Source organism: Lissotriton helveticus, chromosome 11, assembly GCF_964261635.1.
Source record: "Lissotriton helveticus chromosome 11, aLisHel1.1, whole genome shotgun sequence".
NCBI lineage: Eukaryota > Metazoa > Chordata > Amphibia > Caudata > Salamandridae > Lissotriton > Lissotriton helveticus.
The window spans coordinates 681227127-681371305 of record NC_136072.1 but is presented as its reverse complement, the minus strand read 5'-3'; the positions used below and the strand labels follow the sequence as shown (position 1 = coordinate 681371305).

At 45.6% G+C, this 144179-nt stretch overlaps 1 protein-coding gene across 1 annotated transcript; it reads right to left on the bottom strand.

Annotated features, from left to right (window-relative positions):
- Nucleotides 1-27971: 27971 nt before the first annotated feature.
- Nucleotides 27972-116664, bottom strand: BOLA3 (bolA family member 3). The gene is made up of 4 exons (XM_078666545.1): nt 116508-116664; nt 115115-115238; nt 69481-69569; nt 27972-28265 (listed from the first exon to the last, which is right to left on the bottom strand). Exons 1-4 carry the CDS (start codon nt 116601-116603, stop codon nt 28200-28202), a joined length of 375 nt encoding a protein of 124 aa, XP_078522671.1. The 5' UTR covers nt 116604-116664; the 3' UTR covers nt 27972-28199.
- Between the last annotated feature and the right edge of the window lie 27515 nt (nt 116665-144179).

Sequence of the window (144179 nt, the reverse complement as noted above, 5' to 3'; positions counted from 1 at the left end):
GTTTTGTTGTAGCCTGGTGGGTGGTGCTTTGGAGGTCCCCCGCCAGTGCAGTTCGAAGGCCCATGTAGTAAGTCTTAGAACTACAGCGCCCAGGGAGTGCCCAAGCCCGGTCCTGCACAGCATGGACTGTGCAGTCCATTCCGTGAAGGAAAAGCTGCATGCACACGGGGGCACAACATGAGCCCCCATGCATGCACTGCCATTCACAGGGGCCCTGTACGGTCCCCTTACTTTCCTGACCGCCACACTTTTCATGGCAGGCTCACCGCCATCAAAAGTGTTTGGCATTTTAAGGATCAGCTTTCGGAGCACGGTGGTCTACTTGTTAGGGGTTTGAGGTTAGTTCCACCGTCTGCACTTAGAGAAGAACTCATTTCTTTGGCTCATACAGGACATCAGGTAATGTAAAAAACCAAGGAGAGGCTGAGATTATCTTATTGGAAGCCTGGGATGGACTTGCAGATAGAGCGCATTATCAGAGATTGTGTGCAGTGTGCCTTGAGTGAGACGGTAGCCAAGCCGAAGGTTCAAACCATGGTCATACAAGATCGCCCTGATAGTCCTTGGAAAGAAGTTGGACTGGATATTGTTGGTCTTGTTTGTTACTTGGGTTCTGAGTGGTACGTTCTGGTAGACATTCTCCAGATGGCCAGAGATAACGCATGTGAAGACATTTTTGCAAAAAGTCATAGCCTGGGAAGGCATACCTGATGCTATCTTAACTGACAATGACGTTCAGTTTGTTTCCAGAGAAATGGAACAGTTCCTGGTTAAATATGGCATCAAGCACAAGAGGTGTGCTTTATACCATCCACAAACCAACGGAATGGTGGAACGCTTCAATCGTGTTCTTAAAGAGACAATTGAGATGGCTAAATCCACTGGGTTGGACTGGTGTAATGAAATCTTCAAGAAAGTTGAGATTTACAGGTTAAGCCCCCACGCCACAACTAAGAAACCTCCCTTTGAGCTATTCAGGGGTAGTCGTGCCAACACGTTGGTGGCTCGTACATGGGTCAATGATTTGCAAAATACTCGTTATGCAAACTGCAATGGGCATGATTGGAAACTGTCAGAGTCAAGAAAGATTGTAGCTCGCAATGAGCTTTATGACCAAAGCAAGAGTGTAAAGAAAACTGTTGTGAAAGTGGGGGATTGGGTCCTTACTAAAAATCCTTTTAAAAGAAGCTGTTCCGCAGCATTTTAGAAAGCCTTACAGGTTATCAAGCTCTTTAATAATGCAGTCAAGACTGCTGATCACTGCATTTGGAACCTGAACAGAGTGGTAGTAGTCAGAGATGATCTGGTACCTTTTCATCCGTTGTACAGAGGTTCAGGTTCTAGCTCAGCTAACGGCTCTAGTGGTTCAAAGGACTCTCCTGGAGCTTTGGGCACCATTCGTAGGTCCGCAAGAGTGTCTTCTTCTCCGGCATATTTGAGAGATTATGTAAAGTGAATTTCTTGCTTATGTAAGTTGAGTTTCTTCTTTATGTCCCTGTGTTATTTCTCTAGTACGTTTCCTCATATTGTATATTATTTTTGAATCTAGTGTATTTTGTGGAGGAGGGAAATGTGTGGCATTCTAGGCCTCTGCTTGGAATGTTTATATGTAAGAGAGCTCTTGGAGACAGTTGAAGTTGAGCCGCTGCCTGTATGCACTGTTCCTGTGGATGGGATCCTTTTACTACTTTCAAACATCAATCTGCGTACAGCTTGATCTTACAGTGCCCATCCTCCGTTTGATGCACAGGGTTCTGGCTTGATAAGGAGAAAGCGACACCAAAGGGGATGTATGACATTGTTCTGCATTCTGTCCATCAACTGTTGTTTTTGCAATTGGACCCCAATTAGGAAGGGTATGCCCAGACGTGGGTCCCGTGCTCTCCATGCCACTGGAATCAAGCTATCCTGGCTGAAGAGGGGGTGAACCCCCCGAAACCGGTCCTAGGATGCTTGTTTCCAGTCCAAGGAGGACCTGGCTTGGCAGTTCAGGCTGGACTGTTTCCAATGAGGCACAGGGTCAAGACTGAATTGCATATGTCTGGGTTCAAACTGGAACGGCATAGTGAGCAAAAAAACGATGGATTTAGGCCCAGATCTCTGTACTGGGGTGAATGTATGACATTGTTCTGCATTCTGTCCATCAACTGTTGTTTTTGCAATGTCACCCTGAGTGGGAAGGGTACGCCCAGGAGTGGGTCCCGTACTCTCCATGCCACTGGAATCAAGCTATCCTGGCTGAAGAGGGGCGAAACCCCGAAACCGGTCCTAGGATGCTTGTTTCCAGTCCAAGGAGGACCTGGCTTGGCAGTTCGGGCTGGACTGTTTCCAATGAGGCACAGGGTCAAGACTGATTTGCATATGTCTGGGTTCAAACTGGAACGGCATAGTGAGCAAAAAAACGATGGATTTAGGCCCAGATCTCTGTACTGGGGTGAATGTATGACATTGTTCTGCATTCTGTCCATCAACTGTTGTTTTTGCAATGTCACCCTGAGTGGGAAGGGTACGCCCAGGAGTGGGTCCCGTACTCTCCATGCCACTGGAATCAAGCTATCCTGGCTGAAGAGGGGCGAAACCCCGAAACCGGTCCTAGGATGCTTGTTTCCAGTCCAGGGAGGACCTGGCTTGGCAGTTCGGGCTGGACTGTTCCCATGAGGCACAGGGTCAAGACTGATTTGCATATGGCTGGGTTCAAACTGGAACGGCATGGTGAGCAAAAAAACAATGGATTTAGGCTCAGATCTCTGTACTGGGGTGAATGTATGACATCAATAAAGGGTTCAAATGATGGAATGAGTTTATATTGCAAAAAAATAAATAAACCATCAGTAAGACTTCCAAGGCTTGCATTTCTATGGTATGACAATCATATACAACCAAAAGGCTGATTTAACAGTATCTATCATTTCACCTCATATGAAGTGGAGAGTTACTCCATAGTTCCCATGCCTACGGCAGAGAGGTTTGATTTTACGTGAAAAAGCCATGGAATAGAGTGTGTTGGTCATATGTATCTAACACCTCAATTAGAGGTTTCCTATATGGTTTTAAATCAGGTGTTGACCACAATCTTTATCTAAAACAATAGCGGTCGTAGGTCAGCTAACTGACCTACTCGCTTTAATCTGGTATTAAAATATAGTGGGACTATAGGCGTACTTTAAGGTAATCTAAATAGTGACCTCATAAACATGTTATCTTTTGCTATTAGTGCCACCATGTTTTCCTATCCCCAGATTTCAGCCACATAAAGGGCAGTACCTTGGCACAATAGATATCAACGGCAGGCAATAAAGATTTTGGTGTTATTTTATGTTTTTTAGACACAATAGGGGCACCATGTAACAAGGTAATTCTACATTAGTGCAATTGCCAGGACCAAGAGGGGAAGTTATCCAATCTAATTCCTAAATTAGAGACAGGTAATTCATTTGGTATCGGCCGCGTCCACTAACGGAACTGCAGTCACTCCCCAGGACGTGTCCTCAGGCAGGCGTGTGCGTTGAGGCAGGTGGGCGGCGCTCAGCAGAGCCATGCAGCAGGTTGTGGTAGCCGCGGAGCCGGGGACCGAGCGGGTTTCAGCCCTCTGTGGCTCTCCTGGTCTGAGTCCGGGAGCCCGGGAGCCTGGAAAGGGTTTTGCGCAGCAGCTGCTGGTATATCGGTAAGTCGGCAGGAGTGTGCGGGTGAGTTCCGGAGTGAGTGCGGGTGTGGAGAGGCGTGAGGCGTGTCCCCTGTGCTCCGGGGGTAGCGGGAAGCACCCTGTTGGCAAGACCGTGCCTCCTTGTCTGCCCCCCCCCCCACCTCTTTGAACCACACATTGCCGCCCAGTCCTTCAGCATCCCTGTTCACTCTTGGTTCCCCCCGTATTTGCCCTCAGCGGCCCCCCTGCGCGGCCAGTCGCTGCTTTGCGCCTCTGCGCTGCCTCACTTGCCCGTCTAGCCGATCAGCCGCACGGGTGTCACGGCTGTCTTTTCCAGCTCTGGGGCTGCTCCCCCCGCCTCCCACCCCCGGGTCCATTAGCGACAGCCAGCCCTGCTCCTGCCTAGGGCCATTGACTGGGTAGCGGTTGGGTCGTTGAGTCAGCTCCATCCCCACTCGCCACTCGCCCCCACAAGCCATCGTAGCGGTGGTTTATCGACTCCGACTTACAGCCGCCCCCCAGCCTGGCTCTGAGCGGTGCGAGGCATCGGCTGCCGCATGGTAGGGGGTCGGTCAACAAAAGCGGGGGGGGGTGCCACCATAAGACCGTACTGCAGCGACGAAGAGCCGCGAGTGTTGCAGAACCATTGTCCGAAGTGTCATAAACCAGCATCACAGAATCGGTCAACCAGTCGTCCAGTCGGGACTCAGGAGTGACAGAATATTACGATCTACCTGAGCCAGCAGAGCCTCAGCAGAGCCTCGGAGTCGCAAGACAGCGCAGGACATCGCAACCTCTTCCAGACCTTCAACAGCTTCGGCTGTGTTAAACCAGCGCCACCCCAGCTACCCCAGCTGATCCAGCAGCACAAGCCTCAGCCAATCAGTCAACGCTGTGTGTATCAGCGTTACCCCAGGCATTTCAGTCAGCCTGGCTGTTAGCCCAGCAGTATCATAATCAGCCACAGCTAATTGGCCAACGCTAGTCAAACGCTATGAGATCCGGGAAAGTAAGAAAAACGGCGGTGGCAACAAAACAGAGGAAATCGAAACAGCTAGTACCCGGCGGGGAGCCTCACCCGGGTACCCATAAGCTTACCGGGGCTAGCCAGGAAATACTGACTGAAGGCATACTCTCCCCTAACGGCTTTAGTAATTCCAGCCAAAAAAATCCAAAGGCAACAGTACGGGCTCAGACATGACAACCGCCTCAAAAACAGCGAACCTGTTAGATTATTTAAAAAAAACTCCAACAATGATTAATACTTCTTTACAGTCCCAGCCCCAGTCCCAACTCCAATCCCAGCCCCAGGAGGCACTCAAGTGCGGAGCTCTGACCCGGCTCCCGGTCACCAACACACTTCTTCCTCAGCCTTTATCCCCACAACAGTGGCCGACCGAATCCAAAAAGATAGCCAAACCTGTGGGAGTATACATCTTCGGCTCAGTACTCAACGACGCCACACTGGCATGGCAGGACGCAAGTTCCAAACCGTACCCTTTTATCCATCACCCGACCCTCTACAGGACCAGCAACCAGGACAGCGAGTTTCTCCAACAGCAGCGGACGAGCAAGGAACAAGCCCGCCGCAGTCCGCTCCATCAAATTCATGGGATAGCCCGAGTTCCATCACAGGTCAAACCCAGAAATTGGGCACATCGGTTACACCCTCCCGACAAGTCTCTGACACAGCGAAGGCAGTCACAACGACCCCACACTGTCAGTCAACTCTTGCTCAAATTCATGTGCAAAGCTCCCCCTTGAGTAACAACATCTCTCAATTGTTCCACCCGTCTCAAATTGTGAGCACACCCAAGGAGTCACTGACTGTGTTAAGTCCTAAGGACATCGCACTTTCATCACCAGCAATGACATCGCCTCAAAAGTCGCCCAAAAAAGCCGATGCAAACGACCAGCTTTTAGCGGACCTGTCTTTTTTCTTTAAAAACACTCAAAATCCCATCAAAGACACGTTAAACACCAAACCTAATCAAGAAGACCCTACAGCAACCAGTGTTTGGCCACAACTTCTCCAAACATTCCAGCAGACAGTCAACGCACTAAACTACCACTCGGACAAGCTGGATGTGCAGGTTGATCTTTTAAATACTCTAGCGTTGTTCACTGCAGGAATTGACAACAAACTTGATAAACTTAATAATCTAATACTTGGAGCGCAAGCCTCGGCAAAGCTTGTACAGTCGGTTTGTTGCTGTTCCTCAATAATTGATTCACTCTCTTTGCTTCCAGACTTCCTAACTAGCGTTATAAGTAAAGATGCTGAAAGGAGGTAACTCATATACAACCACTTGCTCGCAACTGCAAAATTCGTCCGGGATGACCCAAGCTCCAGCCAGCTTGAGACCCATCGCAAACAACAGCGCCAAACCAATCGGGGGTCCAGCTCCCTGTCAAAATCAGCAGAACAAGCAGCCAAAATCCAGTCAGTTACAACCAGACCCGGCCAAAGCAATAACTGAAAATGCCGGGAGTCCAAGCAGGTGTATCACCCACATGGATCATTCAGCAATGGGGTCTACGGCCAGCCCAGTGATCCTGGCTTCACCTAACCAGGAAGTGTTGCCGGCTCCAGAATTCCACCTTAGCAAGAGAGCGCGAAAACGCCAGCGAAAGCACAGAAACAAAGCAAAGGCAAAAACAATAGCTGTCCACCCGGAATACTATCCCCTCTTTGCAACGGCAGCCAACAAACAGCCTTTGAGAAAGGTAGCTGCATCGTCTCCCTTAGGTAGCCCCAGCGTGATTAATCCAAAAGGGGACACACCTGCAAATGTCATTCAACCAACTGCGGAGAGTTCACAAGAGGTAAACGAGCCAGCAGTGCGATCAGTAGTAGACGAGCTCAGCAATGCCTCAGTTAAGCCAAGTACGAACATCAAGGATCTAAGGGCATCGAGACCAATAGAGACCCAAATAAAACTCAAAGCAGTGCCAGTTCTAACTGCCTCTCGAGGGGTCTCTTCAATAACAGGATTGATCCCAACAAAAACAATCTACAACGAAAAAACAACTTCTTCCATAAATTGCCAGCGCCCAGGGGAAGTCCGTCAATGCCAGACACAAGTGGAGCAGGAATCAGAGGGTGGTCCGTTAAATAGCAAATTGAACGAGATGGCCCCAAGCCCAAAACACATGGAGACTAATAAGGAACCATCATCCCTTCACATCTTACTGGCACCTGAATACACATCGAAGGGTCGTCAGGATATTCTCAACAGAGCAAATATATTAAAACTAGTAGAAGGCATTCCGGGGTTCGCAGGTTTAGTTTCGGACGATATAGAATCTATCGAATTCCTCCCACCAAGAGGTGCCCAACCGTCGGAGGTAACCCTGGTGACCCTCAAGTCGGCCAGCTGGGTAGGTGTGTTCTTGGGCCACAAGGCCACACTGAGGGAATGGGGCATTCAAGTGTACCAATACTCCACCCCAGGCTACCCAATCGCACTACTAAACCAGCCAACAACACCTCAAAAAGCTGGAACTGTAAGACGGAAAGACCACCCGAAACCGTATTCGATACTAAAAAACGCGCCAGGACCGGAAGAAGATCATAAAACCTCGCCAAAAGCGGCCCCTAATAAAGACTTATGCCAATCATGGAGATGGCTCCCAACCATCCTGTCAACAAGAAACAAAGAATGACCTCTTGAATCAGAGTCCGTGGGACATAACGACAAACACCCGAGCAAGCCGATCCTTCTAACAGCTGCATCAACAACTGTATCTAATCCACTACGGATCCCATTTTCCAAGTGTGTTCGTGGAACATTAGCGGCCTCCATCAAAAAATTACTGATCCCGACACTTTAGCTTTCCTGTGTGACCACGCAGTAATAGCTCTGCAGGAAACTTGGGCCACACAAGGATGTCCAGTTACTGGCTTCATAGAGTTATGGAAACCAGCACTTAGGGACAGCCGCTTCGGACATTCCAAAGGTGAGCTGTCAATATACATATCAGACACCATAAAAGGACCAACTTCACGAATACCCCTTGAGGAAGACTGGCTACTTGGGGTAAAATTCAACTCGTGGCGGAAACACCGCCCACTTTTTATGCTAAACGTGTACATGAATCCTAGTACACGTACAAAAAACGACCACCTGGCACGTTTAACGGAAATCATGAACGAGTTAGCCTCGGAACATCCCAACTCAGATTGTATTGTTACGGGTGACTTTAACACCAATTTATTCCAAGGGGATCCATCAGACCTTGATGGGCCTTTCTTATTTCCTCTTTATGAGTTCATGACTCAAACTATTCCGCCTAACCAAGCTCAATGCGGGCTGGGCGAACTCTGTGCAATGAGATTCTACAGAGCAGGATATCTTGTTATTAACGGGAGGTCGGCAGGTGACACTCCACCAAACTGGACCTGGACAAATGGCAGCAAACAATCCTACTTGGATTATTCCATCTGTAACGCTACTCTGCTCCAATGTTTAGCTAATTTCCGCATTTGTCCACGAACTGAAAGTGACCATAGGCCCCAGGTCATATCCTTCAATATAAGTCCAGTCAATCACAAATCTGCCCCCCCAACCTGCCGGGGAATATACATGGAAAACCTAACGCGCCTTAAGTGGAGCGAAGTCATCAGCCCGAACATCCTGCATGTAAGCATGGACATTATAAGTGATGGAATCAAGCAAGAGGCTTCTCCAACCGTAACATGGTCGACGCTCTGTTCCCACCTGACCAACCTTTTCCCTGCAAAACCACAGCCCCAAAGGGCAATCCAGGCTCGTCAGTTTACAATTTCACCCCAGACCAAGTCACTCAAGAAACATAGAAACAACGCCTTGCGGGCACTGGCAAAATCCCCAGGGAACAGTGATCGTTTAATGCTCTATCAAACCGCCCAAAAATCGGTTCAATTGGCTGTAAGAAAAGATAAACGATCACACAATAACCAATTCTGGTGTATGCTGGTGTGGGAGAGTAAGAGCAGAAACTCCAGAAAATTTTGGGCACTAATCAATCGGTCAAATGGTAGTACATCGACATTGGGATCCGCAAATATCCAGGAATCAGACAGGGTTTAATTTCTAACGGACCACTTTAAGTCCCCAGAACATCTAGGGCTCACTGGAAGCAGTACCCCAATTGATACTGATACGGGCCCTCATATTAAGCGGAGTACACCAACCGAGTGCACACACCCCGCCTATGAGGACCTTGAGGTGAGACAAGAAGGGGTTGCCAAAGCAATAACAAAAGCAAGAGCCGATGGCGCGCCAGGCCCTAATGGATTGCCACAGAGCCTGTTTAAATTGGACCTCGCCTTCTGGTCTGGAACGCTAACAAACCTCTTCAGCTACGCTCTGCGAACAGCTACAATCCCGGATTCATGGCTGGGTGCTATTATCCACCCTATTTACAAATCAGGACCACGCGCCTCACCCAACAACTACAGACTCATCGCTCTTTTGGACATGGAGGCCAAGCATTATGCAGGCCTACTTTTGGAGGACCTGAGGCTATGGGTAAAAGATCACAACCTGATGCCGATGAATCAAACAGGGTTTACTGCTAATTCAGGGACTAGGACTAATTTGCTAGCAGTATCAACCATTGTCGACAAAGCCTTTTTAACATCCAGGTCAGTGTTCTGCTGCTTTGTTGACTTCAAAGCAGCATTTGATAGTGTCCCCAGGGCGGCCTTATGGGTAAAACTAAGGAAGTGGGGGATTCCAGAGTCTTTGTTAGAGGCCATTATCCAACTACACTCCCGTACCTGGGTCCGGGTAAAGCTGGGGTCCGGCACACATCTCTCGCGGAAAATTATGACAACTAGGGGCATGAAGCAGGGATGTGTGCTGGCCCCCCTCCTTTTCAACCTGTTCATAGCAGACCTCCTGACGACCTTGGATGACACAAATAGCCAGCCCCCGAAGGTGGGAGGCCTAGCACTAAGCAACCTATTGTATGCCGACAACCTGGTTCTCTTTAGCCTTACGAGGGTTGGGCTACAAAGGCTCCTGGACAAACTGTTCAGCTATACGAACTTGAATCAGCTAGAGGTATACTTAAAGAAAACGCAAGTTGTCCCCTTTGGTAAGAAACGTTACACTGGCGGTGGGTGGTCATTTAATAACGTACGCCTCGTCACTGGCCAATCGTACAAATACCTAGGTGTCCATCTGGATTCTAGACGCAATCTTTCAAAACAGCGTCGAGAGATCACAGTCAAAGCCACGACCCTAGCGGTGTCACTAGGCAAGCTCTCTAAAAAACTCTCAGGTCCAACTCTAATGCCTCTTTTAGAAGTAATGAGAGCTAAAATTGGCCCCACCTTATCGTACGGCATGGAGACATTCAGGAGTAAATTGAACACCGCTTTGAATAGGCACACGACTAAAATTTATAAAAAGGTTCTCCAGTTACCAAAGTCCGCATCTGCTGCACAGATAAGACTAGAGTTGGGGCTACTAAACTATGATGCCTCAGACATCGGGGTATACCTGAACCTCTGCCACAAACTGAGGCAGGCTGACCCTGGCACACTGGAATCCTTAGTCTGGTTAGAAATCTCCCAGAAACATTCAGGTGGAACGTTTGGTCGCCTCTTCAAGGACGCAACTCAGCAAGTGAATTATGGGCCCTCAACCCCGGTCAGACCGCTTTTAAAACGGGGATTAAAAAATGTGTGAGAATGAAATCTCTCATCATGGACAAAGCACACTTTTCGAAACGCAGCCACGCTAGGGCTCTTTTAAACTCATACAGCCGGTTAGTCCGCGCCTCTTACTTGGCCTGCACATACACATGGTATCTTAAACGTAGTTTTACCGCTATCAGAATGGGTGATTGGCGATTCCTGCAAGATCTACCCTCATGGCGACGCACGGCAGAGGACGTAACTTGCAGAGGATGTGGCAAAGCAGCAGAAACTCTGATGCAAGTGGTCTGCCTCTGCCCAGCCTTTAACTCCGAACGTAGGTCCAAACATGGAACAACCAGGGCGTCCGATCCAGTAGGCAAGCGATTATGGTGGCTTTGAACCCCGAAACCACTGTTTTAAATATAAAACTCACAAAATTCATTCAGCTGGCATACCACAACCTTAACCAAATTGGGTCCTGCTATCGCATCCCCCCCCCCCTATACGTTTTAATCTTGATGTTTCCCACAACAGTTTTTTAATTTCTTTACATAGAGATTTAGGACTGTTGGCGGTCTTGCACATGTACAGCATCATGGACAACGGGTACTTTACAAAAGGGTTGATGGGAAAAGTATCTCGTACAATACGTTTTAACCTACTCTTTTTCTCATCATTATCGCCTTGTGTTTTTATTTGTCTTTTAAACCGTTATGGACTAAGGAGGTCCAAGAGCGGATAACCTCTTTTTTTATTACTGCTGGCTAATTAACCGTCACATGTTTTCTTCTTGTTTTTTAACAGTAGCTACACAATGTGAACTTTGTAACTTCTTTTAAAGATATATGTTTATATCTAAATAAAGATTTTTTAACAGTAGCTACACAATGTGAACTTTGTAACTTCTTTTAAAGATATATGTTTATATCTAAATAAAGATATATATATATATTTTTTTATTTAATTCCTAAATAGTCAGTTCTGTCCACCCTATTCAGTGTGGAGCCCTTCAGGTTGAAGTTACCTGTTATCATTTATACAGATTATGCAGCATATCATTTATTTAACCTCAAAACCCTTCTAGTCGCAAAATTCTGAAAATGTATGCAACAGATTTGGTAACCACATAGGCGTCTAAAATTTGAACAGGGTGTCATCGGCAACCAAAATAACTAGTATGGGAATTCCACCCAGTCTCACGGAGTCCCGAGTACAATCTTACTTATGACATTAGTATATTCGCCACTTGGTCTCCATCTCAGCCTAATGTATCCTTACCATAACATTTAGTAATTCATGAGTCTATACCCAGTGACCTTAAAGTAATCTAGTTTTTGTCTCGAGACCATATCAAACGCCGCCCTAAAATCTACAAATACCACATCCAAGTGGTCCTTGGACAGCCATAGATATTTGCAACAGATGAAACTGAAGGAAAATATCTGGTCAAATGTGCAGACTCTGGGATGAAAGCCTGCTTGTAAAGGGGACAGAAGGTTAGTTGCACTTAGTCGTGCAATTTATCGATAATTTGATGACAAAAAAAAAACCTTCTGAAGGTTATCAAGCAAACTAATTGGACTGAAGTTCCCAGGGCTACCCAGTTTCCCTTTTTATACACAGGTCTAATTTCCGCTCCCTGCCATGAAGTAGGGGCACAGTTCCCACCCATAATTCTGTTTACGTATGTTTATATAAGGGTCTGATACAGCTAGCACAGACCGATATAGGTCCAAAAGGTATTTTGCAGGCCTGGGAGCTTTCGCAGGTTGTAGTCAATTTATACCTCTTCATGATGATAAAAAAAAAGGAGTTTATGCAGTAGTTCTCTGGTAAATATTAGCCTCTGGGGTACACCCTGAGCCTTTAACATCCTTCCTTAGACGTGGTTCCTCTGCAACAGGTTTGTGTACAGTATATAAGTCTACAAAGTGTTTCTCTCACAAACATGGCAAGATAAAAAAATACGAGAGGGCTGGAGACCAATGCGCTTCCATGAGCTACTTTATGCCAAAAAGGCTTCCAAATTGTTGGTTTTGGATTCTTTCACAAGGTTAGCTCAATTGGAATCTATCCAATCTGTTTAGTAGTAGCAAGGATTCTAGACTCTGAGCTTTTGTAAGCCACATTGCTTTTCAGCCGTAATTAACTCTACTTTTGCCTTCCTACAATTGGCATTATACCTAGGAGAGGACTTACATAGCAATGGCTTGGACGATTAACTTTTAGATGTCCATAGATTTTTTAAACTCGTTGAACAGACTATGATGTAGCTCAAAAAAGGATCCTTCACTTGAAGAGTTCTTGGGAAGGGGACCAATGAAGAGAGTTAAATGTGTTGTAAATTTGCATCATCATGTCAGGCTTTGAAGAAAATTTAGACCACTTCATACATCTTTTGCTGTTGAAGCGACAGTGCCACCTTAGAAATGTTATAAGTTTTGTTTTCATCAGGAACAGAAGTGGTCTGTAAAGATAAAATAAGTGGATAGTGGTCACTGCCAGATCTTACAAATACACCAAAATCGCACATTGCTTGCCATATTTTTAAGTCCAATAGGCTGGAGTCTATCCTGCTTTTACTCTGCTCTATTATAGAAGTATATTCTCAATGACCATTTGATTTAGATCTGTAGTTACATGCATGCATACCATACTTCAACGTTAACAACTTGAGTTGGATAACAGTATTAGACCATTTTTTTTGTGGCTCCCTTTCCAATCTTTGGATACCTCAGGCTGCATACTCAGGAACAGTAATAAAATCAATAAAAGATATTGGTTCAAATGTTACATTAAAATCACTGACAATAGTTAGCAGAGGATGTAATGATGTATTAGACAACTGCTATTCAAGTTTGGCCAATGTGAGGGAATCTTTGTTTGGGATCATTGAACATTTATAGATATTGTATAAACTCACAATTACACCTTTGGACCACCTTATTGTCAACCCAATCGCATCAGAGCTATCATTTTTTTCAACAAATTCGTAGACAAATTTAGCAAACTTTGTGACCAGATTAAGATCCCCACCAGTGGAGTGGCTTCAATACTGTGATTTGTGTAACCAAGAATACACAGATGTTAAATAGACCAAGTCTTTTTTTTTTTTATTGAAAAGAAACAGACATCCAGAAAAACAAACCAAACCTCACAAGGCAGAAACATAATAATACATTGTCGTGGGTCCGTGCAGGCAGAGCTCAAAGGCAAAATGAACACAAAGCAATCGGATAGGACGGGGACAGGGGCGGACAAGGAAACAAGCGGAGTTATTGACCATAGATGACGAGGGAATGCCAATCAGGGGGACGAAGACACATCAATGGTTACATCCTGTGGGGGAGTACATATATTACCACGATAAGCGTTCCATTGGGACCATATTCTACCCCATTTCCTGGGCTGTCCCCGGGAAAGGTATACAGTCTTCTCCCGGAACATGCACCAGTCCATGTTTTCTTTCCACTTGGATAAGGTAGGTGGTCTATGTGAACCCCAGAGCTGGGCAATGTCCCTCTTCGCGACCATATTTCCGAGGGTCGCCCATATGACCTGTGCTGAGCTGTAGTCATTAGGTTCCCAGACATTCAGCAAAACGCCTGAACTCGGGCAGCAGGGACACACCCGTGACAGATTCCATGACCTCATGTACTCAGGACCAGAACCAACCGAACAATCTCCGGGCATTCCCACAATATGTGGAGAAAGGAACCAGACATCCCACAGCCACGCTTACATAATCCATCCAAGGAAAAACCAATTTGAACCAGACAAGGCCCAGTTACATACACACGGTGAAGTATCTTAAGTTGGACGAACCTCAAACGAGCAGGAATGGCGACTTCCTTGGGCGAGGACAAAGCAGATTGCCAGTCCTCATCGTCCAATTCAAGTCCGTCCGCACACCACGCAGCTCGGAGGCGGACCAGCAAATCAGCTTGGTTTTTGATGAGTTTCTTATAAAATCAATGAGATTGTGCTGTCGGGCACATGACCATCCAAAATGCGGTCCTCCAGAGGGGAAGACTCAGGAATATCAGCACCCGCAGCAAACACAGACAACAGAGCATGACGGATCTGGGCGTACCTAAAGAATTCACTGTCACCAAGCTCATACTCCACTCGCAGCACGTCAAAGGACTTGACAGTACCCTTCAACCCCAGATCGCCCACTTTGCTGATGCCAATCATATCCCATTTATCAAAGCCTTTCGTTTTCCACAGATGGCCCAAGCATTCCGAATCATACAAAAGGGTGGTCCGAGTAAACCCGCCACACCAACCCAAGGCCGCATTCGCATCACGCCACACTCACTGCAATCTTAGTGGGACCGGTCAGTGTTCCACGGAGACCACCAGAGTACAGCTCTCTGCTAAAGGTCCCCCCTGGCAAAATAAATCTATCCATGGAGAACGCCGGGGCAGGGCCCGGTGCGTAGGTCGCATGATTGATCGCACTTAACTGGGAGGCCCAATAATAACGTCTGATGTCCGGGAGGGCTATACCACCGTCATACCACGGAAGCGTGAGTTTAGAAAGAGCAATGCGGGCACGCCCATCCCAGACCAGTTGTCTCTGTAGGCTCTCCACTTCACGAAAATAGCCCGAGGCAATCGGGTTGAAGGAATTCTGAAGTGCGTATAAAAATCGAGGCAGAGACATCATTTTGAAAAGCGCTGCTCTACCGAGGGGCGACAGCGGCAACCTACGCCAGCGAGCCACATCAAGCGTGAACCGCTGAAGGGGGGGCAATAAATTAAGCTCGTAGCGCCTGGAGGGGTCCAAGGAAACATAAATCCCCAAGTACTTGAAACCGGTCACCGTCACGTGAATCGGAAATCTACGCGGCAGTGGAGGGAGGTCTCCGGCCAAAACGTAGATGCAGGATTTAGCCCAATTGATAACAAGACCGGAGTTCTTTCCGAAAGAAGTAAGAACATCGAAAAGTACATTAAGGGATTTTTTAGGGGAAGTGAGATATAAGAGGATGTCGTCCGCGTATAGCGAAACTCGATCCTCAAAATCAGGAGACCATCCGATGCCTCGCATAGACGGTTCCCAGCGGAGCCACTCCACCAAAGGTCCAAGAGCGAGAGCAAAAAGCAAAGGGGACAGTGGACAGCCCTGCCGGGTACCCCGTCCAAGCGTAAAAACGCAAGACACTCTTCGATTAACAACCACCTGGGCCAGGGGACTCTCGTAAAGAAGTTTCACCCAGGCTATGCAGCCCGGCCCAAATCCAAATTTCAAGAGGTTCGCCCAGAGTTAGGGCCACTCGATAGTGTCGAAGGCCATGGTGGCGTCAAGAGAGGCCAAAATGGCCGGTTCAGTAAGCGTCTCAGCTTGCTGGGCGTGCTGTTCCCCCGCCTGTGTACCAGAGCTGCAGGGGGCATCTCTCGCCGCGGAGCGGAGCCTGCTGTTTCCCCGCCTGTCCCGGCTGCCTGGTTGCATCACAGCTGGTCTCCCCCGCCACCGCAGCTCTCGCCCATCAGAGCGTGGTCTCAGCTGGGAGGAGACCACGAGTGAGAGTGACTACAGGCTCCAAGAGCACTCGCGGCCGTAAGCCGCTTTTGGGAAATCGGCGCCAGGAGGCGCATAAAGCTAAGGACATCTCCCGGTGGAGTGGGGGTGTTGTGTTGATACCTGTGCTCACTGGCTGTCTCCCGGGGTCGTTGCTGGGCGTGCTGTTCCCCCGCCTGTGTACCAGAGCTCCAGGGGGCATCTCTCGCCGCGGAGCGGAGCCTGCTGTTTCCCCGCCTGTCCCAGCCGCCTGGTTGCATCACAGCTGGTCTCCCCCGCCACCGCAGCTCTCGCCCATCAGAGCGTGGTCTCAGCTGGGAAGAGACCACGAGTGAGAGTGACTACAGGCTCCAAGAGCACTCGCGGCCGGATGCCGCTTTTGGGAAATCGGCGCCAGGAGGCGCATAAAGCTAAGAACATCTCCCGGTGGAGCGGGGGTGTTGTGTTGATACCTGTGCTCACTGGCTGTCTTCCGGGGTCGTTGCTGGGCGTGCTGTTCCCCCACCTGTGTACCAGAGCTGCAGGGGGCATCTCTCGCCGCGGAGCGGAGCCTGCTGTTTCCCCGCCTGTCCCGGCCGCTTGGTTGCATCACAGCTGGTCTCCCCCGCCACCGCAGCTCTCGCCCATCAGAGCGTGGTCTCAGCTGGGAGGAGACCACGAGTGAGAGTGACTACAGGCTCCAAGAGCACTCGCGGCCGGAAGCCGCTTTTGGGAAATCGGCGCCATGAGGCGCATAAAGCTAAGGACATCTTCCCGCGCCGCGGGACCGCGCGCGGGCTGGCGCCGGGCTAAGCCCGGGCAAAGGGCGGGCCCTCTGTGGCCCTCAGAGGCCTGCAGAGACTGGACTGGGCAACGGACTTTGGCCGTAAAAGTAAAGTAGTAATTTTTTTTTACATTTTGTGGAATATGTGTTACCACATCCAGGATAGAAGATTTTTGCAAGTCTTGTCTTGCAGTCCATTAGCAAGTGTTACCTGGTTGAGTGATTGGGAATCTCTGGGATCACTTTATTTAGGCAGTTAGTTGCAAGTGTGCTCTGTTATTGCTAGGTCTCAAGTTCTTAATTCTCTAGTAACCATGTCAAATATTACGATCATTCCTACAGTACAAGGTGCCAACACTTTGGACAACTACCTTGTAAAAAAGGTCTCCAAAATTAATAGTGACCGGAGAGCCTCATTTGGGAAATCCAGCTCTTCAGGGGTGCCTCCCATTAACACTCCCCCCGACTCAATTTCGTCCATTCCTAATGTTAACACCAGTATGGGAAGCAGGGAGTTGGTTATGGTTGAGGCTCAGGTACACTTATCCCCACTAGCTCGGAATACTAACATAGTGGTAAGTGCTGATGATTCCATGGTAACTGAAAGCCCCAAATCAAGGAGAGCAGTTAGGGCCTGCAGGAAACAACCCTCCAAACGTGGTGGTGGTGGTAGGCCTAGAATGGTAATAGAGAATAAGCAAACACCACGCAAACAAAGAGGCAAGTCTGGGGGACCGGATCAGATAGAACCTGTAGTAAGTTGTAGCTCAAGCATGGCTCAATTTGAGCTACTTTTGGTTGCTTTTGAGGCAAAGCTAGAGGCAAAAATTGTAGACATTGTTACACCTCTGCTACTAAAAATAGACGCACTTGCTACTGAGGTCAACAGGCTGAGTGATATAGTTAAAAACCAGCCTAGCCCAGATGTTACTGGTAGGATTACTAGCAAACCTGTTGATAGGGGGCAGCATCATGAGGCAACCAGTCCTGTTTTAACCCAGCACCAAACACAAAACCCTCCTGTAGCCGGGCCTATTCCAAACCTGATCAGCTCTAATGTCCATCGATCTCCTGGGCATAAAAAATCTGACCCTACTGTTATGGTGCCAAAAGGTAGCCAAAATCCTAGAACTGATCTTCCCCCTGAGGCTGCACCGTTTGAGTGTGTTCTCTCTGGTGTTCCAGAGCGCAAGCAGGGGAAACCAGAAAGCTTTCATGAGCTAAAAAATAAGGTGGCTTATTGGCTTTCTAAAAACAGGCCACTTCCTCCCTCAATTGATGGTCGAATGTTAAATGTTCGTAGGGTGGGGTGGCTTGGCCATATGACTAAGGACATTGAAGGCGATCTGGTTATTGTCAATTTTAGGAGTACCCATGTGGTCCCTTTTCTTAGAGGCTGGGAACCCCAAAGGGGCGATAGTTCCATTGTGACGTGGGAGCTTCCAGACTTCTACCCCAAAACACGCCCTATTATTAACGTGGCACCAAAGCTGATGGCACGGTCTACTACCATCCGTTCTCAGGGCTCCATCAATGGGTCTGGCATTGAGTCTTTGATCACCGCGGGTAGGTTTGCTCCTTTGTCACACCTTGACGAGAATGATTGACTCACTCTAGGGCAGGCTACAAACTCGAGTGGGGTAGAGAAGGGATATGTTATAACAGCTAAAAGTTTGAAGGTTATCTCCCCTGAATTGTACTTAGAAACCGGGCATGGTGCTATTTCAATAGCGCCACATGAGGTCCCTATGCCCACTGCTTCAGTCAGTGAGCCTGCTCGGTCTGGGGTTATAATACCAATCGCGATGGACTTTGACTACACCAAGATTGCAGGTTGGAATATAGCGGGGCTTGAATCCCATGTGTGTAACCCACTCTGGGTTGATTATATAGATCAGGGGGATGTTTGGGCTTTCCAAGAAACTTGGGCACTTTCCCCAGTGTTTCGTGTTGGGTTTTTAAATGTTAGCAAGCAAGCCACAAAGGGACCTAGAGGGCGTCCTGTAGGTGGGGTGACTATTTGGGTGAGACAGGGAGATGGTGTCTGGGCTGAGGAAGTAGCTATAGACAGTCCAGACATATTGATTATTAGGCTTAAATCGAAAAAAGGCCTAAACATTCTTTTAGTTAATGTTTATATCAGGGGCCTGCAGGGGGGTAGGGTTTCCCCTACACTCCTGCTTTTGGACGACTTTCTCTCTAGTGTATCGGAGGATGGGTATAGGATATTGCTGGGGGATTTCAACACGTGTTTTGAGCCCCTGGGATTAGTAGATGGTTCTCTTACAGAGGAGGAAGACCTGTTGTGGGGTATCACACAGCTGGAGTTGCCACCGATAAGGAAATGGACCAGCTCTGCTACATTTATTAAAGGGCTTTGCCTTGATCTGGGGCTGCGAGCCGCAAATGGTAGGGTATGATCGGACATGCAGGGTAGGCATACCTTCAACAATGGTAGACACAGTAGTCGTATCGACTAAATCTTAGTCGATGTGAAACTGTGGGCTGCAGTTGTTGATATGGAGGTCAAGGAACGCCCAGAAAGTGACCATGACTCGCTAATGCTGGTCCTAAGGGACTATAGCTTTCGAGGGTCAGCAAGTGGTATTGCTGAGGCTACCCATGTTGAGGCCATACTTAGCAATGATATGAGAAGGGTACGGTGGCCTAAAATTGCCGTGGATGAAGAAGCTCAAACAGTGATTAGAACCTTAGTGTCCAATTCCTTAGAAGCACTGAACGATTGTGGGTCCCAGGTAGAGATTATAGAAAACATTACAGGCATACATACTGAGCTGTTTCTGGGACTAAAAAAATTGTTTGTTAAGCCCAACAAGTTTCAGGCTAAGAGGAAGCAGCCTAGGATAAATACCTGGTTTGACGACGAGTGTCGGCGAATGCAAGGGGCTCTGTTCTTGGCAATAAAGTCTAAAAATCATGTATGTATTAAGTCATGTAGGGAAGCGTATAAGGCTGCAAAGTATAAGGCAAAAATTAATTGGGACGAGGATCGGTGGGTATCCCTTACTGAAGCTTGCAGTCATCGGAATATGCAGCAGTTCTGGCACCTCCTTAAATGGGGGAAATGTCAGGACAACCACCCAAGTCCTGCATCCATTGGCCAACAGCAGAGGGTTTCTTTTTTTCAAGATCAATTCAGGAATAACAGTGTTGCCCCGGTCGTTCTTCCTTGTCCTGATTATGAGGAACAGTTAATTTTCACCATCCCCGAGGTTACTCATGTCTTACAAAGTATTCCAAGGGGTAAAGCACCGGGTCCCGACTGCATCCCTGCTGACTTATTTTTACATAACCAGGAACTTTGGGCTGAAATGCCAGAAACCGGTCCCCGGAAGCTTGTTTCCTTCCCAGTGTAAGAATTGGCTTTTGTAGTCTGGTCTGCCCTGTTCCCATGATGCACTGGGCCAGGGACAGACTAATTTGCATACAGCCAGGTTCTGAAACTGGGATGGTGCAATGAGCTAAAAAACGGTGTTGGATCTAGCCCTGATCTCTTGACTGGGTGAGAGTATTCTGCTTAATTCAGAGACTCTGTCCATCACCACCCCTTGTTGTAAATATCCTTATATCACTAAGCTGGCCAATGCACTAGCATCCGGAGCAAAGGTCCCAGATTCTTGGTATGGGGCTGAAATTTTACCAATATTTAAAAAGGGCGATCGTTCAGTTCCCTCCAATTATCGACCGATCAGTCTCATAGATGCGGTGCAAAAAATAGTAGCCCGACTTGTGTTAGGACGTATTCAGGAATGGATTAGTGATTTCGATATCCTTACTCCATTACAGGCAGGTTTTCGGCCACATGTGAGTACGCTAGATCAAGTACTCAGGTTTATGCTCTTAGATTGGAAGACAGTTGTCCTTGGTAAAGGTAAGCTGTATGCAGCCTTTGTGGACTTAAGGTCCGCATTTGACCTTGTTTCCAGGGTCAAGTTATGGGATTGTTTGTTGAAACTAGGCTTGCCATCTGTTATAGTTCGTCTCCTAGTGAACCTACATGCCCACACCTTTGCACAAGTTCGGTGGGGAAAGCCGGGGGAGGTCACGGATAGATTTTCAGTAGACAAAGGCGTAAGGCAAGGGTGTGTTTTGGCTCCCACATTGTTTTCCCTATTTATTAATGGGATAATTAACTACTTTACATCTCATCCTACCGATGCTCCCACCCTGGCGGGGAGGAAAATCCCACTGCTCATGTTCGCGGACGACACTCTGTTAATTTCTAAGACGGGGCAGGGACTCCAGCAGGCCCTGTCTCATTTTGAGTTGTTCTGCCGCGAGCATGAGCTAGAGGTGAATGTGTCCAAAACCAAATTCATGGTATTAAGAGGATTGACACCAGTTGCTGCCAGGGTCACACTAGGTGGTACCACCCTCGAGCAGGCTAAGCTATTTACCTACCTGGGAGTCACATTGAGTGAAAATCTCAGTTGGACACCGCAGGTTGAGTTATTGGCTCTCAAACATGCCCAACTAGGAGGAGCCCTCCTCAAGGAGCATAAAAGTTCCCATACTCGCCCCATATCACCTCTTATTAAAATCTATGGCACAAAAGTTCTGCCCTCAGTTTTATATGGGGCTGAGCTTTGGGGCTATTCTAATCTTGATCCGCTTACAGTGGCTCAAAATAAATTTCTCAGGGTAGCCACAGGTCTTTCACAATCGTCACCGCGCATCCCACTTCTATATGCCCTAGGGTGCCAACCAGTGGAGGACCTAGCAAGATATCGCCCCTTAGCGTTTTGGAGGCGTCTGTGGACAACGCCTGAGCTTCTGCTTTATGCTAAAGCTTGCTCTGAAGTTAGGGACCTTTTGGGCTCTGGCAAAATAGGGCGGTTTAAAGAAATAAGATCTACCCTTAGTGCAATGGGGCTCGACAAACTATGGCTTAACCCAGCTTCAGCAGTCTTTCCTTCTAAAAAAGAGCTGAAGGATCGATATTGGGATTGGGTCATAGGTAGAAGGCATTCTCAAATAGCGTCCAGCTCTCTCACATCGGCATTTGTCCTGCTGAAGGATGTTTCGTCCCTAGAAACGTATTGGGACATTATTTCTAAACCACAGGACCGGAAATTATTCCACCAACTGAGAATTGGCACACTACCATTGAGGGCCTTCACAAAAACTTGGGGCACGGGTGGATTAGATCAATGCCCTTTATGCACGGGGTCGGGCGAAAGTGTTAGTCACTTCCTTTTTGTATGCCCCCTTTAAGATGCCCCTAGATCTAAGTGGTTACGCTCGGTCTGTAGAAATCTGGGCACCCTCTCAGCTTCAGAAGCTAGTAGAATCTTAAGATCAGATACGTCCACTGTGATTGTTGTTGGGGTTGCTAAATTTCTTGGTTGGGCGTGGACCCTAAGGTCTCGGTTAATTAATCTGTCATAAGAGTATTGATGTTGTGTACTCTCAGGATGTTTTTTGATCTATGACTCCCAAAAGAAAACACACACACAGATGGGCTGTGTATATGGCTTGCTGTTTTAATTTGTTTTAAACTTTTTAAACTTTTTATTTCTGTAAATGAAGTCAAATATAAGTGATTTAATTCTGTGTTAGATTGTGTTTTTAACTTTTCACTAAATTATTTTCTTAATATATAGCTAACTTTGTATAAATTGTGTTATATTATTGCATGTTAGCATGTCTTTTATGATGAATAATCGAATAAAGACTTCTTGAAATTGTTAAATTGTATACTATGGCCCAATATATCACTATGTTTTTGTCCCTTATTACTTAAAAAAAAACTGAACAAATTTAGTAAGCGTCTCAGCTCTCGCGAGAATCCCGTGGAGTCTGCGCAGATTCAAAGCAGTGTTGCGGTGCGGGATAAAACCGGATTGATCTGGATGGATCAAGTCCCCGATCACAGTTACTAAGCGATTAGCCAATAGTTTAGCCAAAATTTTGGGTTCGGCATGGAGTAAAGAAATGGGTCTGTACGAAGTACAACGATCCCGGGGCTTACCCTCCTTGGGAATGACGATAGTTGCGAGTCGTTGGTCCAAGGGGAGGGAGCCAGACAGACTCAAGGGCCTCAAGGAACATGTACCGTAAATAAGGCGCCAGTTTGTCGGGTCGCAGCTTGTACAATTCAATAGGCAAGCCATTGGGGCCCATCGCCTTACCCGAACGGAGGGAACGAATAGCCACCACAATTTCATCTACAGAAAGCGGAGCATCCATGAGGACTCTGTCAGAGTCAGAGAGGCGAGGCAAAGCAATGTCCCGCAACAGCAATCTGGAGTCTTCCTCATCCCTATCACAAACGGAGGTGTACACTGTCTCGAAGTGGTCCGCAAAACACTGAACGATCCCAGCTGGGTCAGTGACACACTCACCACCAGGCCGCTCAATCACGGGGACCACACGATTCACTCTCTCTTTCTTGTCCAACCACGCAAGCAATTTACCCGATTTATCACCCACATCATACAGTCGTCCCTGCTGCTCCCTATACATCACTTTCGCAGCATCCGTTACAAGAGCCTTGTAGTCAGCTTGTTTCAAAGCAAGGGAGTGCAACTTGGGACTGGAGACGCCCATCCGAAAAGCGTCCTCCAAAGCGGCTATCTCAGATTCCAAGCGCACAACCTCCACATTTGCAGCCTTCTTAGCAGCGACAATCAAGGATAAGGACTGACCACGTATAACAGTTTTAAATGCTTCCCATAACGAAACAGAAGAAGAAACAGACCCCACATTGTCGTCAAAATAATGCTCAATAGCTTTTACAAGGTCCGAACGGGTCCTGGGTTTACGAAAGTACCACGGGTTAATTGGAGCAACTCTACCCTCATCGCCTGCCCCTACCTCATACCGGAGCCACAAGGGGGAGTGATCGGAAATACCCCTAGGGAGCTGACGAATTTCTCTGATGGAGGAGGATTGGACCGCTGGCATTAAGAAATAGTCTAATCTAGAAAGGCTGCCGTGTGCCCCAGAGTGGAAAGTGTACTGCAACTGTGTAGGGTGTAGTAGCCTCCAGGCGTCTACAAGCCCGAAGGTCTCTAACAAATCACTCAACCACCTTTGCGCCCTGGGTAGATCTCTGGGAGGATGACGGTCAAAGGTGCCAGAAACCACCGAATTCAAATCCCCACCCAGAATCAGGAGCCCCTCAGGAAGGTCCAAAAGGGCTCTACACAGATCGGCATAGGTAAAGCCTGCAGACCCGGGGGGACATAGACTGAAAGTATGGACAGTGTCTTCCCCTCCCACCTGCCAGTGAGCACCGCATAGCGCCCCCTGTCGTCAAGTCTCACCTCGTCAACTGCAAAAGGGAGAGAGGACCGAATGAGAATACCAGCCCCCCTGGACCCAGAAGTAAACCCAGCGTGGGCCACCAACTGATAACCGCGCCTATTCATTGCCTGACAAGCGTTGCCTATTAAATGCGTCTCCTGTAGGAGGACAATATCGGGGGAGTGACGCCTAAGGAATCGCAAAACAATACTTCGCTTAATTCGGTCCCCTAATCCATTGACATTCCAGGATAACAGTTTCAACTCGCCACCCCCCATCCCCGAAAATTAGAAAGAGCAGGACCCACATAGAACCCCACGATCAGTACAAATGAGAAAAACAATACGATGCCTCGTGAGTACACAAAAACACACACACACACACACACACACACACACACCCACCACCCCCCAACTTGAACATGGTACTCCCCCCACCCTGCACCCCTGCGTAAGACTAATAAGCCACCCCAACTTGCAGTGTGCCTGTCGCCCCATTACTAAACTAAGCTACGCAAAGAACCCAGGAGGAGGAAGAGTCCCCATTCACCCCCCGCCACCCCCAGGCTGATCTAGGCCCAACAAAAGACCCAAGTCCAGACTCAGCTGAAACAGCAGAAAAGTTCAGACGCCGGGATCCACAGGTGAAGTCCTCATTCCGCCACACCCCCATCGGCGCCTATGGGGTGCCCAGTATGTTCTTTTCTTGCAGGCAGAGAGTCAAGCCAGTCACTGACATTTTCAGGGCGATCAAAAAAGAATACACGCTCCCGATATTCAATCCGGAGCCTGGTAGGGAACAACAAGGAGTACTTGAGACCCATTTCTCGCAGTCGCTTCTTAACTCCCTGAAATCCAAGTCTTTGTTTTTGGACAAGCGGCGAAAAGTCAGGATAAAAAGAAACGGAGGCATTTTCAAAGTTCACTGGGCCCTTGTCCCGTGAGGCCTGCAGGACAGCATCCCGGTCCCGAAAGTGAAACAACTTGGCAATAATGGGCCTCGGGGGGGCACCCAGCTTAGCCTTCCCGCCGGGGACACGATGAGCGCGCTCAACCGCAAAGAACTTGCTGAGTCCAGCGGGAGAAAGATAGTTGGCAATCAAGTCCTCCACCAAGAGGTCAACCCCCATAATCTCGGGATTCTCCGGGACACCAATAAGGCGCACATTGTTACGACGGGCCCTGTTTTCGTAGTCCTCGAGACGACGAGCCAGTAGGTCATGCAATAGACCAAGTCTTTTGAACCATAATTATATCAAATTGGCCAATAACGTTTGACCAGTCTGGGTTGACCATCTTACCATGTAGCCCTGCAATGCTCCATGACAACAGGTGTACTAGAGTAACCCTCTAACCTGCCAAAGATAAAGTGAATAGATTATAAAAAATAGAATTATAAAAATCTGAAGTATCAACAGTTGGGGAAAAACACTCTAGGCTCGCAGTACTTTTTCTGTTCACTTTGTGTTTACGTAAGTCTTGTTTGGAAGATCCACATGAAAGTTCGGCAGCTGGTTCTGGTTGTTGGCGCTCGTCACGGCGTCCAACTGGAGTAGGTTACAAACTGTTGAACCAGATTCTCGTCCCCTCTCTTAGAGTGACCGTTATTTAGTCAATCCACCTCAATTAGAGCAGGAGCAGAAGGGCCCAAATGTAAGGCTGGTTTTTGAAGATCCTTAGTAGCTGGTGGGGAAGGCCTGTAGAAGATACGTATGAATTGAATAACTCCATTCCGCTTGGGTAACTGGGGGTTATACGGGTCAATGTTTTCCCTTCACCAGATCTCAAATTGATTTTAAATTTAATAATTGAACCAGTTGGAGGTATGGACCTGCTTCCATTGCCAAGAGGCCATTTACTAAACCACAAACGTCTAGAACCAGTTTGATCAAAACAAATCTATCCGACTGGTCAGAGAGTCAATAAGCAGTGATTATATCTTTATGGATGAAGGAATAGCACTGCCTATTGGAACGGATCCAATTGATTGTTTTGTTAACGAGTGCTTCCATGCTTTCCCTTTGACCTGGTTTCAGCTTAGGTACATTTGTCAGGTAGATTTAAGGTTCTCTACCGAACCCTTTCTGATATGTTGAATCAGGATGTTCAAATCATACTTTTTGGTGCTAAATGAATAGCTTCTTTGAATTGCCACCCAGGTAGTAAGATGAGGAGTAGCGCCTCCTTCTACTCTCCTCTTAGGGTAAATTTGGTTAGACATTTTAAAGTTGCGGGGATTCAACAGGAAGCCATCAGAACTTTGTAAAGAAATTGATTTTACCCCATAACTACTATTTAAGACCAAACACTCTTCTGCTCAGGTGTCCCTCCTTGGGTCATCCCTGTATCAATATTTCGAACATCCTTTTATGAGTAAGGTGGCTTGTTTTGCGTATGGATATAAACAACTTTAGGGGCTGGCCGGCTCGGGGACTCAGGGCCATATGTAGGTAATCCAAATTTACCGATTCTAAAATACCGAATTTTACCGATTCGGTATTTCAGAATCGGTAAATGGTATGTAGGTATTGATTCGGTAAATTTTACCAAATCAGTAAATACTGATTTGGTATTAACCAATTCAGTAATTCCCATTCATTCCTATGGGCCTGGAGGCCCATAGGAATGAATGGGATGCCATTCACTATTACCGATTCGGTAAATACCGAATCGGTAATAGGTGGTGCATATTCAAGGGTGGCAGGTGGTCACATTGACACCCTGTTGCACCCCTGAATCGTGCATGTTTGCACATGTGGCACACATACATGCCCTAAGGGCATGTATGTCTGCCACATGGCACTCTTGGAAAAGCACAAATTTGCTTTTTCTAAGGTTTTCGATATTTACCACCAACTTTTAGTTGGTGGTAAATACCGAATACCGAATCGAATACTCACTTGAGTGCTCCCTACATTACGGATTTGGTAATTTACCAAATCGGTATTTTAAGGATTCGATAGTTTACCGATTCCTTAAATTACTGAATCCTTAAATTTGGCCCCTACATCTCAAATGCCTAATATCGGTCGGTAACGGCCGAAATTCGGTAATTTCGTCCGTTACCGACCGGTATTGGGCTACCTACATATGGCCCTCAGTCCTTAGAGAGGCAGGAGACCCTATAGCTAAAGTCACAGTTTTAATGCAGGTCTCTTAGCCTGCAATTTAGTGAAGGAATTGCCCCTTTTATGGACGAGGTCTATGTTTTTAAGTTGTCTATGATGACCTTAATTTCAAATTTATCTTGTGCCTGGTTATCCACTGCAAGGGCAATTTGCTCTTGTTGAGTTTTTTCTAGAAGACAAGCAATCAATGGGATCTGAGCTTTCTGGTTTGCAAAATGGGTTCTGTGACTCAATATCAGTCATACAAATGGTTTTATTATCAGGATGAATGGGCAGCTGACAGTTTATTTTCCCTGTAATTCAGCAGGTTATATATATTCAATAACAGGGTCGTACATCCCAAAAATGAAATCCCTTAAAGTAACATTGCCTAAGAAATGATAGCCATAAGTGGCTTTACATAACTGACAATTGGTTTATGATAGGGACAATTTGCATATAACTCTCATGAACAAAGGCAAAACAATACGTTCTTACCAGTGTGTTTTCCTCAGGTACACGGTGGTGTTGAGTACTGGGCTGATCGAGCCAAGAGGGATAGTCCTCTCCTGCCTCTTCCTGGCGCTGATTGGCTACACCTGGGCGCAGCGTGTAATGGCAGTGCGCCATATAGCAGCAGTTAAGCACTGGGGTCTCCTCCTTCCGCCCCCTTCTCAGTGACTGGAATTCTAGGCCAGGTAGTCCCTCCACAAGCAGGGTATCCCTAATTATATTTGCATGTATACAATTAAAAGGAGAGGGTGCATAGGTAATGTGTAAAAAGAATAACTTTTGCTGTAAACATATCCAAACGTTGATGTTTTCACAGTACATTACCCAGATGCATTTTTGGCTGACAACTAATCATTTTCATGGTGTGTGCCTAAATTATGCAGGACAAAGCTATCTTAAGGGGTAATGCTTGGCTTGTTATAGCAGTGAACAATAACTCGGCTGCCAGACTATGATCATTATTTGATATTCATTGTGTATATCTAGCAGTCGCAAATGAATGAAAATGGAAGCATGAAGCAATGTATATACATTCTTTAATTTTAATATTCTCAGTAAGAAAATGCTTAACTATTATAATACACATGAGCACAGTTAAATATAAGCTTGAGGTTTTCTTCGTAATTCAGTGGTTTCGTAAACTATCTGATAATTATTTTAGAAAATAGGCACTCATCTAGTTACAACATTTCAAGTATGTGTCACAAAGTTTATATATTGCACATAGCCTCATGCTTTATGTTGTCCTCAGCGTTTGGGGAATGAAGTAAAAATCCTTATTCCATGCATTCCTTTAATTTCTTCTTTAAGTGCCTGAGTAAGAAACACAAATTTAAAGAGCTTCAGACGTTTTTTATATGCAAATGTATGTCATTTTAAAATATTCATACAATAGCAAACAATTTACAAATCTGAATTAAAATACTTTAACATCAATTTTGTTAACTTGAGCCTACATTTAAATATCTATTTTACAGTAGCAGCCTGCACGGATCGGAAGTGGTGGGGTGGGTGGGGTGGGTGTGGATGTAAAAAACAAACAAAAAAAACCAAAACAAATGTTTTTAATCTGCTCACCACTCTCCCGCTCTCGCAAACATCTCAGTCTCCCCTCACCGAGAACAGGAAGCAGCCAGGCTCCCTCCCCTAAGCCAATCACAATGCTGCAAAGCAGTGTTGTGACTGGTCTTAGAGCAGTGGATCGGCGCTTAGCCAGGGAATAATGGCCTGGGCATGTTCTCCACGGAGGCTGTAATGCCGGCCAAACAGTCATTGCGCACTTGGAGTGAACAAACCACTCCTTCCCTGGTCCGAGAGCATTCCGTAATGTGCGTACTAACACACTGAGGCTTTATGGTATGAGTGGTCTATGCTGGGGTGAATAGGTAATGTGGGGACTGATATTAGGCAATTGATTGCCTTAGGTGTGTTTAAGCTCCGCATTTACTCTGGCACACATTTTGCTGGTAGTATCCATTATGCAATACGGTTTGTTGGTGATTCATCTGTGCCAAACCCGGATATCGATGAACATGTTTTAACTTAATATTGAAATGAAAATGCAAATATTTGTTAAGGACTCTGACCTGTGGTGCTTCTATGTAGTGAAGGAAGTAGATGTATTCCGGCAAGTCTCCCTTTTGCCATATTTTAAATGAAGCATGACTAATTTCTAACAGTGTTACCTTTAGAGTTAGGGCGATATGTTTTTTTATTTTCATGACTTTCATTGAATACCTGTTTCTGAATAGCATAAGGCAATGCTTTCTCTGTATAATGCGCAGTGGTTCGGTTGTGCACTAGGCATTCAATTGGGACATCAGGATGCACTATGCATTTTTTAAGACATCTACAATATTTTCCACGTAGCACATTGATTATGTAAAGTGATCACACTTGCATGTTTGTGCTATTTCAGGGAAATGTAATGCTTTATTATCTGCAATCTAGAAACTCTTCTATGTCTGTGACTGAAACTAGGTATTTAAGTTGAAGTAAAATGGCGATGATTAGATTGAGAAAGGCTGCTGTGTCAGCTGAAACGAGTCTCTCTTGTCTGCTGGGTCAGAGGAGGCTGTATGCAATAAAAAAAACTTAAACCCAGTTGCCCTAGTGTGCGTGCTCTTTTCCATGTGGAACAGAGGTTATATATATATATATATATATATATATATATATATATATATATATATATATATACCTCTGTTCCACATGGAACATATATATATATATATATCACCCAGTGGCAGTCGACACTGTACATTTATAGTTAGGTCAGCTGTTCCATAGGAAACGTGTTTTTAGGGCTCGGGCCTACGCCTCCACGAAGTGGGGGGCGGAGCTTCCGAGCTCTTATGCGTTCAAAAAAAAAAAAGAATTCAGAAAGGGGTCCGGCTGGCACATTCTTTAGTGCGCGCGGCGGTTTTTCTGGCATCTGCCTAGTGATTCGTCTTCGCTGTGCTGTCTATTTAGTAGCCTTGACGTGATAGGGTATATTTACTTTTCGTCCGTCATTGATTTCAGTTGCATGGCATATTGTCGGCGGTTTCGCGCACGACAGACTTATTAATCTTAATTAGGAGCTGTCAGAGTGCCCGTGTAATGCAATCCTGATGGTGCGAGCGCGTTCACCATTGCATTGCATGTATCATGCGCGCGTTTAACATTTACCTTTCGCGCACGGCAGTCCATTCATTTTAATTAGGAGCTGTCAGAGTGCCACGTTCACGGCGGAGATAATGGAAAGAAGTTTCCTGTAGCTTCAAGGGCAGTCACAGTATTTTTTAAGATACCTCGCATACAAGCACCCTTGCCTCGCCAATCCGCGTGTCTTCTAAAATAAAAGTGCGCAGTCCTTCAAGATTTCTGAAAAGATATTTCTGTTGTTGCACGAACATTTGCCTCTTCTCTGCGAGGAGTGATTTCCGTAGCTGTTTTCTCCTCCCTTCAATATGTTAGAGTTTAACAGAGATTTTCGCAATAAACAAAAACACCTATGTAGATTGCGGCGTGTTTTATTTGCCATCACCTTGAGTTGATTTTTACGTACGTATTTCACACACACACTGTAGTGAGGGCAGAGTAGTGAGGGCAGAGTGTAGAGTAGTGAGGGCAGAGTTGTGAGGGCAGAGTGCAGAGTAGTGAGGGCAGAGTGCAGAGTAGTGAGGGCAGAGTGCAGAGTAGCGAGGGCAGAGTAGCGAGGGCAGAGTAGCGAGGGCAGAGTAGCGAGGGCAGAGTAGCGAGGGCAGAGTAGCGAGGGCAGAGTAGGGAGTGCCAGAGTAGGGAGTGCCAGAGTAGGGAGTGCCAGAGTAGGGAGTGCCAGAGTAGGGAGTGCCAGAGTAGGGAGTGCCAGAGTAGGGAGTGCCAGAGTAGGGAGTGCCAGAGTAGGGAGGGCAGAGTAGGGAGGGCAGAGTAGGGAGGGCAGAGTAGGGAGGGCAGAGTAGGGAGGGCAGAGTAGTGAGGGCAGAGTAGTGAGGGCAGAGTAGTGAGGGCAGAGTAGTGAGGGCAGAGTAGTGAGGGCAGAGTAGTGAGGGCAGAGTAGTGTGTAGTGAGTAGAGTAGTGAGTGGAGAGTAGTGAGTAGTGAGTAGTGAGCAGAGTAGTGAGTAGTGAGCAGAGTAGTGAGTAGTGAGCAGAGTAGTGAGCAGAGTAGTGAGTAGTGAGTGCAGAGTAGTGAGTAGTGAGTGCAGAGTAGTGAGTAGTGAGTAGAGTAGTGAGTGGAGAGTAGTGAGTAGTGAGCAGAGTAGTGAGTAGTGAGTGCAGAGTAGTGAGTAGTGAGTAGAGTAGTGAGTGGAGTAGTGAGTAGAGTAGTGAGTAGAGTAGTGAGTAGAGTAGTGAGTAGAGTAGTGAGTAGTGAGTGCAGAGTAGTGAGTAGAGTAGTGAGTAGAGTAGTGAGGGGAGTAGAGTAGTGAGTAGAGTAGTGAGTAGTGAGTAGAGTAGTGAGTAGAGTAGTGAGTAGAGTAGTGAGTAGAGAGTAGTGAGTAGTGAGTAGAGTAGTGAGTGGAGAGTAGTGAGTAGAGAAGTGAGTGCAGAGTAGTGAGTGCAGAGTAGTGAGTAGAGAAGTGAGTGCAGAGTAGTGAGTAGAGAAGTGAGTAGAGAAGTGAGTAGAGTAGTGAGTAGTGAGTAGAGTAGTGAGTAGAGTAGTGAGTGGTGAGTAGAGTAGTGAGTAGAGTAGTGAGTAGTGAGTGGAGAGTAGTGAGTAGTGAGTAGAGTAGTGAGTGCAGAGTAGTGAGTAGTGAGTGCCGAGTAGTGAGTAGAGTAGTGAGTAGAGTAGTGAGTAGAAAGTAGAGTAGTGAGTAGAGTAGTGAGTAGTGAGTAGAGTAGTGAGTGCAGAGTAGTGAGTAGAGTAGTGAGTAGTGAGTGTAGAGTAGTGAGTAGAGTAGTGAGTAGAGTAGTGAGTAGAGTAGTGAGTAGAGTAGTGAGTAGAGTAGTGAGTAGAGTAGTGAGTAGAGTAGTGAGTAGAGTAGTGAGTAGAGTAGTGAGTGCAGAGTAGTAATTAGAGTAGTGAGTAGAGTAGTGAGTAGTGAGTGCAGAGTAGTGAGTAGAGTAGTGAGTAGAGTAGAGTAGTGAGTAGGACATCACAGGCAGCAGCTGTGCAAGCTTCTTACACTCACAAGGAGACCACAGGCAGCTGAGGTGCAATCTTCTCCCACTCACAAGAACGACATCACAGGCAGCAGCAGTGCAAGCTTCTTACACTCACAAGGAGACCACAGGCAGCAGAGGTGCAAGCTTCTCACACTCACAAGAAGGACATCACAGGCAGTAAAGGTGCAATGTTCTCACACTCACAAGGAGATCACTGGCAGTACACACCACATGAACACACTCCATAACACATAGCAACAATACATTGGCATTTACAATGCCATTAGCTCAAACTCCAATAAATCCGAGCCCGATTGCATTTCTAATGCTTGTTTTGTATTGCTGATAACTTTGGCCCCATTCGACTCATCTCTACGAAACATTACAAAAAGGTGCAAATGCTTGACTAGTTTGAGCATGGAAAGTTATGGGGAGATTGGTCAAGATTGGTCAAGCGATGGCAGAGAAAAAATGGGGGTCCCAAAATGAAAAAAATCTCACTGCATTTTCCCGGGTCGTGTTTAAGAAGGGCTACAGCAAAAACCACTGAACGAAACTACACCAAATTTGGCAGGAAGCTAGATCTTGGTAAGCAGATTGTGCGTTTAGTGATTTGGTGTAAATCCGTTCAGTAGTTTTTGAGATATCAAGATTAAAACGAAATTAGATATCTAGACAGTTGGGAGTGTTTTGATTGGCCCAAGGAGCATTTTCCCCCTTGGGCCAATTCACTCCCACAGGAGTCAGATTCTTGTAAGAGAAAGCGCTTTGATCGGCTGCCAGCAACATAAGAAAATCTTGCTGGCAGCCATTACAGGACTTGGGGGGATATATATATATATTTATATATATATATATATATATATATATATATATATATATATATATATACACACATCAAAAACCGAGACCCTACATATCCTATCGCCCGACATTTTAATGAAAAACTTCAAGGAGATTTCAGGCTCCTTAAATATTATCTGATAGACAGTATACCACAGAGTAAAAGAGGGGGAGATAGAGAAGACAAGCTCCGCAAATTGGAGACCAGATACATTTTGGACATGGACTCCAAACACCCTCACGGGCTGAATACCACTGAAGACCTGTATACATGTCTATAAAACAATATAATATCCTAGAACCTGTAGTGCCACACCAGGAAAATCTGTCTATGTAGACAAAATCTGAATATTTAGACATAGACATTAGATACAACTGGGCATTCTAAAAAGTTCTTAGACTCAAACCTCTCGAATCATGATATGAAAAGTAATAAAGATACATATTCCCCAAAAAATAATCCACCAACACTTTCACTTAAATATTAACACTGTCAACACCAAAGCAACACTGTACCTTCCAACAGAGGCTTCTGGAGGAAGAAACAGTACCACAATGATATAGGGAGTGCTTAAAATCAGCCCCCTTAATAATTAGGACTTGACCCAGGTTCAAAAAGGATTTTTAAGGACTGTAGTATTTAATTGTAATGTGTATAGATTTATTTATTAAATGTGTATATATATGATTGATTTTAAATATAAAGGAACTGCGTTACCTCTGCACAAGATAGCATATTTGCACATGTACAATTATGTTCCATCTAGATAGGATGTAACCTTGCGGTATTTAAACCGATATGTAAAGCATAATTTTGCACTATATAGCATTATTTTGCACATGAGATCTGCACTTTTGGCAAAAATTTGCACATGTAATGCAATTTGCACTTGTATAAATGCAATAACAAGAATGCAACAACAAATGGTATTTAAACCATAACCTGAAGTGACTAAAGTCAGAAAATGCACTGTGGTACTTTGCACTATATGTATGCACTGTCACTTTAACAAAGCATCACAAAAAAGAAAAAAAGAGAAAGAAAGTTGGGCATAAAAGGAGTCAGGTGACATACTCACGTGTCATGTGATTAAGGTACTACGGTACCGAAACGCGTTATGGCCGACTGGTGAACAGCTGAATAAAGAAGATTTGTTTGCACGGAATTGGGTCTGTGCTCCATGTTCTTTGTGTACGAGGACCGCTAGCAGTCTGCTCGTGGTAGTGGAGTTGCCTGGACATATATATATACACATTACCTACTGGCGGTCACCAGTAGGTAGTTATAGTTAGGATTGGCTACCATAGGAAATCCGCAACATTCTATTGGGAATAACTCTGGCGCCGCTTGAGGAATGTGTGTGTAACTTACCAAAATTTTGGTCAGCTCCGCTGCGCTCCTTCCCTGAAAGTTTTGGGGGGATTAGTGAAGTGGGGGCTAAGAAAAAAGGGGGGTCCCAAAACGTGTTTTCCCCATGTTAATTTCCATAGGACGGTCTGACAAGTCTACAGCCCGAACCGCTGAACGGAATTACGCCAAACTTGGCAAAATTGTAAGGACTGGTACGTAGATGTGCCTTTGCTATATTAGGTGAACATTGCTCCAGTGTTTTTTTTGAAAAATAACTTCAAAAACACATATATATCTATAGGCGCGCTTCGAGCGCTCACAGGTGCGCGTACCGGGGAGCGCACCCGGCGCGCTACGGGAGTGCGCAAGCGGAAAGCTGATTGGATGTCGGGTGTCTGTCAACATTCTAAACAGTCCGGAGAGTCCGCCATCTTGTGTCTCGGTAGAATCGAGACACAAGAAGTTAAAAAGAAAGGGGGAAATTATTAAAAGGGGGCAGGGTAGACACCCCCTGACCCCCTAGGTTTTGTGAGGGGGGCCTAGAAGGACCCTGAAGGGCAAAACTTTTTTTTATTTTTTATTTTCGCGGGGTAAACGCTGGGTGCGTTCCCGGGTACGCTCTCCGGTACGCGCACCCTGAGCGCACCACAGGGAAAAACAGTGTAAAAAAATAAAGTAAAGTGTTTAGAGGAAAGTGATGCATTGCTGGAGTGTGTCACAAAAATGACGCAACTCCAGCAATGCATCCTTTCACATGGGGCCAGCCCCATGTGAAAGGGCCTGCGTCAGTCTTACGCTGGCTGTGAGGCAGGCGCAAGATTTTGACGCAACGGCGTCCTTAAAGTGACGCAGTGAGATCTGATCGATTTCACTGCGTTACTTCTACGACCCTTCCTTGCGCCAATACGCCCCTTTTGTATACATTACACCTGATGTAGGTATAATGTGGTGCAGGGGTTTACAAAGTGACGCATCTATTTAATTTATGACGCATTATGTCGCAAGTAGTTACAGATACGTCAGTATTTCAGACGTAGCTGTAAGTGCAAAAGTGATGCTTTGCTGGAGTGTGTCACAAAAGTGACAACTCCAGCAATGCATCCTTTCACATGGGGCAAGTCCCATGTGAAAGGGCCTGCATCAGTCTTACGCCTGCTGCGAGACAGGCGCAAGATTTTGACACAACGGCGTCCTAAAAGTGACGCAGTGAAATCTCAGATTTCACTGCGTCACCTCTACGACCCTTTCTTGCGTCAATACGCCCCTTTTGCATACATTACACCGGACGTAGGTATAATGTGGTGCAGGGGTTTACAAAGTGACGCATCTACCTAGATGCGTCACTTTGTAAATATGACTCAACAAGGTGTATTTTTTTACAGCATTGGTGCGTCACAAAAAGTGACGCACCGGTGGCGTAAAAGTGACGCATGGCCACATAAACGAGGCCTTCAGTCTTCTACTCATGCGTCATATTTAATTTATGACTCATTATGTCGCAAGTACTTACAGATACGTCAGTATTTCTGACGTATCTGTAAGCGCAAAAGTGATGCATTGCTGGAGTGTGTCACAAAAGTGACACAACTCCAGCAATGCATCCTTTCACATGGGGCCAGGCCCATGTTAAAGGACCTGCGTCAGTGTTACGCCTGCTGTGAGGCAGGTGCAAAAATGAGGCCTTCGGTCTTCTACTCTTATTTTTTCTTTCACTTTCTCAGTTTCTTCACTGCCTTACTTACCTGGTCTCACACTTACTTGTCTTTACCCAGTCTGTATCTCCACTCTTTCCAAAACATCACTGCTCTTTTCTTACCCTTCCACACCCCCGTTCCTTTACTACATTTTCTTCGCATATCCACATTCCGCATGTTCACTCTCCTTCTCCTCACTCTCCTTCCCCACACTCACCTTCTTTCAGTACCCCTACTTCACTTCCCTTCTCCTCTCGTCCCTTTCTGTGTTTTCTCACTCATTTTCCTCTCCTTTATCAATGCACTCCACTTCACTTACTCTTTTTCATTTTTTTAAGAACACAGCTCTTTGATGAGAATTGGAGGTAGTTCTGAAAAGAACTTTTTTTTCTTCTTTTTTTAGAACAAAAACAAAAACAGGGAATGGGAAACTGCTCAACAGGAGCAAAAAAACAAAACAAAATTAGGGCTGGGAACGGCAGCGATGGTTATCCAATGCTCGAACCATGAGCAGAACACTTTGTTCCGCATAGCAAAGTAGCTGATCGCAATATCTGCATTTAATAACGCCTTTATTAAAAGCAGGCTGAATGTTAGGAATCAGCTCTTGTGATTGCTCCCTCCCTGATGCAGTTTGTCGTCCGGTTGAAGTAGAGGCCCCATCACTGGGAGCCTCTCGTGCCAGAGCCCTGACTCTCTCCCGGGCAAAGTTCTGGGGGTGCCTCCTCTCGACATGTCGAATCATTGTGGAGTTCCCAAATGAATATTTCTTTGTGGGGTCACCCCGTGACAGGACAGTGTGACAAATTCTGCACTCCACCTTTGGAGCATTTACTTTTTTCTGGTCATTTGGAATAGAAAAAAACTTCCATATGAAGTGTTCTTTTATTTTCGGCTGAGGAACCTCTTCATCGAGAAATCCCTCTGTGTCATCTTCACTGCTGGATGCTCTGGCAGCCATGGTAATCCAAGATATTAATCCAAGAAAGATCCGACAGCAAAAAGAGAGGTCTTGCAGTCACAAAAGTGAAAGACGTAGTGAAGGAAATGGGTGGGGATTTAATTCTTTGTAAAAAAAAAAAACTGTTAGCAACCAATGAAAAGAGTGATTTTAAGGTCACATGACTTGACGCGCTTACGCTGCGCGCACCGGAGCGCGCACCGGAGCGCTTCCGGGGGCGCTCACGCGGCGCGAACGTAGGCGCTTACGCGGCGCGCCTGAGTGACATTTTGATAGGTTTACGGAAATGCAAAATCATTTTCATTTCGTAAATCAAAAATACTGCTTTTATAACTATGGTACTAAATGTCTTCCATTATTATTTACTTTTCATGCATATTTTTACGAACGCAGAAATAGCGCTCTCGGTGCGCTCTCGGGAGAGCTTACCGGTGCACGCACCATGAGCACACCAGGAAAAAATGATTTAAAAAAAATATATACATTGAACAAATATTTTTTTTTCTCAAAAAATATAATGAATAGTTATAAAAAACAGCTAATAAAAAAAAATAGTAGGTTACAAAGTCGATATACAAAGGAATTAGCTTTTAAAAAACCTTTGAAATGCACAAAAAAAAACATAGGTTTCACAAACGTTATAGTTAGGAATTAGCTTTTAAAAAACCTTTGAAATTCACTAAAAAAACCATAGGTTTCACACTCGTTATAGTTAGGAATTAGCATTTAAAAAACCTTTCAAATTCACTGGAAAACCCATAGGTTTCACACCAGTTATAGTTAGCTGAACATTTTACTCATTCAAAACCATTGAAATTCCCACGTTATAGTTAGTTGGACTCACTATAACTCGTGCGCCCGCAATCCACTGCTGAGGATGTCACATATTACATCATTCATGACATGGTCAGTGACATCACTGATGACTTCACTGATGACATCTCAAATGACATCACTGATGACATCACTGATGACATCTCAAATGACATCACTGATGACATCATCCATGTGATAATACGATGCACCTCCTCACACTCTAATCTAACCTTTGATACACCCAATGTTAAATACAAACTACCAGTGCTGAAACCATTGACACACCAATAACAGTGACTACATACGCTCTCACTGATTCCTAGGTCTACACACACATTCACTCATTCACACATACAATCCCTCATACATACAGACACTCATCAATAAAACACTATCATATGCACACATACAGCTATACAGACACTCACACACTGTCACTCATCCATGGAGTTACTCACACACCTAGTCAGTCATGCAAAGAATCAATCACACTCACATTTTCTCATCTATACAGTTATACACACAAAAACTTACGTATTCAAAAATAGACTAACACATACTTACTCTCTTTTACGATCACTGATACAAGTACACATTGATAGATACAGTCACTTATGCAATCACAGGCTCTCATGTATAGTCATTTATATATGCCAACTCTCACATGCACTGTATTTTACATATGTACTTACTTGCACATGTAGCACTGAGATATCCATTCACTCACCCACACACCCATGCACACAGTCAACCGCCCATAAAGTTGTTTCCACTTGCACTCTTGAACCCATACACCAAGTCAATCAACTGCTCACACATGTATGCACAGTCACACACCTCCTAGCCACCCACACACACACGCAGCCTCACATACAAATACCTGGGCAACCAATCAATAACTCATATAGCCACTCATATAGCTACTGATCAACACATGCAGCCGCTTACACAACAACAGACATACTGATGCACACATTCAGACAGTTTAGTCACTAACCAAAGCATTCAGTAAGACACATTTAATCACTCACTCATACAGTCAGTCACGCACCTACTAAATCCTTCATCCAGTCACTCATACATACACTTATTCTTCAAAATGTAAAACATATTTAAACTTTACAGAAACACACAGTCACTGGATGATGTCATCAGTGATGTCATTTGAGATGTCATTTGAGATGTCATCAGTGATGTCACTGACCATGTCATGAATGATGTAATATGTGACATCATCAGCAGTGGATTGTGGGCGCACGAGTTATAGTGAGTCCAACTTACTATAACGTGGGAATTTCAATGGTTTTGATTGAGTAAAATGTTTAGCTAACTATAACTGGTGTGAAACCTATGGTTTTTCCAGTGAATTTGAAAGGTTTTTTAAATGCTAATTCCTAACTATAACGAGTGTGAAACCTATGGTTTTTTGAGTGAATATATATATATATATACATATACATATACATAAGGTTTTATATAGCGCTGGCTAGACCCGGAGGTATCAGAACGTTTTACATGAGCATCAGATCATAGTTACAGGTTACATTGTTACAAAGGTTACACAGTTATTAGAGCATGGCAACATAGTTACTTGTGAGGTCAAGATAAACAATAGCACAAATACGTAAGGGGAAAAGCAGGCAAGGGGAAAGATTCAGGGGAGGGGGGAAAGAGCTGGGGAAGTAGACAGGTAATGAAGGCGGGAAAGAGGAGGGGAAGGGAGAGGGGAACACACACCGGTAAACAAGTCAAAGCGACATCCAAAGTCCAGTAAGCTGTCTGCCCAGGGGAAGTGGTATCACTTCCCTATCTCTGTTGCGGGACGCTCCCTTTACGCAGTGGACTCTCTCAGAGGGGTCTCTGAGACTCCAAGACCTACAAACTGGATCCTTCCCCAAAAAGGAGAGAGGGAGTGCTTTGGCAAGGGATGCCATACCATACCTCAGCTGTGAGTGGCTCCCTTGGCACAGTGGACTCTCTACGCGGTTACGCTGAGACTCCAGAGTATAAGTATTGGATCTTTCCTCAACAAGGGGAGAAGGAGTGCTTAGTCAAAGGGCACAAATGACAGGGGGCTAGGCAGACTAGCAGGCAAGGTGAGAGATTCAGGGGAGAGTGGATAGGAGCTAGGGAGGTAGACAAAGGGAGAAAGAGTACTAAATGGGAAGAAATTTAAATAATGAGTAATTATGTAGCGCTGGCAAGACCCGATGGAATCAGAGCGCTTTACATGAGGGACAATAATGTTGCAAATTACATCAGTTAAAAGTTACATAAGTATCAAGAAAATCATTTAAAGAACATAGGGGACAAGGTTTATGGAGCGGTAAGGGGATAGGGTACAGGGGTAGGAGGAAGACATGACGTAGAGACGAGGGGAAAATCTGCCCAAGGTCCGGCTGGGTAGGTGACGGCAGGGAGGGGGACTCCACAACCCATCTTCTCTTTTGCTATATGGTAGCTCCAACGGGCATCAGCCAAATCGCTAGGTCTCCACAGTCTGGCATAAGTTCCGCAGGTTCCAAGTCCTGATGTGTAGGCAGGTTAGGGGATAGGTTCAGGGTCTGGTCAATGTCCAATTGTTATCCCAGGGAAGTAAAACAACGTGTAGGGCTGTGGTTCCCAAACTGTGCGCCGCGGCGCCCTGGTGCGCCGTTATCAGTAGCCAGGGGCGCCGCACACGATGTGCCCCGAGGCTGAGAACCACAGAGCAGCACTGAGAGGCGTTTTGCTTCTCAACACACCTGTTTTTGCGTCGCTGAAGGAAACATCATTAAAAACGAAACGCTACATTTTACTGTAAAAACAACACAGTGATAAATCTACTTCCTGGCAGTCTGCCGAATAGTAAGGGATAGGAAGGAGAATTCACCCCAGGAGGAAATGGTAGGTCTGTGTCCTCCTGATTAAGCACCTTTCTACTCAGTGAACTTTATTCCATCACCCGGTTTACTCGGTGGAGGACTGTTTGGGAAAAATACGTTTAGCATCTCCGTTTGCTCCAGATACTTTCCATCCGGGATCCAGCGTAGGGGACCCAGTGCTGTGGAAGAGGGCAGGCACTGCCAGTGGCTGACTCAAAGGGCAGGTCTGCTGCAGAGCACTGTGCGCGCCTGCAGGTCATTATTTACTCTCAGCATGGCTGCCCCAGAGTATCCTTTATAATGTAAATAAAACGAGGTCCATTGAATTGTGTAATGATAATATATTTAAAGTCCAAGTGACTGTCCCTGGGGCTGGATGCTAGTGACACTGATGATCGTGCAAGAGCCTGTTCTCAGAAGCTTGTATGGTCACCATTACACCAATGTCCAGTCGAATTGCCACCCAGGTTTGGGTGGCAGATCACAAGACCCCACTCCACAAAGACTCCATCTGAAGGGTAAGCCCTTTACGTATTCCACACCACACTTACTCATGGAGCTAGAGCAAGCCCCCATGCAACCCTCCACTGAGGCGTGCCCCACAGAACAACCTACAGCTGCAGACAAATTCAATACCAAAGCAGAGACAGCCCAGGTAATTGGTGAATGTGAACTATATAAAGAATTTACAACGTTTCATAACAACATAACATTACAAGAGCTGGACCCAGGAGAAGTGCTTCCACCTTTGTAGGCCAGGTCTCATCATTTCAGAAAATGGGCCTGGCTATCTAAGCAGGACTACTACAAAGAGACAGCACACACTCAAGTGAGTGGGACTATCCTCTTTCCTTTCCTCAATGTCATTTACATTACCAATAGCTCAAACTTTTGCAAATGCGAGACCTATTGCATTGCAATTGCTTGTTATCCCTAATACCTTCATTGCATCCCAATTAATTTAAGGAAGCCAACAGGAAGTATTCCCGAGGTCTTGCTTACACCCCCCCTCCCCCCACCACCTGCCCACCGGTAAAAAAATGGTGGGGAGCCACGGCCAACTGTCAATTAGGTTAAGGGAGCCACGGGTTAAAAAAGTTTGGGAACCACTGGTGTAGGGGACCACTAAGGAAGCCATCTTGGGGTCAGGCTGGGGACTGTACTGTACACTGATACACAGGTAGCCATCCTAAGGTTAGGCATCAGGCAGTTAAAGTCAATATCCAGGACAGCGGCTGACAGAAAATAACAAATACAGCGTGCACACACCTACACACGCACAGACATGCACAAGCACACATCAATGTGAGCACACACACTCATATGCGCACTGACGCACACAGACAAGCACATAGCCAGAAACATCAAAGAACACAAGCACACATAAAATCCCATGCTCTAATACAAAAACACCCAAATACATGCACACGCAAACACCATCACATGCACAGACATGCACAAGCATAAACAAATGCGCTTGCTCTCTTATACACGCAGGCATTCATCTCTTTTCAGCAAAACAAGAGCTATCTGGCGAAACAAAATATATATTAGGGCCCCATGGGCAAAAATAAAAAGCGCAAATTGGTGAAGTCTTGTGGGACTCCCGCAGGATTATTAACAAAATGGTGTCCGGGGCCCACTTTCTTCCATTAATGGGAGGGGTGAGCAGCTCCCCATCCCTAGCCTTTACAGGTCCCAAGAAGCCCACCCCGGGGCTAAAATTAATGTATATGGGGAAGCCCCCTTCCCTCAGCCATGATCAGCTCATATGGTGGGTGCCCTAGGTAGGGACCAGGGCACCTACCACCTACCTATAAGTAAATCGGGCCCCAGGAGATGGGGTGCTCAGGGCCAGAAAAGGCTTTAGCACTGGGGAAAGGGAGTGGCAAAAGCAAAAACAACAGGTGATGGACAGAATGCAGAACAATGTCATACATTCACCCCAGTACAGAGATCTGGGCCTAAATTACGCACCCGCCTCCCCTTCAATTTAACCCCTTCGCCGCGCGGCAAATTCTGCCGCGGTGCGAGGGGGGGGGGGGCGTGGTCCTCGGGTACTCACGGGGGGGGGGGGGGGGGGCTTAACGGTCACCATAAATCACGGTGGGCGTGTGCTCATGATGGCCGGGAGCCGTCCAAACTCCACCTACTGATTAATTCTCCCACGTAGGTGGGGAATTAATCACGCTTGGGCGGAGCAGCAACGTTCGGACGGCACCCGGCCGTCATGAGCACACGTCTACTGTGACTCATGGCGGCGGGAGCCGTCTTGAGCTTGGAAGGTGTTAAAAACCAGCCTCTGAAAATGGTGTCCGCATGGCCTAACAAGGCTTGGTGAGGGTGGTAATGCAGCCCTGCCTCGCCTTTAATTTTAGTAGTGGCACTGGGGGATGGGGTCCAAAGGGCCTAACAAGGCATGGGGAGGGGCACCAATTTTGTCATTTGAGACTCATCAGTTAGGTCATAAATGATGTCATAGAACATGTAAAGAGTGATATCATATGTGAGGTCATAAGCAGTGCATAGCCGGGGCGCAAGTTAAAGTTCGCTCTGCTAACTAGAACTGGGGAATTTTTGTAAAATTTTTTTTTGTTCTTTAGTTCAAAATGTTAATATTTCACTGACCTATTCACCCAACTATGACGTTACTTTAAACTCACGTTTTTTCAGTAGATATATATATTTTTTTTCCCTGAAAAAGCCAAAAGGTTAAATTAATGTTATACTTAGGAAAAATATTAGTGAAAGCTTAATGTTTTAAACACACAAAAAAAACGAGATTCACCAGTTCTAGTTCTCTCAAGTAACAATGGGTACTACCTAAAGTTCACCACTTATAATTCTTTCAGTGAGGGTTTTTGTTTTGCAGATGTGCTGATATTTGAGACTAAGAATGATAAATCTACTGTTGTCTTGTAAGTGACTGAACTTTGTTCTATATATGTATATTTGCTTTTATTCCCAGTTCCACTAACCTGAGGTCATTGTGATTTTACTGAAAGGTACTCACCATCAAGTGCAAAAAACGTTTACTTCAATTGGTTTTGTAATGCTATTTATTTTATTTTCAATTACTCTCCAAACACCTCTAATATAATAAACACTGCAAGACCAAATATCAAACAACAAAACAGTTGCTTTGTATAGACATTAGTGGAAACAGGAGGTAAATAAATAAATGGCCATCTCCCATTGGCCATGTTTAGGCCAAGTCTCCAGGCTTTTTTATTGTCAGATGTGCCTGTCAGATCACTGCCCCACAACGTGTCTATCTATATCTCTGACATAACCTTTCAACAATCTAACAAGTAGTCCACATGTTTCTAGTCAGTACAGCTATAAATCAGTACATCTTCATATATAATCTCAAATTTCAGTGGACAATTTCGATTTTCATACACATCACCTTCTGTGCAGCTCTATGCCAAACCATATTACGTGTCGATTCCAAGGCTGTTAACTCAGCGGACCCGCATTTATTGGTGCAGTACCTTTTAGTCACAGTGAAACTCTAAATCACAGTCTCTGGTATTAACTCAAGTACGTCTATCAGATCTTCAGCAACACAGTTGAAGAAGTGGTCTCTATTGGCCAATCCACCATATCTTCCAGCACCCTACCTCTCCTCTGTAGCAGAATGCTATCACCAAGCTTCCCCACAGAATATGCAAAAAGGTGCACCTTTGTCAATATCTTGTCATGCAAAATTAATTGTGCCATCCCAAATGTATGGAGCTGCAGCACTTTGTAGTAAATTCTATGGTGTCTCTTAATTTGTATCAGCCTAAAGCTGGTTCTCTTAGAAACCGGAAAGCCTACTCCCCTTTATTGTCTTCTATCCTTACAGTCACTGCACTGTCCAGATTGTTCTTTTGTCCTAAAGGAATCCATCAGCTTCTGTCTGGAGGCAAGGATTACATAGTTTCTTCATCCATCCCTATGCTCGCAGCTGGTACCGGTTTCAGTTGAAGATACATGAAGGTCTGTGATGTATTCATTTCACGTTTGACCTATAGGTGTGTGAATGGAGAAGTGTGGCTCACTGGTTAGAGGAGGCAGACCCTGAAGCAGAGGTCAGACCCGGGACCGGGGTTCAATTCCCGACGCGGCAGGGTCTTGAGCCCAAATATCCACGGACTCGATAATTCTCGTTTCGGTGCCTACTCGAATCACGGGTTCACACTCTGCAGCTCTGGGCATTAGCTGCTTAATCTCCACTACGGCCCCCCGCGGCGGGATGCCTGGCTTTCACCTTGGGGATGCCCAGTACGGGTATCTCACAGGGAAAAAGCCAGGACGGGTTCCCAAGGCAAGCGCCGAGATGCCTACGGGTAATCGAGCGCTATATAAGAACGCAGAATAATAATAATAATAATAATAATAATAATAATGATAGGACTCCCATTAGCATCCCACACTTCGTTCACCATGGATATTCTAATGTTGTCCAGTGTCTAAATCCCTCAGGGGAGGTCCCCGTCCTCATTTTGGTACCCATACATAACAGTGTCTAAAGGATCAATCTATTTTTCCATCCCATTTCCTTATTAATACTGCTCCAGATTTCCACCGCTGATGGTGGTGGGAGGTGTGATGCATGCTACTGCCCCTCCATATAGTACATGTAAGCAAGGCTTTCCATCCAGCACTTGTCTAGCCATTGTACTGCCCCTCCATAACCACTTGCCTATCAATTGTAAACACAGGCTCACCTATGGGTATGTCCCCATTTGTTACCTGTGCACCGTAGTGCAGCTTTCAAATTTTTTTTACATTCTGGAGTGAGACACCCTATTCATTAACAGCCTTCAAAAGGTCTTCAATGCCGTCCTTAGAACTCCACCCACCCATAGCAATACCCTGGGAAAGTGGTCAAGTTTCCCCAAGAACTTTGCAGGCACAATGTGTACCAAGTTCTGTAACATACACATAAAAAAAGCAATTCATTTGTACAAAGCTGTCCTTTCCAGCAGTGAAAGTAGAAGCTCACGGTGGTCGGATACATCATTCTCCAGTAAATTTAATAGTTCAAGGTTGTCAAATTATGGAGTGTTTTTGTCAATCAATAGCCATATATGAAATGCTTTACTTACCTGTAACTGCAGTTATCCAGTATTGGTATCTTTCATAGATTCACATGCCTGAATCATTCCCAGTTGTCGGGATGGGAGTCCCCGGTACATAAATAAAGTAATGTCCCATTAGACATACAGAGTAATAGGCCAAAGGCCTCACATTAGTAACATATCCTGGTCCTTTTGTAATAAGGACCAAACTCTAGAGAGCAACCAATCAGCTGCTACCACCCTCTGGAACCTTCCTGGAAGGAGCTCTAGTCCCTCAGATTTTCGTAAGCACAGTGCTATATAGAGGAATAACTGAGAGTACTAGGTGAGCCCTTCAAAGGGAGGCGGTGGGTTGCATGTGAATCTATGAAAGATACCAATACTGGATAACTGCAGTTACAGGTAATTAACGCATTTCTTATCCAGTATCAGGGTATCTTTCATAGATTCACATGCATGAATCAGAGTAGAAAGCAATGATAAGCACATTTCCTTTTGCATAAAGAACATGAAACCTTAGTTAACAAATATATATATATATATATATTACCTACTGGCGGTCGCCAGTAGGTATATATAGTTAGGATTTTTTCTCTATGGGATTTTTGAAAATTCTATGTCTAATAACTTTGGCGTTTGTGGACGGAATTGGCTGAAATTTTCAGGAAAATGGCACATTTTGTTTCTGAGCAGCCCTTGAAAATTTGGGGGGGGTTCGCCAAGGGGGGGGCCGAGAAAAAAGGGGGGTCCCAAAACGTGTTTTTAACATTGAGTTTTCCATAGGGCGGTTGGCCTCACTTTTAGCCCGAACGGCTGAATGGATTTGCACGAAACTTGGCAAAATTGTAGGGACTGGTAGCCCGATGTGCCTTTGCTAGGTCTCAATATATGTGCTCCAGTGGATTTTGAGAAAATAACGTTCAAAAAAAGATATATATCTGTAACAGCGGACCGGGCAGCGCTCCGGTTCGCGGACTTTTCGCGGTACGGAGCTTTGTGAAGCGAAGCTGATTGGTTCTCCGGCGTCTGTGAACATTCCAAACAGTCCGTAGCGGCCGCCATCTTGTCTCTCGGTAGGATCGAGAGACAAGAGGAGGCCAAAGCGAAGGGGCAAATGACCATAAGGGGGCATAGTAGATCCTCGCTGACCCCCTAGGTTTGATGTGGAGGTTTTAAAAGGGCCCCGCGGGGCAAAAAAAAATAAATAATAATAATAATCGAACGGCTGAATGGATTTGCACGAAACTTGGTAAAATATTAGGGACTGGTAGCCCGATGTGCCTTTGCTAGGTCTCAATATATGTGCTCCAGTGGATTTTGAGAAATTAACGTTCAAAAAAGATATATATCTGTAACAGCGCTCCGCTTCGCGTAACGGAGGTTTGCGAAGCTGATTGGTTCTCCGGCGTCTGTAAACATTGCAAACAGTCCGTAGCGGCCGCCATCTTGTCTCTCGGTAGGATCGAGAGACAAGAGGAGGCCAAAGTGAAGGGGCAAATGACCATAAGGGGGCATAGTAGATCCTCCTTGACCTCTTAGGTTTGATGTGGAGGTTTTAAAAGGGCCCCGCGGGCAAAAAAAAAAAAAATAATAATAAATCGAAAGGCTGAATGGATTTGCATGAAACTTGGCAAAATTGTAGGGACTGGTAGCTCGATGTGCCTTTGCTAGGTCTCAATATATGTGCTTCAGTGGATTTTGAGAAATTAACGTTCAAAAACAAGATATATATCTGTAACAGCGCTCCGCTTCGCGGAGATAAAATTATATCTGTATTACCTAGCTGTTGCTAACACCAGTTAGCGACGGCTAGTAGGAGATAGCGACCATCTTGGGCCCCACTTTGCATGTGAGTGATATTTATCACTAATGACATGCAAAGTGGGCATGCCAAGATGTTAGCGACTGGAAACAGTCGCTAACATCGCTATCTCCTATTATCAACTTTTGGAAATATTCGCGATAAGCGCGAATATCTCCAAAAGCTAGCACCTGCCCTGAGCAGTTCTTAGCCATGTTATCCAATGGGAGGTGGATAACATGGCTAAGAGCATTAGCTCGGTAATGCATGAATATCGCTGAGTTTTCAGCGATATTAATGCATTGCGGTCGTTTTTTATCGTATTTGCGATAAACCTTGATAATAGCAAGGTTTATCTGCGATAATTTCTGACGATGCTTAGCGGTAAAAAAATCGTTGCTAAGCATCGTTAGGGATAAATATCGCTTAACTTTGGTAATATGCCCCAACGTCTGTTAACGTTCGATTCGAAGGAAATCAGGAAGTGTTGAAAAACATTGTCTGCGCCATCTTGCCTTTTTTCAAATGCCACACTTTTGTCGTGCACGGCAGCCATTTTAGATGCCTTGACCAGACCCACTCTGTGCACGCTGTCGATCCTTAGCATGGCTCCCCACCCTCGCAAGCATCTCCCCCAGGCAGTGGTCACCCCCGCTCTCTGTCTTATGCATGGGTAATAAATCTCCCCCCATCTGCGCTTCTCTTCCCTGAGAATCACACCCTGTGCCCGCCCGACACCTCCCTTTCGCCCTATTCACTACCGCACCCTCTGACACTCCTTTTCCTCTGTGTCCGATTGTCCAAGCCGGTCCCAGGGTATCAGCTAGCCCTGCAGATGTAGTTTATGGCCCCAGCTGTAAAGAATCACCCCTCTTCAAAGGAGTTATAGTAGATCAAGGCCCACACTCGATGAGATCCGTCACAGCAGACGCGTTCCTATTATCTGAAAACCATCCTGTATTGTGATTGGGGAGGGGACCGAGCCTGAAGCGGAAGATTCCAGGGATGACTCTTTGTACATCAAAGTTTTTACAATTATGTGTCACATTAAAAATACATAGCACTCCGACAAAGTAGTAAGATTATAAAACTTTAATAACTTATAAATATATACAAGAAAACAAAAACAGTAATAACATATAAACATTTTTAGGGAAAAACAACGAAGTAGCGGTCGGCTGTGCGAATAGTCCCAACGCAGCACAACGTCCAGATTTCTGGCGTGGGGCGTCGCGGGGGGTGGGTCATCAGTAGCAAACTGTTGTGCGAATAGTTCCAAGGCAGCAGAACGATGGCACCAAGGTGATGTCCAGTAAGTTGCCGCACTGGTTTTGGTATCCTACAATGCTGCTCCGAATAACGGCGTGAGGCGCCCCGGGGGAGGCGGCGTGAACGGGCCTCTCCAGGTGGAGTCTCATCTGTTGTAGTGGTGCGCCCCTTTACCGTTTCAGTTGCCATTCCGTCCGTTTTTGGTCCACTGTGTCAAAAGCCGCAATTCAGCTGAGTTGCGCCCACTCTTGCGGTGCAGCGATAGGCGGCTGTCACAGGACTCTCAAAATGGCGGCAGGCTGTTTCCTTTTTGGGCCTGGTCCACTGAAATGGCCCTGGGACACCTTGGAAATCGGACGCTTGTCTGCTAGGTCTTGGACCCCATTCTCGAAAGCGTCCCCTCCGCCTTGAGGATTCATCAAAAGTTTTGGGGGCCCCCGACTCCTGTAGGCTTCTGGTGGGGAGCGGCTGCCATGATTGCTCGCGGAATGACCACGACGGAGCTACGAGATGGTGGTGCTCTCATGCTGACGCCAGCTTCAGTCTGAAACATCCAGAAACAAGGTGGGGCTTTCATCGTTTGGGGAAAAAAAAAAAGTTTTCATCCAATGAAAAGTGTTGTTTTTAGGTCATATGATCAAGCCTTCCATCATTAGGAAACCAAAAGTAAAATGAACCAATGAAAAGTTTTATAAACAAGTCACATGACCTGTTATGCGGCATAGGGTATAAAATGCGGAGAAAATACGTTGGCACGTGAGGCGGCGTCAGTAGCGGACCGATGTGCGAATAGGCCGAAGGCAACACAACGCGCCAAGATCCGGATGGCACCGAGGTGGTGTCCAGCAAGTTGCAGCACTGGTGTGGCCATCCTACAATGCTGAAAGTCGGCGTGGGGCGCCCCGTTGGCCTGTGAGTTTGCGTCAGTAGCGGACCGATGTGCGAATAGGCCGAAGGCAGCACAACGCGCCAAGATCCGGATGGCACCGAGGTGGTGTCTAGTAAGTTGCCGCACTGGTGTGGCCATCCTACAATGTTGAAAGTCGGCGTGGGGCGCCCCGTTGGCCTGTGAGATGGCGTCAGTAGCGGACCGATGTGCGAATGGGGCCAAAGGCAGCGCAACAATATTTTCGGAATAGAAGACACCACAAGGCGCTGAGATGCCAAGATCCGGATGGCACCGAGGTGGTGTCTAGCAAGTTGTGGCACTGGTGTGGCCATCCTACAATGGTAAAAGTCGGCGTGGGGCGCTCTGTTGGCCTGTGAGATGGTGTCAGTAGCGGACTGATGTGCGAATGGGGCCAAAGGCAGCGCAACAACATTTTCTGACTGACACCACAAGGCGCTGAGATGCCAAGATCCGGATGGCACCGAGGTGATGTCTAGCAAGTTGCTGTACTGGTGTGGCCATCCTACAATGGTAAAAGTCGGCGTGGGGCGCCCTGTTGGCCTGTGAGATGGTGTCAGTTGCAGACCGATGTGCGAATGGGGCCAAAGGCAGCGCAACAATATTTTCTGTATGGAAGATACCACTAGGCGTTGAGATGCCAAGATCCGGATGGCACCGAGGTGATGTCTAGCAAGTTGCTGTACTGGTGTGGTCATCCTACAATGCTGAAACTCGGCGTGGGGCGCCCCATTAGCCTGTGAGATGGCGTCAGTAGCGGACCGATGTGTGAATAGGCCGGAACCAGCACAAGGCGCCAAGATCCGGATGTCACCGTGGTGGTTTCATAGTTGAGAGGCACTTCATCTGCAGTGGGGCGCCGAGATCCGGATGGCACCGAGGTGATGTCTAGCAAGTTGCTGTACTGGTGTGGTCATCCTACAATGCTGAAACTCGGCGTGGGGCGCCCCATTAGCCTGTGAGATGGCGTCAGTAGCGGACCGATGTGTGAATGGGGCAAAGGTAGCGCAAGAATATTTTCTGAATAGAAGACACCACAAGGCGCTGAGATGCCAAGATCCGGATGGCACCGAGGTGGTGTCTAGCAAGTTGTGGCACTGGTGTGGCCATCCTACAATGGTAAAAGTCGGCGTGGGGCGCCCTGTTGGCCTGTGAGATGGTGTCAGTAGCGGACCGATGTGCGAATGGGGCCAAAGGCAGCGCAACAATATTTTTGGAATAGAAGAGACCACAAGGCGCTGAGATTCGGTTAGCACCGAGGTGGTGTCTAGCAAGCTATGCAGCTGAGTTGCGTGCGCACTTGCGGCGAATAGGTCGAAGGCAGCATAACAATGTTTTCTGAATAGAAGACACCACAAGGCGTTGAGATTCGGTTACCACCGAGGTGATGTCTAGCAAGTTGCCGCACTGGTGTGGCCATCCTACAATACTGCTCCGAATAACGGCGTGGGGTGCCCGAAGGGGGGGGGGGGAGGCGGCGTGAACGGGCCTTCCTAGGTGGAGGCTCGTCTGCTGTAGTGGGGCACCCCTTTACCGTTTCAGTTGCCATTCAGCTGAGTTTCGGCTGCTCTTGATGCTACAGCGACAGGCGGCTGCAACAGGACTCTCAAAATGGCGGCCTGTTCTTTGGATTTGGGCCTGGCCCACTAAAATGGCCCTGGGACACCTTAGAACTCGGACGCTCGATTTTTTTTCCTTTCCTGTACATGCAAAAAAAGGTAAATGCCCGGTACGTTACACGCTTCATCTGCCACGATGAACTCTCCAGAGGAACCGAAAAAAAATATAGTTATGGTAACTATACCATGCATCGTCATATGGAGAGGTGGCACCAATTAATTATAGTGCTGCATAAAAGAGAGATTTGGAGAAGAACCCCCGACCTGCTAGTACATTCATCAAAGAAGTGGCACTGACTGCATCAGAGGCAAGGGAAACGGTCCCAAATATTTAGAAGAACTTTGGAAAGATTAAAATGACATGTTTAGATTGTGGCAAATTAATTTCATGTGGACAGATGAGTGTTACTCTAATAAATACAGCATATGAACATCATCATAGTCGATGGTTGGTAGAGACATTTTGACTATATCCTGGACCTGCCCGTCCTCGCCCAAAATGGCGCCGGAATAAATGGGACTCGTAACTCCTTGTTGTGTACTGGTTGCAGAACCTTGAAATCACGAGATACGTATGCAGTTTTGAAGCACATGGCGGGCGGGGACGAGAATTGATTGAATATTTCGACATCCCTATTGATATTAAGTTCTGATGTGTTATTGATTACTGTACTATTGAAAGTTCGAATTAACGTCACCCATGGTACTTGCCCGCAAATGTATATCTAGATAATTTTATTGTAACTGGCCCTGTCGTATTTTAATTATAAAATGTACGTCCACAGATTCCGTAACTGTTAGACACCTTAGTTCTTGCAACCTAATGGCCCGCCCGTTACGTTCCTCTACAGTGTAAATGTCTACTCATCATATACGATTACAGTTTGCTCCGTGGCCGGCCCACGTGGTTATAGGCTCGTATTTGTATAATGAAATTTTCACAATAAAGGTTTTTAAAAGAAAACATGGTAGTAGTATATACATTGGTAAAGTTTTTAATAATAGTCACTGTTTTAGAATCATTAAAAGGCAAGTGAAATAAAGCAGACCAATTACATGAAGGGTAAAAGGTATAATACGAAGGAACGCAGTAAAGATAAATGGTCAAGGGCTGTTGTGTTTTCTACTCCTGCAACATAAAGTGATCGATAAGAATCTCATATTCAGGCGTATCGGCGACTAAGACAGCAGGTCGACCCTCTTTTGCTCAACGGCTCCGTCATGGGACGAAGAAACGCTCTTTTTCTCGAAAAAAGAATATATTTTACTTGCAGGACAGTTGTAAATTTTCCGGGAAAGTACGTTAGCCTGGAACATTATAACATATATTTAAGAAAAAATAATGTTCGGAAGTAATAAAAAGCGTAATTTTTAGGTCATATGACCAAACCTTTCATCATTAGAATAAGAAAAGTTAAATGAACCAATGAAAAGTTTTATTAACAAGTCACATGACTTGTTATGCTTACGTTACGCGCTGCGCGCCCCGGATGACTTCCGGATGCGCTAACGCGGCGCGTCATATGACGCATTACGCGACAACGCAGGTCCAGAATATAGTCAAAATGTCTCCACCAACCAGCGGTCGGAACACAACCCCTTTCAGCAGGCTAAATAGTTCTGTTAAATGACAACAGAAGGGACAGGCAACAAGAACCATCAGTCAAAGAGGGGAGGGCTAGTTCTTCTCTACCGGGTTACATTGGGGCGCTACCGGAACTGATCGAATTGGTAGTCTACAGTGTTTCTGGATGTTTCAGACTGAAGCTGGGGTTAGCATGAGAGCAGCACCATTTCGTAGCTCCGTCGTGGCCATTCCGCAACCAATCATGGCAGCCGCTCTTTATCGTTATTTTGGGCGGGGTGGGTGGCGGAGCCGAGCTGTTTTGCAGCCATCATTGTGTGGAGTTCAGTTCATCTCACTAGTTTTGTATTTGTCATGAGGGGTTGTTCCTAATGTTTCTATTTTAGCGAGGTCAAAAAGAGATCCCATTAGTGGCCTACTGATTTTGCTCGATTCCTTTTCTTTTTTTTTTTACACGATTTTTCGTTATCTGCAAAGACTAAACAGAGTATTGCGATTCTGTGTTTGTTTGTAAATAGAGAATGAACCAAAGAGAACCAATTCTAAAACAGTAAATACTTGGATAACAATCAATCAAATGGAGAGAGAAGCAGGCACGACGTATTACAACGGGGGCAAAGGCCTGCGTTAACTACCCTTCACTATGTGCAAAGAGAGAGTACTCCTAATAGAAATGAGGGGGGGGGCACCATTCAAAGCAGATCAGTGTGCATAAACACGAAAATGTTTTCACTTACCACGTACTTGACATTCGACAGCTTATGATATTTGCTATTAAAAAAACATTGAAATTCACTGAAAAAACCATAGGTTATAGACCATATATAGTTAGGAATTAGCATTTAAAAAACCTTATTTTACTCACACAAAACCATTGAAATTCCATATATAGTTAGTTGCACTAACTATATATCGCGCACCCGCAATCCACTGCTGATGATGTCACATATTACATCATTCATGACATGGTCAGTGACATCACTTATGACATCACTGATGACATCTCAAATGACATCACTGATGACATCACTGATGACATCTCAAATGACATCACTGATAACATCTCAAATGACATCACTGATGACATCTCAAATGACATCACTGATGACATCTCATTTGACATCAATGACCACATCACTGATGATATCATTCATGTGACAATACAATGCATCTCCTCACACTTTAATATAACCTCTGTTACACCCAGTGTTAAATACAGAGTATAATTTTTGAAACCATTGACACACCAATACTAGTTACTACATACGCACTCAGTGATTCCTATGTTTACACACACATTCACTCATTTACCCATACAATCATTCATACATACAATCACTCATCTTTACAACACTAGGATATGCACTCATACACCTATACAGACTCTCACACTCTGTCACTCATCCATGGAGTTACTCACACACCTAGTCAGTCCTGTAAATAATCAATCACACTTCCATTTTCTAATCTATACAGTTAAACATAGAGCACCTTACATTTTTAAACATATACTAACACATACTTACTCTCTTATACAATCATTGATACAAGTACACATTGATCTGCACAGAGTCACACACCTCCCAGCCAGCCACACACACACTCAGTCTCCCATACAAATACTTGGGCAATCAATCAATAACCCATATAGTTACTCATATAGCTACTGACCAACACATGCAGCAGTTTACAGAACAACAGACATAATGATGCACAAATTAAGACAGTTTAGTCACTAACCCATGCACTCAGTGAGACACATTTAACCACTCACTCATACAGTCAGTCACGCACCTACTAAATCCTTCATCCAGACACTTCTACATCTACTCATTCTTCAATATGTAAAACATATTTAAACTTTACATAAACACACAGTCACTGGATGATGTCATCAGTGATGTCATTTGAGATGCCATCAGTGATGTCATCAGTGATGTCACTGACCATGTCATGAATGATGTAATATGTGACATAATCAGCAGTGGATTGCGGGTGCGCGATATATAGTTAGTGCAACTAACTATATATGGAATTTCAATGGTTTTGTGTGAGTAAAATAAGGTTTTTTAAATGCTAATTCCTAACTATATATGGTCTATAACCTATGGTTTTTTCAGTGAATTTTCAAGGTTTTGTAAATGCTAATTCCTAACTATATATGGTCTATAACCTATGGTTTTTTCAGTGAATATATATATATATATATATATATATATATATATATATATACACACATACACACACACACACACATACACACACACACACTGTTTGAGCCTCCCACACACTGTTTGAGCCTCCCCGTTTGTTAAGTGAGCAAGGACACAGCCTCGTGTCCGAAACGTGTCTGAGGCATGCACCGTTCCACAAAGAAATTATAAAATAAAGAAAATCTGAAATCGGCATATTTTGAGTCTGTGTTCCTGTTCTGTGCGACGAGGCACTTGGGAAGCTTGGAGTCGATATATATACACACACGTACATATATGCATATATCACATTAAAATGCAAAGCAAAAAGATGCAAGTCTGGCAAAAGGTATAATAGTGATAGGGAAATGTGTGTGGAAAAATAAGAGAAAGGTTGGTGGGAAAGAAGGAAGGCTCACCTCTATTGAAATAGGTGCCGCAACACCGCCTGTCCCACTGCAGTATCCTTCGTGAGTACTGTATCCATACAGTAATGTTTGGTAAATGTATGCGGCGTCTTCCATGTTGCTGCTCTGCAAATCTCCGTGATGGGCACACCTGCAAATAGTGCAGTAGAAGTAGAGACTGCCCTAGTGGAATGGGCAGGTATCCGTGATTGTAAAGGCTGACCATCCTGCTGGTGACAGAAGACAATGGCAGCGGAGATCCATTTGGAAATGCTTTGCTTTGTGAGTGGGAAACCTTTCCTGGGTAAGCCACAAAAAGTTGGTTGGATTTGCAAGAAGTTTTTGTTCTGTCAAGGTAGAATCTAAGGCAGCGTTTTAAATCCAGAGAATGGAGAGCTCTCTCCGGTGCCGTTTGTGGATTTCGAAAGAAAGTTTTTAAGACAATAGGCTCATTTAAGTGGAAGTCAGATGGTACTTTTGGAAAAGATTTTGGGTTAGTCCGAAGAAATACCCTGTCATTTTTAAATTGAGAAAGGGATCTTGAATCGTGAAAGCGAGAAGGTCACTAACTCGCTTGCAGATGCAAGGGCTACAAGGAGTGCAGTGTTCCAAGATAGGAACTTGAGGTCAGCTCTGTGTATCGGCTCAAAAGGGTGCTTCATCAGCTGAGCAAGTACTGTGTTTAGTTGCCATGTTGGAGGTGGCAACTTTACAGGAGGGAAACACCGAAACAGGCCTTTGAGAAACTGTTTTATTAATCTGTTCGACCAAAGAGAAGGTCCATTACAAGATCTCCTGAAACTGGATATTGCTGCCAGGTGCACTTTGATGGAAGTGTGGGCGAGGCCCGAAGTAGCCAAATGAAGGAGGTATGGTAATATCTCTTCTGGAGAGGATGTGAAAGGATGCACTTTAGCCGACCTGCACCAGATACAGAATCTCTTCCGTTTAAAAGAATAAGTCCAGTTTGTGCTAACTGCTCGGGCATGGGATAGGACAGCTCTGCATTCTGGAGGAATGTTCAAATCTTGGAACTCGTGGAACTCAGGAGCCAGGCCGATAATTTGAGAGAAGGGTGCTGGACTTGTCCCTGGTTCATTGTGAGGAGAGATGGAAACAGCGGCAATGGAATTGGTGTTTGCAGGGAGAGGAGATGAAGCTCAGTGAACCAATGTTGGCGAGGCCATTCTGGGGCTATTAGAATCAGCGTGCAAGGTTCTGCCTTCATCTTCCGGAGGATCCTGGGGATCAGTGGAATCGGCGGAAAGGCGTAGGCGAATACGCCGAACCATGCTATTGAAAATGCATTCCCCAGAGATCCCTGTCGGGGATGCCAGCTTGTGATGTGTTGGCATTTGGCGTTTTGTCGTGTGGCGAAAAGATCCAACGGGGGTTCGCCCCACAGAGAGAAGATGCAGTCAGGAGTGTGTTGGTTTAACTCCCACTCGTGGCAGGTGGTCTGCATTCTGCTCATTGAGTCTGCCAAAGCATTGTCCTTTCCTGGAATGAACTCTGCTCATAGAGAAACTTTGTTTCGAAGAGACCAGTGCCAGATTTGTTGTGATCCTTGAGAAAGTGAGAGAGAATGAGTCCCTCCCTGCTTGTTCGGGTAGTACAGTGTTGTAGTATAGTCCGTCCTGACAAGCACTTGCAAACATTTTATTCTGGGAAGGAAAGCCAAGAGGGCTAGGTAGGCAGCTCTGAGTTCTAGGAGCTTTATGTGTAGTCTTCGCTTGGGAGGTGACCACTTCCCGCTGATCTGAAGCTCTTGGAGAAAGGCTCCCCAACCTTTCAGAGACGCATCCGTGGTTAGAACCAGAGGAGAGGCTTGAGCCAAGAAGAGGGAGGCCTCGAGACAGATTGTGTGGCTGAATCCACCAGTCGAGGGCGGCGACCATCTGAGGAGTCACCTGTATGGGGTGGTCGAAAGGATCCGCTGACTTGAATCCATTGCGTAAAGAGAGCCTCTTGAAGAGGACGCATGCGGAGACGACAGTATGGAACCAGGAGGATGCAGGAAGACATCATTCCAAGGAGAGATTTGAAGAGGCGTAGTGAAAGAGACTCTTATGCGCATGCGCTCTGCCAGTCGTAGGAGTTTATGTTGCAGCTCCTGTGATGGATAAGCTTTCTTCAGGGCCGTATCTAGGACAGCTCCCAGAAATGTTATCCGCTGGGAAGGCTGTAAAACAGACTTGTCCGTGGTGCTGACTTGAGCCTGAAAGGCACGACTCGGGATTGGTAATGCCTGCCCGCTACAGCAAACCTTAGAAACTTTTTGTGACTTTTGTGGATCGGAATATAAAAGTAGGCATCCTGGAGATCCAGGGATGCCATGTAGTCGTTCGCATTGAGAAGCTGCATAACTTCATGGATAGTGACCATGCGAAATGATTGTTTTTTCAGATATCTGTTTAGACTCCTCAAATCTAGGATCGGTCTCCATTTCTTTTCCTTCTTTCGCACCAAGAAGAACCAGGAGTAAAAACCTTGTCCTTTTTGATGGACAGGTACTCGTTCTATAGCACCCTTCTGGAGCATCGTTGATATTTCCATGTATAAGAGGTGCAGATGCTTGTGATTCATATGTTGAGGGGGCATTGGTGGTGGGGTTTGGACAAATACTAGAGAATGTCCGAACTGCAGCAGTTGAAGAACCCAACGATCCGTTGTGATTTGGCTCAAATTATGAAGATAGTGGGAAATTTTTCCTCCCACTCTGGAAGGTGGAAAAGAGACAGAGACTGGCGGTAGAGTGAAGTCATTGACGTTGCGCAGAATTCTTCTGCCGTCCGGCTTTTCCGCGAAAAGAAGACTTGTATGAGGTCTGCGCTTGCTGTCTTTGCTGAAACTGCGGCCTGTACTGGTTAGAGGAGGAATATGAAGACCTATATTGTTGGTAGCCTCCTCTATTAGAGTATTGTCCTCTACCCCTTGAGTCACGAAAAGTGGGGTTTTTATATTGAAGGGTGCCCAGGGTTCTGACCGTATCTGTGTCTTTTTTAATGCCTTGGAGGGCCTCATGAATCTGGGTACCGAAAAGGAGTTGTCCGTCATAAGGCATATCAAGGATCTTGGTTTGTATTTCAGGTCGTAATGTTGTTGCCTTAAGCCATCCTTGGCGCCGCAGAACTGCTGCACTAGCCAGTTAGCGGAAACCAGTTGAAGATATGTCCATAGCGCAATCTATGGATTTCAGAAGCCGACCTTTCGCCTTCCAGAAGGACCTTTCTGGCTTCGTCTTTAGATTCTTGCGGCAAGGACTCCAAATATGGTGCTATATCTGACCACATTGTTCTGTTGTAGCGTCCCAATAGCGCCAGTGAGTTAGACGCTCGTACTGTTAGCGCTGACATAGAGGAAAACGGTTTTCCGATATTGTCCAGGAGCCTGCCCTCCTTATCCGGGGGAGCTGAAAGTGTGATAGAAGGGTGTTTTAATCTGCGTTGCGCTGCCTGAGTTATCACAGAATCAGGCTTTGGATGCCCAATGAGACAGGCTGGAGCATCGTCTGGAGCCCTGTATTTCTTGTCCAACCTTAGCAGAACTAGAGGGACTGTAGAGGGATTTTGCATGATATTGATGCCTTGATTCCAAATATAGTCAATGATGGGCATTGACCTAACAGACTTTCTATACGGTTCCTTGAAATCGTAAAGGAAGCAGTCCTGTTGGTGAGATGGCATTGGTAGTTTGAATTGTTGGGCAGCTCTCTCCAGGAGATTATGGAAACCTCCTATATCCTCAGGACGCTGCCGTCAACGAGGAACTTCGTCGCCGAGGCGGTCGTCGATGATACACTCTTCGTCGACGACGATGTACTCGTCATCGACGCTGCCGTCGACATCTTGATCGTCGACGACAAAGGGGTCCCGGCCGTCGACGAAGACGTCGTCGACGAAAGAAACGCCGATGAGACTGACAGTGTTGAACTAGTCGTCGTCGACGAAGTCACTCCTACGGCAATCTGTGGAGATTTCGTCGTTGTCATTGCCATCGTCGACGAGGTGGTCGTCGACGGGGCGGAGGAAGGCTTTTGAAAGTGTGCTTCACCCTCGGCGGTGAAGATAGAGGGTCTGGAGCTGGCTTCTTTGACCATGGAAGGGAAAAAAGAGTCTTTTGCAGGCAAATCCTTAAGCTTTGGAGCCTCTTAAGACTGTTTTTGTGTCTTCTTTTGAGGTTGCTGCATAGAAGGTCACAGAGAAATTTCTCTGGGCCTTTTCGGAGGAGTTTTTGAGGAAGATTTTGATGATGTTTCACTCCCCTCAGAGGACAAGGGGTCCTCTTTGTCCTTAAGCCTCTGCAGCCAAGTCAAAAGCCTTCCCTCACGATCTTTTAAAGATTTTGTAGAGAAAGTCCGACATACCTTGCAGTCTTCCTTAGCACGACGTGCGGTAGAAAATCTGAGGGACTAGAGCTCCTTCCAGGAAGGTTCCAGAGAGTGGTGGCAGCTGATTGGTTGCTCTCTAGAGTTTGGTCCTTTATTACAAAAGGACCTGGATATGTTACTAATGTCAGGCCTTTGGCCTATTACTCTGTATGTCTAATGGGACATTACTTTATTTATGTACCGGGACGCCCATCAATTCAGGCATGTGAATCTAAGAAAGATACCCTAATACTGGATAACTAGATATTTTAAGTGTTTCTGGCAGGCTCAACCCCTGTTCTTTATTCAATTGTCAGGTGGGACAATCTAATACAAATTCATGTAGTTCCCTCTGGTCACTTGTTTTGGAGCTGCTAAAGTGTGGAAGTAATCGTAAAATACTTCTGCTGCAGCCATATTTCCCACTACTTTTGTCCCTTTGTATCTTGATTTGTCATATTGTCATATGAGTCTCATTCCCTTCTCTTGCCTGCTTAGCCAAGCCAGTGGCTTTCTGGACTTATCTCCTACATCTTCTACATAATATAATTTCCTTTGTTTACCCAGGTATATTGCCCAGCATTTGCTTGTTAAAACAGCATAGCATTCATCTTTTTTTACTTGTGCCTGTCTTATTAATCGTTCTGATTGGTGGCCTGTTGTTTCCTATTTCTCCAGAGATTAGGAAGTCCCAAATCACAGCCCCGTAGAAGTCACAGTACGCTCAACTGACTACTTGTTAACACTAATGTAATTTTATGTTGCCTTTTGTTGGCCATCCACCATTTTTTGATTGGCCAAGCACCATGATGTTTAGTGCCAATCATCAAATTGTTCAGAGTTTCTTGAATTTAGCATCACCATGAGAGAAGGAGATTCACCTGGTAGTATACCCATTGTCCATGATTACCTAACAGTGATATTGAGTAGGCTGTGTCTAGCTGTGCATCTATTACTAAGTTAAAGTCAAATTCCATTAATACCAATGCAGTTAGGAAGTCTGCCATCAATGTGACTAGCATACCTAGTGTGTCATTTACAAGCTTGGGTGCAGACAGACGAGGGTCAGAGGTATTCGTTCCCTTTCACAAGCTCCCAGTGCCACTGCTTATCTTCTCGAGCTATCAGCAAAAGTTTGTTCAAGGTGGAAAGGGAAATTTATTTCAAGTTAACGTGGGCACCTCCATGAATCCAATGGGGTTTGCCCAGTAGCAAAGTACTTCATATGCCCCATCCTGATAAACTGGCAATGATTATCCTTCAAATGTGTCTCCTGGGGGTACACTATGCCACTTTCCAGATGGCTAATATCCTTTGTACCAACCCTTGCTTTAGCTTAATAATGAAACCACTGACATTCCATGTCATGCATGTCAGTGACTGTGCCATCCCAGGGGACATTAACTAGCTATGTTTAATTGCCCTTAAAGAAGAGTTTGCATATTAAAGCCTGTTTACTGCCCCACAAATGTCACCACTGACCAATGCCTTCAGTTCCATTCAGGCTCAAATAACTTTTGTTCCCACAAAGGAGGTTTTAGCTTGATAGTGGACTCAACTCTCCTGGCAATTAGGCAATCAGATTTTTACCAGTTTTCCTTTTTTCCAAAGAGATCAGTATAAAGCATACGCCTTTAAAACATACCAATCGTATATTACACTGTATCAGTCACTCATCCATTTCATCATTTGAGTCCAATGTCTGCACCGTTGACTTTTTCTCACTTAATGCAATCCGCCCTCAGTGCTCAGGGCTGTTTGTTCACCACAGATGTTTCTGAGTTGTAAATGGGTGATTCACCAACTTCTTTCCACTGGCACAGTTCAGAGTTGTGTTTTTTCTAGAGTGCGGTCTACAATCCATCAGGCTGTGCATCAATCCTCCAATCAATCCCTGACCGCCTCAGGGGAAGTAAAGAGCAAGAAATTTCCTCTGTTCAACTTGGCCAGGTACATAATCATACTTTTAGATATTTTTCCTCAATTCTCTTTTCATAGCACCAACCGATCAGTATTGGGCCTGGGTGAAGTCCAGGAAGATCAGGATCAGTGTATTTTTGAACTGTAGGGGGGCTTTGTACCTGGCTCTCTTCATAGTCTAAGTAAAGGGTTATTACTGCTCTGGGCCAACCCCCACAGCACAGGCACCACAGCCTGGAGGGTCAGAAGATTTCCAAATGAGATTCCACAACCAAATTAGAGTCATTCCACCACTCTGGGATGTGCACAAGGTGAACGTTTTTGCAGCTGCAACTCTCAGTGTCCTCCGCTTTTGCCAACAGCCACTGGCTGTTTTCTCACCATCACATGTTCTCTTCCTCCTTCTTTTTTTAACTTACAAATATTGGTCCACTGGTCACCTCCGAGGAGAGTAATGTCTAGCACTACAGTATCAACCTTGAGTTCCTGTGCTGTTCATGTCTCATGGACTACTGCTAGAACCAGTCCTAATGATGGTTCCATCTCATTCCACTTTTATTTTCTCATCTGTGTTTCATTCATGGATGAAGCAGGACTCGCGAGTGGACCCTTCGAGAATGTGTACTCCTCCAGCCTACTCTGCTGGAAGGTTCTCATGGCCAGGTCTCAGCCCATTATGCACAGATAATTGTAAAAGATTTCCTCCCCCTACTTTGCAGAGGCTGTCAATTTGTGGTACCCAGGGATATGTTCCAGTATGCCGCCCCCACATGTCCATGATAGATCCTCGCCAGATGCCGCATTGCAAATCACGTCCAACAAAAGTACCCTACATCCCCTGGTAAGTGGCTGTCCAATACAATGACATTGCACTCTTCTGCATTGAATATTTTTATATCACTAATTGTTTACATCACAAGCTTCTTAGGGTGTTAAAAAACATTTGGATAAAATGTTTTAGACTGTTTCAGTTTGTATTATATGTAGTCCATGATATAATTAGCCTACCTCTAATCAGATATGTCTCTTTTAGGAGGAATAAAGCTCTCCTGTCATCATTGCAAATTCTGTTGATTTGCAGCCTCCACCTCAGCACACTGACAACAGGTCTTTTTACCTGTGCCTGCCGGAGAGAGTCACCTACCACTCTCTTTCACCTTGTTAAACTGCAACTAGGTTCTCCACCAATTTATAGACTCTTCCCTACTCTACCCCTCCTTGCATCATCTCATACCTCTTTTACTATTCCAATACCCCAAAACAACCTTTTCTAAACCCTTCCCTCCGACTCTTACCCTTCCACATCCCTTTTACTCATCTCAAGCCTCCTCCTACTGCTACGACCTCCAAAACAAACAAAAAGTCTAAATACTTCACATTTCTATCACTCCACTATCCTTTTCAATCCAATTAACAGACTAACATGTCTACCTCTCAAAGGAATTTCATATTTCACTTTACTAATTCAACACTAATCCTTTATGGGTTTCGGAGTAGCATGCTCCTCGCCAAAAAAGCACTTCAACACATCATCAGGGGTACAAGCGCTATATAAATGCAAACCTTTTTTCCCCTCAATCCCTCCGCTATCCTTCTCAATCCAAATAACTGACTAACATATTCACCACTCAAATTACTATATTTCACTATACTAATTCACCACTAATCCTTTATAAGTTCCGGAGTAGCGTGTTACTCGCCGAAAAAGCACTTCAACACCCCATCAGGGGTAACCAGCGCTATATTAATGCAAACCTTTTTCCCCTCTTCTATCCCTCCACTATCCTTCTGAATCTAAATAACTGACTAATATATATCCACCACTGCGTGGTGGTGCAGACTGTGGGGTGTGCTGTCGGCCGCTGCGTGAGTGGTCCCTAATGAGGAATACTTGTGCTTTCCCCGCCCCATAGTGGTGAGTCGAGGTGACGGGTGCGGCGGACCGGCCTGAAGTTGCAGGCCAGGAACTGCGTGCAACGGAGAGAAACTCGAGAGTGTGATTCAGAGATCGTGTCGTTCGGATACCAGAGATGGAGAGCCTACGGAGAGACTCACCAGGCCCCATTGCGCAATGGGGCCTGGCGAGTCTTACTGGAAGCGCAGTCGGGCTGGGCAACAGCTTGGACATTCTTTAAACCCGCGCAGACTGGGAGACACCGATTTAGCAAGCGCCTAAACGGCCCGGCGGGAGGGGGACAGGGGACTCAGGACACTGTTGGTCAAGCCTGTGACCGTGGGGCTTGCTGTGGAGAGCTGGACTGGGAGGCACAGAAATGGTTCCCCTCCCACTTAAGGCAGAAACACAATGCAGCCAAAGGGTGCTCCCCCACCACAGACCAACAAACTGGATAAATATGTGGTGCCCCGGGCGACAATGGCTGAGGGTGCGACAGCTCAGGGGACTCCGGAGACGGCAGAGCCCTCATTGGGGGCGATCATGGTTGCTATGCAGGAGCTGGGAACGACCCTGGAATACAAGATGGACAAGGTCCCAATTAAAGTAAACCTCCAAGAACACACATGAACAAGAAAAAGTCGCGGTGGCAGAAACAAACATTTGCGAACTACAAGCCGCCACCAAAAGAAAGGAAGAACGGATACAGCAACTCACACACTATCATAAGATAATGGCGGCAAAACTGGAGGATCAGGGAGGGGCAGGCCCGAAGGAACAACATTAGGGTAGTGGGGGTGCCGGAGGGGGCAGAGGGCCCCAGTGTGGACCTATTCTTGGAATACCTCATACTTAAACACCTCCAACCCAAGCGTCTGTCAAACTTCTTTTTGGTGGAAAGGGCACACAGAGCACCGGTGCCACCGCCAAAACTAGGGGCCCGCCACGAACCATCATTGCACGGATCCTCAACTTCCGTCACCGCGACGTCATCCTACAAGCAGCCCGAGCCAAGGGCGATCTGCCCTATGAATATGCATCAATTTCTTTTTTCCTGGGCTTCAACCCCATGGTCCAGCGCCAACGGCGTACTTTTGACGAGGTTAAAAGAACACTGCGGACTGAAAACTTCAAATACATGATGCTATTTCCAGCCAAGCTGAGATTACTGGTTAACGGCAAGTCACGGTACTTTACATCACCCAACAAGGTATGGGAATGGCTTGAGGGAGGGCGAAAGGCCATTCGATAGGCACGAAAGGGACATAACAGAAGGCCTGATCGGAGGGATGCCTCTCCGCGGAGACTCCATACTGAGCGTACAGAAGTGGGCCCACTCTCAGAGACCGGCCCCTTGGACCAGACTGAATGAGGTATTGGGGGGGGGGGGGGGGGTGGAGGGTGCAGAACCTTCCTTTATAATGAAGGTAAGAACTTGGGACTGTGCCCATCTTGAGAAATGACAGCGAAGTTGAATGCCGCAGCAGGTAAAAGAGAATCCTCCTGTATTCAAGGAAGATATTTTGGGGGATGTCTACGACCTCGATATATTGAAGGACACATGTTTAAACAAGTAATGTACAGCGGGCGGGGGACTGCCGTCTGTTCACAAGAGGCGGTGCCGGCCAACCCCAGGTTATAGATTAATGGTTCTGTTTGGGCGACAGGTGCTCTGCAAATTGTGGAAATGGGTAGTTTTAAACCTATGGTGCAAGGTGTCAGGGCGGGGGGGGGGGGGGGGGTTATACAAAGGGAACTTGCTAAAAAATTTCAATGTTATGTTTACTATTCATTTTTTGCAATCCACCCTTTGAATCACCACCTCGGGCGATCCACTCTTTGAATCACCACCTCAGGCAGGACACAAGGGGCAACTGCCAAGGGAGGGAGGCTTAGGGAGGGAACTGAGGAAGGAAGTCCAGACACTAACTATCTGGTCACAGATATGGCAGGACAATCTACAACCAAACTTAAAATCCTGACATGGAACGTAAACGATTTAGGGGACAAGATCAAATGAACCATGGTCTTGCAATACCTGCACTCCCCTTATCTCGTCTTCCTGCAAGAGACACACTTGCGAGGCAATCATTATCTGGTACTAAATAGGTTTGCAAACACACTCCTAGCTCACGCGGGCTTTACGACAGACTCCAGGGGGATGGTGATTCTAGTTAAAAACTAGATACCCTTTTTATTGAGCCGCACCAGGCAGGACCCACTGGGCAGGGTCGTGGCCCTGGCCGGGACATGGGAGGGCTGAAATCTAAACCTATGTTCCACATACATTCCACCAAAGCTACACATGGAGATCTTATCAGAGCTAAGCCCCCAGGTGTGTTTATATTGCGAGGGGACATGAATGCTGTAATGTCCCACGAACTGTATAGGACTGCGGCGCCCGCTCAGGGGGAGGGAAAGAACCTCTGCAGGCATTTGCGAAGGGTCTCTCGGATTCATGGAGGCTCCATAATCTGACCAGTACACACACATTTCCGCGGCACACAATAGTGGGTCAAGACTGGACTACCTCTTTACACAATGCATACATGTGGGACACTTTGCCCATTGAAATCCTGCTTCAAGACCCAACCAGAGACCACACCCCCCAACCACGTATAGCTCCCTGGATAACTTGAGAGCGAACACAGCAATATTTTTACGAAAACGCAGGGTCCGTTGACTCACATTGCTCGTTATGGGAGGCTTACAAAGTAGTGGCCTAGGGGATACACACAGGTAGGGACAGGGGGGCCAAGAAAACAGACACTCCAAGAGCGATGAACTAGAAAACAAGATTGACGCCCTTGAGCGAACAATATGAGAGTCAGACGGCCTCAAGCTGAGGCATGGGGTATGCCTTAAATAAAAGGAGCTCAGAGATTTTGAGGAAGACGCAGCATGACAACATGCAATAGCCACACAGAGGGGGCTATACAACCTAGGGGACAAGCTAACAAACGTATTGCATGGTTGGAAAAGCGAGACAGAGAGCGTAACTGGTTTGCCGAAATCCAAACGAATGACGGAGCGAAGCGGAGGTCTGCCGCAGACATAGCGGAGGCCTTCGTATCCTACTATGAGTCACTGTATCCATCAGCGACAGCTAGGACAAAAGAGGAGAGCATTGAATTGCTTTCAGATATCCTCCTGCTGACTCTCTTGCGGGAGGACAGGGAAATCACTGAACGGGACTTGGCGAGGGAGGAGGTAGACAATCCAAGAAGGCTGCAGGCCCGATCAGGCTACACACAAAACTCTTTTAATGTGTGGCAACAGGGGTGGCGCAACCTATGCTGTATATGTTCAATACCGCACTGCAAAATGGGCGCCTACCTGAGGACCTGAGACTTGCCACAATCGTAGTCATTCCAAAGAAAGGCAACCCATGGAGCTATGCAACTCCTATCGCCACGGTGGCGAATCCAAATGAAACTTCGGCACGACTGTCACTGGATGACAGTATAGCAGTAGATAGCATTGAATGGCCCCATCTACAGGCGGTCTTGCCCAGGCTCAGCTTCGGTCCAAACTTTTGCGCATGGGCTGCCTCCTCTGTTCAGACCCAAAAGCCAGTGTGTGGGTGAACGGGTCGGTCTCTAGGTCGTTCGCACTCCACAGAGGTACGCATCAGGGGTGCCCACTCTTCCTCCATAATCTTCGCCACTGTGCTTGAACCACTCGCGCCATGAGTCCAAGGGGACCCCTAATCAGAGGAATAGACATCAGCGGGATGGGAGGAACACATTTCACTGTACGCTGATGACTTACTGCTCTATGCCAAAGACCCAGACAAACGCTCCACAGATCATCAACATACTCCGACTCTTACTCTGAGTACCAGATAAACTGGGACAACTCCCTCATTTTCAGTCTCTCCGGTGAGCTCCCACCGCTCACAACCGACTGCACGGACCTGTTACAGCACAACAAGTGTAAATATCTTGCCATGTGGATCACGAGATCAGGGGAGGAATTATTAAACCTAAACATACTCCCAACTGGCGAGAATGTGTGGCGATATAACACACTGGCGCTGACAACCGATATCCATCATGGGTAGAGCAGCGATGTTTAAATTGATGGCCCTCCTGCGTCTGATCTATGCCCTGCACAACACTCCATACAAGATCCCAGACACCTTCTTCGGGGCCACTAAGCGGGGGAACAATGCAATCTCCTTTGGGAGGGTGGAAAACCACGCATAGCACTTCGCAAACTCCAGTGGGGAGTATACAAGGGCAGACTGGCAATCCCAGACATCCGGAGTTACTACCTAGCGGCCAAACTCATTAATGTCAATGGCTGGGTCTTCGCACCCCACTCCACACCGATGTACTGGGTAGACCAATACTCAATGGGAAACGGAGGGGAATCGGCAGCACTGTATGGGGGAAGTTTCTTCCCGCCCACACACAAACGGTGGCTCGAGCGTGACACAGTCACTAAATTACTGGGGTGGGAGGCCAGAAGGATTCGGCAAACCCGGTTATGGAAAGTGATGTATTGGGTGAGGTGGGCCGACGGCAGGAATTCTGTAGATGGAACCTCATTGGCGTAGACATCCTTGGGGACATTTGGCGGAGTGGTAACAAGATCACCTTCAAGGAACTCCAGACAGAATACCAAATGACTGACCAAGAACAGTTCCTATATTTACAACTGACACGTGCCCTGAGATGTCATATGCTAGAAGGTGAATCATTGCCTGAATACTCCCCGTTGAAGGACCAGCTGCTATTAGATCCCATGATTGACAAAGCTTTCTCCCTCACATAGAAAGTTACTGAACAATCTCCCAAACCCCTTAGGTACATTAAGAGCAGCGTGGGAAAGCAGATTTGGGATTGTTGGAAGATGATGACTGGCAGGAAGCGACCCAGAGAGATCACCATACGGGCAAGATGCAGACTTCTCCAACTTTGTCTTACACAGATCATATATTCCCCGAACGCTTCATCAAACACTAGGTAGATCAACACAGACCACTGTGCCAGGCGATGAAGGGAGACAGGCACATGTTTTCACATTATCTGGGAGTGTCCTTAAATTAAGCGCTACTGGGCAGGTGGGACCTGGGTTATGCTGGAAGTGCTGGGCTTACATATACACCTAGACGCACGCTGGCAATTACTGGAAGTTACGGGAGAGGTCCGGTGGCCCCCATATACGAAAACCTGGCTCATGTTGGGGGTGGCAAAGTGAAATATAGTGAGGATGTGGGGGTCACAGGATCCACCGAAGCTCTCCAGTTGGAGGAAAGACATAGACTGGTGCCGACTAGCAGAAAGAGTTGTATATGAAAGTAGGAGTTGCCCCAAAATATGGGGATACATTTGGGGCCCATGGAAGAAATACAGGACCTAGCTGGGGGTTGGGGGCAAATGTGGGGGAGCGAGTAAGAAATAATTGAAAGACGTATCATGCGTGATGCCTGTGATCCTTCCCAAAGGTATGCAATATTGTATTTCCTGCTCCGGATGTTGCCCAAAATACATTTGCTAAATGAGCTTTATTTGTAAGGGTGGATCGATTACATGTTCAATAAAGAGATTTTCACCCCAAAAAAATTCTTCCTCCTTTTGCTTTCCTCCTTTTGCTTTCCATATGTTGGCATGTATACAGCAAAGACCTAGTTGGACCAGCAAGAGTGGAATAAGCCAAAGCACAAGAATTGCCTGGAATCTGTCTGATGAGTGGTAGAAAGAAAATATTGTCTGCATAGCGATGAAAATGTGGAAACAACTTCTGCCCAGTCTGCGGAGATTTCTCCAACGGTCCTAACATATAGTTGTCTCAGTGTAAGAAATACAAGTTATTAAATAAAGTGGTCACATATGTCAAACTTATCTCGAATTATAAATAGGAAAAATTATATATACCTGATTAATCATTTGATGTTGTTGAACTGTCCTTTTATCCTTAAATTCCTCCGTTTCCACATGAATTTCATACATATCACCGCAGCCCCCTACAAAAAAAATTATATTCCTCACATATCAAAATTATTCTAATAGGTGGTTCAACCTTTGTCAATAATAATTCCAGTGTTTAAATGAATGGGAATTTAAAGATTATCAAAAGAAATGAAGACCGGCAGGATGTGGAGAAAAACAAAATAATTTGCTTGCTCTTGCATAGGTCTTTCAAAGTGAAATCCTTTTGTTAGGAAACAGGGTTAAGGAGAGACCCCTTAACTCTTTGAAATTATATCTAATGAACAAAGCAGATTTTGTAAAACTTTGCAAAGATAAAACAGTCTTCCAGAATCCAAAGACAATGTGGATCTTGTTATGCTGCTCTAGCTTTACATCTCAAAACGTTGCGCCAGATACAAAACAATGAAGCTATATATCCAATTAACCCCAAGGCAAACAACTATTTTGTGCACAACATATGGTTAATTCAGAGTCGTACATTGGCTAATCGCAGCCTACAATGACCAAATCCGAGCAATGATCCTACTCTTTCATTGCTGTACTTCTCATATGGTCTTCTCGCCTTTTTTCCACATGCTGGGGATTTTGCAGCCTTAAAATATTTCTTCAACCCATTTGAATACAGGACAATTGCCTTGTTCAAGACCAGGTTAGGTCCTGGCTTCCAAATTACAAGGTCCAAATTTTGTTAAAATATGGTGGCAAGCATTATCCGCCTTCTAGATCTGATGTGGAACGGAACATCAAGGTGGAGGACTGGCGATTTTTATGGAAACCACTGTTTCACTATGCATGTGTTTCTGAAGTATTCCATGTCTGAAGGGAACAGATAATAGTCTCAGGATACTTCAGGAGCAGAGTGAAAGCTAATTGATCATGATTATTTACGACTTCCTGAATGTTTCCTGGATGGACTTGACCATATAATGGAAACGGATATACTTGTGGTTTTGGAAGTTTGATAATCTATAGCCAGTTACTACATAAGGGTACATAAAATCGGAGGCTGGCCAGAAATTTGTCATACTAATCTGGTGCTGGGTTCTAGAGAACACTGAATTAAACCTGGGGGTTGCAAAAACAACTACTTGCTTCATGGGTCATAGGAATAAAGGTTTTGTACTTTTCCATTGCTGTCGAGTTTATACAAGTTAAGGATTTGAAGGAGAATATGCTGTCCAGTACTTTAATACAATTTGGACGTCTATGGTTTTACAGAGAATTGTCATTACATCGATGAACATGTTTGCCCAACTACCAAGTGCATTTAAGTTCCTTTAGCCAAAACAGGCTTCTCAAGATTACTGTAGGGTTCATTTTCTTACAATGGCTTCATAAAAAACTAAAATATGATAGAGGAAACAAAAACGTGGCATGTAGATTTTTCTGAATAGTAACCAACAAAAATATCACTTTTCTCTATTTGCACATTAATACATTTGCAAAAAAGCTGGTTTTAAGGATTTCAGACATGCTTGAGAATCTTTTGTAAAATGAGATTTAAAATAAACAAATCCAGAAAGTTACACATTGTTTAACACTATACTGCAAGGTGTCTCACATTTTGCTGCACTGCAGGATATGCCTGAGCATAAGAAACCTTACAGGATTTTATAATACGAGAACATAAAACACAGTTCAAATACTACAAAACACAACGTAATAGACTAACCGAGAAATTCAAATTAATTAAACCAACATATATGTGGTTAAAAAAAATCTATATTTGAGTTTTGGGAAGGCAATCGGATATAGGCCAAGTACCTTTGGTAAAGAAGTCAAAAAGCTGGTGGTACTGCCCCAAATACTGGAACCCAGATATTTTCGCTGCATTGGAACAAGCAAACCAACAGGCAGGCCCTGTAAATTTCTTGCTCTCCCCAGAAATAACCAACCTCTCTGCCGGCTAAGCAAAAAAGCCTGATTAATGGGGTATGCAAGTGATCACAAAAAACACTACTTTTGAATAAGCCAGAGAACACTTGGCAAATATGGTTGCAGCCATTCCATCAATCTATTAAGAAAATCATAAAGGTTGAACTGCACTGCCAAAGTTAAGAGATTAAGTGTTATTTATAAATTTACAAAAAAATCATTAGGTTATTGTCAAAATATGAAGTACATATTACAACTGTAATTCTTACTAGTTTAATCCTCGTGTGAAATATCTGCCACTTTTGAATATACTTAGTAATTGTTTTCATTTGTAGCTGCATGGGCGATAACTCAGGGTCTGGGTCCTAACCTCCCGTGAAGGATGTCCTCTCAACTAGTATTTTAAGTCCAGTGGGATACTTCAAGGAGCAAGTTGGTTTCCTACCACTCCCTGTATGCTCAGCCTTTGAAACCCATCCTTTTGTCTTTAGTTTTGAAGCTTTTCAGCAGTGTGCACAGTTCATACAATTTTGTGCTTTAACCAGGGCAATAAGACATATTTGATCCTGTGGAGCGGTAGTGCATCAGACACACCCTCTGCTGTAAACATTGTTCAAATTGGGTGCCAGTAGAAAAGAAATTTTGGTATTCTGGGTGTTTCCATCAGTAGCTATGTGAAACCTGAAAATGAACATGGGTAAAGATTTGATAGACTCAGACTGGCAAGCAACCATAACATACCAAAAAGGTATGCCCAGAAATGCCTGATTCAAATTAATTTGATAAAACATACTTCACCGAACCTATCCGGCACCTACTAACAAAAACAAGATGTTCCCCATAAGGTCAGGCAAATGCCCACCATTCCACTATAGCAACCAGGAAAAACAGACTAGAGTGAAGATATATTGATTTGGCCTTAATAAAGGCCAAAAGACAATTCAGTATGGTGTAGAAATCTAATACTGCACTACTAGTGACCTGTAAATGGGCAGAGGAAAATAACCTGCGATGACTGCACATCAAAAGAAGAGGGAGGAGTCAGTCACAGAACAAGTTGGAATACAATAATCCTTACTAACAGATGAAAAACAATACACCACATTGACTGGCCACAATTAGTGAGTGACTATGGTAACCTACATGACTTGGACATGCGTGTACTCTGAGTCTGTAAATTAAATGTCACTAATGGACTGCAGCACATATTGTGGCATTCTCTACAGTGACAGAGTGAAACATGGTTTCAGGCGTACCAGTGTAGCCTGAGTGTAGCAGCATAAAAACTAATTCGACCGGTCAAAATAAATCCTTTTGAAAGGTCAAAACTTCCCTTTTAAATATTAATAAGTTGCCCTTATGTGGATCTTGTAGTCCATAGGGCAGGGTGCATGCTATTTAAAAGTAGAATATGAAGAAATGTATAGGTAACATATCTTTACAGTGACTAACAAACACTATTTTTCACTGTGCCAGTCCTAGCTATCCTCTGTAGAAAATTCTAACACTATCTGGGAAATGGGACAAGCTAGAAAAATAAGTAAATAACAATTTTAATAGCTATTAAGAATCTAAATAGTGAAGTCAGATCTTTTATAAATCTTAAGAAAACTCAACCATTAAAAAGTTACCTTTTCCCTGCCTGAAGTTCCTGGAGGGTAATTTGCATTGGCTCTCAAACTTCTAGAAGCCAGGCATGAGCATCTGAATAGGTGTGAAAAAGATGTGAAATATTTCCAAAAAGCAATAGGCAGACCTGAATAGAAGAGAGGACTCTTCTGAACATCCCAGAATATGCAAGGTGGGGGCTGGGATCATCCTTTTTGACATTACAGTGTCAACGCCTGATTGACTGGTCTGCTAGATTTAAGTATAACACTTTGAGGTGCACTTGAAAGACAGAAAACAGGATGCCAATATAATGCTTGTGTATTCATTGTCTGGTTGCTGTAGGGCATAATTTGTCCCACATCCTTCTGTCTCTAGATTTATTGGGTGTACAGTGACTGCTACAAACTGGATTTTAGCACCAGATATGGAAGGACACTAGGGTTACCATCGAAAACTCCCCCCACACACCTAGCCCTCAGAAACTACATGGAGTCTGGCAGAAAAAGTCCACCATCATCATCTTGAAAATGCCTAAACTGGGTAGAGTTAGCCCTGAGAACTTTTGCCCCACTGTTTAATTGAGCCCAGGTGTCATTTCCATGCTCTTGCAGTCATACATATGGCCTCTCCAAGTACCCACTTCAGAACACCTCTGGACATGAAGAAAATCAGAAGAGGACAGACACTGCTTTCTGACCAGAGAGGAGCCCAGAAGGAATAAAACTGCTCTCTCTTGTACTCATGACAAAGGAGTGGACTTCAAGAGTCATAAGGTTGTCCCCCTGGATATAACAATCTAGAAGTGTCCTTCCCTGCAACGACCCAGCAACCAGAGCTTACTAGACACTGCTGATGGCTCCAGTAAGTCTCTAAATGCCTCCCCTGAAGGCCTTGGGCTTTAGAAGACTACGCCTGTGGTGGATTGGGACTTAAAAGACTAATGTCAGAAGGAAAAATCTTTGACCAGGATGAACCTGGTTAGTAAACCAGATCCTGCATCGATTACAGCGAGCATCAAATTGCAGCCACATCTCAGTTTACCACGTCCATTGAGTGTCATAGTCACGTTATGCTTCCTGCCACTATTCCAAATTAAAACTTTCAAAATTGTCAACGAGTTTGCTTATTGGATCTTTGTCTTCTTAGTATCAGTTTGTTTTTTGAATATAACTATTTTCGAATTTAGTTTGGGATTTTTATTGTTTTGCTTTCCGACTTTATTAATGTTTTGGTACTGCATAAATTCTGGACACATTGCCCCAATTTAAATCAGTCTGCTCTGTACCAAAGATTCTAGGTGGTCGAGCGATGCTTTATTCAGGAACTTTGAGCGTTCACCGGGACAATGGATGTGGTTATTCCTTGAGGTGGGTAGCCTCCCACCTCAAACAATAATCCAATTTCCTACACAAACTTCACTGGAACAGTATAATCATTCAATATGTTTTATATTTAACTCCTTTGTATTTCCCCAATCTCTCCGACAAACTTCTGGGCAGGTTTCCCTCAAACATTGTACAAACTTTCCCTGTAAATCTGTATTGTTAACACAATTGGAGAAAAGGGTCTCGGTCCTATTTCATCCTAAACTCTTTTTGGTGGGGCCATCTCAGGAGAGAGCAACATACACTTTTCCTACGGCGCGTCTCCTTTTGAAGTTTAAGTTAGCCCAAATATAGCCGATTTTATCAACTCTGGGTACCATACATATTTGACAACAGAAGAACTGAGTATTTTACTATAGTATGAACATGAAACAATAAGAATGTTAATTTCCGTTTCATCTCTTTTTACAGTACAGGAAGGAAAACCTTTGTTACTACTCTGCCTCCTATTGCATAGACTAAGCATAGGGTTAGGATTAAAAACATTCCCAGAGCATGATTTAGCTGTTTCTGTGCCAATGTTTACTCTATTGCATGGAGAACCCTTACAAACATGACTAAAATGCCACTTTTTCATGCATCTGTTGCAAAACCTTTCAATGGCTGGACATTCTTTAGGTTTCCTAAATCACGGCTACACCTGAATCCTATAGTTCTTTCCTTTCATGGAACCTCCAGTTTTCTATTGGCTAGACTTCAGAAGAAGCATTAACTTTCAAAACCTAAACAAACTTTTCTGAAAGTTCAATACCTTTGACGGTATTTATGGCAGCTTACGTTGTTAAATCTTTGCCAACTCATGTGCCAACTCATAGACTTTATTTAACTTTTCTACTAAACGTTTTTATCAAAATTTGGTCTATGAGCAAGATCATTAATTATGTGTTCAAACTTGCAGAAACAGAGTGTGACCTAAGTCAGAGACATAATCCTCAAAGCATACATCAATTTCCTGTTTTCTCGAATACTATTTGCATCCGTCCATAACTGTATTAGTCTTTTTGCCATATCATATTTCCATTTACTTGACAGTTATTTCAAAGCCATCAATTCCCAGACTACCTTTTGATTCCCAGGCAGGTAACATTTTTAATTCTTTGGAGTCCAATGCCATGCAATGCCTTAGCAAGGAAATGTTCCCCTTTGTACATTCTCTATACTCTAAAACTTCAACGTAGACCATTAATACTGGAAACCACGTTTCCTATTTCATGAGAGTTTAACCAGATAGTTGAAGAAACGTAGACGGTGGCAAAATACTGGCCATGATGATAATTGTGTCACTGGGAATACACAGGGAAGTCAAACTTAAAGGTCTTAACACTCATGAAAAGGTCTACCCTTTGTGCACAGCAGCCAATAAAATGTTCAGTCAATGACTGCACTCATGATAGTAAATGGAGACTGGCATGTGACAACGGTACCACAAATCACCTTTCAAAAATATCTAAAATGATTTATCTCCAATGCCTGCCAATTCAGATATGCACATCACTGTACTAGTACAATGCTCTTAGCACTATTTGTACACAGACAGCACTTCCAGTTCAAGTGTGCACATCACAATGCATGTAGACAATACCTGCACCCTTTGGATTTGACATATTGTGTGTAAAAACGAACAGCTTTCACTGGGATGGTCAGCAATCATAGAAAACCCAAACTGGCATCAGGTTGGCATGTACAGATGGTGTCAGCAGCCACTAACATAAGGCTGAAAAAACAAGTGCAGCGTACTGTTGAAGTCTCTCATCGCTGTTGATAGGGAGACTAAAATGTCGCTGTCAAAGGCACTCTTAGCAGTGTAACTCGATTTTTGAGTGCTTCCATGAGTATCCCATCGCAGCAAGTCAATGGTAAATTCATAGACTGTGCAACTATATTCAGATGATGCTATCCATTTACCTCAACCACAGGACGCACCACAAGTGAGGGCTTGGGGAGGAACCTGCTGCTGCCCATTTGTCGCCCCTGTTGTAATGAAGATGGACTACTGGGAACTGTATTTATTCGGTTTTTAATAAAGCAGCACAGTGCAGCCCCAACTCTCCAATCCCCCTTCTCCCCGGCTATAAGTTTTATGAACAACCCCTCCACACTCCACAAAGCCATGCAGATGATAATAGAACAATACCATAAAAGCCACTGAGGAAATACAAAGTGGAAAACAGAAAGAATAAGAGAAAAACATACCAAACTATATTTAAAAAAGCCTTCACATTAAAAGAACCCAGGAAAGAATTGGCTCTTTCCACCTGGCTGAATATCACGGTCTTGTCACATATAAACATCCTTAAATGCAAGGTAGAGGATACTGGGCGAGGAAAACCGGGAAACCCTGGTAGTTGCTGCAGTTTCTTCCTTCTGTCATTAGTAGGCTGACTAGCATCTGAGGAAAAACAGTAATCTCTTATAGGTACATAACTATTGCCTTCCTTGTAGACCATCACAATGGTTTGTCACAGAAGGTTCAGCGTGAAGAAATAGAGTTGTCCTGCATGTACCACCCTTGCTACTTGTAGGCAAATGTAAGTCACTTTTCAAGGATATGGGCGGGGTCAGTACTGGAACTCATTGCAGCCCGAAAAAGGTCTCAACTGAGCTCCAGGGAGTCACCTCTTTGGGCCCAGTCCTACCCAGGCAGCAGCCCTTCATTGCATTCGCTAATCTTTCCAACCCATCTTCCATATTAACAATGGACTGGAGGCAATAGCACAGAGCCAAATGTTGCTGCAGTGCTCACCCTCTGACCAGCTAAATAAGCCTCCAAACTTCAGATGGCAATTGAAACACCAGCTGTATTAAATTGAAATGACTGGAATCATTGGCATACACCTTCGTATGAAGGCCTTCAACGGACGTCAAAGGATTCCAGCCTCTATAGAGTTCACCGAAATCTCAACTTATGACACCCTCCTTTGCATTGGGGTTTTACTCCGTCACAAGGTAAGGCAGAAATAATCCATGAGTGTCTGCATACCTACAATCAAAGTATGTGAAGTCCCAGACTTCTGGGGACTGCCTTTCTGCAATTTACCAATTGTTGTCACAATAGTTTTAGGTGCTGCCTCTCGTGTTCTTGATGGTAATGTGAATGTGACCATGATTACCCAACAGTTAACTGTCCATTGGCACCAAACTGGATAGATAGGAACAAAAAGAATGGGGGTAGATGCAAACATGTCCAGTCATGAAAGTTTGGTTGCAGACTCCCATAAAGCAGCTCAGCCTCCCATCACTCTTGATACTTAGGCACCGGTGGACTCAACATCCCCATGGTATCACCTTCATCCACTAGCTAGCTTTTGTCACCATCAAAATCAGACAGGGAGTGGCTTCACCAATAAATAGTATCCGACACACTTAATCCACTCCCTCAATCAACAGCAACTCCATCAGTTGCAGCAGAAAACAGCTCAAGCATAGAGAGAACAAGAGTATAGCACAATTATGTGTTTGCTTTAATTGTATGCTCTAATGCTAGCGTGCCCCTCTCTACTATTTCACATCACTTTTCTTACACTTCATCAGTTCCAAAGTTGGCAGCTCTAGCTATTAGACCATTATGGCTATCCTAGATATATGAAACCCATTCTCCCATATTCCCATATTCCTGCTCATGTGGCTGCTGCTTTGAGCAAAGAGGGCTTCGGAGTGATGCATAAAATGCACTGATGATGTATAAAACGAAAAACTACCATTTACAGTCAGAGTTCAGAAAAAAGAACTGTGTTTGACAAAAGACTCCAGCACAAGAAAAATAATTTGCGATTGTGCGCGTTTGGGGTATTTGCATATATGGGGCTGAGAAAGTTGACATGCCATGTAACGGATAACCTTTATGGCATACTTAATCTAGTCCTGTCAAAATATATCCTGGTTTCACATTATGATAGTTGAGGAGGAAGGCCAATTGTTATGGTATAAATTGGATAACAAACACCTTCTGTTTGGTATTTCCTGTGAAAACATTGGTCTGCTTCTTTCGTCGATTATATTAACCAATCTGTTCTGATATTTCACGGATTTAATCTACATTACATTTGTATTGCTCAGTTTTTTTTATTATTCTAAATTAATCAAGATAAACTGCAACTTAATGTAAACCCAACTGTTAACCTCTCTGTGTCCCCCAGAATACTTCTAGGATCATGCATTAAAATAAGCATTACATTACCAGGATTAACGTACGCCCCACAAGAAAAAAAAAAATATTCCATGGTTGAATGTTTTCCCACTATGGTATAATCCATAATAAAAATGCAATGACTACAATTTATTGCATTTGGAAATAAGGCAAAAGCAAAACGTTGTAATTCCTAATTCAAAAGTTATTTTGAGAGCAATCTCACTGACCTAGTCAGTGAACTGCTTCCCTTCCCGCACAGCTCCGCCTGGTAGTTGCTGCTCCTGTCCCTTGAAGGTCTGTGTGTTCGAGTCCCTCCTCCACCTGCAGGCACCCACCCGCGCCTCATCACTGGAGGTCCAGTGGGGAGCATCTCTGATCTGCTGTAGCTCTGATCCCTGTCTCTCTGCCTTTTTCTCCTCTGTTCTCTCTTTTACCTTCCTTTAATCTTTTCTGCTTTTTGTGACCGTCACTTTTTCTCGTTTTGTGCCTTTTTCCTCTCTCTGTCCCTGCCGCTGCTCATCCCCCTCAGTCAATCCCCCTCCAGCGCTACATCCAGACTTCCAGTTGTCCAGCCCTCCCCCTGACACTACTTAATGGCACCCACTGCACGGTGAAAAGCACAATCTCACTGGCCTAGTCAGTGAACTGCTTGCCTTTCCGCACGGCTCCTCCTGGCAGCTGCTGCCCCTGACCAGTGTATATTCGAGGCCCTCCTCCACCCGCAAGCACCCGCCAGCGCCTCCTCCATCCCAGGTGGTTCAGTGGGGAGCAATGTACTTTGTATGGTCCCTACAGTGGTGGGGAGCACAATGTGTTCTTTGAATACCCCTCACACACCAAAAGGACCCTTGATATCATGCTTCATCATTGGGGTCTTCGCATCCCTCTACGGGATGCGGTGTGCTACTGACCAACTACTACGTGGGAGCACTGATGTAAATTCTATGTGTGGTGCGTGAGGATGTTTGGTATTAAGTGAGTAGTGGGGTCATGGGTGAAAAGTGAGTGAATACAAAAATTTAAAAATACCTGGCACGTGAGGTCTAAAAAGACTTTTAATGGGCCTCCGTCCCGGTATTGTTAAAAGGGGTGCGTGGTGGAGGTATTTTGTATTTTATGTACAATACCTCTCAGTACGTTGACATGTTTCGAAGAAACAGCTTCTTCTTCAGGACTGGGTGTACCGATCCCCACCTTACTCATGTCAGGATGTGAAATGGCATCAATCGCCAAAACTATATATGCACTAAATAAAAGGAATAGACTAAATGTGCCTATTTATTATTTGCTCATAAGGGCCTGCATTGAGGACCTGTAAAAGGAGAGAACATAGGGAAAAAAAGAAGAAATATATGCGGTATTTCAATAGTCTTACTCAGCATGGTTGGATTGTGACCTAAAAAAATAGTGTACAAAGCTATCTCTAGACACACTAGGTCATTCTATTTAGGTGCATTGCCCTGTAAAAAAAGAGACAGTACTAGACAAATGAACACAAAACATAAAGCACACACTCTATTTGAAAAAAACATGCGTTGAATTGGTAGTCAAAGATTTTGGTGGTTATTGCCCCTAGAAAAAGCAACTTTGGTAAGAAAAATGCATACTTGCTACCATTATCTGAATGGCATCATGAGCCTAAAACAGAGGGGTCACGTATTTTCAGAAATCTATGGAGTGAGGTAAAAACACAACCTTGCCACCTTCTTCAATCACAAGATCAAGGAGATATATGACAGCTTCGCAACGCAAGACTCATCCACCCCACCCACAACCACCGCACCCAATGGCTCCAGCCCCCAGAAGACCTTGACCAACTGGACTACTCTCACCTCTTTCGACACCCTCAGGATCATAAAGAGCAACCACTCCGGAGGCCCACCAGATCCCAGCCCTCATCACATCAACAGAGACGGCACCTTCATCGCATCCAAACTCTGACGCACCATCAACTGCTCCATCAAGTCTGCAACCTTTCCAGAAGGCTGGATGCACACAGAAATCAACCCCCTGCTGTAGAAACCTTCTGCCATCCCAAAAGACCTCAAGAACTACAGACCTATCTCTCTTCTCCCCTTCCCAGCCAAAGTCATCTAGAAAGACATCAATACCTAACTCTACGAGTTCATCGAAAGGACCATCATCCTGCACCTCTTCCAATTGGGATTCAGAAGCATCTACAGCACTAAGACCGCTCTCCTCGCCACTACAGACGACATCCGCACCCTCCTTGACTGAGGCGAGACTGCTGCCCTCATCCTCCTGGACCTCTCAGCCACCTTCGACACAGTCTCCCATCGAAATCTCAGGGCAAGACTCCACGATGCCGGCATCCAAGACAAATCCCTAGAATGGATACGCTCTTTCCTCACCGGCCGAAAGCAGAGTGTCAGACTTCCACTGTTAAACTCAGAGCCCACTGAGATCAGCTGCGGAGTGCCTTAGGGATCTTTCCTGCGCCCCACCCTCTTCAACAACTATATGGCCCCGCTTGCAGCCATCTCAGAAGCCACGGGCTCAACACTGTCTCCTACGCAGATGACACCCGGCTGCTTCTCTCCCTCACACACAAACACACAGCAGCCAAGAGCACCTTCCACAACGGGATGAAGGCAGTCGCCAGCTGGAAGGACAGCTGCCTCAAGCTTAACTCATGCAAAAAGAACAATTGATGGACAGAATGCAGAACAATGTCATACATTCACCCCAGTACTGAGATCTGGGCCTAAATCCATCTTTTTTTGCTCATCATGCCATCCAAGTTTGAATCCAGCCCGAACTGACGGGCCAGGTCCTCCCTGGACTGGATTCAAGCATTCTAGGACCGGTTTCTGGCTTTCAGCCCTCATTAGCCAGAATAGCTGGACTCCAGTGGCATGGAGAGCACAGGACCCACGTCTGGGCATATCCGTCCCACTTGGGGTGACAAATGCAAAAAGAGCAATTGATGGACAGAATGCAGAACAATGTTATACATTCACCTCAGCACAGGGATCTGGGTCTAAATCCATCGTTTTTTTCCTCACCATGCCATTCCAGTTTGGACCCAGCCATATGCAAATCAGTCTTGACCCTGCGCCCAATGGGAACAGTCCAGCCCGAACTGCCAGGCCAGGTCCTCCCCGGACTGGAATCAAGCATCCTAGGATCGGTTTCGGGCTTTCAGCCCTTATTTGCAAGGAAGCTTAACTCAGACAAGTCCTCATCCCGAGCTCCTCCCCTCTGCCTGAGAAGAATGTTGGTGGTCCACAGCACTTTGAATACCCCTCACAGACCACGCACAAAACCTCAGCATCATCCTGGACTCCTGGTTCTCCGTGAATCGCTAAATCAATGCCAATTCGTCCTCCTGCTTCCACACGCTCTGCCTCCTTCCCCAGAGTCCAGGAAACAGATCCCCCATGCGCTCACCAGCATCAGACTCGACAACGGGCAATGCACTCTATGCAAGCACCACCCAGAAACTCCAAAAGAAACTGCAGACCATCCAGAACCCCTCTGCCAGACTCATCCTGTACATCCCACGCCACAACCACATCCCCGGCCACCTGAGCAACCTTCACTTACTACCTGTCAACAAAAGAATCCCTTTCCAGCTTCTCACGCACACCTACAAGGCCCTTCACAATGCCGGACCTGCATACCTCAACGCGTGCTCTCCTACACTCCCACCACACATCGCTGTTCCACCTAACAGGCTCTGGCCACCATCCAAGGGATCTGCATGACCATGGCTGGGGGAAGATCTTTCTCCTACTTTGCATTCAAAGACCAGGTACTCCCTGCCTCTGCACCTTAGGCAATCAACATCGCTGCCGCAATTCGGGAAGGACCTCAAGACCTGGCTCTTCGACTGAACGGGCGAGTATTTGCATTTTACAAATTACTGATTGTTCCTTAATCAGTCAATCTATTTACTATGAGGAATTGATTGAAATGTTCCATATTTAAAAGCACAAGTTTATCCCAAAACAAACTGTTCCAAAGACTTAACAGAAAACAAAATATCAGATTACTAATCCACTTGGCTTGACGATGCAGGATTATCAAATTGTACTTTAGATTCTTTGATATATGTTTTGTACATATGTCGTAATAAGGGTTCATTAAGTGCTATGATGAGAAAAACAGCAAGATAAGCTACATTTTAAATTAGATAGGGAATCCTTGACACACAGGGTGGACATAAATCCACAATATGTATATACGTGGAGCATCTTCGTTCTGGGATTCTTTTTGTTGAGAAAACTGAAATGATGAACCCAAACCTCCAATAACTGCTTTCCTGACAAACCATTCCTAAGAATACCCAAATTGGTGACAAAAAGGGAAAGAATAAATTAAGTAAAATGTTTAAGGCTGCATTTGTCTTTTCTATTCCTAATGCCAAACAGACTACGTGGGAAGGGGCATGAGACAGAAGGAGAAAGACGGGGAGAAACGGAGGAGATGATATGAAAGGGAAAGAAAAAACAAATAAGCATCACATTGCACACCCATGGGTATGAACTCCAGAGTAAATGTGTTGAGCAAAGCCATAATTAACTTTGTGTTACTGTAAAGGTTCTTCATAGGTTGCCTCATTTCAGCAATGCTGCAAAAGTAGCAGCGAGTGCAGGCCTATCAGAGGAGAAGTTTGCTGCATGATTCTCGTGTGGTGTGGTCCAAATAATGTGTTACTGTTTTTCCATTATAAAGACCTGAGACAATATCAGGTAGCTTGGTGGCAGCAGCAGCAATAAAGGCACAAAAGCATGGCTATCTGTTCAGTATCGTTTTTAAGTATGGCCAGACTAAGCAAAAGGAATTTCGGTGCCAGTCAGAAAAATGGAGCAAGGCATCACCCCTAGGAGTGAGAAAGACAATTCAAATCAAGAACTTGTCGCCATTTGCTTCATTGTTCCATTTGTTGCCTACTCTGGCCATATCATTCCTATACAGTCTCCCCAGTGGTGGTGATGAGCTGCAAATGATGTATCGGCAAAGACTGTTGAGTTGGTCCCCTCCCTTTGATTATCATTCTTATTACTTCCTAATATTTTCAATCTACTATATGGTACAGAGTTGAAAGTATAGAAGCAGACAATCTTCAAACCAACATTATGCGACATGCCTTGGAATTGGTTTTAATTTGGTAGCTTCAGCAAATTAGCGGGTCGCAACCAACGTTATCCAGCTATCGCAGAGTGGTCAATAAAGTGGCATGGCACTTCAGAGAAGAACCCAAAGCCAAGAGAACTTCGAACAGCTGAATATGTCTGACTCTAAATGGTGTTACATGTCTGTCCTCAGGGGTGAGCCCAGTCACTCCTTCCATGGACCTGTCACACAAGCAAAGAAAGGATTCCAGCTAACGTTCTGAAAGTAGTTCAGGCCTCAATACCCTGAAAGCCGAAAGCCTTATAACATTCTACGCTCCACCCAACATTGACAAAGATAGTGGAAAGATTACAGAATGCAGAGGTACTATAGCACCGAAAAATCAACCCTTCCCAGGGGTTGTAATGAACTTGGGCCAGTTTAGGACATTTATCAAGGGGGAACCTGGAATACCTCTAGTACCCTCTTTCCCAAGCTTCATCAATGCCACCCGAGATATAAGCACTGGGAGTAGTAGGCTCCAAGAGCACCAACATCTTGATCTTGAGATCTGGATTGAGAACCAGGAGTACCTATTGGTTCTCTAGGGATTCCAGACATCAAACAATATCATGAGGAAGACGACAAGAGGTCCAACCAGACTATGGTCTTCACAGAAACACAAGGAAATAAATTCCTTACCCTAAGGCACATATTCCGAATGTAGTGGAAGCAGGCTGAGGGAACATATTAAGGCAACAGGAAGAAGAGCCTTAAGTGATCTATAAAGAAATGATCATGAATATACCAAAGATGTGAACAACAAAGATTTCCTCTAGAACTAGGCGGAAGACATAGCAGTGAAGGTATCCCTCATGTAATTTAAAGATTTTATAATGTAATCCCAGTGCCTGGGAACAGCCAATTGATGTAGACTCTGGCATGCTTTGTCCCCCAGTGCCTCTGAAATAATTTTCATTCACTAAGTGTTAACAAGCATTTACAATGCAATGGTCTCGGCATTATGAAAGGTAGAGCTATTGGCATTGCTCATGACATTTTTTTTCATTTTTTTTCAATAAATGGTATTGTCATTTACAATGGCAATAGGTGAGCATTAGAGAGTTCTAGAGAGTATTCGCGGACACAGAGCCGCGCACACAGACAGAGAGCCGCGCACACACACACAGAGCCACTCACACAGAGCCACTCACACAGAGCCACTCACACAGAGCCACTCACACACACACAGAGCCACTCACACACAGAGCCACTCACACACAGAGCCACTCACACACAGAGCCACTCACACACACACACACACAGAGCCACACACACACACACACACACAGAGCCACTCACACACACACACAGAGCCACTCACACACACACACACACAGAGCCACTCACACACACACACACAGAGCCACTCACACACACAGAGCCACTCACACACACAGAGCCACTCACACACACAGACAGAGCCACTCACAGTGCTGCTCACTTTTCAGCAATATCGTCCAACATACCCTGCCTTTACCTATCATTTGTATCACAGGAATGCTCACAACAATTTACAACTCCTCTCAATTTTCAAAAAGGTACAGCTTTCTACTTTTGAATAAAAGGTCTGTGGCAAAGAAAGCGCCCACCCTGAATCAGAATGACGACTCCCTTTGATGCATCACAGCAAAACCAGTCCTGTCCTTTTCTGAGAATCACAGGCATATCACACTCCTTGCCATTACAACCCTCTGCAGAATCAAGGAAAAAGCTTGTAGCAGCACATTTTTAAGTGAAACAATAAGGGAACCCTGGGCTCTCTAGAGAAGGCATGTTTGGCGTCTTTGACTCTTAGGTGCCAATTGTATGGGGAACTACTGATTGTGTCCGAGAAAAGGCCTGGTGATCAGATATGGTGGACTACCAAATGAGAGAAAAGTAGAGCATCAACACACTCATTTGAAGGTCTAATGTTGGACTGAGATGACGATCCCACCAGCAAATGTTGCTTTATCTATTTTTCCTATGGGAGATCTTGCTGTTTTCTTATGTTATCTCTGAAACCAATAAAATATGTTAAAAAAATGAGTGAACTGATATACACAACTTGCATGAATGATCCCAACCAGTGAGGCTTTACGATGTCCCATTAGTACTCTGTAATTGAGATTTCAATTTATGAAGCAGTTTTCCAGCTGTACATATTGCTATACATACATATGGTCAATCCATTTATTTATATCATCTCTATTCCGAAGGCAACATACACACATGGGAAAAAAGCATGGGCACCTGGCTCAGGGGGGGGCTGGAACCCTGCAGCGAGGGGCTGGCAGGCTTCAGGACAAGGCGAGTGCCGCGGACCAGCCTAGGGGACTGAGATCCTGGGACCGAGGTCCGAGGACTCACTGGCGCTCCCTGCAGCGGCCGGCACTTGTAGGGGGAGGGACGAGCAGCTGGGAGCGGGGTGGGGTCACCGGGCGGCGATAGCAGGGGCGGAAAAGAACAGACAACAGCAGAGGGCAAGGCTGCCCTTAACTACAAAGTACTACTAAGCAGGCTAAATAAAGTGAAAAACGGGCACAGACTACTACAAAACAGAAAACTACAAAAATACTACTAACAAGCATTGAAAATGCAATAGGTCTCGCAATAGAAAAGTTTGAGATTTTGGTGTGGTAAATGTAAATATTTTTTAATTTTTGTTTATGTTTTACAAATTATAAAAGTATTAATTTTGTTATTTGAAATGCCAATAGCTATACATTTAGCAAATGTTACATCTATGGCATTAGTAAAGGTACATGTTTAGTTTTCCCCTGTCTTACATGTATTGATCTGACAAATCACAATCTTTTAAAAATGTTATAAATAATACGTTTGCAATGCAATAGGGCTCGCATTAGTAAAGTTAGGGGTATTAGTATTGTAAATGACAAATTTTTTATTTATGTTTTTGTTTTGAAAATAACGAAATTAATAACTTTGTCATTTACAATGCCAATAGTGTTAACTTTTGCAAACGTGACACCTATAGCATTTGTAATGCAATATGTGTTGTATTTACATGACTTAGATGTATTAATATTAAAAATAACAATGGGTTGTATTTTTTCCAATATTTAATACTTAAATAAAAGTTATTGTCATTTCTAATTGCAATAGCTTAAACTTTTGCAAATAACTTTTTGGAAGATTATGTTTAGTGTATTTTATTGTGATGAAAATACAAGAACAGAAGTGAAATATTAACATTTTTTTGTGACATTTGTAATAAAGTTTGAAACATTGAGAGAACATATTTGAATCAGTTGTTGTTGAATGGTTGCACAGATTGATGCTGTGGTGGCTCTGAATGATGTTGTGGCGGCGACGAGTGATGCTGTGGCGTTCAGTGATGCTGTGGTAGCGCATAGTGGGTGAGGGATGGAGTGTGGGCGAGGGATGCAGTGTGGGGCGGGGGAGGGAAGGAGTGTGGGGCAGGGGAGGGATGGAGTGTGGGGCGGGGGAGGGATGGAGTGTGGGGCGGGGGAGGGATGGAGTGTGGGGCGGAGGAGGGATGGGGTGTGGGGCGGGGGAGGGATGGAGTGTGGGGCGGGGGAGGGATGGAGTGTGGGGCGGGGAGGGATGGATGGAGTCGGGGGATGGATGGATGGAGTGGGGGGATGGATGGATGGAGTGGGGGTATGGATGGATGGAGTGGGGGGATGGATGGATGGATGGATGGAGTGGGGGGATGGATGGATGGATGGAGTGAGATGGATGGATGGAGTGGGGGGGATGGATGGATGGAGTGGGATGGATGGATGGATGGAGTGGGGTGGATGGATGGATGGGGTGGGATGGATGGATGGATGGATGGAGTGGGGGGATGGATGGATGGAGTGAGATGGATGGATGGAGTGGGGGGATGGATGGATGGAGTGGGGGGATGGATGGATGGATGGATTGGGGGGATGGATGGATGGATGGAGTGGGGTGGATAGATGGATGGATAGAGTGGGATGGATGGATGGGTGGAGTGGGATGGATGGATGGAGTGGGATGGATGGATGGATGGATGGATGGAGTGGGATGGATGATGGATGGTTGGAGTGGGGGGATGGATGGATGGATGGAGTGGGGGGGTGGATGGATGGATGGAGTGGGGGGGGTGGATGGATGGATGGAGTGGGGGATGGATGGATGGAGTGGGATGGATAGATGGAGTGGGGGGATGGATGGATGGAGTGGGGGGATGGATGGATGGATGGATGGATAGAGTGGGGGGATGGATGGATAGAGTGGGGGGATGGATGGATGGATGGAGTGGGGGGATGGATGGATGATGGATGGAGTGGGGGGTGGATGGATGGAGTGGGATGGATGGGTGGAGTGGGATGGATGGAGTGGGGGGGTGGATGAAATGGGGGGGATGGATGGATGGAGTGGGGGGGATGGATGGATGGATGGATGGAGTGGGGGAGCCGAAGGCAAGAAAAAAACGAGTGCAATCAGGGGAGCAGAAGGCAAGAAAATGAGTGCCTTCAGAGGAGCAGAAGGCACGAAAAACGAGTACAATCAGAGGAGAAGAAGGCACAAAAAATAGAAGAAATGGAGAAGCATGGGGAGTGGGCAGGAAAGAGATGGGGGTGAGAGGATAAAGAGTTGGATAGAAGGACCAGGAGAAAAGGATGGAAGGTGGTGAAAGGAGGGTGGATGAGATAAGGGCGAGGATGTAGGTGGAAGAGACAGACTCAAAAGAGATGGGAGTGGAAAGAGACTATAGAGGAAAAGGAGGCTGGAGAGGAGAGGAGCAAGAAAGAGATCAGGGGGGAGGGGGCAGGGAGGCCAGAGGAGCTGTGAAGCATCCAGACTGTCCTGAAGAAAATAAGGTGCGAGGTCGAGGTGAGGCCAGAAAGAGATGAGAAGGGCGGATGGAGAGGGGAGAGAGGAGGTGAACATATGGCGGTGGGAACGGAAACATGCTAGAAATGACGAGCAGGGAGAGAATAAAACAGATGTGGGGAAGAGAAGGGGTTTACGCAGGAAGAGGGGAAGTAGGACGCTGCAAGGCGAGGAAAGAACATCGTAAGATGAGAAAGAGGGGTGGGGAGAACAGAAGGAGATGAGGACGGATAAGCATAGGGAGAGAAAATAAAGAAAATGAGGCAAGAGTGGAGAAGATAACGAGATACAGAAGAGACGATGGCGGAGGGGACGAAAACAATGAGATAAGGATGAGAGGATGGGAAGGAGGCTGGAGAAGTGAAGGGCATGGAGGGCGGGAGAAGGGTGAGGGAGCGAGCATAGGAAGGAGGAGGGAAAAAGATTCTGAGGGAATAGTGGAGGGGAGAAGAGAAAGGAGAAGCAGAGGGAAGAGAGACAAGAATGAAATGTGGATGCGTAAGAAGGGTAGGAAAGAAAGAGTGACGGGTGAGGACTCTAGGGTGGAATATTGTAAGAAATGGGAGGCAAAGAGAAGTGATGTGAAGAAAATGGATGAGAGAACATTATAAAAGAGAGTGCTGCTCTAGAGGGTACACGAGGAGAGTGAGGACAGGGCATGCAAAGAATGCACCTGAAGATGCTTACAGATGGTGAGAGGGAGCAAAGGGAGGGCTGGGGAAATAATGATGTGGAAGAAGTGAGGCGTAGCCAGAGATTGGGGGCGGGGGGGGGGTAGAGGAGTAGGTGCAATGGAATGGTGAGGGGAAGTGGCATAGCGGAAGGAGTGAAGGAGCACGAGAGACTGCGCAGAGAGGTCAAGAGAGTGACGTGTGTGGTGGTGTGCATCAGGAGGCACTGGGACAAAGGCAGTCAGAGAACAAGTGAAAAGAGACAGGCCACGTGGAGTAAGAGACAGCAAAGTGGAGAGGGTGGTCACAGGATTAGAAGCAGCCCAGGTAGAAATGTGGGGAAAGAAGTGAGCCGCGGAAGGACTGCATGGTGCACGCGGGAAGGAGGGGAGGAACAAGGGAGGGGAAGGACACCTTCGGGTAATGTTTGCGCTATATAAAAGCGCATTAAATAAATAAGTAAATGAAGTCCGCTTTAGGAATTGTAAAATTCCTGGAGTCCAGTTTGTTTTGCTCTCTGCCGTCAAGTATTTTCAGTAGAGCAAGGAGTACGATTACAAACATGAACATTACGAACCTCCTGGAAAGTAAAGATACTTGCTTTGGCTGCAATAAATGTGCTGGTTTGTAGAGAGGATTCCTGTAAACAACAAGCTCTTGGCATTGCTGTGATTAGGGGGGGGCGGAGAAATGCGGCTCGGGAGCAAATGGGGGGAGGGGGCAGGGAGGCCAGAGGAGCTGTGAAGCATCCAGACTGTCCTGAAGAAAATAAGGTGCGAGGTGAGGCCAGAAAGAGATGAGAAGGGCGGATGGAGAGGGGGGAGAGGAGGTGAACATATGGCGGTGGGGACGGAAACATGCTAGAAATGACGAGCAGGGAGAGAATACAAGCCTTTCACCGTAACACGGCTGGCAGGGGAGGGGGCGGAGAGGGGAGAGGTGCGACACGGCAGTAGGAGGAGGAGGGGGGAGGAGAGTAGGGGAGGCACGGCCTAGCGGCAGGCAGGCAGGGGAGGAGAGGAGGAGGGGGGAGGAGAGTAGGGGAGGCACGGCCTAGCGGCCGTGCAATCAAGTAGTGAGGGGGCGGAGCTGGGGGAGGCTGTGAGAGAGAGTAGGCAAGGCAGGCGGCTGGGGGCATGTGCACGCGCTTTTAAGCTCAATGCACATGCGCATTGAGCTTAAAAGTCACGGGCACTGCAAGGAATCGCCACGATTCCTTGCAAGTTAGATAAAGTCTGGATGAGCCCCTATAGTCTCGCTTGCTCGATGCGCATCGACAGGCGAGACCTAAAAACAGGCTATATATGGTGAAAGCGGGCACAGAATAAGGGTTATAGAGCACAATCTACCAGACACAGTGCGGCAGGATGAGGAGACCAGCGGGCTCAGGAAGGGCTCGAACCCTGCAGCGAGGGGCTGGCAGGCTTCAGGACGAGGCGAGTGCCGCGGGTTAAGTGGGTTAAGTATAAAGAGGTCAACCCACCAGCACACAGCTACAAAAGGAGAACAGGTGACTGTGTTTTTGACCAGATGGAATCAAATTCAGTGGCATTCACTGCTGGTATAAACGTGATCCTGGGTAGCATGCGTGATGGGATTAAATGGCAGACAATGTAATAATATTGCCATTAAAAATGTATGCATCCTCATTCAATTACAACTCAATGTTAATAGTACCCCTCTCAATGGTACATATTCTGACCTCGGAAGAAAGAAAAGATTAAATTGGCACTTCACTACGGTTGACGTTGATTTCACGAGGTTATCTTAGATGCTTGAAAAAGCATGGAAAGCTTGTAGATTCACATCTTTAAAAGCCAGATAAGTGCAAACATTTACTGACAATGTGGCAGAATATGAGAATCCTTTTACAAGGCTGACAAGGAGACACGGACAGCGGGGGCGGGAAAGGAGACACTGACAGCGGGGGGGGAGCGGGAAAGGAGACACTGACAGTGGGGGGGAGCGGGAAAGGAGACACGGACAGCGGAGGGGGGGGTGGCCGGAAAGGAGACACGGACAACAGGGGGGGGGGGGCGGGAAAGGAGACACGGACAACGGGGGGGGGCGGGAAAGGAGGCACGGACAGCGGAGGGGGGGTGGCCGGAAAGGAGACACGGACAAGGGGGGGGGGGCGGGAAAGGAGACACGGACAGGGGGGGGTGGCCGGAAAGGAGACACGGACAAGGGGGGGGGCGGGAAAGGAGACACGGACAGGGGGGGGGGGTGGCCGGAAAGGAGACACGGACAACGGGATGGGGGGGGAGGGCGGGAAAGGAGACACGGCTAGCGGCACACACACATCATACATAAAGAGAGATGCCGCAAGCCCGTGATCAGAGACAGATGAGGCGAGCCTCGGCCATGAAGGTTTCAGTCTAAGGCTCGGTTTTTTTCCTCTACCATGCGCTCATATTAAAAGCGTGCATCTTTAGAGCACACTACTTACCCGCTAGCACCCACGTGGTGCCTACTTTACTTCACCTCAGCCGTGCGCCCATCCTGGCTGCAAAGAAAGGCCCCTCAGCAAAACGCCCGGGTTGCAATCTTGGCTCAGCAGCGGGCCGTCGCCGCGGTGACGTGGGCAGCTTGAGTCGTGGGAGGAGGGCGGGAACAAACACGGACAGCGGGAGGGGGGCGGGAAAAAGACAGCGGGAAACGAGGACAGCAGCCTACCTCATCTTAAGGAGACTTAAAATGGCGGCCACAAGCTTTTGAAATTTTTCGGAATTGGGGGCGTGGTTTTGCTGTGCTGAGTGACGGACGACGTCACTGTCTAAAGAACAGCAAAACTTACGCCCCCAAATCCGAAAAGGACGGGGCTACATCGGAGTGACGGATCTCTCCTCAAATCCGAAAAGGACGGGGCTACATCGGAGTGACGGATCTCTCCTCCAATGGCTGGCCTCCGTTTAGTGCAGTGAGCTAAAAAACGGTGATGGATCAAGCCCTGATCTGTTGACTGGGTAGGAGTGTTCTGATTAACTCAGATACTCTGTCCATCACCACCCCCTTTTTGTAATTATTTTGGCCACCATGAGTGTGGAAGGGTATGCTCAGACATGAGTCCCTTGCTCATTGCACCATCAGGATTCAAGCAAGCCGGGCCGAAGACGGCTGTAATGCCAGAAACCGGTCCCCGGAAGCTTGTTTCCTTTCCAGTGAAGAATTGGCTTGGTAGTTTGGTCTGCCCTGTTCCCATGATGCACTGGGCCAGGGACAGATTAATTTGCATATAGCCAGGTTCTGAACTGGGATGGTGCAGTGAGCTAAAAAACGGTGATGGATCAAGCCCTGATCTGTTGACTGGGTAGGAGTGTTCTGATTAACTCAGATACTCTGTCCATCACCACCCCCTTTTTGTAATTATTTTGGCCACCATGAGTGTGGAAGGGTATGCTCAGACATGAGTCCCTTGCTCATTGCACCATCAGGATTCAAGCAAGCCGGGCCGAAGACGGCTGTAATGCCAGAAACCGGTCCCCGGAAGCTTGTTTCCTTTCCAGTGAAGAATTGGCTTGGTAGTTTGGTCTGCCCTGTTCCCATGATGCACTGGGCCAGGGACAGATTAATTTGCATATAGCCAGGTTCTGAACTGGGATGGTGCAGTGAGCTAAAAAACGGTGATGGATCAAGCCCTGATCTGTTGACTGGGTAGGAGTGTTCTGATTAACTCAGATACTCTGTCCATCACCACCCCCTTTTTGTAATTATTTTGGCCACCATGAGTGTGGAAGGGTATGCTCAGACATGAGTCCCTTGCTCATTGCACCATCAGGATTCAAGCAAGCCGGGCCGAAGACGGCTGTAATGCCAGAAACCGGTCCCCGGAAGCTTGTTTCCTTTCCAGTGAAGAATTGGCTTGGTAGTTTGGTCTGCCCTGTTCCCATGATGCACTGGGCCAGGGACAGATTAATTTGCATATAGCCAGGTTCTGAACTGGGATGGTGCAGTGAGCTAAAAAACGGTGATGGATCAAGCCCTGATCTGTTGACTGGGTAGGAGTGTTCTGATTAACTCAGATACTCTGTCCATCACCACCCCCTTTTTGTAGCCAATGAAGGAGAGACAGGGCAGGGAGGCGGGACCTTCTGCGCTACTAAGAGTCATTAAATCTCCGGCCTAAGACTGCGCAAGCGCAGCCTTTTAGGCCTTCGACCTAAAAATGGGGGTCTCTAGTTGGCAGAGTTAGGTACCTTTGTCCAAGTAGAGACCCTTCTTCCTAGTCAGGGTAAGGGGGGGATACACTTCTAAAATAACCACTGCTCACCCCCTTGGTAGCTTGGCACGAGCAGAGAGGCTTGCGCCAGAGGCAGTGTGTAAAGCATTTGTGAACACACAGTAATACAGTGAAAACACTACAAATGGACAGCACACCAGTTAAAAAAAAAAAAGAAGTAATCTTTATCTAAACCAAACAAGACCAAAACGACAAAAATCCACAATACAGTTATCAAGATATCCTTAAAACAAGCATTGGAAATGCAATAGGTCTCGCATTAGGAAAGTTTGAGCTATTGGTCTTATAAATTTATTATTTATTTATGTGTTTGTTAAAATAGCTAAATTAATAGCTCTGTCATTTACAATGCCAATAGTTATAACTTTCGCAAATGTGACACCTATAGCATTTGTAATGCAACATGTTTTTTATTTACGTGACTTAGATGTATTAATATTACAAATAACAATGGCTTTTATTTTTTTGTTAAATTAATTGTTAAATAATTTATTTAATTTGTAATAGCCGAGTTTAAAGGAACAACACGAAAAGCCTTATGTGGGTTCTTTTGTCAGTGGGTGCTCTCCAAATAGCGCGCTGAACGCATTTGCTTTTAGGTGACCTGGTTTGATGTTTATGCCCGATGATTTGCAACCCTGAAGTATCCTGCGCACACATTGAATACATTAATAATTGCATGCATATTCAGATGAAAGCAGCTTTCAGGAAATAGCTCTGTGTGCAGGGAGAAGCGGCAAGTAGGGGAGGGGAGTGCGAGTAAGAGATATTTAAAGGTACAGGCTTGCCTTGGCAGGTTTAAGTATCCATAGCAGCATGCACCGAGAGAAAGGAAAATGAATCTTAAAGGCACCGCAGGAGAATTGTGAAATGGACAATCTGGTAGCTTGTTTTCTGCGGTCGCGTGAATGTTCATATGAAGCAGTGATTAAAAAATGTAAACACTGGAAAAATGTCCTACTACGGAGCGGGTAAAAAAAAAACAAGACGGAGGGAAGGCAGAGAAGGGGAGGGGGGAGAAGAAATGCGACACGGCGGGCAGGGGAGGGGGCGGAGCGGGTAAAAAAAAAAACCAAGACGGAGGGAAGGCAGGGGAGGGGGGAGGAGAAATGCGACACGGCGGGCAGGGGAGGGGCGGAGCGGGGAGAGCGGCATGAGGGTGTGAAGCAGCAGGGGCCTCTGAAGTGAAGCTAAGCTTCACTTCAAAGGTGTGGGAGGAGTGCTGCTGGTGATTGACTGGCGATTTGATGATGTGCACGCGCATTTTAGGTCAATGCGTTTGCGCATTGACCTAAAAGCGCACGGGCACAGCATCAAATCGCCAGTCAATCGCCAGTCTAGGTAAAGCTTATTTAAGCCCCTATATATCTCGCTCCCACTCAATGCGCATGGAGATAGGTCGCTCGACCTAAAAAGGTTATTCAGTCAAATAAAATTTGTAGCGACAAATAACTCAACCTGGAGTTATTACGACGTTGTGACAGATGAAAATCCCAAAGTACGGCGCCAACCGCGCGCGCTGTCAGGCACGGAGTCAAGCAGACCCCCAAAGAACATTACCTCGGAAATGATGGAACCAAAGACGGAGCACGGCATCGGGGAGGTGATACTTCAGTAGCACTGGGTGGCTTTGGTTCCTTACGACCCTAGGGGAGATGAAGTCTCGGTTCCATCCTGCGGTGCAGGAGAGGTAAGACATCGGTTCCTTACTGTGTCGGGGAGGGGATGTCACAGTGGCGGTGAGGAATCGGTTCCTTACGACGGTGCAGTGTTGATGGATTCAGGAGTCACCCATGTCGAGTATCAGCTCCACGTTGATGAAGCACCAGCGTCCTTGGTGCCGGCTTTGGAGTCGATGCAGCACGGATAAAGCAGGCATCAGCCCTACGGTGCAAGTCGGTGCGGTGCGTTGTGCTCTTCACAAGCGGTGCCCACGGCTTCGGTGCAGGTTACGGCGTCGCTAACCGGCATCACTGTTGCAATTGCCTTCTGTGGCAGCTGAAACAGCAGCTCTAGATGCAGAAAGACAGAAGAAATGAAGTCTTTGTGGCCCTGAGACTTCAGAACAGGCAGCAAACTCTAGTTCAAGCCCTTGGAGATGGTCATCAAGCAGGGGACACAGCAAACAGCAAAGTCCTTCTCCTTTCCTTGGCAGCAAGTAGCCACTGCAGGCCAATCCTAGACAGCACAAGGGCAGTATTCCTCCTCAGCTTCTCCGACTCTTCTCCTTGGCAAAGGTTATTCTTGATTCCCAGAAGTGAAAAAAAGTTCTGGGCCCCAATATTTATACCACAAAATCCTTTTATCTCTGGTGGCAGAGAATCCCTGTGCTCAGTCAAAACCAGTTCTGTCCTCTTTGGTGCAGCTTCCTGGCAGGAGGTGGAGACAGCATTGTGGAAGGCAGACCAGGCCATTCAGGTGAAAGGAAATCTCCTCCACCTATTCTAAATGCAACCCAGGTCTATTCAGCCCAGTCAGACTCATCAGACCCTCTGGATCCCCCAGCCCCGGACAGTCCAATCCTAGACATTCAATCCACATCCAAGCAGAGGCACACTGGATGGCTAAGCAAGAAAATACCTACTTTCTAAAAGTGGTATTTTCAAACACAGAACGTAAAAACCGCCCTCACTAAAAGATGCATTTTAACATTCAGAGTTCAGGCATACTAAACTTTATTTTCCTCCCTTGTTCCCAGGAGTAGTTAGGCTTATGAGGTTATAAGCAAACTCCCCATTCAATCCTATGGGAACAGGTAGCCTTGCAATAGTGAAAAAGAAAATTGGCATAATTTGATTATTAGGACATGCGACACACACCAGGGCATATCCTACCTTTCACATACACTGCACCATGCCAACAGGGGTACCATGGGCCTACCTTAGGGGTGACTAACATGTAAGAAATGGGAAGGTTAGGCCATGTCAAGTGGGCGCACTTGCCACGTCGACATGGCAGTACTAGACTGCCCACAGATACTGCAGAGTCAGATCTGAGTCACATTCACAGGCTGCTTATGTGGGTGGCACAATCAGTGCTGCAGGCCCACTAGCAGCATTTGATTTACAGGCCTTGGGCACACACAGTGCACTGTGCTAGGGACTGACTAGTAAATCAAATATGACAATCATGGAAACACCAATCCATAACAATAATTTACAAAGGGAGCACTTGCACTTTAGCACTGAACAGCAGTGGCACTGTGCCCAAAGCATCCAGACCAGCAAAACAGAGTCCAACCCACAAAAAACACACAGGAGGTCAAGGCAAAAAAAAAAAAACCAGGGGGTAACGCATACCAACTAACCATTTCATATATCTAGAGGCATAGCTACTTAATTGCCATTTTGCCCACTCTGTTAAAGACTCAGTAATCAGGGTGGACAGAAATTTTGGAAGCACCAGTCAAAGCTAAACAGCCTCACTGAAGCTCAAGGAGCTCTAGGTTAGAGGTGTCAAGCTTTTAGGAAGTGTCCATGGTCCATATTTTACTTCATTGAATGCTATATTGCAGTGCATGACGCCAAGATTATAGTTCACAAAAAAGAATGCACATCCATTGGCTCAACACTCACCAAAACCAACAAACTTCTGGAAATTTAGAAGGGCAAGAACTAAGCTATCCATATAGAAAAGTGGCTCACTTTCGATACGAAGAAAAACATATCCAAATCTGTGTGGATTGAACCCCCCTAAACTCACCTCTTACCATGACAGTGTTGTTGGTGGAGGGGGGGGGGGGGGGGGGAGCAAGGGTGGATGGTCCTGACTCAGACACCAACTAAGATGGACGCTTGAATCTGCAGCTCCGATGCTGCAATAACAAGTACGTACAAAACCACCCTTAAACAGTGGCATCCAAAGAAAATTGCTAATTCTGGGATTCCTGAAACCTTCCCTAGGTGAAAGACTTAAATCATGAGGTGAGATTCAGATGCTGCACAGTTACACAATAGATAGGCTTGAGATACGAAAAGCTCTTTCGGGGGTTACCCGATGGATCAGGCACTGGGCCTGATGAGGCCATGCCACTACTGTGGATGCTGCTGCCCCCTGCTGAGGCTGCCCATCCCCAGGAAACAACAAACAAACTAATCAAAGAAGAGGGGCAGTGCAGAGCTTTCGGGCAAGCTCCTTCAACTTGGGATGGCTCGCTGCTGCCACCATGCCTGGCTTCGGCAGTGCAGCTGCACTAGAGGGCCCAGTGTGGTGGTGAAGATGGAGCCCTTTCCCTCAGAGAACAGGGGTGTTTTAAACTACTGTGGAGGAGCGGACCGCTGGTGGGTTGAATGCAATCAGGTAAGGCACCACCCCTTCTTTATTTCAGTACCCTGGATCTGTGCCATAATGGAGGTATAGTTAATATAATCAGCCACAGCAAAGAGTTACCAAAATGTCCATAGGGCTCAGGAGATGGCTCTAAATGACCCATTTGCTGGTTGTGAGAAGGTGAGGATTACAAATTCAAATTAATGCCAAACTTGTGATTAGGTGACCGCCTAAGCAATATACTGTTGCTTAGTTTACACCAATCAGTAGGAACTGCGCGCTGTGGACAACATAAATTTAGGATGGTCTCAGACTGATTCCATGCACATCATAGGATATGTTGTCCCTTGGACCAGCTGTTAGTTAGCCCTATTAAATCTGAACAGGTAGCAAACAGTTCTGGCAACCATTGAACATGACAACTCTGTTCCCTCAGGAACCGTGGTGACAAACTTTCTCTCAGTCACTTGTGCTTTCTCTTGCTAAGAAAAATATGCAAAGAATACACGAAGGGGCGTTTTCAATATTTATTGAACCAGGATGATTCTTTAATAGAATATATGGGCTGTGATTATTAATAGACAGAAGCAGATAAAAGTTATGATTATCTAGGGTGTGTAAGTATGGTCTGCCAAGAAAATCCCTGTCTGGATCTGGATGATATAACCCCCTTACCTCGTGGGTAAGAGTGTACAACCCTGTCCTGGTCAAGAACTGGACACCCCTCACGGAGATGGTAGCCAGCTGTTAGCGAAAGCTCCAGAATACAGGGATCCCCTGAGTTCAGAATTAGTGTCTCATCTGATTGTGGTAGGAAACAAAATGCTGTATATAGAAAATGGTATCCTTGCCTTGGTTCAAGATTGTGATCGGGCAACCACTGTTTGTGTTCTACAGATAGCGTTTCCGCCATATGGATGTAATAATAAACACATCTGTATGTCGCATGTGAGAGGCCTTGCACTAATGCCAAGGCAGTGCGATAGTCTTCTCATGAAGTGTTCTGTGTCAGCAAGGTCGCTGTTTCTGGAAACCAGGTCCAGCGCCACAAACACAAAATGTGTGTCAAATGTTATTGTGGCAAAGAGAGGGCAACTTTAGGAAAAAGGATTTGTGTATATGCAATAATACTACTAATTCCTACTGGGCCGAACTCAAGCACATGACAATACATTGGTAAAACTGTGGCCCGGTGATGGTTAAACTAATCAAACAAATAAACAGATGGATAAAACGGATATTGTTGATTACTGCTAGAGTGGCCATAATCAAAATGGTAGTTCTTTCCAACTTCCTGTATTTATTCACAATCATACCTATTCCAGTAAGAAAAAAAAACTTTTTTCAGAGACACAAAGACTTTACTACTGAAACTAATATGGGCAGGCCGTCAAACTAGACTTAAGTTGAACATACTCACTTTACTGTATGAGAGAGCTGGATTTGGGGTACCATGCGTGGAACAGTATTATCTAGCAGCACACACATATTTTGCCAGAAAAATGGTCATATCCCTCATTTAACAATTGAAAGGGACCAGACAGAAGGGGGCAATTTAAATTATTGCATCACCACAAAACAGTCAAAGTTGACTACTTTAATACAAACAGCAATATGTACCCAACCGGGTACAACAGGAGGCAAGTAGGAAAGCAGAGCACAAGCGAGTAAACTCACCAGCCGTCCCAGTGAAGCACAAACCCCAGCCTCTGACCTACGCCGGAAAACGCAGTAGAGGACTAGGAGGTGAGCAAACATGACAATTCATGTTAAGAGCCAAGCCAGTGGTGCAGATTGGCTCTAAGAGTTCAAGTATGAGCTGTGATGACCAAAATAAATCAATTAATTAATGAATAAATCAGCAGCAACAACATGACATAAAATGGACAGCAACTAGGAGAAAGGAAGAGGAGGGTAGGGTCCACTTACCTTGCTCATTTGTGATGCTGTAGTTCTCGCCTTCCTCTGTATAAAGATGAATGGGCACTGCTGCAGAGTTCAGTGCACCTTTATCCCAGTCGCTTTTGTCCCCACACCTTTGTGCGTAATTCCAGCAGCTGTGAATGTGCTGGTGATAGTGAGGAACAATGAGAGGGGTTGGCCTGTTACACCGTCTTAAAATTTCGAGCTGGGCCAAGTGTTAAGCAAAAGCCAGCTTTCATTTGTCTGCGAGTTTTATTTGGGAAAACGAATTGCGCTGTTGAGGCCCATCTGTGACAATTTTCATACTGTCCAGACAAGAGATGATGGGGATTGAGAGGGTAATTGAAAATTCAAAGGGCCCCTGAATTGACACTGGCTTCCACATGTTGCAAACGTTCCAAAGAAAAATGCTGACCACTTACCCATGTTGTAAGAGTCCGCGAAGGCCTGTGGTATACTTAAAGATGCTTTCATATTAAGTCAGATGTATTCAATTAGAACATGATCTTTCTGTAATCGTTTAGTCAGGGATCATTATGGCATCTCAAGAGAGTGTTTTCAAGTGCTTTCTTATATTTTCTCTTTAAAGTAGGTACTGATAAAAAGGAAAAAATACCCCCTTTCTCACTCTTTGCTGCTCTGTCCCTTCATCTCACTCTGTTTATTTGAGTGCAGTTTTATATAGCACTAACCTGACCCAAAGTTATTGGATAACTTTACATGAGCACGAGTTACAATACACAGGGTCAATAAATCTTTTTAGGCACAGGGAAGATTACGTGATTTGTTCAGGATACTGAGCTGACACAGAGACTTGAACCTGCATCCGCAGTATTAAAGTGGCCATAATGCCACATTCCCATCACTTCTTTATAAAAGCCAACATCGTGTTAAACTCTAAGATACGAAAACAAGGACGCATTGTTTATTGGTCGGACATGAAAAAAGGCTATGCATTCATATTGGTGGTTTTTAGTGTTTCAATGAGGAAAATTATATTTTGCCTTGTTATATGTGCCTACGTGTTCCCCATCCTATGTTATATGTGCATGATCGATATGCGTATATCCCCTTCTGATCGATTAAAGACGCAATTATGGTTGTGTCCAACTCTAGTATGCCAGTATCCAGTTCTCGTGAAAGCAACGAGTATCAGGCCTATGTTGCCACGTTTTACAGTGTGCACGTTAATTCACCGCATTGTCCCCGTTTCTAGGCCTCAAAGGGCCCGGACACCAGATTCAAGCTCCAGTCTCCTGAACCCACTCTGAGGAGCGATATAGCCCCCACCTGCATCCCTGACCCTTCACTTACTTCCTGCCAAGCAGCGCGGTGCCCGGCCTGGCTCTGCCTGCCTGTCTGCCAAGAATATGTTATGCTTCCAGTTATCAGTCCAGCTTCCCTTCTCCGCATTCCTAAGCTACTGAACCGCATAAACAGTTCAGCTATAGTCTAGTCTTTCTGTCTCCATGCAAGAGAATTACTGTAATAATATTCAGAGAAGATTCATAGCACACGCAATACATGCAGAATATATGCATGCACCAGTCTTAGTGTCAAGTAGCCTTTGCCCTGATAACTTTTAGATTCTATCAACATGTACTCCAAACACCAGATACCAGATATGATATAGGTACATGTCATCCTGACACCGCAGACTTTAGTCTCCTCTTCTAGTGCAGAAGTCATAGCCCCCAGTTCTCCCTAGTAACACGTCATTGCCCGTTTGCGCGCACCACTAGGTTAAAGGTCCCAGCTGCTCTCAGGTAGCCCCCTCCATGTTTCCGCCCATTCATGACATTTCTATGACGTTTCACATCACATGTCTCAGTGCACGCCCTGTACACGCCTTCTGTTTCCGCCCATGTGTTCTTATCTTACGCTTGTCACAAGTTACGCCTACTGTATGTAATGTATTTGAAATGTCTTACTATATATACACTGCACTGTTAATGAAATGGTGCAGCTGCCTTCCTTCCTATTTTATTTCAGGCTGTCCCGTTCCAGTCCCTTCCCTTTTGCCTGAATAAAGCCTGTTCAACTCGGACACATCGGATCCTGCCTCTTATTTATTGAGCTATCTGTTATTGTTAATATATTCAAAAATAGTACCGGTAATTAATTATTTATTTACCACATAATGGCGCCCGAATAGGGACGAGCCCCTTCCTCACGCGCTGGCGATGCTACGCCGGTCCCCTGACCCTCTGCAGCCGTGACGGAACTCTACTGCGCACCGGCAGATATTTCTGCTTCAAGTCTCCCTCAGGCCCACGGAGGAGACGGAGACTGCGGTCCGACATCCAGACGAAGCGGTGTGGAATGCGGTTCGTCCCGACCTGAGCCCAAGCCGAGAGAGCAAGGTCCGAAGTATCTGGAGGCCCACCTGTAACCGAAGTTTCCGAAGTTCGTAGTCCGACGTCGTAGCAGTCCAGTCCAGTCCGAGGCCTTCCAGTTTCTGCTTCCCGGTGAGTACCGTCGCGGGGGAAGTATCTAGACAGGATCATTAGTTTGTTCCTGGTCCGTTGGGTTTGGGTACGCAGATCCAGTCCGAAGTATTCACCTAGGTGGATACGGGTCCTGACGTGTCTCTTTATGAGACCGGTATGTTCTGTACTGTTTTAGCAGTGCATCCAGTAATTCTAGTAGGTTTCGTTCTCGAGAAATTCATGTGTTCTGTTTTCAGTGTATCAGGTAGTATTCTGTTCGAACTGTTATTTATGTATTTTTATGTCGTGGTATGAGTGATTTGTATGCTATTTTATTACTGTGATTATTGTGTATTGTGTTCCAAGAGTATTACCGAAATGCCTCTGTTCTCGAAATTACGTCAGTTAAAGACCAGAAAAGGGTTACTCGAAGAAGCAGTTCCTGTCCCTCCAGGGACAGTCCAGGACATTTTATGTATCACAAGCATGGCTTAGATGCCATAATATATCTAGACTTATGGGCGGACTATACTAAGGAACTAGAAGAGAAATATAGATGGCCCGTATCAGGTACATGGGATGCCGAGTGCATCATGCGAGTAGAAGAAGCATTATGGAAAAAGAAAGCCAGACAGTCCCAGAAAGATGCCATCGAGTTATGGCGCAAAGAATCTCATAAAAGAACCGAAAAAGAATTCAGAAAAACAGAATTAAGTAGGGAATCCGCAGGAAAAGCCCAAGAAAGGGAATTAATAGAAGAAGGTGAACGAGTTAGAGCAGAACAGTCAGACAGACAGAGAAATGCCCTTATTAAAGGTATGTATCCTCTTCTTGCCGAGGGCTTGCCGAAGGCAACCCCGGAAGTACCCTGTAATTTACCGCCGCCAATGGTCCCGATTAAGCTACGTCATAAACCGACCGCAGCTGATATTTTTCTTTCGTCCTATTTGGACGACACAGTCCCAGCCTATGCAAATCCTGTTCCGCCTGCTCCCGTTAATAATGTAATTCCTGTCCCGCCAACTACTGTTCCCGGGGGCCAAGTTCATGTTCCGGCACCCCCGGACCAGCTCACAGTACATGCACCCGTTATGCCAGTCACTCTACCAGCACGTACAGTATTCACCGACGATTCTAGTTTAGGAGCCGCGGGGGGAGGTTCTCCTCGCACCCCGCCTCAACCGAAACGTCTGACGCTGCACGACGTAGCGTTACAGCGTACGCCAAAAGTGGCGACATACACAGATCTCAAGCGACTTCTTACTGACTGTATATATGATCCAGTTCCAGGCGAAGATCACATGATCTTATATTCAGTACGTTTAAGACGGGTGGCCAGCTTTTTGATCACCCTGCCCGATATGAAGGAACATCTAGACAGAATATATCGTTTCATCCGTACAGGAGAGAATCCAGGAAGTATTCACGAAGCCATGGTTCAAAGAAAAGTCGAGACTCAGCTCATGATTTTAAAGTTCCTGATTAACTGTTTAGTAAGAGAGCAAGATTATCCAGAAAAAAAATCAAGAAGAACTGAAAGTCCTGACTAGGTGGAGTGACAATATAGCCGATGGAAAACACAAGACACAAGGTTGTATAGAGAGTATGTATAAGAAAATTTGTAAGGAAATAATACGTATACACAAGGAACGAGAAGCAAAAAGAGCAACCGAGAAAGAGAGTGACTCTTCTAGTGAAGAGGTAGACAGCGAGAATCCCTCCAGAATAGCGTATGTAGGTAGAACTAGACTTTCCGACCGACATTCACGGTCAGATTACAAGAAAGTTTTTCCTCCTCCTGCACCAGAACAGTGTTCTCTTGAGCAAGTATTCCAGGCCACCGATCAAATTCTGAAATCACGAATAGGTTATAGCGAGCTTAGTACCATGCATGAACAAGAACTAGCCCGATCAGCAGTACGATGGACTAGTGATTCCACCACGTTTCCAGATGAAATATTGGCACAAACGTTTCTGAAACTGCCCCCAGCCGAGCAACGTCTGGTGGGTACATATATGATTCAGCACCTCATTACACTGTATGAGGAACAGCATTCTGATCCGGGTCCTCTACATGATGTATTGAACGAGTTACTCCAATACAGATGGAAAGGTCTAGGTACCGATTTAATTAGTGTCATTCTAGAACAGCGCCACAAATACCGAACGTTTCTGAATCCACATTTTGTTCACGTCTCACCCCCAGAAAGTAAATCATTCTACATAGACAGACAGAATCCGTTACGAGAAGTACATCCAGTCAAGAAAGAGGATGGTAGTCTAGAACGAGTATTTGTTTACACCCCTATCACGAAAATAGAACTCTTAGAAATGAAAAGGTTAATACCTTGTCATGATAAAGATCCAGCAGGGTTTCACCGTGAATTAAAGGACATGCTCCGTATGGGAGAATACACGTATCCTGATATCATTAAAATGTTAAAAGTCCTGTTGCCTGCGGGCATATATGAAAAACTCAAAGAAAAAGAATGGGAGGTGGGAGAGAAAAAGATAGATTGGACAGCATTAGAAGCTGAAGACAATACACGAGTACCAGGTACCGGTCTTGGGGATAAAGCTAAAGCTTTGCCCGAATTGTTAATACAAGTCTTGCCAAGATTACTAGCCACGAAAAAGGAAGATTGGGATGCCATCTCAGCCTGTAAACAGAAACAAGACGAAGATACTAGTGATTTTTATTCTAGATTTGAGAAATGTTTCATTATTAATAGTGGTCTGAAAACAAGTAGTAAATCGTACCCTCATCTTTTTGTTACCAAACTAGTCGAGAATTCAAGTCCACAAGTTAAAAATCGAGTACTGAAAGTCGAAAGTACCTGGCAAGCTAATACTCCGTCACAGATGCTCCAGATGCTCCAGTACCACCAGAACAGAATCAGGGAAGAGCAGGAACACGAAAAGAGAGGTATGAAAGACACAAAAATGAAAGTACTAGTTGCACAGTCTGTTCCACAAGGCAGTCAGAAGAGGGGTCCGAATCAAGCCAGTCATCCTGCAGCTCCTGTTAAAGGGACATGCAATTACTGTAAACAGCCAGGTCATTTCATAAACGAATGTGCAGTTCTGAAACATAACATAGCTACTGGTAAGACTAAAGAAAGACCACGTCCGCCTAGACAAGAACAAGTTTCACAGAATTCCCAGCCACCACAGAATGCACAACAGACAGTTACAGTACCGCAGCCTATCGCTGCAACACAACATGTCACACAACAGATGTACCAATATGCACAGTCAGAGTATCCAGATTATCAGCCGTATTCATGAAACAGCCTAGAGAGGGAGGTAGGCTTGACTCTCATCGAGATTCCTGTAGATCAAGAGGGTCCTTATGTACACAGTCAAGTATTAGGGAAAGACAGAAAGTTTCTGATTGATACAGGGGCAAGTAGGACTACCATCAGTCATGACGAGGTTCCAGGGGCTCCGCTCTCAGGCTCTAGAAATGTTTCCCTTGGATTTTCAGGAAAGCCTATTGTTAATGAAATATCGAAACCAGTTACTCTAGAAGTTGGTCCATTGTCCCGAACTACAGACTTGTTACTCACGAAATCTTGCCCAGAGAATCTGTTAGGCATAAAGACTCTGAAAGAATTAGGAGCAGTAATATGCTGCTCCCCAGAAGGGGTCCGTTTGTTTCTCCGTGATTTTAAAGGTCATTATGTATTACGTGATTTTGATCCAAGATTATTGAATGTACCGCAGCATTTATGGGCGCAAGGTCCAACTGATGTAGGTTGTATGCATATCACACCCCATCGTGTCACTCTGAAGAAAGGTGTTGTATTACCACGAATCCGAAAGTACAAATTGCCACCTGAGGCTGTAGCAGCCTTATCCAAAATTATTGACGAGCTTATTGCCCAAGGAGTGGTTGTAGAAACTGACTCCAATGTATGTAATTCTCCTATCATTCCAGTCCTGAAACGTACTGATCCAAATGCACCTCCAGTTTATCGATTAGTGATTGACCTTCGAGAACTTAATAAATGTATCATACCCCAATACCCAGTGGTCCCTGATATTTCCTCACTCTTGACAGCCATTGATTCTGAAGCCACATTCTTTACAGTTATCGATCTCAAGAATGCATTTTTCAGTGTCCCCATCCATCCAGACAGCCAGTTCCTTTTCGGATTCTGTTTAAATGGAAGAAGCTATAAATTCACACGAGCTCCTCAAGGTTTCACAGAAAGTCCTAGTATTTACAGTCAAGCACTTAAGAGACAACTAGACAATATTCACATGCCAACTGACACTGCCCTGCTCCAGTATGTCGATGATCTACTGATCACAGCCCGTTCTGAACGTGACTGCGAACGTGCGTCACTTACAGTTTTGTATTTTCTGGCCGAGATGGGGCACAAGGTGTCCCCTTCCAAATTGCAATTCTGTGTCCAGCAAGTGGTCTACTTAGGACACTTACTGTCCAAGAGGGGTAGGCAGTTGACACCAGACCGTATCCAGTTAATAGCACGTCTTCCACAGCCCAAGACACAGAAGGAGGTACGAGCTTTTATCGGCCTCACTTCTTACTGCAGACAATGGATTCCTCAGTACGCATTTCTAGCCAAGCCACTGATACAGTTAACGACACAGGAGGCAGCCGTATCGACTGTCCTCCCTTGGACCCAGGAACATACACTTGTTTTCAATGAATTAAAGAAAGCTTTATGCCAAGCTCCTGTTCTAGCAACACCGAACTATAGTAAGCCTTTCACACTTTTTGTTACTGAACGTGATGGTACTGCATTATCTGTTCTCACACAGGATCAAGCAGGACAATACAAGCCCTGTGCTTATTTTTCTAGCACATTAGATCCGGTGGCCCAGGCTCTGCCTGCGTGCCTCAAGTCAGTTGCAGCCACAGCTCTAGCTATCAGACAAAGTGATTCCATAGTGTTAGGACACTCCCTGACAGTACAAGTTCCGCACTCCGTGGAAGTTCTTTTAAACCGAACACAGACTCAGCACTTGACAATTGCACGTTTAACAGGTTATGAACTGACACTGTTCCAGCCACACATAGAAATCAGACGCTGCAACCTTTTAAATCCAGCTACACTGTTACCGTCAGTTACTATAAATCCTGCCACACATGACTGTGTGGAAGTTGTTAACACCATGACAAAGCCAAGACAAGACTTGACAGACATTGCATTGCCTGATCCCGACCTGACACTTTATGTGGATGGTTCATGTATGAGAACAAGTACAGGAGAACTAGTAGCCGCGTATGCAGTGACTACTGAAACCGAAGTTATAGAAACACATCGTATTGACACCCTGTCTGCTGAAGCAGCAGAGCTTGTTGCTCTGACCCAAGCCTGCATACGAGCCAAGAACCTGAAAGTAAATATATACACAGATTCACGTTATGCATTCAGAGTCGTACACGACTTTGGAGTGCTCTGGCAAGAAAGAGGTTTTATGACTTCTCATGGAACCAAGATTCAGCATGGCCCCCTCATTCAAGCTCCGTTAGATGCAATACATTTACCGAAAGCCATTGCCATCATGAAGTGCAAGGCACATACGAAAGTCACTGACATCATTTCCCAAGGTAACGATCTAGCAGATCGAACAGCCAAGCTTACAGCTCAGACTCCAGATATTCCAGTTAACACGACACAGACACTCACTCCAGATCAGACTACTTGTATGACAGTTAAGGATCCAACACAAGATGTAATAGATATACAGTCACATGCTACTCCCGATGAAATCAAGAAATGGTCCGAACAAGGAGGGGTCCAGACAGATCAAGGATGGTTGACGAAGGGAAAAGCCACATGGTTTCTCCCCGACTCTATGGTTCAAGTCATTATTAACACCGCACATAGTCCAGCACACTTAGGAGAAAAAGCCATGTTAGACAGTATCCAGAACATTTGGTTCAACAAGCATTTACGAGCAGCAGCCAAGCAGAAAGTGCGTACCTGCATGATATGTTGTCAGTTCAATCCAGGTAAAGGTGTCCCGGTGGAACAAGGTGGATTCCATCCTCCCGACCACCCTTTTGAAGTCCTCCAGATGGATTATATTCAGATGGAGCGATGTCGAGGTTTCAAGTATGTCCTCGTAGTTGTATGCGCTTTGTCCAGGTGGACAGAAGCATATCCAGTTCCAGATTACTCAGCTGCGACCACTGCCAGGCAGTTGGTTCGTGAGTTCTTTCCCCGCTATGGATTACCTAGGGTCGTGTATTCAGATAACGGCCAGCCATTCTCATCCGAGCTCATGAAACAAGTTTCCCTTCTGTTAGGGTACCAGTGGAAGTTCCATTGTGTACGCCATCCTAAAGCAGCCGGTCTCGTAGAGAGACCTAACCAGACCCTGAAAATCCGCATTGCTAAAGTGTGTGCAGAGAAAGGTGTAGATTGGATAGTAGCACTGCCAGTCGCCCTTTTCTATATGAGAATGGTCGCTCACTCCCGTTCAGGTCTGTCCCCGTATGAGATAGTGTTTGGACGTCCCCCCAATATGTGGGGTACACCTAGACCCCGTATCATTACCGATGTTGACAGTAATATGCTGACAGATTACCTGGCTTCCTTGATGTCTGCACTACAATCTTGTCGTTCACAGGTTGCCGCTGCATTTCCAGACAACACCGAAGTGAAACCGCATGAAGTCATACCAGGCGACTTCGTCCTCGTGAGAAATTTTGATCGTTCAAGTCCGTTGGAGCCCCGCTGGAAGGAACCCCGCCTCGTTCTCCTCACCACCCGGACAGCAGTGAAGATTGAAAACCGAAAAGGGTGGCTACACGCGAGCCACGTCAAGAAATTCCATGGACTCAAAGCTAAAACTTTTCTCAAGGACTGCCCCGTTCTCAAGGACTGCCCAGAAACTGAATCTAAAATTCCCCTGTTAGAGAAAACTCCGCAGCAGGAGTATAAATCCAAGTTGAGGTCTAGTAAGTCAGCCAGTTTAATTGTCTAAGTCCCTCTCGGGTGAAACGGTTAGACAGGTTCCTGACATGTATAAGACAGACCCACACAGTGAGAGAGTTAGTCAAAACTCTGATAGATGTATAGTTACTCTGTTCTTTCTATTGTTTTTAAGCCTTATGGTTACATGCATAAGTTATGCGTTGCATTTATGTTTTCCTATTTCCCATGTACATATGTTTTCTAACGTTACAGTAGAGCACACATTTAGTGACCTGCCTCCTCACGAGTTATCCTATCGTCTTGCTATGCGTAATAATACCTTTATCCGAATGCTGCACTATTCACACCAGACCAGCAATGCCACTAATTGTTGGGTGTGTGGTCGACTCCCCCCTTCCCAGACACCGAAGGGAGTTCTGCCACTCTTTCCTTATCCTTTTTCACATAATGGTTCGTGTGGAGCATGGTCCACGTTAACGTCATCCCTAACTGATATATCCCTTCTGAATCGAACATGTTTCCCAGACAATGAAGGTCTTTCCCATAGAACAGGGTTAGATCTAGAAAATGAAGTATATGATCTAGGTAATTATTCCTCGAATTTCATGGTTCTGAATGTTCAGTCCGATACTACTCCAGATTTGCCTGCTATTTCAGTTCTACCAGTTAAAGGCGAATTATGTGTCAGAAAGAATGGTTCCGCACATGTAGGACATAGTGATTGTACTACTGTGGTCGAGTATAGTGACAGTGGGAAATCCATTTTCAAAGCCTCACGTCATTCTTATTTTGTTTGTGGTCAGACCGCATATGTTCGTCTGCCCCCCGATTGGGATGGAACATGTTATATTGCCTTCCTACTGCCACCAGTTTTTCTAGCCCCATCTGATTATCACAGAAACACACATCTAGTACACGTTAGACATAGAAGGGAGACGGAGTCCCCAATTGTCGATCAAACTGAAACTGCCCTAGAACAATATCAAGATTTCAATAAAGGTTTCTTTTTCTTCATAGGTCCTGTCCAGAATAGTAAGTTAATACGTAGGCTAACCAGAACCCTTGAAGCAGTAGTGAATGAGACTACTTCCGCTCTAGGTAACTTAACTGAAGAACAATCTGCCATTAGATTTGTCGTGCTCCAAAATCGTCTCGTTCTTGACGTCATACTGGCCGATAGAGGAGGAGCTTGTAGAGTCATCGGATCTAGTTGCTGCATTTTCATTCCTAATAACGCACCGTCTGTTTATTCAGCTATAACCAGACTTCATAATATTGCCCATCAGTTACACCAGAATCCAGGCACCTGGACATGGTCCGGTTGGCTCTGGAGTATTATATCTGCCTGGGGATGGAGAGTATTGTCATTCCTAGGTATAGCAGTAATGATCATATTCAGTTGCTGCCTCTGTTTACAATGTGGCCCTGCGATTTGCGGCATGTGTGCTACCTCTTGTATTCCTAGTCCTGAGTCCCGTTCCAAGACAATTCGAGACGAGCAAATGATGCTATATGAACAGATAGATGGTATCATGAATATTGATGTTTCCTGATGGAAACGTAGGGCACAAGGAGGGAATGAGGAAAATTATATTTTGCCTTGTTATATGTGCCTACGTGTTCCCCATCCTATGTTATATGTGCATGATCGATATGCGTATATCCCCTTCTGATCGATTAAAGACGCAATTATGGTTGTGTCCAACTCTAGTATGCCAGTATCCAGTTCTCGTGAAAGCAACGAGTATCAGGCCTATGTTGCCACGTTTTACAGTGTGCACGTTAATTCACCGCATTGTCCCCGTTTCTAGGCCTCAAAGGGCCCGGACACCAGATTCAAGCTCCAGTCTCCTGAACCCACTCTGAGGAGCGATATAGCCGCCACCTGCATCCCTGACCCTTCACTTACTTCCTGCCAAGCAGCGCGGTGCCCGGCCTGGCTCTGCCTGCCTGTCTGCCAAGAATATGTTATGCTTCCAGTTATCAGTCCAGCTTCCCTTCTCCGCATTCCTAAGCTACTGAACCGCATAAACAGTACAGCTATAGTCTAGTCTTTCTGTCTCCATGCAAGAGAATTACTGTAATAATATTCAGAGAAGATTCATAGCACACGCAATACATGCAGAATATATGCATGCACCAGTCTTAGTGTCAAGTAGCCTTTGCCCTGATAACTTTTAGATTCTATCAACATGTACTCCAAACACCAGATACCAGATATGATATAGGTACATGTCGTCCTGACACCGCAGACTTTAGTCTCCTCTTCTAGTGCAGAAGTCATAGCCCCCAGTTCTCCCTAGTAACACGTCATTGCCCGTTTGCGCGCACCACTAGGTTAAAGGTCCCAGCTGCTCTCAGGTAGCCCCCTCCATGTTTCCGCCCATTCATGACATTTCTATGACGTTTCACATCACATGTCTCAGTGCACGCCCTGTACACGCCTTCTGTTTCCGCCCATGTGTTCTTATCTTACGCTTGTCACAAGTTACGCCTACTGTATGTAATGTATTTGAAATGTCTTACTATATATACACTGCACTGTTAATGAAATGGTGCAGCTGCCTTCCTTCCTATTTTATTTCAGGCTGTCCCGTTCCAGTCCCTTCCCTTTTGCCTGAATAAAGCCTGTTCAACTCGGACACATCGGATCCTGCCTCTTATTTATTGAGCTATCTGTTATTGTTAATATATTCAAAAATAGTACCGGTAATTAATTATTTATTTACCACAGCTTGCAAAAATCAACATTGTGTTAAAATTCTAAGAAACACCAACACAGGTTCATTGTCTATTGGTCAGCAGAAAGGCCAATAGAGAATGTGTTCAGTTGGTGTGTCACAATGTTAGTTTTCACAGCCACACTTCATTACTAAGAAGGAGCAGTCAGGTTCTGATAGTGTTGAGCTTGAGTGTCCATAAGGACCCTGAGCTGAACCAAAGCCAGGCATCTGGTTCAAGCTAGGCTTGAGCTTTCAAGGGCTTGCGCAAGTCTATGGTGGAGAGCTAACGCCAACTATGGGGCAGATTACGATGCCAGAGGAATAGCCGCCTCGTACTGGGACGGTCGGTTTACTTTACGTCTGCCTCATTACGATGGAGGCAGTCATAAACGAAACCTGACGGTCATTCCAGGTGACTTCCGACGGGCTCGGACAGCCCGTTGACCAGTCAGAATTCAGCCTGTAATTTCAAGGACGGGCATTTCCGCCCTTGAGAATACAATGTTGGGTTCAGCACCCTTTCGGACACTGAAAGGCTGTCGAAACACAACTTTGGGGGCCCCCACCATGGCCCCCTTGGGTGCACAGCCTCCGGTTGGAGGCCGAGGGGCACCTACGGTGCCTCTGTTGATCTCTGCTCCCCGTGGAAGGCACCTTGAGATGGCTGCTACGGGGTGCAGGGATGAACTGCTCAATATGAGCTGGTGTTATGGCCAGTTTCCGGCCATAACATAGGCTCCCATTGAGAAATGTGCAATGGAACCAAACAGTGTGAGGTCGCATCGTAATACACCGGTCAGCCGACCAGGTGTCGGTCGGTCCCAGGATCGAGTCGGTGTCCCGCCTGACATCGAAATGAGGCCCAAGGTATTAAAAACAACTAGGACACCTCTTTAGAGAGGGAATTTTTAGTATTCTAGTATAAACAGGAAAAATCTAAAACAGCACTACAGCAGACATGCTGCCAGAGTATACAATAAAATAGGCAGCTCAGTTACAGACACCGACATGGAAATACAAAATAACACTTAGCGTTAATACTGCGCCAAATTAAGTGTGTATTCATAAACTCCATGCATAGGATAACACATTTTAAGTTTCTATATCGATTAAATTAGACACTGCCATGTTAAATAAATGAACCATGATGAAAATCCTAAATGCTGTAGGTGCATACATCTATGTTTTGAAAATCAGTATTACATGCAGTCAGAGAAACTACACAGATAACTAACAAATTCTTAAATTTTTAGGTCTGGCCTTTGAGACACACTTAGCTGTTTCTCCACAGGATCGTTTTACCCAAACCTTTGATACACAATGTATATACAGAAGGACTTTTGGTTAGCCGGCCCCATCTATTGGTCAGTTACATTTTAATTCACCATTTGCTATGTGCTGTGGTGGGTGGAAGCATTAGGCAGTGGATAAGCCCGTGTTTCTCATGGTCTCTCTTCACTTTCACTTCACCTTCGAGATATTCTCGACCATGGTCAAACGGCGGCACTGATCCTGTTGGACCTCAGTGCCGCCTTTGACACTGTCTCCCACAAAATACTACTTCACCGGCTTGAGGAGGCAGGGATTACTGATTTGGCCCTCGCCTGGTTTAGATCTTTTCTGGCCGGGAGATCCTTTCGTGTATCCACTCCCCCATTTCTATCTCGGGTACACCCGATTGAACAGGGTGTCCCCCAGGGCTGGGCACTTAGCCCCACTCTATTTAATCTGCATGTCCAGCCACTAGCTGATGTCGCCAGACAGTGGGACCTTACCATCGTCTCATATGCTGACGACACTTAGCTGGTGGTTGCTCTCACTGAGGCATCAGCTCCCAATGTCTCCAGATTTAGAAGTGGCCAACTGTTTTGGGTAAAGCTCCGGAACCCAAATTAGAAGTTAAAAACTTGGGTGTGTGTTTAGATTCTTCCTTTAATTTTTGCCATCAGACTAAAAAAGTGGCTGCCACCTATTTTGGCATTCTACGAGGCCTTAGACCAATTTTAAACTTTTTTGATTCTTCCACAAGACAGTTGATAGTCCAGGCCACGGTGCTTTCTCGGCTGGACTACGCCTGTTCCCTGCTTCTGGGAGCCAACCAAGCTGAGATTGCCCAGATGCAACGCATCCAGACTGCGGCTGCCAGAGCCTTAGTAGGCCTTCCCCGATTCTGCTCTATCTCCGATACCAATCGGAGACTTCACTGGCTCTCCATGGCTCAGCGTATTCAGTTCAAGACACTCTGTATTTCCTTCAAAATTTTAAAACGTGTCACTCCTACAATTTTGGTAACCTCCTGACTCAGTATGTCCCAACCCGCGCACTTCGCTCTGCTCGCCAGCATCTGGTCTTGGTACCCCGGATCAAGGGCTGCCGAGCAGGAGGACGCTCCTTCCGCTATTTGGCAGCTAAATTGTGGAACTCACTACCAGCACACATACGTGAACGGAAAAACCTTTTGGACTTTAAAAGTGATGTCAAAACCCACTTATTTCCCCGAAATTAAACATGTCTGCTCCTACGCTAGGTTTCTATCCTTGAAGTCAGTCGCTCTTCTGCCATGAAGCGCCGGTACGCCCCTTTGCTGGGGCAGCTGAGCGCTATATAAATCAGTGTAACATAACATAACATAACTTTGAGAGACTGCAGAAAGCCTGTGCATGGTATTTACATCCACTTAAAAATAGTTCATTTAACTTCAGTGACAAAGAATGTTCGAAGTATTCTTTTTTTGTATAGAGTTTTTATATTATTCTTAAATAGTAGTTATTTACTTTGTAATTCAGATGTCCAGTTAAATTATGAATTTCGGTCTAATTTTAAAAGGTGCTATTATAAAGTCTTTAAGTAACCTGGTACCACTGCAGTTGTCTGCAATTAGAGCGCTTTGCAAGATGGTGGTATATTCCCGTCCCCTTTGCAAAAAATGAAAATGTAGCAGTAAAACAGTATAACACTTTTACTGAAAGCATATAGGTGCCATTTTTAGGCAGTAACGTGTTTTCTTTTAGTGATTCCCTTTTATTTTTGAAAGGCATGCTTGCAATAAAAAATAGATATATGTGAAAAATGCTCCAGCCTGACAAGGTCAGACCTACTGGCTTTGTCAATAATCATTTGCATTGTATTGTATTGTCAAGCGGTACACAAAATTACAATTGAAAGAAAAATAAATAAAACTGGATTGAACAGTGAAATTTCGGTCATGATACCAAGGCACTGTTGAATACGTTGTCTGAATGCAAGTCAACTAAAGAATTTCTGTATAATTAATAAACTACTAGAAGGTTTGAACAGGATATGTCTAGCAGAAATGTCATCAGGACCAGAATATATGATGTGCTTATTAACTTTATTCTACAAACAAACACTGTATGACATAAACAATTGTGGCTGATCGTAAAATCATGGGAGGCACTGTTAAATAAAAAGTTACCTGAAATATCCACTACTTTTAGAGAGGTAGCTTTGGGAAACTTTTCTTTAAGAATTTGGGTTATTCGAGCTTCTCCATCTGGTTTAGGAGTTAGCGTTCTCCTGGCATCATACCAAACGTTAATCTATCAGTAAATCAAACATAAAACGTTACAGTTTGCAAACTCGGTATGTAATCATAGCCATTTCATGGTGGTGAAATAAATGTGGCAAAGTAACATTTGAGTTATTTCTAGCCTTTCAGCACCTGTACTAAGGAACACCCATTTGTTACTTCGGTGACAAGGGCAAATTCGAGCTTATTTCCACAATACAGCACAATTGACATTGGAAGCAAACGTTTAAGACTCGCAATTTGCAGGTCATAACTACTTTACACAAGGAAATAACTCCTCTAATAGTCCCAAGTGATATTTAGGCCCACATGCATCAAGCATTTTTGGAGTCGCAAACGGTGCGATTCCTTAAAATCGTCCGTTTGCGATTCCAAAAGTGCTTTTTGGGATGCATGAAGCAATTTTAGAATTCGTAACATTTTTGCGAGTTCTAAAATTGCGATTGCTTTTAAGAAGTCGCAGATGTGCGATTTCTTAAAAGCAATGCATCATTACTTTTAAAAGTGCAAAATCGCAATTAGGGTGTCAAATTTACCGAGTGTTTGAACCACTCGGTAAATTTGGAAAAAGTGTTTAAAATGCTGAAAATGTTTTTTTTTCAACATTCATGTTTCACACACACACATGTCCTTAGGACATGTGTGTGTGAAACATGATGCGAAAAATACATTTCAGGGGTGCATGGGGGGGTCCTTTGGACCCCCCCCTGCACCCATGAAATTTTCAAAGTGCCACTCGCAATTTGCTAATGCCTTCCCATTGACTCCTATGGGCCTTTTGGCCCATAGGAATCAATGGGAATTGCGAAAATTAACCTAAGAATTCGGTATTTATTTGGGATTCGGTAAAAATTGCGATTTTTACCGAATCACAAATGAATACCGAAAATAATGATGCATACCATTTTGCGCTTCTTAATTTGCGATTCCTTATTTTTCGCAAATTAAGAAGTGCAAAATGTCTCAATGATGCATGTGGGCCTTACTGATTTAGCCATCCTGCGCAAATGTAACCCCTTGCATCCTGGTTTTAATTAAACACCTTTTGTTAAAACACGTAAACATAAAAATACTTCGAGGTTTTATTTATCCAAATATAAAAGCAGGAATTCTACGAAACTACATGCAATGGACGGTCTAGTTAAGCAGTGTCATGTGAAACTCATAACCTATACAAGCCCTCTTCTACCATTCGCAACATCAATGCAGAACATATTGTGTCCTCTCCCAGGACAGATGCATCTCTACTCCCATACCATCATTTTGCGGCGACACTTACCCTGGCGCTCCTCAGAAGCCGAGCGACACAATTCATACTCTCCCTACAATACACCACGGTCTCAACCGTCCCGCAGTTCACAAACTCCCGGGACATAACATGAAGGGAAGTCGCTGCGTTACGACGTCAGTGTCCTCTGCCGTCTGAAGCAGGACGCCGCGCAGGCTTTTTACGTCACTGCTTTCTCAGCTGAGTGAGAATATTATTCCAACTCTTTTAGTGCACCGAACCGCGCCCCTCCAGTCAGGCGGCTCCACCCTATCTTGTCTCGGACCCTAGTGCTCATTTTGGTACGCTGCGGGTTAATAGGCAAAGACTGTGACTCGGCTCACAATTTAAGTAACCAGCCTAGTGAAGTCTGCCAATTGTTAAACCATGTTTGTTAAATTTACCTTACATATTGTGAACATTTTGCTTAATAATGAGATATTTCATACGAAGTGTGCTGAAAGAAAAAGCACTTTGGATACATTTTTTCTTGTCCAGCCGCTTTTTCTCCCTTTCTTTACTCAATTTCAACTTTTAAAGCATTCTTTTTTCAGCACTCTAAACTGTCGGGATTACCCTGTTAAGATAAATGTCAGTGTCCACCGTGATATACCAGAACTGCAGTCTGTAATGTTTACTTTTTAGCGCAGAGGATAGAAATTGTCAGCTTTATACAATGTTTCTAATGCTGTTTTCTTAATTTACAATGTAATGTAGCCATGGTTTATTTTCGTTAACATTTGCTATAGTTTTAGTATTTGCACATCTGCCTTAGTGTGACTTCTTAGCGTTTCATCCTGTTAAGGTGTGTGTTTCTACAAGTTTCCCTAGAGTCTTCTTAGAGTGGAGTCCAAGTCATCATCTGAAGATGTAATTTGGGTATTATGTTCTGGTCAATATCTAAGAAATAGGTTTGTCCTCCTTTATAAACAATCGTATGGATGTCCTTGGCACTACCTTTAAGGCAGTGATTGGTAAGATCAGGGTTTTAAGTGAGATGAAAAAACTGGGGGGGTCTCTCAAAGGGGTGTGGCCAATGTAATTAAGAGTGTGGCTTAAAAACACCTAAGCAAAAAATATGTGCATAGCATAGTGTGACACCCGACTTGTATTTTGCTGTTTCTGTCATTGCAACTAGTTATATGATACAACAAGTAACATCATACTTACATCAAGTCAGGACTATTGGCGTTGTCAATGGCTGTTTGTTGCATAAGTTAAATAAGCAGCAACTATGGCTTGTATAGAATATTGAAAAAGCTTCCACTTAAAGCCCTGGTGACACCATGAGGATGTTGTTGCTCCTGAGTTTCAAAAAGAGAAGGGAAATCCAGAGAGAGAATGACTCTTTAAAGGATTTCCCTTCCCCTACAACGCTCACCTGGCATGCCTTCATGCCGTAACTTCTGCACTAATGAGATGTGAGCAGTGTGAACACGTCCACACTAGTGGGAAGTGAGCAGCACACATCGATGTACCTGCTATCACTGCAGTCGGAAAAAACAGACCGTCTATGCCAGGGCACAAAACAGAGCCCGATAGAGATCCGTTTCGAGGCCTCCTTTAAAAAACTGCCAGTGCTCAGCTCTGGTGAGACCCGGCCGACTTAAAGCCCTGGCTATGATGCAAGAATTAAATTTTCCTGCGATATGGGGGACCCAGCACCTTGAGCAGATGGGTTACTCCTTCCACTCTGCTGTACAGGGCATGTACTCTTCTACTAATTGCCTGATAATAGGCACTGTGATATTTTTGTGATTTTTCATGTCTCATTAGCTCTATAAGTCCTTGTTGGACTGCAACTGTTGGTGTGGTTCAAGGTGAATACAGATTCACATTCCAGTCCCATCTGGAGGCTATCGTTGTGCTCTCTTTGAGATCTAGTGTATAGGGAGAGTCTAAAAGAGATTGGCCTGTTTTTCTAGTCCATGAAATGAGAGGCATTTAACATTACGATCTAAATATACCATAATTCCACACTACTAAATTAGAAAGGTTCTGCATAATGAAGTATCCCATTGCTCCAGCGTGGCTCCAGAAGTCATTTCTAATCAATACTCACCAGCTCCTCGAAACCTTAAACACACAAATCATGCACCAGTGGGGCCCATAACACTGCGCATTTACCCTGTTCACTTACTCTAGGCTTCAAGGCTCTGGTGAATCACACTGGAGAAACGCTGTTGCCTTTTGGTGGAGCGTCTAAACCTATTTATCTATTCATTATTTACACCTGCAGATTTAACATTTATCCATGGACTAAATTATTCAGACACACCACCATAGTGGCAATGGATCTGCTAGAATGAAAATTAGGCGTAGGAAGAATCAAAGACCTGCTTTTACTTCTTCATTTATCTAATTTTTATTCAAAACAAGCTTTATCATGTCTGACATTTATGCATTAGTAAATCTTTATTCGATAAAACTTAAACTTTATTTCAAAATGATCATTTTATTTGAGCTCAAGAAAGAAATGGCCCGCAGAACTTCCCATGGAAGAACACCCTCCGCCGTGACAAGTTCTGACCAAGTAACTACACCTGCGCTTCTGACAGCTTGGGAAAGACTGTCTTTTAGGCATAATGGCGTGCCAGGGAAGTCCCAGATGGGGGCCAGATCTGAATAGTATTTTATACCCCAACATCGCTTCAGTCTGCACCACAACGTCAAGGCAGATCTTAAAACCTTTAGACAAACTTTTTTGAAGAATCTTGGGGACCCGTATTTATACAGAAAACCCGGACCTCCCCCTTCTAGGTCTTGCATCACCTTTAATATCCGTCCCCAATGAGATTCGTCTGGAGCGGTTAAGAGGGTACGGATGTTTTTTAATTGGAAGGAAAAAGAATACCAGAGAACATCCGGCAGCGCCATTCCACCCTTTAACAAGCTCCTTTTTAGTTTTTTCCATGAGAACCGAGCGTTCTTGTTTGCCCAGATGAAGCTACCTATCTTCCCCTGAATATTCCCCAGAACGTTATTTTGAAAGGTTCTGGGGGCTAAGATTGGGGACTCTTTTTCCTGTTTTAAATACATTCAACTCCGCTCCTGGTATGATACAGAGAAAGATAATATAGGGGGAAATTGGGAAATAGAGGTAGCTCTCCAGTCTGTTGGTGTCAGGAAGAAAGAGGTAGCCCTCTGGTATAGTGAATTGCTGAATTCGGAAGTGACCACAGCCACGCCTCTAAACCAGGTATGGAGTGCATCTGTCTTTGAGGCCCCTGCCGCTGAGCTCTATGAAAGATCTCTTACATTTCTATATAGGTATGTTAAGTTGGCCTCACTGAAAAAGAACCACTATTTTGTATTAAATAGGTTGTATTTTACGCCAAAAAAAATAGCTACGTTTGTCTGTCCCCCCCCCCCCTTGTGTCCAAGGTGTGATTCAGCAGAAGCGGATGATATACACATGTTTTATGATTGCCCTGTGATTGGCCCCTTTTGGACAAAAGTGGGAGAGACACTTGATAGTGTTTTAAAAATAAATATTGGTTTGAATGGGGTGAGGGTAATGTTTGGGTTGGACTTGGGAACCACTAATGAGCTCAGTGAGGAACAGATTGCATTAGCTTTCACTCTAATTATTATCGCTCGTAGAGAAATCTGCATGTTATGGAAAGATCCAGCCCCCCCACTACATGATAAATGGCTACAGTCTGTTCTAAAAACTGCACGGCTAGAGTTGGGGGCTATATATAATAGAAATACCATAGTTTGGCTCCCACTTTGGGAATGGGCACTCGAGCTGAGGTTGGTATCCGACTCCGTGTTTGTCCAATGATTACACGGGGCCCCGGGATAAAGGGGTAGCCAGGACGGCTTCGGGTGCAGCAAGGACCCCGACCCTGGGCGCACAAGAGAGAAAAAAAAAGGGTTGTTGGTGTCTTTCTTTTGCAAGTACCAAAGGTGAGATGAGGACAAAAAAAAAAAAAGAAAGAAATGGCTTTATTTCAGAAGACAGTTAAAATTAGCAAAGAACAGATAGTTCCAAAGTCATTCTCTCCTAACATCCCTAACTAGCACCCTCATCTTATCCTTAAATCCTGCAAAGCAAACAAGTGAAATCATAAGTATCTTACATCCAGGAATCGGTCAGCAATCGGGCAGCATCTCCGATGGAAATGGAAAAAGCAACCCCAAATAGACAAATCCAGGGGTTTTTATACCTTAATTCCCTAACTTAATCTATCTAAAAAGTATCTAACATCTCTTATTCAGTTTTTCATTGGACAATTTCGGGGTGGGTGAGCATCATCTCACCATTACAGCATTAATTTCACGACGTGTCAGCGAAAAAAGAAAGGGACTAAGGTTCTGTAATTCTCGAGACTGACTCCATTTTATATTGTGCCACCATTTTGTGTTGCCCTCACGTAGGCCTGTGAAGGTAGCCTGGCGAACAAAGTGGCCTGGCCTTCTTAGTCCATGTATACATTAACTTGGTTTCTTTCTGACTCTGGAATGAACTGTAAGAAACTGACCTCTTCACCTGAAACTGACCTCGCAAAGCCAATTTCCCTGATCGATCTTTGTCTGAGATTGCCAATCAATGTTCAGGACATCGTTAACTTTTAGTTTCCTTGCATATGCCTTATCTTGTTCATCATCTGTTACTGTTTCGTTTTTATGTTTCTTCATTACATGGGTTATGCTTTCAATTATAGGTTTGTCCGGCTTTTGGAGATTGAATTTGGGACATTCCTAATGATTAACTTTTGGGTTGGGATACTGTACATGTAATCATGCCATGCCCTGCAGTGTCATCTAAATCAGATTAACCTTTGTGAACTATGTAATTATAATGTTTTGCTCATATCCTACTAAAACTGTGGAAAAGTCAGCCCATAACGCTCCTGATGCCCAGGCTGCTGGCGCAAGGCGCCTCTTAGTTCCCATCATAAATAATTACCAAATGAAGAGACGGGCACTGGAAGCAGGAAGACAAGGAAAAAGGTTTATTTCTCATGAGGAGAGCCTGTCATTTCGGACACTCGCATAGTGTCTTCGGGAGGTGCTCTAACAAGTTTCTCTGAGGCTTCGTCTTTTATACACAGGTTTGTGGCACACAGACATCCTTTATTACAATCAAGACATTGTAAAGTATGAAGATATTCCAACACGTGGCTACAGTAGGGGCCCTTATCCTCCATACAATAGGAGGGGGTTGTCGCGCAGCTGAGTGTTCTGCTGATTCCATTGGAATGTGTGCGCCTGATCGAATCTCAGGGGGTGGGGTGGTCATGATCAATAGTGGCTCCTTTCAAGAGAGACGAGTGCATACAGTAGTGGGCAATAAACTGTATCCTCAGGCTAAGGGATGACCAGCGGTCCATGTGGACAATTAGGTTCAGAGGAAGAGGTCATCAAAGGAGAGATATTCATGAAAGGAAGGGTCAGTGTGGAAAATTGAGCGTAGAGAAAAGGGTTTATCAGAAGAGGGGTATTCATGGAAGGAAAGGAGGTGTTGGTCAGGCGCGGGGTGTGATTCCTAGAGACAGAGTCATGCGGGAGGGGAGGGCTCATGACTTGTGCATGTGAGAGCGGGGGCGGTCAGGGTGCATGGGGGAAGCTTGCAGGGTCAGGGAAGTGTGCCGACGATCGATCGTGAACAAGGAGACCATGATACCTAAAATGGCTGTCGTGTACGTGTGTGCATGGGTCTATGCTAGCGGGATAACACAGTCAGTGTTTTAGCGATATCCGTTCTGCTTACAACAAGGGGTACTGTGAACACAAATGAACGCCGCTTATGTACATACACATTGCTATTTTCAACAGTCGCCGCTTTTTTACATAAGCAAGTTCAATTTCTACATAGTCGATGCGATAGGCAGAATGCAATACATGTTAATTTACATTTGTTGGTTTCTTCATACAAGCCTAGAGATCGGCATAATATTTAGTCGGAGTCAAGAAAAGAGGTTCCGAAACATTATAGAATCAAGTTCAGACTTTTTCTCAGATGACATCAACATACAGTAAAAAGTGCTATATGAGACTTTTGGACTTGAGTGACCGATGAAATATTTTTGAAAGCAATAAAAATTTAGGGAGGAATTCAGTTCGATGTAAGCAACTAGTCAAGGGGTGGGTAGAAAGTTCAGGAAGGGGGGGGTCTGAGTGAAAATGTCTTTTCAACGATGAGCCACCACTGGTAGACTCTGGTAGTCCGTTTTCTTTTCGTTGGCGCTTTTGAGCACCGGCGGTGGAGCTATAAGTCCAGCTCGGAATCATCCTTACGCGTTGCAGGCTGCGATCAGTCCTCTGCTGTTAGATCACAGTCCTGTTTCCTAACTGATCTCCTTAGGGGTGCCTTATGCTGGGCACCTGCATGTCTTTCTTCTTCCGTGGCAAAACCTAATTCTATAGTCAAAAACTTATGTGAAAGAGTTTGTTGAATAATCGAGGGAAGAGAGGGCGGAGTGGGGCCAGATCTTCGAACACACCAAGGGACCAAGGGAGCAAAGGACAAGGAGCAGGCAAGCCCATCAGTCGGACTCAAAAGGGGGCGGGGACTTCAGGCACGAGTGGGTCAGCAAGTCGAGGGCTTCAAGGCAGCCCTTCATTCCTTCATCTGCCGAGTTTGAGAGTTGTGCCTCGTCCCGCGTCCCGTTGCTCTGCGGCTCCACCTTTGGTTGCGGTCACATGTGCTTCATGATCTGTGGCCAGGCTGTGCGTCACATCCAGCTCCTCTCCTCCGGTGATTGTATCTTTGAATGGGTAGAAAACAAGTTTTAGAAAAACTGGCAGGAGAAGACATTTATACATCTCAATTCCGTCCCCAATCCTATGTAGGTGGGGGATAAGTTCATCGGTCACAGTCAGAAGTCGTCACTTATGGAGTCTGTAGAAGTGCATTGCTTATTGAATTCATAAACCTGTTTAGCGTTCATTCGCGACATATGATGAGAGAAGTTGGACTTTTATACACAGTGTATTACGTCAAATTCAAAATCGAGTCCTTATGTAGAGACTCGCCCTTCCCTTTAACCCAAGTATCGACAATCTTACATCTCCCTTCGGGGTCGGCTAACTCTTGTAAGTGGGGGCGTCATCGTCATGAAGAAGGGGGAGGGGGTGGATGTAAAACATGCTCTTCTTGGGGAGTGAACGTTAATCAAGGTCATCAATTTCGCTTTCGAGGGTAGATGACATGAAGCTGGGGTTAATCGGGGGGAAACGGGGGCGCTTTGGACAGGGAGCTGGGGTCGATCGGGAGAAGTGGGGTACTCTGGACATCTGCACTCAAGGGCAGAGGAGCGAAGCAATCTGTGCATTGGGAATTGCATTTTTAGCGAACCGAAAAACAGAAGGCCATTGACGTTATAGTCCCCCCATAGAAGGCCAGATTAGGGGACATCCGTCGTCTTACCCGTCCTTTCCTTCATTACCAACTCGGGTTCTATCGTGTTGCAGGAAAGGGGAGGTAGTAATATGGCGAGTCACAATCGTTTAGTTCCGGTCAATTTTTCCAAACACCTTTGTGTTCGAGGAGACCCAATTAGGTGTTGTGCCGGGGGGGGCACAACGTTATCATACAAGGAAGGAGGGAACGGGGGGGCTTTAGAGAGTGAGAGAGAGTGAGAGAGTGAGAGAGTGAGAGAGAGAGAGAGAGAGAGAGAGAGAGAGAGACTGCACTCTAAGTGGTTCATTCAGTACACGTACGACATGGAGAAAGAGAGAGAGAGAGAGAGAGAGAGAGAGAGAGAGAGAGAGAGAGAGAGAGAGAGAGAGAGAGAGAGAGAGACCGCACTCTAAGTGATCCATTCAGTACACGTACGACATGGAGAGAGAAAGAGAGAGAGAGTCGTGTACAATAATGGATCATTCAGTGCACGCACAACATAGAACAACAGGGGTTAAGTAATACGGAAACACAAGCGGATGGATGACGTAGATCCATACATCACGTACACACAAACTCAGACGGGGGAGACAGCACATGTATTATATACAAAAATCCAAGACAAAACATAAAACAGTTATTGGCCAAAATTATCTTTTTCTGTAGGCTGTGCATCCTTATCATCCTAAGCTCTTTTTACCTTTTTCTTCTCTTTTATTCGCCGGCTGCCTTTACTGGTGGCTTTGATTGTACACACTTACGCCGTTGGCAATTGGTCATGAACTGACCTGGTCGGGCTAATGCTCACGGTGGTATTTTCGAGTCATTTTAGCAGATGTGTTTCCAGGCTGAGACAACAGTTGGTGTCAATTGGAGAACAATGGGGCAGCTTTTAGTTACTTGTCTATGAGGATGCGAAAAGGAGGTAGTAGGTTTTTAAATATTGGCAATATTCCTAGTCCTCCCGGCGGAGGGTACTTGTGTAAACCTTACCTCGGAACATTCCTTAAACTTTCCCTAGTTAGTTAAGTGTGGAGTGCTTAATCATGTGTGCACATTATTTTTGGTTGTATTATTCGCGGTGCGTGGGCACCATAATCGAACGCCTTTTTCCCGTCTCTTCGTCCGTTAGATCACCATTTTCTTTTTTTTTTTTTGTATTTTTAATCGATGTTACAAAGTGACCTGCAGAAAGAGGGAAAAAGAAGGGGGCGGGGGCAGCATTTAAGAATACATCAGCGCGCATAAACCCGAAAAGGCTTTTACTTACTACATACTCGGTCTATCTCCCCGGAACGCAGTTCTTGCCAACTCGGCATTTAAGCCCAGATGAACCTTTTAGTGTGGGAGAGATGATTATCGGAAGCCGGTGGATAGCATAGGTCACCCAAGTGTGGTATTACAGATCGTATGTAGGGAGGCCAGATGGCACTCCTTCGGAGCGACTTAGGGGCAATTTAGCACAATTTTCCTGATACAGGTAGCATATAAAGTATAGACTGAATTCCAGGGTCTTTTAGCGGTTGCTTTAGGCTGTACAAAAATGTGCAAAGTACATACAACAAAAACCTGGACCATTCATATTTGCAGTATTTCTGCGTATTATACCCTTTAACCCTTATCTAATCGAGCTGAGTCATTTCACCTATATTTTAGTTATATCGAAAATAGTGATCATTCATTCGAAACTTATCAATTTACGCGGGACAACTATGTTTGCTTTTTCCAAAAATCTTTAATAAGAATGTCGGTGCACAAATACGGCCTACAACCCCGTGGGCCGGCCACGGAGCAGGCTGGGACTGTATATGTGGGGATACTTGTTAGTGGAAAACTTTAATGGAGTCGGCGGTCGTTTATTTCATAATAAAAAGTGCGACAATAGCAATAAAATCATGTCGAGACTTCAGTGTGAGCGAGTGTCATAAGTGTTGGGCTTCGAACTTTCAATAATCATGATACGCCAAACTTAACAACAATTCCTTGTCCGAATGTTCAATCAATACCCATCTGATGTCAATTTACTGTCTGAACACATAATCAGTACCCATCCAATATCAATTCATTGTCCGAACATATAACCAGTACCCATCCCATATCAATTCATTTCCCGAACTGACAGTACACATCCCGAATCAATTAATTGTCCGAACATATAATCAGTACACATCCTATATCAATCCATGTGGTTTAAAAACCTGCATACATATCTCATGACACCAGGGCTGAACAATCGGGGTACAACAAGGAGTTGAAAGTTTCGTTTGCATCGGCGCCATTTTGGGTGCAGTCAGGCAGATCCAGGCATAGTCTAAATCTCCACTAACTCGTGGTTGGCCCAGAGCTTCTTTTGGCAGTCCAAAAGTTCCGTTAAAGGGCAAAAGAAAGGATCGGTGGTCTGAACCATCAGTCAAAAGGGGAGGGAGGCAACAATCTTTTCTACCGGGTCATACTGTGTTTTCACCGGAACTGATCCGAACTGTAGTCTGCAGGATTCTAGTCATTTAAACTGAGGCTGGCGCCAGCATGGGAGCGCCGACGTCCTGCGGCTACATTTCCATCGTTCCGTGGGCAATCATGGCAGTCATTCCCCATTCGGGGGTATCTGCGGGAGTCGGGGACTCCCGCGGCTCCTCTAGAATCTTCAAGGACGAGGAGAACTTTTATGATGGTGGCATCCACAAGCAACCGGGCCATTCCTTCATGCTGGGCTCGCTCTTGCAAGGTCGACCGCCATTTTGAGAGTTCGGCAGCTACCGGCGATCGCGGGGTCAAATGAGCAGACGGGCTCCAACCTGCCGGGCGAGGTGTCGCAGCATCGCCACAGTGGATGAACCCTTTTCCGGGTGCGTGGAGCGTTGAGGGTGCAGCTGGGGAGCCTCCACCTGGGGAGGTGGCAGAGGCTCGTTCGCGCCGCCTCTCCCTCCCGGTGCACCCCACGGCGTCTCGCTTGACATTTGTTATGGCCGGACCAGGTGATGAGGACGGGGGGGGGTCGGAGGCATGTGCAAGACATCCCCCCCAGGGTTGTCGCAGCCATTATAGAAGAAAGAAAGAAGCGCCCAGTACGTTTTCGGGCCGGGCCTCCGGTTGATGGTGGCCGGACGCTCTTCGCCACGGCCCCAGGAACGGGTCCCTTGGTTCATCCTGGGGACAGACCTTGGCGCGTGGTGCCGACTTCGGGCTGTTAGCGTAGTGGCCTCTCCACCCCCCAGGCCTCCCATGGAAGCTGGTCCAGACTGTCTGAGAGAGGGGGGGGGGTCGAGGACATGGACATTCCCCCTTCCTGCAACTCTCCAGGGTTGTCGAAGCCGCCACCACGGCCGGATCCCGTCGGCCTCGGCCTCTCCTCAGGCCCACCCCATGTGATGATCTCCGGCCGACGGTTGGCAGCAGGACCCGCCCTACATGTGTTGAAGATCTCGTCTTCCGGCTGGGCGTAGCCGCAAACCTGTTGCACTTTTTGGGAGTTTCCAGAATGGGGGCGGATGTCTGCTGACTTGTATCTTTCCCAGGTTGCTGTTATTTGGGCGTGGCAGGCGGTGGGACAGACATGTTTGGAGCGGTGAGGGGCGATGAAGCCTCGTTGCCTCGTGGCCGTCGCAATGTCAAGCCTGGCTTCTCTTATCATTTTCAGGCTTCTTATTACGGGCTTATTTCTAACGTTTCTTGTTTCTAGGACAATAATAGGTTTTATCATTAAGTATTGTTGTCGTTTCCTTGTTTGTTATTTAATAAAAAGTTCATCAGTGGCCTACTGATTTCGTTTTCCTATTCCTTTCTTTCTAGGTTGTTTCATGCTAAAGTTTCTGTTAACAGGATACAGTGATCACTTCGTTATTATTGCATATGTCCTTTTCACTAGGGGTGCTCTCTGGTCGGGCCAGATGACCTACCTCTAGTAAATGGTCCGAGTGGAACTGGTTTATCAATCAGTGGGGAGTAGATAGGCATGACAGATTACAACGGGGGACAAAGGTCCGCATTAACTACCCTTCACTACTTGCAAAGACTAGACAGAGTATTTATTTTCTATGTTATTTGCAAACAGAGAATACCTCAGAAAAGAACAAATTCCAAACAGTCAATGTTCGGACAACCAATCAATCAATGCGGAACGAAATAGGCACGACGGGTTACAATGGGGGCAAAAGCCTGCGTTACCTACCCTTCACTATCTGCAAAGGGAGAGAGAATATTCCTATTCTTCCCCGTTTGTAGGCAGAGAAGATCCTTAAGAGAACCAACTTCGAACAATTCAATGTTCGATCAAACAATCAATCAATGGGGAGAAAAATAGGTATGACGGATTACAATGGGGACAAAAGTCTGCATTACCTATCCTTCACTATCTGCAAAGACTAAACAGAGTATGGCGACTCTGTGCTTGTTTGCAAATAGAGAATCTCTCAGAGACAATAAAGTGAGTAATACTAGTATTTTCAAACAATCAAACAATCAATTTCGCAATTTGTCGTGTGTCACGACCTTACCCGGACCGGACCATGTGGACAGTTCTTCGCCTTCCTTTTTCCAGCGCCCGATCGTTCTCTTTCTCCATGTTTTTACCGCAGCATTCCTGTGGGATTCCAGTCAGGACAATAGGTCACTTGAGAGAGGTCCGTTCGGAATCGGTGAAGTTCATTCAATCGGCAGCCGGACGAGGGCCCTCTCAAGGCAGGTATACTCCAATCATTTAGATGTTCACCTCATCGTCTGGACCTCTCTTACCGGACCTTATGTCGCTGATGGACCCCGCGTTGGGACGCCAATTGTGGAAAAGTCAGCCCATAACGCTCCTGATGCCCAGGCTGCTGGCGCAAGGCGCCTCTTAGTTCCCATCATAAATAATTACCAAATGAAGAGACGGGCACTGGAAGCAGGAAGACAAGGAAAAAGGTTTATTTCTCATGAGGAGAGCCTGTCATTTCGGACACTCGCATAGTGTCTTCGGGAGGTGCTCTAACAAGTTTCTCTGAGGCTTCGTCTTTTATACACAGGTTTGTGGCACACAGACATCCTTTATTACAATCAAGACATTGTAAAGTATGAAGATATTCCAACACGTGGCTACAGTAGGGGCCCTTATCCTCCATACAATAGGAGGGGGTTGTCGCGCAGCTGAGTGTTCTGCTGATTCCATTGGAATGTGTGCGCCTGATCGAATCTCAGGGGGTGGGGTGGTCATGATCAATAGTGGCTCCTTTCAAGAGAGACGAGTGCATACAGTAGTGGGCAATAAACTGTATCCTCAGGCTAAGGGATGACCAGCGGTCCATGTGGACAATTAGGTTCAGAGGAAGAGGTCATCAAAGGAGAGATATTCATGAAAGGAAGGGTCAGTGTGGAAAATTGAGCGTAGAGAAAAGGGTTTATCAGAAGAGGGGTATTCATGGAAGGAAAGGAGGTGTTGGTCAGGCGCGGGGTGTGATTCCTAGAGACAGAGTCATGAGGGAGGGGAGGGCTCATGACTTGTGCATGTGAGAGCGGGGGCGGTCAGGGTGCATGGGGGAAGCTTGCAGGGTCAGGGAAGTGTGCCGACGATCGATCGTGAACAAGGAGACCACGATACCTAAAATGGCTGTCGTGTACGTGTGTGCATGGGTCTATGCTAGCGGGATAACACAGTCAGTGTTTTAGCGATATCCGTTCTGCTTACAACAAGGGGTACTGTGAACACAAATGAACGCCGCTTATGTACATACACATTGCTATTTTCAACAAAACCCCAAAGGCTACTCACCTGCTGACCCTCCAGATTTTCCATTTGTTTAGGAATGTAATTGGTACAACTCCCTTACATGCCTGGGGCAGGATAAAGAGTATATAAGACGTGAAGTAAGACCATTCTAGCAGACTGCCTCATTCAGTTGCTAAGGCTTCTGTGTGACGTAGTCTCACCTTATTTAAGGTTAATAAAAATGTTCTTTTATATTTCAGCTTCATGCCCAAATTCTTTATTATTGGTTTGAATGGACTAAGCATCAGTGAGACCCCTAAGAAGGAGTTCAGATCTCTTCAAATGGCACGGCCAACGCGGGCCTCATCAGAGAAGTGGCTATCTGAGGGAGTGATCTTGTCAGAAGACAGAAATCAACTGAGGAGGACAGGACAGGACTCTACAAAGGAGGTACTCTGTGAACGGAGGTTCTGGGGATTCTTTGTCTCTGCAGCCCAGTATATTTCTGATCTTCCCAATTTTGATCCTCCACATGATGTCACTCCTGACTGAGAACCTTTTTGGCGTGAGTATTTTAAAAAAAAGACCGTTAGGTCATTTAGAACTTGGCAGTTAGAATTTGGACAACTTTTTGTTTGGTATAGCTTTGGAATTTTGGAATTTGTGTAGCCCAACTTTGGATTTGTATAGGTTTGTATATGCGAATTGCAATTCGTGTAGGCAGGTAATGAGGAGACTTTTCACTACTTTGTATAAGATTTGAACGGTGCAACGTACGGAGAGTACCTTAAGCACTATTTTGTTTATAATATTTGCATATTCTGCAGTATTTTTGGCATACCTGTTTTCAAGCTCACATCAGAGAATGGGTTGCTTTTTGGAAGGTACCATAGTGTGATGTGAAGTAAATTAGCCGGCTCCCCTAGAGGGAACACCTAAATAGGTTTAGGTATAAAAACATATTTCTTCCTTGGTGATTCTGTATCCCCAGGGAATTAAAATATGGACATAATACATACAAGGATCCTCTGTTCTGTGCAATTTTATGAATGGAGATATGCAGAGCGATTTTTGGTGTTCTGCCAGCCAAAGCTAGTGAATTGAGTGTATCTTGGCTTCATGGAAATAAAGGTCTGTGGGGCTGTTTTTGCAGTTTTTGGAACACTATTGAGAAGCGCTTCTTGTAAATATGACTTACACCTAGTATTTACAAATGGTTTGGTTTAAGTACAGTCTGTGGGCTGTCCTTTGTTTCTGTCTTGAGTATTGATCTGTGGGTTAAATGTGTGCTTAAATGTCGATGTGGTTTTCCCATTAGTGCAACTTCTGTAAGTAAATAGCGATGGCGCTATTTATGAAATAAAAGACTAAAAGCGCGCTGTATTGTGTGTCCTGAGTGTTTGACCCCTTTCTGTTTATGTCTGAAATGAGCTCAATATGTGTTTGTGGTTTTTTCTTGATGTTTTCAGTCTGTTATGCAAAATGTTAGTTAATTAATATTAATCAGAAATGAAATAAAAATCCAGAAATGAACCATGTGAAATGCTAAAATAGCTATAAGTTGCTATTTAATTTATAGAGTAAGCAATTATGTACATGTACAATGCTTTAAAGATAAAATTAAAATTCACATTCACTAGGAATAAAATACCCCTCAAAAACGAAATTGTGTGTTTTGCCAAAAAATAAACTTACAGCATTTTCCTCAGATACATTGTATTAGGTATTAACAGGCAAACACACGATCTGAATACATTGGATTTTGTTGTATTGCACACGCATTTTGAAACTTGAAATGTCTTAGTTTTAGTTTTAAATAGACAGCCACCGTGCCCCCATTTTCAACACTAAGAAACAGCTGTTGCTGCCGCTAAGCAAGCAACACGAAGCAATCACGAATAGACAGGAATGTTTACTCAGTCAGGACTTTCCCAGTTAAACACAGGTGAACCTTTGCATTTCAGAATAGTGTTTTAAAAAGGTTACAAAAATAAGGTTCATTATTTTGTATTACAGGAAAACATGTCAATTAAGGGTTTCCTTTCTTTAAGCATTTTTTGTAAGCACATTTTTGGTTCTAATATTAAAATAACTGTCCTTTTAAATAAAAGTGGCGCAAAAATTTGTCATGTTTCAAGTTAGGCTTATGTGCTTAGGCTTGTGAATGAATGCGTCTAAATATGATAGGCAAGGGATGCAGCTTGCTATTATATGTGGAAATATTAAAAATGGTTTTATTAAAAGAAAAATGACTAATTATGGAAAATTATTATTTTTTAAAAAGTAGTGCTTTTAAAATCGTTTTTTAATATTTATAAAGCTTAATACTCATACTATGACCTCCTAGCATTACAATTTAATTTAAGTTGTGTTAAACCGCAAAAATTAGAACATTTGCATATGGAATTTCACTTGGCGCAGGCGTAAAAAACTCATTTTTCTAAGGATTTACATGAGATATGTCTAATGTCCAATCTCTGCAATCTGTAAAGAACATTCTGAGGATGATTAATATGTAGCACTATTATAGGATATTTATTTTTAAGTGCCACAAAGTCGAATTTGGGTAAATAGACTATTTAAACAGCATTGTTTTTCATTTAGAGTAGCTTTTAAAGTGCCTTAGGCTTCAGTAAATGCATACATTTAGGTATGATACAAATTTGCAGGTTGTTCTCATTTGGGGTTGCTCTTAATGGCTCAGTGAGCCAATGTGCCCGGTGCAGAGGTTTGAGTTTAATATCAGGGTTGAAGGTTTTAACTCTAGCTGGACCTACTGAGACGTTCATCCATTTAAGGTTGATGAAATGAGTACCATTGCATAGGGTGGTAACAAACATTTGTTCTAAAGCTGGTCTGTTGTGTTCTGCGAAATATTCATAGTAGATGTTTTTGAGTTGACGCACTGAAGCTGGACGACCCGGGCCATCTCGTGGAGGAAGATGCGCCGGCGTCTGGAGCGGGAAGCTCGACCTGCCCACGAGATCCATCCTTGGGGAACATCATGCAGGCGATAGTAGCGTCGCGGGAAGCTCTTGAAAAGCGAATAGACACCATCGGATCGAACCTGACCTTATTGAAAGATGACCACAGGAAGCTGAAGGAGCGGGTGGCGACCTCGGAGGTAACCCTGAAAGATTTGCCTGGGGATGTGGCTACTCTGAGAGCATCATTGGCGGAGGTGGCTCAGAAGGTCCGGGTGCTGGAGCTCAGGGCCGAGGACAGTGAAGGGCGCTCCAGACGTAACAACCTCTGCCTCGTGGGGGTCCCAGAAAAAGTGGAGGGCCAAGATGCGGTCACCTACCTGGAGGGTTGGCTGCGGACTGAGGTGGCTCCAGAAGGACTTTCCCCGTTTTTTGCCCTGGAGCGGGCCCACAGAGTCCCGGCACGCCCTCCCAAGCCGGGAAGACCACCGCAGCCGATAGTGATGCGCCTCCTGCACTTCCGAGATAGAGATCACATCCTCCGGAGGGTCAGGGACCTGCCGGACCTGAGAATTGATAATAGCAGGGTCATGGTTTTCCCGGACTTCACCAGAGACGTACAAAGACAACGGGCCTCTTTCCTGGCGGTCAAGCGGAAGTTGAGGTCGCTGCAGCTGCCCTATGCTATGTTGTTCCCGGCTCGGCTGCGGGTCATCGCTGGAGGACGCTCCCACTTTTTCCTCACACCGCAGGAGGCTTGGAGCTGGTTAGATACCAGGGGGGAGTCGGGCGCAGACGCCCCTCCGGAAACCTCGCCTGGAAGGCACTCTACTTAGACGACGCCGACGCGGAGGACTGGTTCCCCGTCGGGATGGCAGCAGGAAAGAGCTAAGGCGGTGCTGGCAGTGGTGGCCATCAGCCAGGGAGACGCCAGCCCTTCCAGTAGCGTGTCGGAGCAGTCGAAGGTCAGTGCTACCAGTCCTGGCTCCAGTAGTGGGCACGATCTCTCGGAGACGGACCTGCCGGTGGTGACTCCCCAAACAGCGGACGGAATCCTTGGCTGATGTGGACGGCAAGACACTGGACACATTTGTAAGGTACTGGGTTGCGGGTTGAGGCTGCCTTCGAACGCTGTGCGGAGAGGTGTGGAGGCCTCCTGGGACTTATCACCGGGATGTGGGGGGGGGAAGAGCCAGGGGGCTTCTCCTGAATGTTCCGGGGGGGGGTGGGGCGGGGGTGGGGGGCTTTGGGCCTGTTCGGGTCGGCGTACTGGCCACTTTAGCCCTATTCTATTGAAGTACACTTTCACTACTTGAGTTTGGATGGGGTTTCCATGTTGGTTGTCTGTCCTGGGGTGTGGGAGTTGGGGAAGTTTATTTGATCAGGTTGGGGGAGGGATGGGGGTGGGACCCGGGCGTGCCAGGGGGGTCGATGAGAGAGTGGATGAAGCGCGATGGGCTCTACAATGGGACCGACCTAGGCTACAAATGTCTCACGTGGAATGTAAGAGGGATGCATACAATGCATAGGCGCCACAAGATCCACTCCTATTTAGTCAGAGGGGGCACTCACTTCACCTTCCTCCAGGAAACACATCTACTAGGTAAGGAGGGGAAGGCGCTACAACGGAGATGGAGGGGGCATGTCTACCACACTGGCTACTCCGCATATGCTAGGGGGGTGGCCATTTGGATACGGGCGGGTGTTCCTTTCCAGTGCACACAGCAATTAATTGACCCAGAGGGGAGGTATGTCATGGTGCGGGGCAAACTGGATGGGAGGGACCTTACCTTGGGTTGCCTGTACGCCCCGAACGTAGACCAGCCTGCATTTCTCTCCTTGCTGTCCAACAGGCTGACCCCGTTTTTGGTGGAGCCCTTGCTCCTTGGCGGGGACTTCAATAGCGTGTCTGACACTGCCCTGGACAGATCGCACCCCCCCTACCTAATGCACCAGCTGGAAAACTGGCACTTGCGCGCTCTGCCTGGCAACACCAATGGCACCTGGTCGACTCATGGAGGGCTAACCATCCGTCGGACAGAGACTATTCGTTTTTCTCCGCTCTCCATGAGCTACACGTTCGCATCGATGCCTTCCTGTGCTCCCAGGACGTGCATGCAGAGGTGTGCCGCAGTGAGTATCTCACGCGCACGATCTCTGATCATAACCCGCTACTTGTGCAGCTGCGCTGGTCGCAGTGCCGCCCGCGAATCCCTGCCTGGAAGCTGCGCCCGGAGGCGCTAGATGACCAGCTCTTCCGAACCACAATAGCCTCGAACATCGAGGCGTACTTTCAGGTCAATGCGGGCACCTCGGGCTCAGCCGTGATTGAATGGGACGCCTTCAAGTCGGTGGTGCGGGGACAATGCATTGCGACGGCGTCGGGAGTTAGGAGAACCTTGCTAGCAGACGTCACAAAGGGGGACGAGAAGCTGCGGGGGCTGGAGAGAGGGAGGCCTGAGCGACCGGACACGCATGAGGCACTACTTGAGGCGCGGGAAGTGGTGGCGGCGACAGTGGAGCGCCTCAGGTGCTTCGACTACAAGGCCTACCTCACACGCGCGCACTCGGAGCGCGATAAGTCGGGAGCTCTTTTGGCCTGGCTGGCCAATCCGGCTCGCCGGAGCTCGGTCATCCTTGAGCTCAGGGATCACTCGGGAGTGGCGCGGTTTGACCAAGGAGGGATTAATGAGATATTCTATGATTACTACACGGAGCTTTACCGCAGCAGGGTCCTGCCGTCGGTGGACGAATTCCAGAGCTTCATGGTGGGGCTAGACTTGCCGGAGCTGGGGGAGGAGGACGCGAAGCTGCTCGGGGGCAAAATTGAGGTGAGGGAGGTGAGAGTCGCCATCAAGGGTATGGCGAGGAACACGACACCGGGGTCTGACGGGCTCCCAACGGAATTTTATCTCACCTATGTCGACCTTCTGGCACCCAGGTTGACGTGGCTCTACAATGAGGCGAAGCGGCTGGGCAGCCTGCCGACGACCACTGGCGAAGCGCTCATAGTCCCCCTATTAAAACCAGCCGTGGGACAGGGCGCGTATCGCCCACTGTCCATGCTGGACTATAAGATTTTGAGTAAAATCTTGGTGACGCGTTTGCTCCCCCATATGCCCACGTTGATCCACGCGGACCAGTCAGGCTTCATCCCGGCCCGCAACACGGCACTTAACGTACGGCGGCTTCTGCATGTACTGGAGGCTGACACCTATGACGGCGATGAGGCGGTGGTGTTTGCAGTAGACATGGAGAAGGCCTTTGACAGCCTGGAATGGCCTTATCTCTTCCATGTCATGCGCACGCTGGGCCTGGGCGAGGGCTTCATGGATTGGACGGCGCTGCTCTACCGGAACGCGACGGCGAGGGTCAGAACTGGGAGAGTTATCTCTGAGATGTGTGCGGTGGGCAGGGGCACCCGCCAGGGATGTCCTCTTTCCCCCCTATTGTTCGCCATAGCCGTCGAACCCCTCGCGGCGCGTGCCCGGCTGGGTCGGGCATATCTGGGGCTGGATGTTTTTGGACAGGTACACCACATCGCATTATATGCAGATGACCTGCTGATGTTCCTAGCGGACTCGACTGACTCTCTGCGCGGAGCTAAGACCCTCCTACAATCTTTGAGCAGGGTGTCAGGCCTCCGAGTAAACTGGGCGAAGTCCTACCTGTTCCCGGCCCGCCCACGAAGAATATGTCCACAGTCCACGGAGGGGGTGACGTGGGAGGAGAGGAGTCTGCGCTACCTAGGGACCTCGATCTTCCATGATAAGGCGGATATCCTTGAGGGAAATATTGGATCGGCAATTAGGCACACTAAAGAGAACTTCGACTTTTGGAGCACGCTCCCATTGTCACTAATGGGGAGAGTGGCACTTCTTAAGATGGTGACCCTGCCGCGGCTGCTTTATTTCTTCAGGACCCTCCCGATCTGGGTCCCGGCGAGCTACTTCCGGCGGTTGAGGTCGATTGTAATCGGCTTTCTGTGGGGGGCGGGCAGACGCAGGGTAGCACACAGTACACTTCTCCGCCCTAGGGCGGAGGGTGGACTAGCGGTGCCAGACTACGAGTTATACTACCTAGCGGCACGGCTGCAATGGCTGACGCAATGGGTCGCGAGAGCCAGGAGAGGGGAGGACGGATCCGGGGAGCCGGTGGGCCCGGTTCAGGTGTTATCCCGGATTGTTCTGGGGCTCCCGATGAGAGATTTCCACCTCACTCAGGAATTTGTGACGGCCCGGAAATGCTGGAATAGATATCGCCGGAGGGGCCGTATTACGGTCCCATATGCACCTGAGATCCCGCTCAAGCTGTGCGGGGCACTACCGCATGGGGGCTCGTGGCACGGTCTAGAGGGTTGGGATCTGCAGGGGCTGACGTCCATATGGGACCTCTATGAGAACGGGGTACTGCTGCCTTTTGACCTTCTGAGAGACCGCTTTGAGCTGGCAGGAGGGGCTTCCTCCTTCATGCGGCACTAACGTCGGCGATCCGCAAGCACTGGAAGACGGGCATGACGGAGCCGCCACTGTCTCTGGGCTGCCAGTACGTGGTGATGATGGCGGGGACGGTCAAGGCAGTCACGTGCCTATATAGACGCATGGTCTCGGAGACTGTGCCCCACTGCTGACCCTGAAGGCGAGATGGGAGGCGGACCTGGCGACGGAGATCCCTGAGGAGGCGTGGACTGGCATAGTGGCACGGGCCCGAAACGGAACGCGCAACGCTAGGTTTCAGCTGGTGCACTTTTATGTCCTGCACAGGGCCTACCTGACCCCTGACAAATTACATAAATATTTCCCAGCCCATCCGGCGGCCTGCCCGCGATGCCCGGCGGACTTGGCTGATTTCCAGCACATGTTCTGGTCCTGCCCAGAGTTGGGTTCCTTTTGGCGGGAGGTAGTGGACAGCCTGAGGGAGGTTACGGAGAGGGACTTGCAATTCACCATGGCACACTGCATCCTACACTGGTTCCCACACACATCGAAGAACAAGATTACTAGCAAGTTCCTGGACCTGGGTCTACTCCTAGCGAAGCGGGCCATAACATCCCAATGGAAGGCGAACAGGGGCCCCACGGTGGAGAGGTGGAAGGCTGAGCTTCTCAAATGGGCCCGGTGTGAGGGAGAGCTCCGTATGCAGTCTGCGCTTAGGGCAGACAATGACGCGGCTCTGGAGAGGGCCAGGGCGTGGGAGGGGTTGGTCTTGGGCCTCACACTTTTGGACCTGGATGAGGAGGACGCCCCGGCGCGTAGCCCTGCTCCGGCAGAACAACCGCCTGGAGAGATGGTGACCTAGGCTCCCTCCCTTGTTCCCCTACTTCCTATGTGATGACTGCAAGTTGTTTGTTGATTGCTCCTGATGGTCTACTTCGGGTCTGGGTTTGTCGGGATGGATGTGGACTCGCACTGGTGGTACGCTGGCACGTCTGGGGGGTGGGGGCGGGGTTAGGGGTGGGGGGTAGATCTAGAGGAGGGGAGGGGGTTGGGAGGGGTTGGGAGAGATGAGCGGGAAGGGGGTTGTTGATCAGAAATGGAGAAGAGGAACTACTGATCCTACTGGACATTGCGCATGGGGGGGAATGAGAGGACCGAAAAGCAGCACTGCCATTTCCCGAATGATTGGTTGTCGCTGAGCCATGCTGTACTTCCCAGCACAAGACTTTATCTGCTGTTGCGCCGCTCGACCTCCGGGGTGTGAGCTAAATGGCTGTGTGGCGTATATAATGTAGATTCATAGATATAATGGTCAACAGAGGGAATGACACAAATGCTTTGATTGTACCACCTACTTTGCTGCAATAAAAAAATACTTACAAAAAAAATAGTAGATGTTTTTGAGTCTGGGAATAGGAGTGGATTGTGGCACCTAAAGGGAGTAATATATATGGTATGTGGTTTTGGATAGGGTTGGTTATTGCAGGTTAGAAAGAGTTGGGAAGGTTTTTTTTTCTTTGACAGCTTCAGAGTGATGAGCCACGGAGTGCGCGAGGCAGATTTTGACCTTAAGGTCTGTCAGGTGGGGGTTTGGAGTAAGTGAAAACAGATGTTCTGCTGAGGTGTTATTCTTAGCTCTTGGAGGACTGTGCTAGGCTTTCATGTATGTCGACATCTGCAGCCTATTAAATAAGGCCTTGTCTCCGAGAAGTGCATTTCTGAGCGGCCTCGCTCAAAGCAGGGCCTAAAAGGGGGTGATACATTTGTATTTCTGTTTTTGAAAAATTATGTCCATGTAAGTTGCTTTCATTTAACAGAACAAGAAATGTTGCATTAGTTTTAGAAGATGGTTGGTTACAGTTGATATTTTGTATGTTATGTGAAGTGTCAGCAGTATGTTGAAGCAAGATGTTGTTTTTGTATGACTCCTTGAAAAGAAATGTTCGTGTGTTTTTCACGTTTTTTGCATTTTGTCCTTCTATGAATTGTCCCTGTTGGTCCTGTGTGTCAGAAGCGACACAGTAAGTCATATTTGACAGCCGATCTCCACTAACTGGTGATCTCCTGTCAAAAGGAGGGTGTGTGAAGTAAAACAAAGTGTAATTTTAATTTTAAGCCTGACAAATTAAGCAGGCCCAAATATTGGGTTTTGGGCTGCATGAAGTGCTTGCGTCACCGCTCATTTACATGTGCTATTGTAATTTGTATATGCTTTTTGTGCTTGGTATACAGCACGTATATCTGATGGCTTGACATGTGTGTTTTTTATTTCATGTATGTTTTTGTTTTATGTTGCTGCTTTTTATACTATTACAAGTTCCCCTGTGTTGTGAAGGGATTTGCATGACGATGCGTATCGCTGCACAACAGTTGGGTGGATTTGCTCTGATACTAAATTTCACAGATGTGATATTTTCATGCTGTGAACAAGACAGACAACACTTCACCAGTGTATGTCAATTTGGCTATAATAGTATTGAAGAACAAGCATTGGCATAGCCAATAGGTCTCGCTTTTGGGACCTTATAAGTGGTTATGCAGCATAATTTCCTTGTTGCAACAACATAAAATGTCGCATGGCAAAACACTTAGATGGTCCCAAAAGCGAGCCCTATTGGCTATTTGCAATGCAATAAGTCTTGCATTTAGGCAACTTTAAGCTGTTGGCATAGTAAATGACAATGCCTTTTTATTTTATTGTAAATGAAAAAATTATTGAAAGTTATTGTCATTTACAATGCCATTATGTTCAACTTAAGTAAATGGGAGACCTATAGCATTGCAAATGATTGTTATTTATGATGTGTATCACCTAGTGGGATGCAATGATGGAAAATGCAAAATACAAATAGGATGGCATAATGTTTTTGTGCTGAGTGTTGTTGTGTTGGTGTTTATTAGTGTTTTTTGCTTTTGAAGTTGTGGTGGTGCTGAGTGGTGTTGTGGTGGTGATGAGTGTATATGTGTAGCTGCTAATTAAAATTTTGGTGTTTTTGAGTGATGATGGGGAAGTGCACATTGATGAAGCGTTGAGTGATGCTGGCATTGATTTTGTTGTTGATGTATTGGTGGTGAGTTGTGCTGTGGTGGTGTTGTGTGATGATGTGTTGATGCTGAGTGGTGCTGTTGTGATGCATATTGATATTGGTGTTGTGCTGAGTGGTGTTGTGGTGGTGCAGATTGATGCTGTTGTTATGTAGAGTGATGCATGTGTTGCGCTGAGTACTACAGGCGTTGTGCGACTGAATGTTGGAGATGTGTTGACTGATGCAGAGTATGGTGTGAGTGATGCAGTTGTCGCGCTGAATGATGCAGGTATTGTAGATAGAGTGATGTACTTATGTTTGCTGACTTATGCATTATTTTTGTAGAGTGTTGCAAGTGTTGCGTGTAGCGATGCAAGTGTTGTGCGTATTTTTGCGGCGTTGCGGTGAGTATTTTATGTGTTTTGCGATGAGTGTTGCATGTGTTGTGATGAATGATGTTGTTTTTACTCTTAGTGCAGCATGTGTTGTGCTGTTTGATGCTGTGGTGTTGTAGAGTTATGTTGTGGTGTAGCGTTTCTGATGTATAGTGATGCCAATAGGTCTCGCTTGTGGGACCTTATAAGTATTTAGTTTTGCAGCACAATATGATGAGTGGCGTTGCGTGTGTGAGTGGCGTTGCGTGTGTGAGTGGCGTTGCGTGTGTGAGTGGCGTTGCGTGTGTGAGTGGCGTTGTATGTGTGAGTGGCGTTGCGTGTGTGAGTGGCATTGCATGTGTGAGTGGCGTTGCGTGTGTGAGTGGCGTTGCATGTGTGAGTGGCGTTGTGTGTGTGAGTGGCGTTGCGTGTGTGATTGGCGTTGCGTGTGTGAGTGGCGTTGCGTGTGAGAGTGGCGTTGCGTGTGTGAGTGGCGTTGCGTGTGTGAGTGGCACTGCGTGTGTGAGTGGCGTTGCGTGTGTGGCGTTGCATGTGTGAGTGGTGTTGCGTGTGTGAGTGGCGTTGCGTGTGTGAGTGGCGTTGCGTGTGTGAGTGGCGTTGCGTGTGTGAGTGGCATTGCGTGTGTGAGTGGCGTTGCGTGGGTGAGTGGCGTTGCGTGCGTGAGTGGCGTTGCGTGTGTGAGTGGCATTGCGTGTGTGAGTGGCGTTGCGTGGGTGAGTGGCGTTGCGTGCATGAGTGGTGTTGCGTGTGTGAGTGGCGTTGCATGTGTGAGTGGCGTTGCGTGCGTGAGTGGCGTTGCGTGTGTGAGTGGCATTGCGTGTGTGAGTGGCGTTGCGTGGGTGAGTGGCGTTGCGTGCGTGAGTGGCGTTGCGTGTGTGAGTGGCGTTGCGTGTGTGAGTGGCATTGCATGTGTGAGTGGTGTTGCGTGTGTGTGGCATTGCGTGCGTGAGTGGCGTTGCGTGCGTGAGTGGCGTTGCGTGTGTGAGTGGCGTTGCGTGTGTGAGTGGCGTTGTGTGTGTGAGTGGCGTTGCGTCGATGAGTGGTGTTGCGTGGATGAGTGGTGTTGCGTGGATGAGTGGGGTTGCGTGTGTGAGTGGTGTTGTTTGGGTGAGTGGCGTTGCGTGGGTGAGTGTGGTGTTGCGTGGATGATAGCGGGCTTACGTATAAGTGTATAGTAGTGTTGCTATTTGTAGTGTGTGATGTGTATTTGTATCCGAATTGATGTTGTGTAATTTATCGTTGATAGTATGCAATAAATGTAATTTTTATGTTTTTAATTTTTTTATGTATGTTTTTGTTAATTTATTTTGTGTGTGGCGTGTGTGTTAGTGTAGTGTTGTGTTCCGTAATTAATTTGTTTAAATTATTTTTATTTTTTAATGGCGGACGCAATGCGTACCCTTGACGCTACTTACGTTTAGTAGGTCAGCAGTCTAGTTTTTTTTTTTTCTTTAGACTTCCGTGTTCTATATTTTATTGACATTTTTGTCAGCCAATCGTAGTGCTACGTTTTTGACGTAGTGTTGCGATTGGCGTGCGTCACCGGGGAATTTTCCAGAAGATCGAGAATGGTGGTGTGCGGATGGCGTGTTCTTGTTACTGTGCTGTTTTTGCGTTGTTTGACAGGTAAGAGTTTATTTGAATGTTTATGTCAAAAGTTTATTGAATGTACTATTGATAGTGTGTCTAAATTAATTAATGTATATTTATGTTTTTCTATAATTTCCTCAATGTTGTGTTCGCGACTCAATTTGTAATAGCGTATTCACTTAATGTTAAAGAAATTAAATGTTTGTAAACTTGATATATTATGTATATGTTTCTGACTACTGATATTTTATTAATATATTGTTTGTATACGAATTATTACGTACCTAATTTTTATTAACTCGGCGAATGGGTATGTAGTTTGAGTCTATGTATTTTTCGGATGTGAAATCTTGTAATATTTTGTTATTTTGTGTATAACATAGATGTATGTTCTTGCATTGTATGTACTGCATATTGTGACATGTATTTATTGCGAGTATGTAAATATTTTATTATGGTGATGGGATAATGAGAAAAACTAAATATTTTAGTGGATGACCAGTGTTTATACGAACATCTTGAAATGTTTATTGAATGTTTTTTTATGTTATTTTCGTGTGAATTGAAGTATGCGAATAGTGTTAGCCAACATATTTTGAAAGTGCACATGTGGATGTTCCTTTGAGTTTGCATTTTTCTTGTAGTTGTATGTTTTCTTTTTTCCCATTTATCCTGCTATTTTCTTGTGTTGTTTGTTTATGTAAGAATATCAATTTTTTCCGACTGTTACTTAAAGGTGATATTAATGAACATATTCATATTTATTTTTGTACATTTTTGCTACTGTAGTTGTTAGGTACTTTGTGAGTAAAAGATAATTTTGTGATGTAGTACATTTGATGTTGTGTGACTGTGAGTGTTTATCCTGTGTTTATTATTTGTTATTATGATATGTGTGTTGTTTTATTTTATTCAACTGTATCTTTTATTTGTAGATCGTATTAAAAACTGGCTTACGCTATGTATCCCCTTTATGTCAGTTACGTAATTGAATTTAGCGTTCTAGTTTTTTTAAATTTGTTTTGATGTAATGTTTATTGTGACGTAATTTCTAGCCAATCGCATCGCTACTTTGGATGACGTAGCGTTGCGTTTGACGTGCGTCAACGTGGAACTTTCCAGATTGGTGTGAATGTTATTCCGGGAAAGGCGTGTTCTTCTTCCGTTCTTGTTCCTGCGTCGTTTGACTGGTAAGCTGAAAAAAAATTTAGTTACTACATGAATATGAATGTATTATTTATTGTGTTTCTATTGTTATTAAATCTATCAATTTTTTAGATGTATTATTGACTATTTGCTATTCTGGCTTGTTTATTGGTTACCATATCTACTTATTATATAATATTTTACAGTTATTTACATATTGTGACATGTATTTATTGCGCGTATGTAAATATTGGATTATGGTAATGGCATAATGATAAAATGTAAATATTTTATTGGATGCAGTGTTTATATGAACATGTCGAACTGTTTATTGAATGTTTTTTATTCTTATTTTCGTGTGAAATGAAATATGCGAATAGTGTTAGGCAACATATTTTGAAAGTGCACATGTGGATGTTCCTTTGAGTTTGCAGTTCAGTTTTAGTTGTTAGTTTACTTTATTCCCATTTATCCTGATATGTCCTTGTGTTGTTTGTTTAGCTAAAATTTAAAATTGTGCGGAGTATTTATGAAATGTGATATTAATGAACGTATAAATCTATATTTTAGTTATTTTTTGATAGTGTACTTTTCATGTACTTTGTGAGTAAAATATTATTTTGTGATGTAACATATTTGATGTTGTGTGAGTGTGAGTGTTTATCCAGTGGTAAATATGATTTTTATGACATATGTGTTGTTAATGTTTTTAAACTGTAATTATTTTCAAATTTTACGTATTTCAAAATGGCGGACGCTATGTATTCCCTTTACGTCCGTTACGTAATAGAATTTAGCGTTCTAGTTTTCTATTTGTTTTTATGTAAATTTAAGTGTGACGTAATTTCTAGCCAATAGCATCGCTACTTTTAGTGACGTCGCGTTGCGTTTGACGTGCGTCAACGTGGAACTTTCCAGATTGGTGTGAATGTTATTCCGGGAAAGGCGTGTTCTTCTTCCGTTCTTGTTCCTGCGTCGTTTGACTGGTAAGCTGAAAAAAAATTACGTTACTACATGAATATGAATGTATTATTTATTGTGTTTCTATTGTTATTAAATCTATCAATTTTTTAGATGTATTATTGAGTTTTTGCTATTCTGCCTTGTGTATTGGTTACCATATGTACTTATTATAT

What these genes read in the sequence shown, in the direction of transcription:
- BOLA3 (XM_078666545.1), bottom strand. Translation starts at nt 116,603, where the DNA reads ATGTCCCGGGAGTTTGTGAACTGCGGGACGGTTGAGACCGTGGTGTAT. An exon ending in GGCTTCTGAGGAGCGCCAGG is followed by an intron (nt 115,239 to 116,507) that starts GTAAGTGTCGCC and finishes ATTTACTGATAG; the next exon opens with ATTAACGTTTGGTATGATGC. An exon ending in AAAAGTAGTGGATATTTCAG is followed by an intron (nt 69,570 to 115,114) that starts GTAACTTTTTAT and finishes TTTTTTTTGTAG; the next exon opens with GGGGCTGCGGTGATATGTAT.